General features: G+C 43.4%; 3 protein-coding genes and 2 long non-coding RNA genes across 8 annotated transcripts in view; 3 read left to right on the forward strand and 2 right to left on the reverse strand.

Annotated features, from left to right (window-relative positions):
* Positions 1-698, forward strand: part of LOC143270504 (uncharacterized) — a 2,517-nt gene extending 1,819 nt beyond the window's left edge. For both annotated transcript variants that reach the window (XR_013047685.1, XR_013047686.1), the window contains exons 2-3: positions 1-464; positions 596-698. The exon at positions 1-464 is cut by the window's left edge. This is a non-coding gene — a long non-coding RNA (uncharacterized LOC143270504). The remainder of the gene's footprint in view (positions 465-595) is intronic.
* A 4,032-nt stretch (positions 699-4,730) lies between these two features.
* LOC143270506 (uncharacterized) lies at positions 4,731-10,291 on the forward strand. The gene is made up of 2 exons (XR_013047687.1): positions 4,731-5,091; positions 5,181-10,291. It is a non-coding gene; the product is annotated as an uncharacterized LOC143270506 (long non-coding RNA).
* Positions 10,292-47,627: 37,336 nt separating this feature from the next.
* LOC121826254 (disks large homolog 5-like) lies at positions 47,628-67,511 on the reverse strand. Its single transcript, XM_076560680.1, has 7 exons — positions 67,398-67,511; positions 55,190-55,349; positions 53,502-53,633; positions 51,855-52,038; positions 49,651-49,766; positions 48,620-48,714; positions 47,628-48,454 (listed from the first exon to the last, which is right to left on the reverse strand). Exons 2-7 carry the CDS (start codon positions 55,255-55,257, stop codon positions 48,342-48,344), a joined length of 708 nt encoding a protein of 235 aa, XP_076416795.1. The 5' UTR covers positions 55,258-55,349; positions 67,398-67,511; the 3' UTR covers positions 47,628-48,341.
* LOC102906718 (zinc finger and SCAN domain-containing protein 25-like) lies at positions 67,013-90,890 on the reverse strand. The gene is made up of 7 exons (XM_076560679.1): positions 90,753-90,890; positions 90,108-90,169; positions 88,032-88,436; positions 83,197-83,398; positions 80,846-81,006; positions 69,259-69,488; positions 67,013-67,560 (listed from the first exon to the last, which is right to left on the reverse strand). Exons 3-6 carry the CDS (start codon positions 88,416-88,418, stop codon positions 69,288-69,290), a joined length of 951 nt encoding a protein of 316 aa, XP_076416794.1. The 5' UTR covers positions 88,419-88,436; positions 90,108-90,169; positions 90,753-90,890; the 3' UTR covers positions 67,013-67,560; positions 69,259-69,287.
* A 19,545-nt stretch (positions 90,891-110,435) lies between these two features.
* LOC121826159 (putative sperm motility kinase W) lies at positions 110,436-122,763 on the forward strand. 3 transcript variants are annotated; one of them, XM_076560158.1, is made up of 12 exons: positions 110,459-110,537; positions 112,326-113,903; positions 114,320-114,744; positions 115,071-115,138; positions 116,045-116,180; positions 117,238-117,352; positions 117,484-117,615; positions 118,920-119,063; positions 119,494-119,566; positions 120,993-121,062; positions 121,400-121,692; positions 121,782-122,763. In XM_076560158.1, exons 2-3 carry the CDS (start codon positions 112,384-112,386, stop codon positions 114,342-114,344), a joined length of 1,545 nt encoding a protein of 514 aa, XP_076416273.1. In that variant the 5' UTR covers positions 110,459-110,537; positions 112,326-112,383; the 3' UTR covers positions 114,345-114,744; positions 115,071-115,138; positions 116,045-116,180; positions 117,238-117,352; positions 117,484-117,615; positions 118,920-119,063; positions 119,494-119,566; positions 120,993-121,062; positions 121,400-121,692; positions 121,782-122,763. The 3 variants fall into 3 exon arrangements, with proteins under 3 accessions (XP_076416274.1, XP_076416273.1, XP_076416272.1); XM_076560159.1 differs by lacking the exon at positions 121,782-122,763 and having other exon boundaries at positions 110,436-110,537; positions 116,374-117,352; XM_076560157.1 differs by lacking the exon at positions 110,459-110,537 and adding an exon at positions 120,390-120,573 and having other exon boundaries at positions 116,045-117,352; positions 121,782-122,015.
* The last annotated feature ends 21,416 nt before the right edge of the window (positions 122,764-144,179 follow it).

Consider the following 144,179-nt stretch of genomic DNA (forward strand, 5'->3'; position numbering starts at 1 on the left):
TCAGACTGTGTTTCTGCTGCATATCAGTGAAGGCAGGGTTGAGAAATGTTTGAGGATTCTGTTGAATTCTAGAAATGAGATGGGGAAATTTCCTGAATCCTCATTTTATATTTTACTTTTTTAAGACTGGATCTCACTATATAACCCTTACTATCCCGACACTCTCTGTGTAGAACATGCAGTCTAAATCTCACAGAGATTGACCTCCTTTCTCTGCCTCCTGAGTACTTCAATTACAGATGTGGACTCCCATGCCTGGATTCAAGTACTGTATGTATAGCATCAATGGTAAATTCCTCAAACTTTTGAGGGAAAAGAGACAAGTCTTGTGCTTCTTTCATCCAAACAGCTTCAGGGATTGAAGTGAAAGTTCTTTCATCCAGGATGGACTACAAACAGCAGCAAAGTCCAAATCTAACCTTCAGAATAGAATTCTATGTCCACCAGTGAACAGATACCTGGAGGTGAGAACTGCTGTCATGAATTCTTCTAGGGACCCCAGTCAGTGGGCTGGAGGAGGTATGCCCTAGCTGATACATTCTTAGAAACAAGGCACAGAGCATGAAAAGGCTACTCTCTAACCCTGTTTTTACAGGATCCCCACTGCAGTCCAGGCACAAATCCCATGACTTCAACCTGACCAACCAGGAGCGTCCAGATTGGCTACCTGGTCTAATTGATTGAGTTCTTTCCATTTGATTGTTGAGATCACAGCTGAGGACTCAAGGTGGGTCACTGAGATAGCTGGTGCCTGTCTTGGGATGTTGGAGGCAGGGCTTTCACTTTAAGGACACCAGTGGCAGAGGCAGTACATGAAGCCACATATTCTAGATAGGAGCTTCCAGTTCTACTAATCTGACACCCAGATTCTGTCTGCTTGTCTGCTGACTTCCATGGGTCCTCTTGCTCATGGGTCCCACAGTGCTTTTGTTATTTGTCAAAACCACTTTGGGTTGGTTTTAGGCCACTGAACTTTGTTCATACTCCCTGGTTAATGGAGAGCCCAGGGCTGAAGGTTTCTGAAATCGGAACCAACTGGGACTCTATGCAGCCCACTCTAGGCAGTGCCTGAGGATAGAGGTGATCAGCCCCTCCCAGGAACATTGTGGAACATTCCAGGAAGACCACGGTACTATTTCATGTCCTGAGTGTTCTGTTGTTCATGTTCTGATGCCTATGACCTGCACATTTTGCTTATGAAAGAAAACAGTGATCCTTGTCTTTTGGGACAAGCTTGTCACACATAACACAGTCATCCTCAGTTGTATCTGTTTTCTGAAAAATGTCTAAATTTCATTCACTCTTGAGGGCGAGAATGTTCTTTTTATCCTGTATGCTCTTCATTTACTTATTTCACCTATTTATTTCCTTATCTCTCTGCTGAGTTATTTATTCATTTATATATTCATTGTGTGTCTTTTATATCAGTATATTGATCACACTCATGATCCTATCTCTTCACACCTGCCCTCCACTCCTACATCTGCCCAAACAAAATTTAAGAGATTAAAAGGGAAAGTAAGATAAATTTTAAAAAGGGGAGAGACTTCAAGGTTTCCTTGTGGAAGCTGCAGTGACCAAGTGTGACAGAGTGAGTCACACTATAAACCCCTCTGTCCACATGTCTTCACTTGCTAGTGCTCATTACAGAGTCACTGGTCTGGTTCCAGGCCTCGGGTTTCTACTACACTAATTTTGTATTTGATACTGTCACGTGTCCTTTGCAATTGGCACATTAACTTGTTTCACTGTGTGGGTATGCAAATTTAAAACTCTGACTTCAAAATCACCAGTGCCACAGTACAAATCCACTTCTAAATAAAGTGACATAGTTGAGCTGGAGGAGAGCAGATGATGAGAACCAGAGATTGCAGAGGCAGCAGGAAAGAATTGGCTAAAGGATGAATTTGGAGAGAATGGAGGAGAGAGAGGGAAGGAGCCATGGGGAGAGGGTTGCAGAGTATGTCTAGCTTAAGTGCTGCATATTTCAAGTTCCCCTAGAGTCCCATTCACATGTCCTTCCTCTTTAAAGTGATGAGCTCTCTACATCAGGAGACACAGGGTGGCAACTTACAAGTTTGGCCTGAGACAGCAGAAGTTGGAGCTCTGCAGGAAGTCCAGATGGCAGTGTGCCCACTTCCCCAGCATGAAGGGTCTGTGTCCAGCACAGGAGGAGGTAAGCCAACTACCACAGGTTTCCCTCCAGAAAATTCTCATTATCAAGGGAATATGTTTCAGGGCTGGTGTTTCACAGCATCCTTGTCTGAGGGGGACTTGAGCCAATATCATTTACCAATACCAAGCTACCCTTGAATGTGCAGACCCTGTGGACCAGTCTGCAGGGGACTAACTAGCAGTACTCATTAACCTGTCCAACCTTTAGATTTCTGATCCTAGTGAATTGTTTCCCCACATGAGGGGAAGGGAGCTCCTTCCTCTCCTTCTTTTCTCTCCTTCCCAGCTGTTGTATTTGCAGCCTTCATTTATCTCTGTGTCCTGACCATCAGAAAAGACACAGTCCCACAGCATGCTGGGCTAGTTTATGTGTTTGTGAAGGGGCCTCACTCTAGGGAGTTTCATCAGAACCATATTTGTCTCCTAACAGGAAAGTGACAGCAAGCTGGAGGAAAATGGGTACCACTTCATATGGAATGCTGGGACATTGCTCCACTTTGGAAGTGAGTGGGCCTTACCTAGCCAAGGGCACAGTGGTCAGAGATGTGGGTGGTCAGCTCTCTTAAAACTACTTTGAGCCGGGCGGTGGTGGCGCACGCCTTTAATCCCAGCACTCGGGAGGCAGAGGCAGGCGAATCTCTGTGAGTTCGAGGCCAGCCTGGGCTACCAAGTGAGCTCCAGGAAAGGCGCAAAGCTACACAGAGAAACCCTGTCTCGAAAAACCAAAAAAAAAAAAAAAAAAAAACTACTTTGTACCCAGGTCCCACTGGGTACAGTGGTCAGGCCTAGACAGCCTTGTTAACCATACAGCTAGGGCTTTCTGCTAGGCCTTCTGCTTGCTTGACCTGCTGGGATAATTGTCTAGAGTGTTGTCAGGTGCACCTGACAGGCAGACAGCCTCTCCATGCAGTGAAGGATGGCCACTCTGAATAGGATGATTGTCAAGGCTCTTCTCTGGGCAGCACATTGCTGAAAGCATCACTGAGACCACTAGCAGATGCTTAGTGTTTTGTTTCTTGTCTAAACTTGACTCTGGCTTAGGGGATAGAAAGAATGAGGCTGATCAGGCAGGTCTGCCTCAATCCCAAGAGTAGGTGGTCACTTAACTTGTATTACAGTGGACAAGAGATCCATAGATGGATAGATAGATAGATAGATAGATAGATAGATAGATAGATAGATAGATAGATAGATATAGATGATAGATAGATAGATAGATAGATAGATAGATAGATAGATAGATAGATAGATAGATAGATAGATGATAGATAGATAGATAGATAGATAGATAGATAGATAGATAGATAGATAGATAGATAGAAATAGCTGTATCCTGGCTACAGAGGGATATTGATATAACTTGGTGCAAGTGGCACATCTCTCCCCTCTGACCCTAACACCATTGAGAAGGAACACTTTGAATCAAAGATGGTGAACATCTTCTCACACCTGTATGCTGTGACATCCATTCTGTCACTGGCCAGTGACTTAGTCTGTGTTGGGTTCCAGAGACTAGGGAATGGGGATTCACACAACCTAGCAAGGGGAACCACCCAAGAGACAATGACTGCTTGCTCCTCTGCCCATGTTTGGTCTGTATGTCAGTGAGTGACCGTTAAGGAATGTCTCACCCTGAAGCACTTAACTGAACTCATGGCCTTTGGAAGGGAGCCTTGGGTAATGTGGCCAGCCATGGAATCTCTCAGGAGACAGCACATGCGGACCAGGACTCCAAACCCTAGTAATGATGGTCTCTAAGAATGTGACCCTTAGGAACCAGAGTTGATGCCTAAGAGGCCAGGTGAGTTTAATGTGAACTTTTTATATTGCTGGCCACTGCCTGGAGCATGTGGTGGCCATTAGATTGTTACATGTCAAATGTCAGATTATGATGAGGCTCACACATTCAACACACTCCTTTCCCACTGCCTATGTCTGGAGGCAGCAGGAACAGGTGCAGACAATACATGCTTTCTGTACCAAGATCTTTTCACACACTACCCCAAAGTTGCTCAGTAATACTTCCCAGTAGAATAAAGTGAGTCCAAATGATGCTGGGTATCTTGCTTTTGGACAAAGGCTGACTGGTTGGGACTGTTTAAATTCCTCCAAGGTCATTGACACAGATAGGATGACTAGTATGGTAACAGCCTGGGTCTCTTTTAGTCTCAGAGGCCAACTCCAGAACTCTCATTGACATCCTTTCTTTCCTCAGATGTGCAGGTTCTGCTGGATATGTTCAGACAAACGTCATCTTCACCTTATGTGCATCCTGTCTCATCTAGGCAAGTGTTCAGTGAGCTGGGTGCAGGAAGCACAGCGTCTAGAAACAGACATGTTGGTGAAACTGCATTTCCTTCTTGATCCTAGAGCCTGTATATTTGACAGTAGCAGAGCAGCTAGGACAAACCAATCCCTGCAATCAGGGCTTCTCAAGGAGACCCAACTGAGTTCTCCCACAGGAAGTCACATGGGAAGAAAAGGGTCATTATTCCTGCCTCTTTAGGTCCTGAATTCCACCAGAAATAAACCAGCTATTATCTGAAAGGGCACAGGTCTAGGGTGGTGAATGAATCTTTCTGCCAGCCTCATCAATGGTCTAACATAAGCTTTTTCTTCTAGGTGCCTGGCCATATCCTGAATCGTGGACCCCAAGAATTCCTGACTTGCATGTGTGCACACTGAGCATTGGTGACATGGAGGGAAAAGAGCACCTCTCCCCTCCACTTCCTGGCAGACTAGCATGCCATTGTCTGAGCTCCAGAGAAACTCATAGGCTCCACACAGCAACAGGAGGACATGCTGTGGAGGACAATGACATGGTTTCTCTGCCTCCATCCAACTACAGACAACCACCCCAAATTACCAACAAGTCCTGGGGAATCTACAGGAGCGTCCCCTTGTAGAAGCCTCCCAGTGGGTACTTACTGTTGAATCCTGCCCAACTTAGACCCCTTTGCATTTTGACAGTTCAGAAAGTCACCTATGCCTCTCTGTCTTCACAGATAACAAAGAAAACCTGCCTGAGCAGGTAAAGAAATATCACAGAAGAGCCTTGGGAATTAAATGTGCTTCTCTTTCTGAACTCTAGAGTGGATCTCCTGAGAAGGGCAGTACCCATGGACCACCTGTCACAGGCCTCCACTAACATGAAGAGGCAGAACTTGAGGTCATACATTTGGCCCATTTCTCACTGGTATTATGCAGAGAATTTACAAAGAAATACTGAAATATTTAATTAGAATTCCAACATAATTTCTATAAATTGGCATTCAGAATGTTTTGACCCCTGGAGGAGAGAAATACAAAGCTATAGGAGCTCTCAGCTTCTACCAGTTGTTATTCTAAAGGTGACAGATGTTTGCATTTCATCTATAGTCTCAGCAAAATCCAGTCTGATGCTCAAACACAAGATGTATCAACCAATGTGACCTAAACCTAGAAGACATGGCCGAGGACAGGAGAGATCCCTCCAGACCCAGATCTTCTTCTTCCAGGACTTCCCACCAAGCCTCAGAGATCCATAAAGGGCTACATGGAAGTAATGGAGTCTGGATATGTGGAACAGAACAGAAAGCTCAGAAACAGACCCAGCAAGATTCTGCTAGCTGATTTTCTCATGGTCACCCATGGAAATCCAGGCAGAGAGAATGCCCTGTCCACAAATGACTCCAGAAGAAGATTTAAAATCCAATAAGAAACCCATTGAAAAATGAACACAGTCAGCATTTCTATTGACCTCAAATACAAACACTATAATGCTCACATAAAGTTATAGAAGAGGACTACATGATTTCCTGCCTTATAAAAAGGAAGGTCAGAAATAACACAGAGTAGATGAACTGTGGACTCGGGAGCCCTGCTTCCACGGGACATGAAAATACAGAAGCTGGAGCATGGCTCGAGCAGTCACTCCCCCAGGACATCCAGAGAGAGCCTGGCTCCTGACACACCCCAGCAGACATCAAATCCCTGACAGTGAACATTGTGTGGCTAAGAGGAGGTGGAGGTGTAGTGTGTGCTGTGTAGAGTGAGGATGGCTGAAACCTATCACATCATGTGGGATGGAGATGAGCTGTCAAGCTGATCTGATAACAGCACTGTATTGATGGTCCAGTCAGCTGGGGAAAGCAGCAGGTCTGACACCTAGATACTCACATGTGCTACGCATGCCTCTGCCACTATCAACAACTTATACACAGTGCCAGGACTGTATATGTATGAAGGACTGCCTTCACCCACACTCTCCACAGAGTTCTCTAGGTATTAGGCCTAGGTATTCAACTCCCTTCTGATGTCCCACATACAATTCTAGATTCTAGACCAGGCTAGATATGCCTCCAACCACAATGTCCTAAGACATGGGGAAATGTACCAGGCCCTGTTGCATACTTTATCTTCTGACAAGGACACACAGTTACTGCTTGGTTCAAACACTCCTGGATTCTTCCTGCACTGACATACAACACTAGGTATAATGCAACGTGGGACACTACACCCATGCCACCTCACTTGTACTAGCAGCTGTCAGACCATGATAACCAACCTCTACAACACACACACACTCACACACACACACACACACACACACACACACACACACACACACACACACACATACACACACACACACACACAGCCTCTAATACACTTCTAAGTCTTGGGCCATGAATGACTTCTCACCCAACCACACATTGACTGCTAGGTATCCGGCATTGTTAAACCCTCAGACATACCTCACATGTATTCCTAGGTCTGGATCTGGTATGTCACCCACATAATCCTTTATTAACAGTTACTTATCCTGCCATACAGGACACTCTCTTGCTAATGTACCCAAATACTCTGCTAGTATTGGACCCCACTTGACATCTCATCGTCCACTGCCAGCGTTACTTCAAAATGTTATCAGACCTTGACAGACACCAGCTCAGCCATGAGCTGACACACACTCAGTCGGGATTGTGCAGAGCTTGACACCCTGTTCTTCCACTGCTCCCCTCTGACATACAGTTATCATCAAACACACTGGACACACCACCACCGCTGTGACCACACATCCACTCTAGGTACCAGGTCCAGTTTAACCTCATACCCCACATTAATTGACAGCCATTAGACAATTCTGGGAACATTCCCCCTGTCAGGTCTTGTACAATACCTAGCAATTAGCATTGACAGACCCCCTCCTTCTGCTGAAGACACATCCACACTGCTAGGCATCAGCTTCTACTGGACTCCTTCCTATGCTATACCATGTGCTGGGTCTCAGGCTCTACTGCTAGTTACTGGGCCATGCTGGACATTAACCCCTGTCCAAACCACAGTGCATATAAAGTGCTGTGTGTCAGGTTCACTTGAGCACCAGGCTCCATCACACATGACTTGCTAGGTACCAGACAATGTTGACACACACCCTTACCCCCTATATACACTACTGGCCCAGTGAACATTGCAATTTTAAGGCTCTTCTAGACACCTCCATCACTGACATATCAAGTTTCTTGCTATCAGACACTACCACTCTGTGCAGATTTCAGTCATGTATATTGAAGTATATTGTATGCATATACAATAATTGGCTTCAAGCCTTATCCAAAATAGCACCATTCTGCTGACAACATACACTACCAGACAGGGGCATGGGTCTAAGCACAGCTGAAAATTAGCAGGGTTATTGTGACAGCAGGATGGGTGAAGGAAGAGAAACTTATTAGATGAGGCCTGTTATCATGTACAATATCCGGGTTAGGACTGGGGAGTCCTGAGGATGTGATACACAGTAGGGCATCCAGGCCTCAGGCAGGTGTGCAGCAAAGCCTGAAACCAAGCAGTGTGTTTCAGGTTATAGTGGCAGGGGTAGGAGTGTCCAGCCGGGCAGTGGTACATAGGTGGGTTTGGCAGCAGGACTAGGGGGCAGAAGCCAAAAAGGTGCTTCTGCTGCTAGGTGTCCATTACCTACAGCCCATCTCTCTCTCTCTCCTCTCTCTCTCACTCCTCTCTCCTCTCTTCTCTTGCTCCTCTCTCTCTTCCTTCCTTTCTCTGATTCTCACACACACACATGTATATATGTACATCTGAGCCACTATACTTATAGGTATATACTTGCCTAGAGACAAAGACTTCCAATACATGCTATTTGACTGGTCCTTCAGGGTATTGCCTGAATTACAGGCAAAGTCACTCCCTCATCAACACACAACACACACACACACACACACACACACACACACACACACACACACACACACTAGTGTAGTTACGTGGCAGGTTCTGTTAGATATACACTTGCCTTAGAGCCGAAGCCTTCCAAACAGGGCCAGGTGTCAGCTTCTGTTAGGTCCACTCTTCCCTACAGCCAATTTTCTTCTTACACAGCTAGGTATCATGAACTCCTAGACATCCACTGCCATACAGTAAAGTCCCATGCACAAGGCTAGGCATCATATCCTGCTAGGAACCCCGGACAGGGACAAACACCCAGGCACAGCTCTCATATTCATATAAGGCAAGTGTCAGGCTCAAGTATTTGTCTCTAGCCTTACAACCAAAGTTCCACATACACAAACATGGTTAGGTTTTAGGATCTTCTAGGTACCTTCTTCCCCACAGCAAAATGCCAGGTTAACAAACATACAAACATAGAAATGCAATCATGCACACATGCACATATGAAAACAATCATGCATGCAGGCCTGTGGGAACCCTCCCCAGGGTGTGAATCCCAGGAGTTTTTTCCTCTAGCCACATGAATGGAGCTTTGGATTTAGGGGGAGGCTAGGACTTGGCACCTATCTGTGAATGTGTGGCATTGTTGTAGAACTGGGTTCTTCCTCACAGGAATACAAGTAGTCATGTATGTGTTTATGGCTTTGGCTGTAAGGGTGGGAGTACAATGCTACCCTTGATACCTAGCCCTGTGTGGAGAGCTAGGGCTTAAAATAGAATGAAGTCCAACAGGAATTGACTTTGTGTATGGGGGGAAGTGGGGGGGTATGCATTAGCTTGGTGAAGTAATGCCTAGTAGGTCTTTACACACCTACCCTACAGCCAAAGACCTTTATTCACATATATGGCTCACTATCAGTTCCTGCTGGATAAACTTTTCCGTATAGCCTAGCCAAACTGACACAAATCTCAGAACCTGCTAGGAATATCACCCTATATTTAAAAGACCCACCTATGACTAGAGCATCATGTCCTCCTCAGTAACACCTCCCCAAAAGCAAAGCTTCAAATATACTGGCCAGGTGTCACATCATGCTAGGTACCCTGATCTCTACAGCCAATGTTACAGGTACACAATGAGATAGAGTTAGGTTATTCTGACTGTCCCCAGACTTATAATCAAAGACTCTATCTCTGTCTCTGTCTCCCTGTCTGTCTCTCTCATACACACACACAACTATGTATCTGTTACTTCTAGACATTTCCTCCCCGCAGGACAGTCCAACATACACACACAGGGCTAGATTTCTACTCCTGCTAGGTACAATCTCCCTAGGAAGATCTCAGAAGAACCTCTAAGAGGACATGGTATCTAGCTGAGTAAGAGGAATATACATACAGCCAAAGCTAGACACAAAAGCTAGGCGTCAGTTCTTTTGGTATCCATTCCCCTCTGTGTATTTCTATGCTTTATACTCACTTCAGAAGTTTGTGATTCAGAAACAGCTGATGGAGATGCCCTCTGGCATTTGTCTTTCTGGATCTGGGTTCTCTCACTCTATCATCTTTTCCACATTCATCCATTTACACAGAAGAATGACCTAAATAAAGAGGATTATTTGCTGAGTGTCTGAAACTAGTCCTGTAATTTTGCCATTGCATGCAGTTTACAGGACTCATTTCATTATTAATGCCTAATGTGGGAGATCAGGCCCAATGTGGGTGCCTCCACCCCTGTACATTGGTCAGGAATTGTGTAAGAAAGGAAACTGAATTAGCCATGAAGAGCAAGTCAGGAAAGAGCTGTCCTCTGAATCTGCTAGAGTTCCTCGAAAACTTCGCTAATGATGGATATTGAACAGGACATGGGGGCCAAATAAACTCTTTCTACCACATTGGGTTATGTCAGGACCTGTCTATCAACAATACAAAGTATACTAATACAGTATTCCAGGACTGGCCTCAATTTGTAATCCTCCAAACTTCACCTACTGACCGTTGGCTTTAAGAATGTAATATAAACCTGTATGAACAAATAGAAGCTTTAAGGTTGACTAGATCTCAGGGAGAAAACAAATCAAGGACAAGTACAATACAATTTGATCAGGTGAGGTTATTTTAATGAAGTTAATCATCGAATACATCTCAAGCAGACAGATTGGAGAAATACTGCTGAATGAGGATAGACACACAAATAGTGCCTGACGGTATATACAGAGACAGGGGAGGAATCTTAGTTTATCTTTTAATATGTTAAGTACCAAACAGTATAAATAGAAGAGTGGAATCCTATGACTTGAGATAGTTAATCATGGGGCAGGTAATTAATAACAGTGATTGCTGAAACCTCAGTTTAGGAGGCTGGCAGAGCTGTGAAAAGCTTGTTCATGCTCTGGATCCAATGTTGGTGAATATACCCACTGCACTCTGTGAAACATGGCTCATGAGGTCAGAATACATGTTAGCACATTGTGACCAGCACACACAACCATTGTAATACACATAACCTGGCTCATGAGATCAGAGCATGTGGGATATTCTGAATCCTGCCCCAGCAGACATCTCATCTCAATTCCTGCATTCTGGTTGATGAGGTCAGAAGGGATAGCCCTCCTTGATCATCCAGCATCAGGAAGTTTTCCCATCTACAAACCAGCACTGTGTGTCTCCACACCTGAGCTCAAGCATAACATAGATGAGCCTAGCACAGCCGTACTAGGAACAACGAGGCTCAATCCAAATACTCCCCAACAGAAAGCAAACAGAAACATTCAAGTAACAAACTAAACCAAGATGATCAAGAAGCAACATGAAAATTCAGAACAACATAACTCCTCCCAAAATGACCAGTTCCAAAGTAGTGGCCAACAATAAGAGAGACTTAACCAAATTCAATGCTGGGTAACATGGAAAGCCTGGTGGCCGATAAATGGATCTCCCTGGGAAGTGGAAATAAAGGAATATCTCCTGGGGGCAAGTTAGGATGGGAGCATGAGGGTTTGGGTTGGGAGGTGCATGAAGGGGCACTCTACTGAGAGATGATTGGAAGCAGGAAGCATTTTAGGGTCAGGTAGAACATGATGCAAGGGAAACTCCCCAAAATCTACAAGGATGATGCCAACTAAGACTTCTAGTAATAATGGATACACAGCTTGAAACAGCCATCTCTAGTGGTTAGTTGATGGCTACCTCAATTGTCATCAGGGAGCCTTCATTCAGTAACTGTGGGAAATACATGCAGAGATTCACAGCCAAACATTTGATTTGGGTTCAGGGAATACTGCTGAAGAGAGGGAGTAAGGATTATAGGAGTCAGAAGGGTCAAGAATACCACAAAAAGCAGAAACAAGTAACCTGGGTAATTGGAACTCACAGAGTCTGAACCAACAACCAGGGAGCCTACATAGGAATGACCTTTGCCTTCTACATATATGTGACAGATGTGTAGCTTGGTCTACTTGTGTGACTCCTAACAATGGTAGTGGGGCTGTCCCTTGGGCTTTGACTGACTCTTGGGAACCTATTTGTGAGTCCCTGCTGTGCACCACTCTGCTTCCTAACACATACAGCTCAGTATAATCCCAATTGGGAAGTCCTGACTTTCAGAACAATAGAGAACACTGCGATAAGAGGAGATATGTAGATGGACAAGAAAACATGGCTATTACTCTGGGAATATATTGGTGCCATAGGGCAGATACTGTTGTGGGGTGTGGGATGTGAGCACTTTTGAAGACCTGGCAGATCCAGTGCTGGGTGGTTATTAGGATAACCCACATGGCAGGGACCATGTCAAGGAAGGACTGATGTTCCATTAGTGGAAGCAAACTGACCATGAATAATGTCCCCGATGGGTAAGGTTTGTTATTATGCATGCCTTTAGTGACCTCACCCAGCAGCTTACTGCTAGCTTGCCCATTGCTGGGACCCCAAGAAAGTTAAACCATTCTGAGAGCAGCATGCTATGGAAACCACCTGGTGGGATTTAAGGAGGGCAGCTCCACAGTGATGCCAACCCCAGTAAAGCAATGTGGAATGCCATGACCATTGACCTTCAGCTGTGTCTTGGCCACAGCATACCTCCTGTCCCACCTTGGTTTTACATCATACCGAGTAGCCATTCAGTGTCAAATGTTAATGACCAAGATCTCATATAGAAAATAATTCCCAAATGATGCTGATCCTCCACGGATTGTAAGAATGAAGTTAAAGACCAAGGCCAAAGGGCAAGTGGCTTGGCACTAATGACTATGGGGTCTGCTCATTGCTGGTTCATTGTCCATCAGAAATAGACAGGTGGAGTCCATATCATGAGAGCTCTATGACAATAAAAGCTAGCAAAGTGGGAGAGTGAATGAAGGTAAAAGGTTCCATAGCAGCCCATGCCAGGAGCATCTGAGTGGGTAAGAGGTCTTATTTCCTACACTAACACACCTTATACCTTATACCAGGCAAGTGTTCCCCAATCACTAAGGAGCGACTGGGGATCTGTCTTTTCTGCAGCCATCACTGAGCCAGTCGTGGACACCTCTCTGGTACCCTGACTCATATGTAGACACAACTGAAGATTCTGACTCCACCTTGTATTGATGACTTCTCAGGGATCACATGGTTCTGTGGGGAAGACAAAGGGGAACACTACCCATTTTCAGTCCTTTTGAGACTGTTGGACCCTCCTTTCATCTAAACACTCCCCTTCAAATCAAGATTGGGACTGAACTTCAGAATCTCAGAACTCAGTGAACACTGGCTTGAAAATTATCTGCAGCCCAGGTTTTCCCTGGTTCACACCTATCCAGTTCTTAAATTCTCAGAAGACTTTAGGTAATGGGCTGAACATTACCTTTGCATTTAGATTTTACAGTACTAGCAGGTAAACCAGGGGATTACATAAGCTCACTGCCCTGGTCGTCATCTCTTATGCCAAGACCTGAAAACAAAGTAACCCTGACTTGGGCCTGACTTGCCTGATACAGACCCTCCAACTGCTAGGAAAGTCATTGACCTTTCTGATAATTTTTTGCACCTTGAAGGCAATCCAAATTATTGAATCAGACAGAATTGGAAAAGCCCAGGTTTAATGGTTAAAGTGTTCCCAGATGAATACCCCGCCCCTCAGAGAGGAGACAGTGATGGTAGACTGGAAGAACCACATGTCTGTTTTTCTAGGATGCTGCTCTGGGGGAGGAGCTGTGTTTGGCAGTCTTTGAAGGGGTGGATTTGGGGAGGAACTGTGTTTGGTGAGCTTTGAAGGGGTAGATTTAGGTAAAGAGATGGGGAGGAGAGTTAAGATGGATCTTCCACAAGACTCCTTCCAAGCATTCCAGACACTTTGGGTATAGGGAAGCCAGGGTGCCAGGGGATGAGGTGGAGCTCCCACCCAAATATTCCACACTCTTTGGGTATAGGGGCACTGGTTCAAGTCTGACTACTTCCTTCAGGCATGGGGCAATGTGAGGAAGAGGATTTGGGGGTTGCTGGGCTCACATACAGCAGGAGGTGTGAGGGGAGGAGCCTCCAGTCAATTGTCATCCTGGAGACTCAGGCATCTGTTTCTTGAGGCAACAATGAAGGCAAGTTTCTATGAAAAAATAGATCATTAACATGCTCTAGTTGTACTGTAAAGATGAATGTACAGAGCAGAAGAGCTGACAGACCCTTTATCGGGACATCTTGGAAAACGGGAGGGTTGCTGGGGATGTCTTTCTGTATGCTGTGAATTTGTGTTGCTCTGATTTGGTTGATAAATAAAATACTGATTGGCCAGTAGTCAGGCAGGAAGTATAGTATAGGTGGGATAAGCAGAAAGGAGAATTCTGGGAACAGGAAGGTTGAGTCAAGAGTCACCAGCCAGACACAGAGAAAGCAAGATGTGAAGGCAGAACTGAGAAAAGGTACCAAGCCACGTGTCTGAACATAAATAAGAATTATGGGTTAATTTAAGTGTAAGAGCTAGTCAATAGTCAGCCTGAGCTAATGGCTGAGCAGTCTTAATTAATATAAGCCTCTCTGTGTTTACTTGGGTCCAAGTGGCTGCAGGGCTGCAGTAGCCAGGCAGGACCTGGAAAATTTCAGCTACAAATGGCACCCAATGGCTCGAGTTTGTACCTGAATCTTGAGAATATTTAATAAACACTTCTAAATGGAGCCCCAAACAGGTTTCTGCTTCATGTGTCATGTGGGTTTGAGGTATTTCATGGTGGCTTCATGGCATGTGGTTTGACCTGCAGCATGGCAGGCAGCAATGAGGTATCTCCAAGTTGCACATTACACTGCATGGTAAATTTAGCTTTTGCTAATAAAAAAGAAAGAGAGAGAGAGAGAGAGAGAGAGAGAGAGAGAGAGAGGGAGAGAGAGGAGAGGAGAGAGAGAAAGGAAGGAGGAAGGGAAAGAAAGAAAGAAAGAAAGAAAGAAAGAAAGAAAGAAAGAAAGAAAGAAAGAAAGAAAGAAAGAAAGAAAGAAAGAAAGAAGGCGAAAGGAAGGAAGGAAGGAAGGAAGGAAGGAAGAAAGAAAGAAAGAAAGAAAGAAAGAAAGAAAGAAAGAAAGAAAGAAAGAAAGAAAGAAAGAAAAGAAAAGAAAAGAAAAAAGAAAAGGTTTTGGGGCTACATATGGTTGGACAGAAGCATAGACCCACTGCTCCCCATAGTCTGCAATGTTGGGAAGCTGAGTTGGGCAGAGTCAGCAGCCAAGGCTTTGCTTCAGTACCAGCCACTGCAGTTTAAAGCAATAGTTACACAATAAGGCAGACTGAGATGAAAAAAGATTTTGATTGGTTTCAAATATGTGTAAAAATGTATGTAGGCTTGGAAGAGGTAAGAAAATTAACATAGACAGTTATATAAACAAATAATTTGCCAGGCGGTGGTGGTGCACGCCTTTAATCCCAGCACTCAGGAGGCAGAGCCAGGTGGATCTCTGTGAGTTCAAGGCCAGCCTGGACTACCAAGTGAGTTCCAGGAAAGGCGAAAAGCCTCACAGAGAAACCTGTCTCAAAAAACAAAAAAACAAAAAACAAAAAAAAAACAAATAATTTTTAAAAAAGAGTCTTTAAAGAGGCAGTAAAAGTAATATAAAAAATAAGCCACATAAAGATGGATATTACACAGAAAATCTGGATTGTGTTGTCTTTGATATTTTTACCTGCAGAAAGACATTCAATTTTAAAAGCTGCTCTTTTAAATCAATCTGTATATTTTAAAGGTAACTTGACTTCAAAATTTGGATCTAAGGATATGTTGCTTTGGAAAGGAGGCTCTGCTTTTGTTTCCACACTAAGCAAGAGGCTATGGATTTGTTCCAGATGAAGATACATCAGGTTTGAGTAGCCAAGGCCCGCTAAAAGGTCTTCAATGACACCATGTCCCAGATGATCCAACATCCAGAACAGTTTCAAGGCAACCCCTCGAAGCCTGCCTGGGCACACACCACATGCCAATTTAGGTGCTCTTCCAGCCTTCTTGGTATAAAGGTAAACAATCCTGTTGCCAGGGGTTCAAGACAGCCTAGTTTTGTTAGAGGCTGTGTTGTAGGAAAGCTTACGATGGTATGTCAAATGCTGGACCATTCTGAGTGCCTCTAAGCACCGTCCATGGAAGAGGAAAAGGAAAGCAAGTCCATTTATGTATGAGGTGAAATTTAAAGATGAGGACATCACCCTGAAGGTTCAGGTTCTGGTATTTTGTCCATGGCAAGTGATGAATCAAGGCAATTTCCAGTTTTCATTTGCACTGCAGAGACTCAGTGTTTTCATGGCAAACACATGGTCCTTGGGAATGGTAAGGAAGACATGACCATTGTTGAAGCCATGAGCAACTTGGGTCCAAGAAGAGCAAGTTCAGCAAGAAGCTCACCACTGTCAACTGAGGCACAGCTGTGACAGTTCTGACTGACATACACCTTAAACACCAGACCATCCCATCTGCAGATCAAAGGGCACCCATCCATCTGTGGCACCCATTCTTCTGCTATTCATATCTTATAGTCCTTGAGTCCTGCTGCTCTTCTTTGGGTTTGTAATTTTCTCATTCCCCTGAAGTGGAGCTGGATTGCATAGTTAAGTTTGTGGTTATGAGTAGAAACTAAATAAGGGAAAGAAAAACACCATATTGTAATAAGTTAATACCTTCTATCCAAAGGGTTTTATTTTGCCAAGCAGAGGTGAGGCTGGGAGGAGCTGTTCCTTCAATCTTGGGGTAGCAAGCTGAAGAGCCAGACAAACACTGGAGCTGTCAACTTCCTTCTGACGCTCCTTTGATGCTAAAGCATCTGTATGGTGATTCCTAAATGTCTTCCTAAACACCTCCTGACAGCTTCTCTGAAAACACATGCAACTCCTTCAGACCTTTGCTGCTGCTGTGAAAGTCTGTTAGTGCAGCTAGGCAAGAGAAGCTCTGAATGTTGCCTTCTTTATAGAGAAGCGAAGAGGCCTAACTCAACATTCGGGCAGCCATGACAGGCTGCAAACTAACAATATTACAACTAGGCCTCACCATTACAATAACCAGGAAAAGCCACAAATGTACCCTGAAGGAGATCAATCAGAATTGAGACAAACAAGTACTAAGTGCTCTAGAACATTAAGGATAGCTTATATAATTTGTATATAGATTGCCAGTTTCCTTGCAGCCAGTACCAACCACTGTTTGACAAAACTTCTGTTACCTCACTCCTGCCCAATCAGGAGTCCAACTCGCATCTGAATCCCCTGACCCCCATCCTTTACTCCTTAAAAACCCTGCCTCAACAGAGCTCGATGTTGTCCTTGATCCAACCGTTGTGTCGGAATGGATGGAGAGCCCAAGCAGGCTCTTGCATTAAGGTTCTTTGCTTTTGCATATGAACTCGGACTCCTGGTGTTCTCTGAGGGGCTTATGATGTGGGGTAACAGGAAGTAGGTTGTGAAAGGAGAACGTGGCATCTGTGTGTAGTTTTCTGAAATGGTATTGTGGATTGAATGTGGTTTGAAGAGATTGTGCTGGGAGTTAAGATCAACACTGTCTGTGATGGTATAGCTATTTCATCCCTGCTTCATACATCACCCAAAAGTGACTTGAAACCAAGGTGCCATTTCCATGAACCTCTGTGGTCACAATAGAAGCCTTTAGGTAGATCCTCCTTCCAAAGACAGAAAGCTAGCTTTCTGCTTCATTATAAACTTTATCTAAGTGGGCCGGGCAGAGGTGGCACACGCCTTTAATCCCAGCACTCGGGAGGCAGAGGCAGGTGGATCTCTGTGAGTTTGAGGCCAGCCTTGACTACCAAGTGAGTTCCAGGAAAAGGCCCAAAGCTACATAGAGAAACCCTGTCTCGAAAAATCAAAAAAAAAAAAAAAAAAAAGAAAAGAAAAAAGAAACTTTATCTAAGTGAAGTTGCCTTTCATATATTTCCTTTTTTCCCTAAATATTCTGTTTATATTTCCATACCTTAAACCATTTTATCTTCGACCCCATATAAACTTTATTTATATTCTAATCTTATTTAGCTTTAATGTTCCATATTTTTATATCTTAAACTACTTCTCCAGGTCGAATACAGAATATATTCAATCTTTCATGACATACTTAAGCCTTTAAATTTTTATAAACATATTACATCTTAAAATACCTTTTTTTCTATTTAATTCATTGAGTTATCCTCTGCTTGAAATTCGATCCAGTTTTTCCTTATCTTAGCCAATAATAATTTTAAACCAATTCTCTTAAATGATGGCTAGTATTTGTAACCATGCACATAATGAAGCATGATCAAGCATGCCCCACCTCACTGTAATAATGCAACTAGTCCATCATAAAGGATGAGGGCACCATCATGTTGTGCCACAATACACATATGCTTGTTTCCATACAACACACACAAATATGTGCCCACATTCATACATTTAAGATCATGTGTTTATCTACACAATTGCATGTGCGCGCGCGCGCACACACACACACACACACACACACACACACACACACACAAATATACTTTGAAATTGAATTAAATGTACAATAAATTGGCATAACAAAATATCAAAAAGAAACAATGTTTTGTATTGGCATGCATGTGTATGGTATGCATAGCTATGAGTATAGCTATGTTCATGATTTATAAGTATCTATATGGTATACATATTGTGTAGAACCATATCTAACTGCATATACATGTGTATATAAATATAAAGATAAACTGAAATCCCAACTCCCAGACACCAGCCAAGGAGGCAGCAGAACTTTCCAAGTGCCCGGATTGCTGTGTTGGCTCTTTGCTGCCTCAAATATGAGTGCCTGTTATATTTTTTTTTTTTGGAAAGGCATCATTTTTAAATTCACAACTGAGGCACTGTATTTGCCTTATTAGAAAATATGTAACATGTAACTTTCAAAAAGTAGAAATATGAGAAATAAACTTTGCTATCAGTATCTAGAAATGAATATCAAAACTTCCTTCAATGCGTTTTTCTATACCTGCATATCATTTCAGTAGTTTAATATTAATCCTATATTTTAATTTTTTTCTGTATTTAATTTTTTCTCCCCTGAATAATGCAGTGTTCAATATATATACGTCATGAGGTATCATTCTCCATGATGGTAGTGGCCACTATTGTCTCTATCTAAAGCATCTTCTAGTTGCCTAGAAGTCGAGTTGTTAATTTCTTCATGTACTCGTTTATGGTTCTGTGTAGGCTTAGGAAACATTTATTACACTAGGCTTTGGAGACACAGAGGTAACTAGGGTGAGTAGCATGGGAAGGAGATGGTGGGGGTGTGCTGTCTGCATGTGTTGGGAAAGTTCTAGTTAAATGGGTGAAAGATCACATCTGAGGTAATAGGAGGCAAAAAGGCAGAACAAAAGAGAAAGATATTTCTGACTCTGCACACTGCTACTCAGTCTTCCCCACTGCATGACACATGGATGTCCCAGATTTCCACTTAGCAAGGTGAATTGATTGACCTGGGCTTGCTCTGCAGTGATGTATGTCTACATAGAGGATACAGGTCTAAAAGCATTTGTAACAAATACACCTAAATGTACAAACCGTTACAAGGTATTCTGCATCTAAGCTGGTTTATGTAAGAGATCCATGCCCAAAGGGTGTTCCAAAAGTAAAATTCTTCTTTGAGTCCATTGTTCTCTGTGATTATGTTGGATACATACTGTCTTAGTTAGGCTTTCTATTGCTGTGAAGGGACACAATAACCACAGCAACAATTATAAAGAAAACATTGAATCAGGAGGCTTACAGTTTCAGAGGTGTAGTCCATTATGATCATGGCAGGACATGGAGGCATGCAGGCAGACATGTTCCTGGAGAAGGAGCTCCATCTTGATCCCATAGGCATCAAAAAGTGCTCTGAGACACTAGGCATGGCATGCTCATAAGAGAGCTCAACAACTCCCTCCCCCATAGTGACATACATCCTCCAAGGCCACACTCTCTCCAACAAAGCCACACCTCCTAATGGTGCCACTCCCTGTGAGCTTATGGGAGCTTCTTATATTCAAATTAACAAACCTGCAAGATATCCTTAGAAGGCATAATGAAACAGTATTTTAATGTGCTAGTAGAAGATATTTTGTAGAGGAGAGCACTTTTTTTAAAATGGAGAATTGTATCATTTGGTTCTACCAATCTTTTTGTTCAACCTATCTTAGGTTCCTTGATAGAGACTCCAGAACAAAACAGAAATTAACAAGAGAAAAGCATGAACACTCACCTAGTACAAACTTTCACAGCACAACTCTTCCTAAGGATCAAGCACCCCCAACAAATGCTTAGACCTGAGATTATTTTTTAAAGATTGTGTTCATTCAGAATCTTTTGCTTAAGAAGTAATGCTCAAATGTGCATATTTTCATGTAATACTAAGTGAATATGCTAATTTACATATAAAGTCAGCTATTTTAAATGTACATTAATAGCAACATTTTGGACTTCACTTAGTCAGTATCAAAATATTTAATCATAAAAGCATATAGTATTGATGCCAGCCACTGAGTGAGCAAGGGAGATGGGAGAAGGTGAACACAGCATCATCAGCTGCCATTCATCCCCACCTCACTCTCATATGCCCTGGGGAGTATCTAACCATGAATCCTGGACCCCTGTGTACCCAACCAGGCACCAGGCTCATTTAGAGAGGTCCCTCTTAGACCCAACTTAATGAGCTTCCAGCTATCAGGGGAAGGATGGAAAGAGGTAACTCTCACTCAAACTGATGATGTGTATGAGGGTATAAGAGCAGCTGTTACCCTGTACATTCCTGCATGTCTTAGAAAAGGGCACATTGCCTGGTCTATGCCAGCCCTAGCCAGCCTTCCATCCTGAAAGCCAAGAACAAAGTCAAGGACATGAACGTCTCACTAGTGCCTCAAGTCTCAATAGGATGAGCAAGGAAACAGGAGTAGTCCATCCCCAAGAGTCCCCATGCCTCCACCAAAGGGTAGTCACCACAAGCTTCACAGACTCCTGCCAAAAACTGTCCCAAGTGACACCCAGCAGCCCCAGAACACTCCTTAGTTTAGAAGTGGGGTAACATCCCAGGTACAAGTCAGAGTGACCCACGGAGCCCATGGAGATGGTAAAAGGTCATCAGTCTTGCTGTGGTGATGATCTCAAGAGAAATTACTGACACTGCACGTAGCTAGAGACCAGGACAAGTCTACCAAAGAAAGGAAGCCTTTCAAACACTCATCTGGTCTCAAATCAGGCTTCCCTCCCCAAATTCTACAATGTATATAGACAGAAGAGCACATGGCCCCAGAACTGATGGGCCCTTACTCTAGATTTTATTATGGTCCTGATCCTTAGGGTGGGCTACAGCCTTCATGTCCACCAGAGTTTCTTCCTTCCCACAGAATGATGCCTTTATGTATCCCACATATTTCCCAAAAACCCTACCCTTCACACCTTGGGGGTCTTCTTTGATATTCACCTCCTGGTGAGTCCAGTCATTTCAACCATGTGGCATAGCATTGAGTCCTGGGCATGCACCATGGCTCAGGGTGCCTTTTAGTGCATGAGTAGACCTGAGAGTTTATTCCTGAGTTGATGGAAAGTGGAATGTTATGAAACGTGTGTCAAAATTAAAGCAATAGGAGTCAAGCAGATGAATGACAAATAGTGAGGGCTTTTGGATCACATCCTCTCTGTGTGCCTTCATCAGTTTGCAGATATGCGGCTGAAGCTTTCCTCCATGGAGGGACATGTGGTGCTTCTGACCTGCTTCAGAAAATTGTCAGGAAGTCCTTCCTAGGTTTTATGAGTGGTTTCAGGGGGAAGATCTGAGTCCCTCCTCACATTCATTCATCCACTCAACTTCCTATGTCAAGCCCCATGTTTTGAGATGGCATATTCTGAGTGCCATCAAGTATGAAATAAAGCCAAAAGTCTCAGTATAATTAATGACTGTGTTCATATCATGTTCTGTGCATGTCATTTTGCATCAACTTTTCAGTAATTTTTGTTTTAAAAGTATTTAGTGATTGAAATTATAAGGTAATTCATCTACCTGGAATGTTTTTCACTAAGTCTTTGAGACTTTGGTATTCTAAAATGCGCAGTAAGCATGAAGGATATTTAACTTATGAATTGCTTGGGAAATTTGACCCTTGTAAGAATGTTGTATTTGGTTGAGTATGTGGTGATGGCTGTAACTGGTTAAATGCTGAAACCTAAACTGTCCACAGGGGCCTCCAGAGCACTACTGATGACGAATAGCCTTAGACCTGAGAAGTGCACTAGGAACACAGGACAGACTCTCAAAAGCACAATGCCAAGAAGAACATGCCATTTCATTGACTCATTCTGGAAGCTTCTTGGTGATTTTTTAATATTCACTGGTGGTTTCCAGTGAACTCTCCTACCTGCATGGCAGAGTAACTTCACTTTTGCCTTTTCCCATGAATTACTCTAGACCAGCAGTTTCTGCAAGCTAGACACAGCAAACCTCCTCCCACCAAGAATTTTTAGTCTTAGGGTGAGCTCTTATTGAGAGTATCATTCATTTTAAACAAAATTCTGCACAAAATTTTCACAATGTCCTTTAATATTAAAATATTCTCTAAGTTTCAGAACTACAAGAAAACCCTCTAAGGCAGAAAGCCACAAGTTGATCATGAAAAGTACCAGGGAAGGGCCAATGAGATGGCTAATTGGGTGGAAGGAAAGAGCTGATTCCTCCTAATTTGTTTATTGACCTCCATATGAACAGAATGACAAAATGGCATGGCATGTATTGTATGTTCATTCTCTCTCTATTGTATGTATGTATGTATGTATTTCTCCTTACCCAAATAAGTAAATAGATTATTGTTATTATTTTAAACACCAATAGGAAGATTTCCATACACTCATCATATGAAATAATTTTTAAAAAATGAAAAAGATTGCATGCAGCTCACAGCTTTTGGCAACTTCAGTTCCAGGGGTTATGACACCCTCCCACAGACATACATGAAGACAAAACACCAATGTACAAAAAATAATAAATCAACAATTAATTATTTGTAGAAGCTATGGGGTCAGGGGCCCCACAAGCATCCCACAGAACTAAATAATCTAGGCTAATAGTGACTCCGAGACTGAACCACCAACCAGGGGGCATGCATGGGACTGACCTGTGTCCTCTGCATGTATTTTACAGTGAGACTCCTAACAGTGGGAGCAGGACTTGTCTCTAATGCCTGCTTCTGGGACCCATTCCTCCAACTGAATTGCTCTGTCCAGCCTCAATGTAAGAAGTCATGCCTAGTCTCACCACAACATGATACAACATGGCAGGCAGATATGTGCAGGAGGCCTGCCCTTTTCTGAAGAGAAAAAAGAGAAGGAGGAATGGATGGGGAGCAGGAAGAGTGGAGGTTGGGGAAGGGACTGAGAAGAGAGGATGGAGGGGAAATTTTTGTTAGGATGTAAAAACAAAAATAAACAAATAGATAAAAACATTCATTCCAAAAAGGGAGAATATTATCATATTTAAATTTGAGATACTATATTCATGTACCTCAAGGTACATTGCCACTTATTCTATCTTTATAAAGGGTTTGCAGTTGTACATAATAGTTAGATAATATTAGGCATACTTTTGAGCTGGTCTAATACAAAATGTGGTTGCATTGTACTTGGAATAATTATATCATGTTTAGGCATTGTTATGACCTTGTTATTGTTTTACATTTGGAAATTAATCATGTCATAAAAAGATATAATTTTGTGTCAAGTTGACAAGGGTGCAATTGTGATAGCAATTTTTGTTTGTCAAATTTATTACATCTGGAATTAACTAACACCCAAAAGTGGAAGGGCATGCCTGTGAAGTATTTTTGTTAATTCGAAAAGAGAAGATCCATGTAATCCTATTTTTGCAGTATGAAGAATTCCTTTAATCTTGATATTGATGGGGAAAGAAATGCCTTTACCTCAGATATTTTGAGCCAAACAACCCCACCTGTAATCTCAGCCAGGCCTTGTGCTAGAATCCCATATAAAGAAATGGAAGAAGGGCCTTTTGCTCTTTAGCTGCTTGCTCTCACCTTGCTAGCAAGTCCATTCCTTCACTGGCATTGGAGCCAACTGCTTTGGGATTCCAGACTATACTGCTGATGGGCTGAGACATCAAGCATAGTGGACTGAGCAACTACTGGATTCGAGGACTTTGTCCTCATAGCCAGCCAATGTTCAATTAGCTGAACTACAGCCTCTAAGTCATTCTAAAATATAGAACTCAAGACCTCTGGAAGAACATCCAGTGCTCGTAACCTCTGAGCCATCTCCTCAGCCTGGGTTTTTTTGTTTTTCCATATGAAGTTAAGTATTGTTATTTCCAAGTCTGTGAAGAATTGTGTTGGGATTTTGATAGGGATTACATTGAATCTATTGATTACTTTCGGTAAGATTACCATTTTTAGCATGTTAATTCTACCTATCCATGAGCCTGGGAGATCTTTGATTTTCTGATATCTGCTTTGATTTCTTTCTTCAGAGACATAATGTTCTTATCATACAGGTCTTTCACTTGCTTAATTAGAGTTACCTCAAGGAATTTTGTATTATTTGTGGCTATTGTAAAGGGTGATGTTTCTCTGATTTATTTCTCAGCCCTTTTATCATATGTATATAGGAGTGCTACTGATTTTTTTTTTAGTTAATCTTGTATCCTGCCACATTATTAAAGGAGTTTATCAGCTGTAGGAGTTCCCTGGTAGAATTTTTGGGGCCACTTATGTATACTATCATATTGTCTGCAAATAGGGAAAGTTTGACTTCTTCCTTTCAGTTTGTATCCCCTTGATCTCCTTTTGTTGTCTTATTGCTCTAACTAGAACTTCATGTACTATATTGAATAAATATGGCGAGAGTGGACAGCCTTGTCTTCTTCCTGATTTTAATGGAATAGCTTTGAGTTTACCTCCATTTAATTTGATGTTGTCTGTCAGCTTGCTGTAACTTATCTTTATTATATTTAGGTATGTTCCTTGTATTCTTGATCTCTCTAGAACCTTTATCATGAAGAGGTGTTGGATTTTGTCAAAGGCTTTTTCAGCATCTAATGAGATGACCATATAGGTTTTTTTTTTCTTTCAGTTTGTTTATATGGTGTATTACATTGACAGATTTTTGTTTGTTGAACCACCCTTGTATCCCTGAGATGAAGCCTAGTTGGTCATAGTGGACATTTTTTTTATGTGTTCATGGATTCATTTTGCCAGTATTTTATTGAGTATTTTTGTATCAATGTTCATGAGGGAGATTGGTCTGTAATTCTCTTTCTTGCATCTTTGTGTGGTTTGGGTATCAGGGTAACTGTAGCCTCATAAAAAGAGTTTGGTAATGTTCCTTCTGCTTATGTTGTATGGAACAATTTGAAGAGTATTGGAATTAGCTCTTCTTTGAAAATCTGGTAGAATTCTGCACTGAAACCATCTGGTCCTGGGCTTTTGGGGGCAGACATTTAATGACTGCTTCTATTTTCTTAGGGGTTATTGGTCTATTTAAATAGTTTACCTGGTTTTGATTTAACTTTGTTATGTGGCACTTATTCAGTAATTGCCCATTTCTTTTAGATTTTCCAGTTTTGTGGAGCACAGGTTTTTGAAGTATGACCTGATGATTCTCTGGATTTCCTCATTGTCTGTTGTTATGTCTCCCTTTTCATTTCTGATTTTGTTATTTTGAATGCTTTGTCTCTGCCTTTTGGTTAATTTGAATAAGGGCTTGTCTATCTTGATTTTTTTCAAAGAACCAGCTCTTTGTTTCATTGATTCTTTTATTGTTCTCTTTGTTTCTATTTCATTGATTTCAGACCTCAATTTGATTATTTCCTGGCATCTATTCCTCCTGGGTGAGTTTGCTTCTTTTAGTTCTAGAGCTTTTAAGTGTGTTGTTAAGTCACTAGTGTGAGATTTCTCCATCTTCTTTATGTCGGTATTTAGTGCTATGAATTTTCCTCTTAGCACTGCTTTCATAGTGTCCCATAGGTTTGGGTATGTTGTACATTCATTTTCATTGAATTTGAGAAAAATCTTTAATTTCTTCATTTCTTCCTTGACCCATTGGTGATTTGTTTGGGCATTATTCATTTTCCATGAGATTGTAGGCTTTCTGTAAATTTTGTTGTGGTTGAAATCTAACTTTAAGCCATGGTGGTCTGGTAAAATACAAGAGGTTATTCCAGTTTTGTTGTTGTTGTTGTTATGTTGTTTTGTTTCATTTTTGTATGTGTTGGGATTTGCTTTGTGATTCAGCATGTGGTCAATTTTAGAGAAGTATCCATGGGGTGCTGAGAAGAAGGTATATATATTCTTTTGTGTTAGGGTGGAATGTTCGGTAGATATCTGTTAAGTCCATTTCAGTCATAACTTCTGACAAAGTAGGTCTTTTCTCATGACTTCATAACTTTATAACAAAAGAGGGCTTTCCTCCTCTTGTGATGTTCCGGGAGGGACTGAGGAAGAAGGAAGAAGTTACTGAAGCCCAAGGAAAAGGGTGGCCAGCTGGATGGGACCAGGACTAAGCTCTGGGGATTAAAGGGAGGTCTTGGCAGACTCTGGATGATTCTGCCAGTACACTGGTCATTATCATTCACAGGACCCTCTCCTGTTAACGCTTGCCCTTACCCAGAGTTTTTTCTCAACCCCACTCAGCACCCTCACGAGAAGCCTTTCCATAATTGCTTGAAACCCAAGGCTGCTCCAAGTTGTCAGTACCCCTTTGCCAGCAAATTCCTGGTGTAAGCACCCCGACCCCACAGCAGAAACACTCACCCTCTCCTGACAGAGCTCCAAAATCACAAACATAAATTGGCTGTTCTTGAAAACGCTGTGGAAGCCTATGACATGTTGATGTGCGAGGCTGCGGAGAATGGAAATCTCTGTGGACAGCTTCTCCTTGTGGGAGGGTGAGAGAAAAGACTTCGGCACGATCTTGACTTCGAATGACTCCTTTGTGTCTGGGTCTGAGATCTCGAAACATTGACAAAGCCTCCTTTATCAGAAAGCGGCCCCTTACATACTGGTGCCTGCTGAGTGGGTCCAATAAGACCTCAGGAATCTCCTTCAGCAGTGGGGCAGCCACTGGGGCCCTGGGAACTGCATCTCCCTGGACCCTGGCTTTCCGGAGGTCGCCTGGTGCTCAAGCCAGCTTTCCAGCTTTGTCTGCTGCATCCATGCTCCTGATTTGCTTTGCTCCCCCTGGAATTCAAACAAGGCGCTGGGAATCTTTCAAAGGCCTGCCTGCGTGTTGCTGATTGGCCACAGAGATTTAAAAAGAAGCCGCCAGGCACTCTGTATCACGTGAGTGCTCTATGGCACAGCTCCTTTTAAAACCCGCATCTTGTGAGCAAGAAACTTGATGGGTGGGGACTTGAGGACTGAATGCACGTGGGATAGCCTGGAAAACCAAGAACTAATTGGATATGTGGAGATCGACAGCTGGACTGGATTCAGTCCTGCTGTCTGCCCGTGTGGTTCACCTGTGCCTCATTGTCCTGTGAGGATCTACCACCTTCCTCAGGCTTCAAAGTGGCTTCTGGGGATTTCAACACACAGCAGGTGCCCTGCCTGCTGAGTCGTCTCTCCATCAACCTCACGCTTTAAACTTTTAATTAATTTATTTTTGAATAATTTATTAATAAAAAACTGTCGTGCTAAGTTGCCTAGATAGGCTTTCTATTTAGCAGCCCTGCTTCAGCCTCTATATGCTGATACTACAGGAGTATGCCACCACTCTTGAGTTATTTAAACTTCTCATTGAAATACGGTGTGTTTATAGAAAAATGGTCTGGTTACAAGTGCACATGTTGAGTTTCCTCTAGCTGGACACATACTGTATAAAGAGTATCCAGACTGAAAAAGAAGGCACTACCAGCATACCAGAAGTCCCCCGTGACTGCTGTTGGGCCCTGGGAACCACCCCTAGAGATGTACTCTTCTAGTCAGAGGACTGGGCGGGTATTAGGCTTGGCTGCTGTGGTTTGTCAAAAGGTTGCAAAGCAAAAACAACACAGAAAAAGGCGGCGGTGTGGAGCAAGCTCCGAGGACGGCAAGCCCAGCAGCTCGGGCCTGTTACATGAGTGCTCTACCACCTGCCTACATCCCGACCCTGTGCGCACAGGCCTTCAGGAAGCAACTTGGCTTGAAGGTCTTATAGCAAAAGCTACTATCAGTGGGATCCACTCAGCTAGTCCAACTTTTCATTTTAAAAATAATCGATTAGCCTTTAGTCTTAAAGGGGGTTATATGTAAAAGACACAAAGGCATTTTTTTTTTGCCATTAGTATTTTTATGCAACTTGACCAGAGAACTGTGCTGAGGAACTGGTGACAATATGTTATGGACTGAACTGTGTGTCCCCTCTCCCAATTTCTAAGACTATATTTGGAGAGAGGCCTAGAAACCATGGCTTAAGAAGTTGTTGGACCTGTGAGATGGCTCAGTATGTAAAGGCACTTGCCACTCAGCCTGATGCCCTGAGTTAGAGCCTCAGAGCCCACATGGTAGATCCCCAGAGCCCACTCCCCAAAGTTGTCCTCTGTATCCACACTTGTGTTCACACACACACACACACACACACACACACACACACACACACACACTGGAGGGATGGAGAAAGATTCACGCAAGAATTAAAAAATTAAATTTATAGCCAGTCAGTGATGGTGCAGGCCTTTAATTCCAACACTAGGGAGGCAGAGGCAGGTGAATCTCTGTGAGTTCGAGACTAGTCTGGTCTACAAAGTGAGTTCCAGAACTGGCTCTAAAAGCTACACAGACAAGCCCTGTCTCAAAAAACCAATCAATTAATCAATAAATTTATTTATTTGTTTATTTTACACCCCAATTGCAGTTTCCTCTCCATCCAGTCCCTCCCCTATGCTCAGAGGGCACCCATCTATCTGTGGCACACATCCATCTGTGGCACCCATCCTTCTGCTATTCATATCTTATAGTCCTTGAGTCCTGCTGCTCTTCTTTGGGTTTGTAATTTCCTCATTCCCCTGAAGTTGAGCTGGATTGCACAGTTAAGGTTGTGGTTATGAGTAGAAACTAAATAAGGGAAGGAAAGACACCATATTGTAATAAGTCAATACCTTCTATCCAAAGGGTTTTATTTTGCCAAGCAGAGGGGAGGCTGGGGAGGAGCTGTTCCTTCAATCTTGGGGTAGCAAGCTGAAGAGCCAGACAAACATTAGAACTGTCAGTTTCCTCCCAATGCCCCTTTGATGCTAAAGCATCTGCATTCTGATTCCTAAATGTCTTCCTAAACACCTCCTGACAGCTTCCTTCGTGAACACATGCAACTCCTTCAGACCTTTGCTGCTGCTGTGGAAGTCTGTTAGTGCTGCTAGGCAAGGGAACCTCTGAATGTTGCCTTCTTTATAGAGAAGCGAAAAGGCCTAACTCAACATTAGTGCAGCCATGACAGGCTGCAAACTAACAATATTACAACTAGGCCTCACCATTACAATAACCAGGAAAAGCCACAAATGTACCCTGCAAGAGATCAATCAGAATTGAGACAAACAAGTACTAAGTGCTCTAGAACATTAAGGATAGCTTATATAATTTGTATATAGATTGCCAATTTTCTTGCAGCCAGTACCAACCACTGTTTGACAAAACTTCTGTTACCTCACTCCTGCCCAATCAGGAGTCCAACTCGCATCTGAATCCCCTGACCCCCATCCTTTACTCCTTAAAAACCCTGACTCAACTGAGCTCGATGCTCTCCCTGATCCACCCGTTGTGTTGGAATGGATGGAGAGCCCAAGCTGGATCTTGCATTAAGGTTCTTTGCTTTTGCATATGAACTCGGACTCCTGGTGGTCTCTGAGGGGTTCATGACATGGGCGTAACAGGAAGTAGGTTGTGAAAGGAGAACTTGGCATCTGTGTATTCATTTCTGAAATCATATCATGGATTAAATGTGGTATGAGGAGATTGTGCTGGGAGTTAAGATCAAGACTGTCTGTGATTTTTTTCCATCCTAGCATCAGACTGCTTACTTATGAAGTAGGTGTGTTATTAGATCTGTTTGCCATTATATTGTGAATTGACTCAGGAGTCAGGAAGATCACCTCTAGCCTTACCCTGTCATGACTAGTTAAAACTGGTAACTAAAATCCTTATGAACTCCCTTTTTTTCTCATAGTTTAAAGAGACCATAAGTTATATATTATCTGTCATGTAAAGGATCAAGTGACCACAGTCAGGTAGACAGTGGAAGGATGTGATAAAGTGTGCCATCGAGAGGTTGCCCTCTCTCTCTCTCTCTCTCTCTTTCTCTCTCTCTCTCTCTCTCTCTCTCTCTCTCTCTCTCTCTCTCTCTCTCTCTCACACACACACACACACACACACACACACGTGTGCACATCTAGAAAAGTGACTATGAGACAGGAGGAGGGGATATAAAGGAAGGGAGGGAGGCAAAGAGGATAATGGTGTATATATGAGATGAACACAGAAAGTCAATATGTTTTGGGCAGGAGAGAGGGAAGGTCTATTTGATGGGGTGGAAGGTGCTCCAACCCTGAGCCATGCCCTAACCCTGAAAAGAACTATTTTTAATAAAATACATTTTCTTCTGAAGGCTGTAAGAACAAAGAATGGGTTGATGCTCCTAATTGCCTGTCTGATATCTTACAGAAAGAGACACAAATGCCGTATGGGTCAAGTGCATGAGACCACAGTGCACCAACTGAAGACAAATGAGGCCTTTGCTCCAGGCCAGCAGGAGAAGCTGGTCTGCAACCCAAGAAAAAATGAAACACAGAAGGAGTGTCTCTTCCAGAGTTGACAAGCACTCTACAAAAGGAATGGTATCCTAAAAGAGGGCTCTGAAGGATGAAGAGGAGTTTGTTCATGAAACTGGCCAGTAGAAGGAGGGTGTGGTAGTCTTTTCTGCCTGCTTTTATAAATAACGTTTTATATCAAAGCAGAAATACTGCATGTGGCCACTTTTGCTACAATACCAAAATTGAATGGTCACAAGAGAGGCTGAGGGCTGACGAGGCTGTGATATTTACCTCTTGGTCACTTCTAGACATTTGAGGCCTCTGACTTTGCAGAAGTGTGACTCAGCACCACAAGCCTGAAAGTCCATCAGCCAAGGGATGACATCAGCTCTGGGATCCTGAGCCTTGAAGTAGCAGGAGGGACAAGGCTGAAAGAAGCTCCCCATGACAGGGAGACAGCAACGGTTCCCCCAAGCACCATGGGCATGCTCAAGACAGACAAGACACAAGCTTCAGTTTTCTAGTCTTTCCCCATTTTACAAGAAGCCATCTTTTGGTAGAATATGGATTATTTGAGGCCAAGGTGAAGCTCAGTGGTGGGGAACTTGCCTGGCATGTTTGAGGTCCTGGATTCTATCCCCAGGCCCCCCAAATAAAATACTTGGTTCAATACAGACAGGCACACCTGACTAGCAGCACACAATGTCACCGTATCTACTGGGGAATCTAAGGCAGGAGGATGTGAATTAAAGGCCAGTCTGGTCTACATCGTGAGTTGCAGGATAGTCAGGGCTATATAGAAAAAGCCTGTCTTTTATTTTTCAGTATTTAACTGCCTTTATTTTATGCTTAAATATACATATAAAAGAGGGGTGGGGGAGATTAAGGGAAACTAATAGACTGTGCCAAAACAAACACTTGAAGTTCTAGCCAGAGCTAAGACACATAGTAAATGACCAACTGATGTTGGAAGGAGGTAACTTCGAGAAATCTGATTCAAGCCTGTATGAGTGGCGTCTCATTAGTTTCAACTGTATGGTATCTTCAAGAACACTGGCATTCACAGTTGTCAGGTCCACTGCCACACGTGGGTGGGTGAGTGTGAGAAATGGCTCTCCATGCCTGGGGTGATGCAGAGAGCTCCTATTGGAATTGAGTGGAGAACTGTGGAGACACTGGCACAGTTGTCACCAGCAGCTCACTTTACTTCACCTCCACCGCTGAGACTTGGCAGATAGGATTCGACTTGGGTGCCAGCTCTTTCCATAGCCTGGCTAGCTCCTCCTCTTCCTGTGCCTCTTCCTGTTGCCTGACTTCCTCCAGCTGCTGCATTTTCAAGGCTTTTGTTTCAGCCATTCTCTTTTCAGTCTCCTGCCACTCCTTGGCTCTCTTCTCTGTGGCCAGTTGAAAGGGTTCTTGAACTAGAGAACCAGAGAGGTTCTCTGCAACTTATTTTTTCTCTTTCCTGGGAACAAAGGGCTCCTGGAAGATGATGGTGTTTGGACGAGCCTTGAAGCAGGCGGCTTCCTTCTGCTGCTTCGGTTCTTCCTCTAGCTGTTGCTTCCACATTTTAGCCTTATAGGCATCCCTCTTGTCTGTCTCCAGGGAGAAAGGCTCAGCTTGAGTCACATTCTTTACCTTTTTCTCTGGCAAGTTAATGGTGTCAAAATGGGGCACAGGAAGGGCCTTGAACTTGGGCACCTCCCCTTTCTGCATTTCTTTTATTTTCTTCTCCTTCTGGAGCAAGTGGCTCTCTTTGTCCCGGGTATCAAAAAAGAAAGGGCATACCTCCATGTTTCTTGTTTCTGGGAGGTGGGGCTTATTAGGCACCCCATAATGTGCCCCAGTTTGAGCTCTTTTTTATCCTATGGCTCTAAGTGGATCTTTTAACCATGTATGATTTTTCTATTGTTATATTTTCTTCTCTTATAAAGTATTTGTAAACAAGTCTCATCACACAATATTAGAGAAATTCCTTATATTAATGTTACCACCTTACTCAGAAATGTAGTTAAGTACCAGAAACTGCTAAAAATCTGATGAGATATGATTTTCCAAAATTGTTGATAATTTATATTTAATATTTTATTTATTTTCTCATTTATTTTGAGTCTTTGTTTTATTATGTAGTCCTGGCTATCCAGGAACATGTTATATAAGTCACACTGTACTCAAACTCACAGAGATTCTCCTGTCTCTGTTTCCTGAGTGCTAGGATTAAAGTAAAGGCATGTACCCCCAACCCTGGATGGAATTCATTTACCAATATATCAATTTTTAATAAAAATTTAATTTAACAATTATCTATCCAGTTGTTGATTGTTTTCCTTAAATACCAACTCCTTCTCAGCATACAATCAACAGGAACCAGATCTAAGAGCTGGGAACAGAGGCATGGGCTAATATGTCAGATTTTCTTTTAAATCCACCTACCTATGTGAAAATTTGATTCAGTGTGTTGTGCCCCGAGTAAGACCACCACAGTGCCAATATCTGATGAAAGCATATGGGTTTGTTAATAACAAAACAAACCCAGGCTTTGTCCAAGGCCAACACTTAACACAGCGGGTGGAGCAGGATGACCCTGAGCACTCACTCCAAGGAGTTTTCTATAGGAAAGATTTATGTGCAGAGAGTTACATATCTCTGGATTGGATGAAGTGGTTAGGGGTGAGGTAGTTCTTTGAAGTTACTGGCTGAACTATAAGCTAACTATGAGGTTACTGATGGCTAACAGGATGAAGGGTATCTACAGAGACATAAATTTTACTCTCTATGTCCTGTTTTTGCTGAGCCCAGGATATATATATTCAGATTCATAGTTTCAGTCCTATTTTCCCATAAGTCAATCTCCGGTCGACTCTAAAACTGCTGTTCAGCAAATACCTTTAGAGGAGGCGGTGAGAGAGCATCTCTCAAGAGGGCTCCTGATTTTTCCCTTTCAGTAGTAGTGTGTATTGTAATTCCAACAGCGAAAAAATACAAGGCCATAGCAAATAGATTGGGTAGTAAATTCTGTTGAGGAACAATTCTTTTAGTGTCCCATAATTTAACTTTGATAATATATAGATTTACAGCATTCAATTGATAATAGTACCTCATTCAATTTTACATTAAATTATAAATAGAAATAAGAAAACAACACTTATCTCTTTAACGTATGCATTCTCATTTTATTAACAAATTTAAAAAATACCATTCATATTGAATTTAATAATTTTATATTTTTTAAAGCTGAAGGGCACTCACACTAAGACTAGTCTCAAGTTCATGATCCTCCTGCCTCAGCTTCCAGGTTGGTAGCTTTGGAAATATGCACCACCATACCAAATAAAATGTATTTCTCAAACTAGATGGTCAGATCTATGTACTTGCATTTATAAGGTATATGTAATTGGAGTTTATATTGCTACTGCCAGGTTGCCCTCTCTAGAAGCAACTCCAGAGCTTAAAAAGAAACATAGGTCTATTTTCCAGTTTCCTGTCTCAAACCTTGCACTTGTATCTTTCATAGGGTCCTACTGATATTGAGTGGAAGTTTGCACAAACAAAGCACTAGATACATACTTTGATGAAGGTAGAACTTGCTGCCTCCTTTCAAAATTATCCCAACCACAAATCATTTCTCTATCTTGGCAACTGATTCAACAACACCTTTGTTGGGATTTTGCTGGGCTCCAGCTGCATGACCGCACATGAACAGTTCAGGAGCTACACAAGGGGTCTGGGGTCTTGTGTCTTAAGTCATCAGTGTGTGCTGGTGATTATGTATGCCTCACGAAAACTAGCATGCATGGTGTAGCTCTGTACCTTAGAGAACCGGACACAGACCCCACCTCCTCTCGGTCTGTTCTGTTCTCTCTCTCCACCTCCCCTCACTATCTTTCTCTCTCTCTCTCCTTCCCCAGGCCTGGTTCTCTTGTTCCACCCCCAACCCTCCTAATAAAGCTTTGATACTGATACTGGGGTTTGTCGGGGCCATGACTTTTCCTCACAGTTACCAGCACAGATTATCATTATTACAACCTTCAGGACTAAAAGTGACCCTGATGGAAGACAGAGAAAGCACATCTTGAGAAGCCTCACAGTAAGACTAAAATAAAATCTGTTTTCCTGGACACAAACTGTTTTCCTCCTTTCTCTTCTGCATCACAGTTCTTGTCTTAAAAATGATAAAATCACTCAAACATATGCTTTTACATTTCTCAGCCATGAGCCACTAAGCTATTTTAAATGCTGAATGTTTACCAAACCACGTGGGTAGGTGAATGATAAGGGTGCAGTCCCGCTGATGCAAGCTCCTTGTCCATGCTGAGTCACAGGAACGCCAAGCTGATGACCTGATACAAAATCAACATTATTAGGTACTGCTTCCTCACTGGGATAAACGCAGCCAGTTCTGAGGAATAGAAGTCAACTCTAATCTAGCTGTCTGTGGAATTGACTCGACTAGGGTCCCTGTCCGTTACAAGTAGCTGTGTGATTTTGAGAAAGAGACTATCTGGTTGTCATTTTAATTTTCTCCTTTTTGCAATAAAGCAGCACTATCTGGTGGCTTTCCAGAGGGCCAAATGGGTTTTCTGTTAAGGTACGAGGATGTAAAGCTAGGTCAGGTACGATGAGGCAAGGTGAGACAGAACAAGAACTATGGGATGGTAGGTGTGCAGCTCTGGCCACAAGGCCTCCCTCTGTAAATGATGAGCAGACTACGAAGGCCTGAGTGTCCCACATGTCCTGTGCTGATCTGGATTTCTGTGATGTGCAGACCCCAGTTTTGAGAGGCTCCACAATATCTGTCCCTTTGAGACACTGCAGACCTTTCCCACCAAAGTCACATCCCACCAGAAAACGCCAGCCTCCAAATAGAGCCAAATGCAACACATCCAATCATAAATAGCATGTGAGGCTTAAGCCCGCCCCTGAAGCACTCTGGCCCAATGAGCATCCGGGCAGAGACTCTAAACCTCCCCCATTCCACCTTGGTCTTCTTGCCTGGGGCATTGAGCATGCTCAGACTTGAGGACGTTAAGGAAATGCTGAGGAGCTGCTGAGCCGTTGTGGAGGGGGTCTGTGGAGTTCATCTGGTGAGGGCAGTCCCAGGTCAGGGTGGCCAGGCTCAGGGTCTCCTCAGAGTCTGGACTTCTTCACAGCGCCTCTTCTGGGGAGGCTGAGGTGAAGATAAACCTGCCTTCTTGACAGCAGTCTCCTCTTAGACCAGGTCTAGTGAGGCCATCTTCTCAGAGCCTGGAGACTCCTCACAGCCCAGTTCTCATGAGGCTGAGATGCCCTCAGTGAATATCCAGGATGGCAGGATGCAGTTCTGAAAAAAATTATAGGCTTTCATCCAGATTATTATGGGCTTAACATTTTCCGTATTTCTTTACTTCGTCTTAGTACCTGTGGGATCTGCAGTATCCCCCTTCTCATTCCTTATGTGAGTAACTTTAATAATTACTTTAATAATAACTTTAATAATCTTTCATTTTTCTTTGCTAGTGTGCCTAGAGATTTATCAGTGTTGTATATATATATATATATATATATATATATATATATATATATATATGTGTGTGTGTGTGTGTGTGTGTGTATGTGTATATATATATATATATGTTATAATTTAAATTTTTCTTATTACCAAATCTTTTCACACGGAACATGGATATATCAGGAGTTAAATGAAATTTTCTATTCCAAATACAACATCTTGAAGCCTTGTTATATAGGAAATTCTGTCCCTATGTCAAAATTGCACTGAATTATTCAATATGTTCATGTTTTTTAAAAGTTTAAAACCTCATTCATTTGACAACTTCTTATTGTTTAGTTCATATAAACAGATGGTAGAAAGTGAAAGTCGATTTTTTATGTATGCAATGTATTTTTTATTGATTCTTTGGGAATTTCATACTGTACACTCTAATCCCACTCCTCTCACACACCCTCCATATCTGCCCCGACCTCTTGTAGAGTCCTGCCACAAAGGAAAACAAAACAAGAATAAAAATAAGATAAAAATAAACAATAATAAAACAGAAGAAGAGGAAAACAGTAAAGCACTTTACATCCCCAGCCCCAGTCTTTCCCAACTCTCCATCACCTCTCCATCACCTCTCCATCACCTCTCCATCATCTCTCCATCATTAGTGGCATTGGGAGCTGCTGGGTATCATGCAAGTCTAGTATTGATGGTGTACTGAAGCTAGGGGCCTTGAACCCGACCAACACCCGCTACACAACGAACATTTGCAAGTGAAGCTGTTGGACTTTTGAAGAGTTGTCTGTTTCTCAAATTGATATATAGTTGGAACAATTTTCTTGAGAATTATGCAACTTTTTTCTATAATTTTTATTTTGAATTATCTTGCATTATTTATACACATTGTATTGTTTTTTAGTCATTCATATAATGGTTGTTATCTGAGCTCATTCCCTGAATCATCTATTGCACACAAACTCACCATACATATGTAGTGATTCAGTGTCATTCATTTCGATCAGTGTGCACACCCAGGAGTGGTACAGCAGGCATGTCTATGTTAAATTTTCATTCATAACCATTGTTACAGAATCCATGGTCCTGGAATGTTTTAGTTTACAATGAACATAGCGTATATGTTCTTTTTCCACCTCCTTTGCAGCATTAAAAAAAAATAGATTTGGTGAAAAATGTAATAATTTTAAAGACACTTAAAAATGGAATTATGGGGCAATCTGAATATTATTTTACTAATGTGACAAATGGGTCTGGGGGCCCAAGAAAATGACCACAGAGTCTATAGTATTTGAGCCAGGCTATAAGTCCTGCTGACAATTTATTCTATTGAAATGGTTGCCATGCATTGTTCTGAGTGGTCAGAGCTGGACCTCATATTACTGCATGGCTGGTGACCTCAAAGTGGTCCATTTGGTAAGGAGAATGTACTTGTGAGTACCTAGTTTAACTTTGCACCAATATTTGTATTTCATATATTTGTTGGCATTTGAGATACTGTCTCAGATATGCTGATTGTAAAAAATTGTTTTCAGCATGCAGAAAATGAAACTCTGCTCTCTATCTTCTACCATACACAGCTCTGCACCAAATGTGCCATAGACCTGATACCTTGAAAATGCCAAAGGACACAGTAGAGAAAATACTCCCACTGCTAAGCACAGGTAAGGATTTTCTGAATAGGACTCTTGTTCAATAATAAATGAGACAAAAAAATCAACAAATAGGACCTCATAAAATTAAGACTTTTTATTTCAGCATACGAAAATATAATTTAAGTGGTAGCATACAGAATATGAGAAAGTTACTTGTGTTAGTGGCATGAGCGTTATTGCATAATTAACTTCCTTCTGATCTGGTGAGGTCTGCACTATAGGAAGGAATTAGTACCTGCTACTGTGTACGTGGTCAAAAGACACTGGCTTGATAGGTCATAGCCCTTTAGATGATGCTACTATTGTTACTTAGTGTAATAGCAACTGCTTTGTAAATATTTTGTTTTACACATAGATCTCTTCAGCTCTCAGTCTTGGCCAGAGGTTCTCTTTCTGTGGTATGCAGCAGCAAATGCACAGCCTCATAACTTCAAAATGTTGAAATGACCATGAATGCTCATTCCTAAATGCGACCTGTAGATCAACCACTTCCCCTAGGATAGGACACATCCTGGAATTGGGTCCTGAATGTCCTTACTGAGCATGAGGGAACTGCTGTGACATGCTGTCCTTTGGACATGACATAACCATTGCTCACTCACAAGAGCGGTGATCACCTACAGCTTCAGGTGACCCTGTTTAGGACTGACTGTGAACACACCTATCTGTCTTGAACCAGACAGCTGGAAGAGGCAGCCTGCTGGTGGAAGACAAAGCCTACTGAGCCTCTGTCTCAGTACAGAAAATAAAAAGGAAGCTAGAAGTTGGCCATTTGTATTACTTATCAGTTCCCCTTTCTTTATCTGTCTGCCTCCCAGGGAAGACGGATTCCTATTCCCTCAAATGAATGAGTTTATTGAGGTTAATATAGGAGTATAGGTATGGTATTACTTATAGGAATATGAATAACTCTAATGTGTGGCATCACAAAGGCTCTCATTAGAATGGGTGACTCATGAGTACTAGAACTCTGAATGTGTCTGCATGACTTGTTTGGAGCTGAATGGGACAGAGGGTCTCATTTCTTCAGTTCTCCTTAGTTATCACCCATTTAACCTTGGAAGTGGAAGGGCCTAGTTAATCCTGTAAGTTTCAGCTTTCCCAGCCATGGTTTAATTGCTGGATATTATGAACCTCTTCTCTTTTTTCATAGAACTTTCTGAGACTTAAGGGAATAGTCCTGCCCAGGGAAGAACACACCAGTTGGATACTCAATATCAAATGGTCATTACTGAAAACATATATGCTAGCTATACAGAATGATTGGTTTACATTTAGGAAATATAACTATATGGATATATATATATATATATATATCTATATATATATATATATATCTTCATGCACACATATATATGTATAAGCATGTAGCAACAATTAATGAATATAGAGGTCATTAATTAGAAATGGAGCAAGGAAGAGTATTGGGAGGGTTTGAAGGATGAAAGAGAGGAGAAAGTTATGTAATTATAATCTCAAAAATAATAGAAAAGTATTTCATGTCATAAAAAGGAAAATTGTTACACAACACTTCACCTTTTCCTTAAAATGTTAGTTTTTTCTACAAGTTCACATTCTTCCATGGAGCTCTGCAAAGGCACTAACGGCAAACACCAGTCGTCAAGTCCGTGATGAATCAACCATTTTATGTTTGACTTCTTTTGTATGCACAGCCCAGTGCTCCATCATGCCCAGTGAATTGGCTCTAAAGCACTTCTTCTCTCATATATATTTTATCAGCAGAACCTCCTCCCTGAGAGTCTGAGAGTCTGTTCCCCTCCTTAGCCTTGTGGCTCTGCCTCCTGCCTTTGCGTACCTGCCCGCCCTCTGTTCCGAGCTATCTCATGCCTCCACATGCACCTTTGTCCACTGTGCAGGCCCACTTAAACTACCTCTTACTCCCTTGAAAGGACTACCTAATAATGAGTTATTCCCACCATAAGGGAAAAAACAGAAAAACATTTCCCATGAAGGGATCCTAAATATTGAATTATTCCTACTATGAGGGGAAAAAAAAACATTTAAACCAAAATTAAGCAAACAGACAGCAAAACTTCTAACTCCTGGGCTCACATTCTTGTTCAGCCAGCAGCATTGAGGCCCAACTGCTGACTCTGTAATTCAGATGCTGCAGATGTGCACTGGCAGGAAGAAAGAGCTCTGAGTTTCAGCTTATCCTGCAAATTCTATATTGGAAAGAGCCTTTTCTTCCTCCATTATCACTGGGAAAAGGCTTTTCTCTTTCCTTCATCCTTCCTCTACAGGAACCCAAAATTTTTGGGCCTAGTTTCAAATCCCCCCCCTTACCGTGAAAATCCTTTTTTCTTGATTAAAATTTTTCTCCCTTTTCTAATGGGAAATTTCCTTCCCTTCCCTGTTCTCTATTGGGAAGATTTCCTCTTTTTATTTTCATGAAATCTTTAGCTGTCTTGCCCTTTCCTAACTTCAGTGCCCTCCTGCTTCAGCAGTTCAATTAACTGACTGTGAGCTAGCTGCACTCATTTCAATTCAGATCACCCTTACCTTCTCTTTTCTTTAAATTGCTGGCCAGCCTCACTTTTGGGTGTCCGTCTGTGATGTCCCTTCTTTCTCGGATCTTGGTGGAACCTCCATTTGTAGTGGTAGTGCCTGCACTACCACCACCCATTCACCATGTCCAAGTGAGGGGATGTGGATCAAAAAATAGAGACAAGAGACAGCAGGTCATTTGTCCCAGCAGAATGCCGAATGCCATTTATTGAAGGAAGCAGGAAACCTTAAATACAGGTTTACAGCACAATGGAGGATCTCCGGAGGGCAGAAGTTCACTACCCCATGTTGTACATAATTGCATCCAAGCTGTTTACACCAAATGCAGGATACACAAACAAAGAACCTCTGGTGAGTATTCAGGAATAAGGAAACTGGCAGGGAATCAGCATAGGGAGGACATCTGATCAAGGTTGGCAAGCAATGTGGCAGCCACTCACAGTGGGGGGCCAGGACCCTACAGTTACTCAGGATGTCAACTTATATCTGTACACAAGTCTCCACTGATAGCAGTTTATGGTCAGGATGTTTCTTCTCTTGGATTGCCTGGACTTCTTTCACACAGGGCTTGGCCCTTGGCTACTTGATATCAGGGTTTGGCCTAGGAAGAGTTCTTTATTGTGGTTGGAGCAGGATTCATTTAAATTGTCTCTTCACACTGCACTTCATAGGGTCAACATTAAGTCTGACCATGTATCTCTCATTGGGTTGGCAGGAGCTCCCTTGATTTAGAGTTTATGGTTTATCTTCAGCAAGGTCTATGTTTGGCCTGTAACATTTCCAATTTTGATTTTGCCTAGTTTGTTCTGAGTTTTGTATGAGCTCTAAATTCTTCCCCAGTCAATATTCCCCCCAGACTTCCTTCTTCATTTGGAGAGTGTCCCAGGTCTTCTTCTCTCCCTGTTTTGTTTCAGGCTTTTGTCAGGAAGTGTAAGGCTCCTGTGTTCTCCTTTTCCTGCTTTGCCCCTGGCCTCTTTCATTTGAGGGATTGGTCTGGGCCCATGTCCTGTCTTAGGTTGGCCTAATCTTCTTCAGGGTCAGAGGTGTGCTGAGGCCAAATTCTCATCTTGGTGAGGGCCCTGGCATCAATCCAGGTAAAGTTGGGCCATAGATACTCTCCTTTTCTTTCTTTGAGCCAGGTCTTTTTCTTCTGAGGGATAGGGTAGAACTCATCTCCCTCTTGGTTGGGGCCAGCCTTCTTCATGGTCAAGGTTAGGCATGGGTGTTCTTTTCTTTTCATTTTGTTACTTTTCCTTTTTCTCCTTTGGCCCTGGCTCTTCCATTTAATGGACTGGCCCAGGGATACCTCTGTTTTCCTCTGGGCCAGAGCTTTTTCAACTTCAGGTTTTGGAGAAGGCTTCTTTCAGGTCATGGTTTGGCCTTTTCATTCCTAGGGTTGGTCCCTGGCCTTTCTGGGTGAGGGAAGCCATTGCTAATGTAGGCGTTATTCCTGGTCTTTATCAGGTTCATCCTTAGGCCTTGGAATACTTCTGTGTTGACATCATGGTTTAATGTTTAATCCTGGTCTACTTTCACTTTAGGTGTTTAGCATGGGTTTTTTCAGGGGCCATGTTGGCCTGGGGTAGGTGTGTCTGTATCCATTCAGCTTTTGTGTTAGAGTTAAGCCTGGTTCCATTAATATTCTGGGACTGTTGGTACCTGTTTCTCTTTAGGGTTGAAGCGGGGGATACTTTTGAGTAGAGGTTTGACTGAAGCTATTTTGTATTTGTAATCTGCTTTGGATTATGCTCAGCCATTCTGAATAAAAATAACATCTGGATATTGATAGAAGACTATTTATTGTGCTTCTCTTACATCTCAAGTATATGCTGAAGAACATTGGCTCTTTCAAGGGAAATGGGCACAGACACCAACACACAGCACAGACTCCAGATGAAATAAACTACATATTACACAAATAGAAAGGTGAAGTAGGGAGGAGACAGTGGTGCTTGGGAGAGTCCTTGCTGCTGCATTGGTGACTGTGGCCACCATGTGCAAAATTGTTGCTTCTCAGTAAAGATAACAAAATAGTGTCCCAACAAAATATCTGCTGCCTTTCCTTCCTTCTGTGGTCTGCTCCCATGAAGGGATATCACAGGCAGTTAATTTAACAGCAGAGGCTGGTCCTCCTTTGATCTAGAGGTTGCCTTGATAGGCACATGAGGGTTGTGCAGATCTTCATGGGGCCTCTTATTCAGTGTGGGCATGGTGTACTCTCCTGTATGTCATTCATGACATGCACTATGAGGGTGTTCCTCTGTTCCTTGCTATGGAAACACTTCTCAAAATGTCATTTGTCTTCTACCTTGAAAACCCCTGGAACAATGAACCATTCCTTTGTGATCCCTTTCAAGAAAGCTCCTTGTCATGTCCACTCACTGATGTGAGATAATGTCTTCCCACAAAGAATGTTTGCACTGCCTTACCAGATTTATTCCTGCGCATGTTATTATTGTTGTGAATCACAGCCCACTTTTATAGAGTGAGCTGCCAACCTGTCAAGGGCACACATGTAACCATGACAATGATTCCTTGTGTAGTGTCACAGAGGCCAGGCCACACTCTGCTCAGGGAAGCACAAAGGTGGTGAAGCTATGCAGATGTCTTTGGACTGGTAATTAGGGGAGGTGCCTGAAGGCTACAGTTATCATCATTGCTCGGGGACAACTTCCCACCCAATCTTCCTGTCCTACTACAGAAGCTCACTGCTGAGAAGAGGAAGGTCATTGGGGAAGGAACAGACCCATTCCATATGTATATGGTTCAAATACTGGTCTATCATTTCTGAGACTCAGTTTATCATCAAGAGTCTCTCATTATGAAGCTTTTATTGTGACATCTGCTGTAGCTGGGTTTGGGGAACAGAGCTGTTTGAGATTTTGCCCTCCAGCCTGTCCCTTCACTATCATTAAACACACCTTGAAGTGGGATTGTCCAGAAAGCAGAAAGCCATGAGGCTTTCCCTACCTCCTCTCATCATGGTAGTTGATGACTTCTGAGGCTGTCACTCACTGGATAGCAGTGTAACAGCAGTTCATCCTGTCCCATTTGGAAAGTGGAGTCCTGGGACAGGTGCTGACTCTGTCTCAGCTGTTGTCACGTTTTCTAACAAACACGAGTGGAGATTAGTAGTAGAAAACAGTGGATATATCCCCCTCTGAGAATACCCCTTCCCAATCTCCCACTGTCCTTTGCCTTCATGCCTCTGTCCTTCCCTGCAAATTAATTCCTCAAGGCTGGTCTCAGATTTCCAGCAATCCTTCTAACTCAGGGTCCTCATTATCGGGTTTCCTTTTTATTCTTCTTTGTGGGATGACTCATCCCTAACAGGCTTGAAGGACAGCCGACACATACAAGTGAAAAAAATACTTTCTGAGAGGCAGCCTGGGTCTGCCTAATGGTCTTAGCAACAGCAGCTGAATCATGATCTAGAAATGACCTGGAACAATGAGAGACAGCCATGTCATACCAGCTGATGCATATTCATCAGACCCCGCCCCCATGGAGGGGTGGATGGTATATAAGGCTTGCCTCTAACTGAATAAACTGAGCTTGTTGTTTAGACATTCTCCCTGAGTCTGTGTGATTTGACTCTGTGCCTACTTGGCCCCTTCCACAAAGGGAACAACAGCAAAGGATCCCGCTACACTTCTTTACCATGGATGCTTTTTTCTTGCCCTAATGTGACATTTGAAGGGTATTGGGAAGGAGGCATCTTAGCTCTCTGAGGAGTTAGTCAAGGTATCACAGTGTTCCATTCCTCTATCTTATTGCAGATGGAAAACTACAGTTAAGAATTGTGGCATGCAAAAAGACAGAAAATAAAACTGAGTTAAAATCTTTTCTACTGATCCTCAACCAATCAAATGTCAGTTATAAGGAGAAACTGTGGGGAAATTCTTCCTGTGATTTCTAGATGAAGTGTAAGCATTGTGCTGCCCTCAAAACCTAACAGGATTTAGGGAGGGTGGCCTCAATTAAACCAGCTATCTAATCACAGAGCTTGAAATCCTTTTCCTGTCTGCAGCAGCAGAATCTGGAAGAAGAGAAGTTATACAGTTGCCCAGCAGGGATGCCCCTTTGCTGTCTCAGCCTGGATGCCTGTGGCGACAGTTGCAGTAGGAACAGCCCACCTGGAAGTCTTCCTGTCAGCATCATTGGAACCTGGGCACCCACAATTTCCTGCTCTTCACCAAGTTCTGGATAGCCAGTAAGCATAGTTAGACTTACTTGATGGGGGTGATTTACTGGAATCTTTAAGAGCAGTGGAGGAGGAAAGAGAAACTGAAAACTTATCTGTGCTTGGTGTCAAATGGTATCTGAGGGACTTAACATGTGACATAGATTGTAGATCTCCATCTAAGAAAGACGCTGAAACATCTACACATTGTTAGTAACATCTTAGACAACATCAGTGCTCTAGAAGCATGGAATTTCCATGCACAGAGTGAAGCATGTTCAAGCATGCCCCACCCACTGTAATAGTGCCACTAGGCCATCATAAAGGATGAGGGCACCATCAATGTTGTGCTACAATACACACATGCTTGTTTCCATACAACACACACAAATGTGTGCCCACATTCATACATTTAAAAACATGTATATGTCTACAACTTTGCATGCACACACACACACACACACACACACACACACACACACACACTCAGAATTATACTTTGAAATTAAATTAGATATATAATAAATTGGCATAACATAAATTAAAAAGAAACAAATAACCTTTGTGGCACTGGTATGCATGTGTGTGGTATACATGTTGTATGCAGAACTATGAGTTTAGATATGTGCATATTTTTATAAGCATCTATATGATATACCTAATATGTACAACCATATCTAACTGCATATACATGCATATATAAATATACAGATAAACTGAAAACCCAACTTCCAGACACCAGCCAAGGAGGCAACAGAACTTTCCGAGTGGCCAGCTTGATATGTTTGCTCTTTCCTGCCATCAACTCTGAGCGCCTGTTATGTTTATTAGCAGTATCATTCATTTGAAACAAAATTCTGCACACATTTTTCACAATGCCCTTTAATATTAAAATATTCTCTAACTTTCAGAACCACAAGAAACCACTCTAAGGCAGAAAGCCACGGGTTGATCAAGAAAAGTACCATGGAAGGGCCAATGAGATGGCTAGTTTGGTGGACAGAAAATGTTTGCTCTTCCTAATTTGTTCATTGACCTCCATATGAACAGAATGACAAAATGGCATGGCATGTATTGTATGTTCATTCTCTCTCTATTGTATGTATGTATTTATTTCCTCATCTCTAAATAAGTAAATAGATAGATGTAATTATTTTAAATACCAGTCAGAAAATATCTATACACTCATCATATGAAATACTTAATTTTTAAAATAATGAAAAAAATCTCATGCAGCTCACAACTGTTTGTAACTCCAGGACCAGAAGTTTTGATACCCTCACACAGGCATACATGAAGGCAAAGCACCAATGCACATAATATAATGAGTAAACAATTAAATATTTGTAGGAGCTAGTGGGGTCAGTAGCTTCACAAACATCCCACAGAACTAAATAAGCTAGGCTCATAGTGACTCAGACTGAACCACCAACCAGGGAGCATGCATGGGACTGACCTATGTCCTCTCCATATATTTTACAGTTGTATAACTTGGTCTTCTTGTGAGACTCCTAACAGTGGCAGCAGGGCTTGTCTCTAATGCCTACTTTTGGGACCCAATCCTCCTACTGAATTGCTGTGTCCAGCCTTAATGTAAGAAGTCATGCCTAGTCTCACCACAACTTGATATAACATGGCAGGCAGATTTGCACAGGAGGTCTGCCTATTTCTGAAGAGAAAAAAGAGAAGGAGGAATGGATGGGGAGCAGGAAGAGTAGAGGTTGGGGGAAGGACTGAGAGGAGAGGAATGGAAGGGAAATTTTGGTTAGGATGTAAAAACAAAAATAAACAAATAAATAAAAGCAAATTTATTCCAAAAGAGGGAGAATATTGATGGTTATCTTATTTAAATTTGAGATACTAAAAGAATGTCCCTCCAGGGACATTGCCACGTATTCTAACTTTATAATGTGTTTGCAGTTGTACGGGGATTGCTGGGGATGTCTTTCTGTATGCTGTGAATGTGTTGCTCTGAGTAATTGATAAATAAAACACTGATTGGACAGTAGCCAGACAGGAAGTATAGTATAGGCAGGATAAGCAGAGAGGAGAATGCTGGAAGTGGAAGGCTGCATCAGGAGAAGCCACCGGCATCATGAGAAGTAAGATGTAAAGTACCGGTAAGCCACAAGCCACATGGCAACTTACAGATTAATAGAAATTGGTTAATTTAAGATATAAGAACTAGACAGCAAGAAGCCTGCCGGCGGCAATACAGTTTATAAGTAATATAAGTCTCTGTGTGTTTACTTGGGTCTGAGCTGCTGAAGAAGCTGGGTGGACACAGGAAAACTACAACTACAAGGGATAATTAAATCATGTTAGGCACAATTTTAAGCTGGTTTAATACATAATGTGTTCATGTTGTACTTGGAGTAATTATATCTTGTTTAGGCAATATTAAGACCTGGTTATTGTTTTATATTTGGAAATTAAACATGACATAAAAAGATATAATTGTGTGTCAAGTTGAAAAGGGTGCAGTTGTGAGAGATATTTTTGTTTGTCAAATTTATTACATCTGAAATTCATTAAAACCCCCAAATGGAGGGGTACGCCTGTAAGGTACTTTTGCTTAATTTGAAGAGACAAGATCCACATGTAGTCCTGATCTTTGCATTAGGGAGACATTCTGTTAATCTGGATATTGATGAGAAAAGAAACACCTATAACTCAGATGTTTTCAGCCCCCAAACCCCACTTGTAATCTCAGCCAGGCCTTGTGCTGGAAGCCCATATAAAGAAATGGAAGAAGGGAGCTTTTGCTCTTTAGCTGCTTGCTCTCACCTTGCTAGCAAGTCCATTCCTTCACTGGCATTGGAGCCAACTGCTTTGGGATTCCAGACTATACTGCTGATGGGCTGAGACATCAAGCATAGTGGACTGAGCAACTGCTGGATTCGAGGATTTTGCCATTATAGCCAGCAAATGTTCCATTAGCTGGACCACAGCCTCTAAGTCATTCTAAAACATAGCCTTTTGTGTATATAGAAATTCATTCTCTTATCCCATAAAACCCTGAACAATGCACCAGACAGGTATAGAATTTTTAGAGTAGTTTGGGCCTGACAATAGCTCTGAGATCCATGGCTGGGAAATCCTTGTGCAGCTCAAGATTCCTGGAACTTACTGAGATACATCAAAGCATGTGAGTTAAGGTTTTATAGGAGTGTGAAACCTCACCTGCCTAAAGAAGAGTCTCAGAGTGAAGTTTGAAATTGCATTTTACTCATAAAAATACATTCATTTTACTCAATGGGGGCTTTCAAAACAGCAGTCCTTATATATAAAGTAACGCCTTAGCAAACTATTAAAACAATGACAAGAATATAAGAAATGACAAAAATTAACAAAACCTTAAACCAAAATGAAGAAAACCAAAATCCAAAGCATAAATATCCCAACATATAAACAAAAACATTAAGCAAATTTCAGGATCACTTGGTATTTCATTAGGGGAGAGCAAATGAGGTGAGGAACTAGCTTATTCTCTGCAGTGAATTATCTTCAGCAAAACTTGCACATGACATGGCTTCAAGTCAGCTTGCACAAGTCAGCTTTAGCACTGTACTGGAGAGAATCTTATGCTTTTGGTTGTGGTCTGTCTGGACGACAAAGTGATGTTAACACAGTCTTCCTTGTCAGATTGCCCATCACATATGGAGTCAGCTTGTCAAAGCCCTTGATAGGAAGCTGACAGAAGAACTCTTGCTCACCCACATGTCCTCTTCATTTTGTTTTGCCCCTCACTGGGACCACGTGCTGATGGATGTCAGGGTTCTTAGTAATTTGTGTTGTGTTCTCTGAATCTCAGACTATTTGTGATACAATCTTTTCTCTGGGAATAGTGAGCCACAGATGTGGATCAGATTGTGACTGGATTGACTGATGATAGGTTGATATTTGCCTCACTAGTGAGTTCACAGCTGAAGAGGTGGCATTTTCTGAGGAGGCCGTGAACCTGGAGTGTAGAATATCATGCCTTCAAGGTGTCTCTGGCTTCTTCCAGCCTTCTCAGTTTTCTGGAGAGGTGCTGTCATGGAAAATCGGTAAAGAAAATATTCAGAATCAGTTTTGCTGTGACACTGTCAAGAAAAATCAGGGCCTATTCATCCCTAGTAAACAAAAGTTAAGGAAGAAAACATACCACATGAATACCCTGGCTGCTGGGGATGGGGCTCAATGGTGGCTTACTTGCCTGGAACATAGTGTTTCTTCACCAGCAGCTCCTTCTGCATGAGGTTCTCTTCCTGGGCTGTGGTCTGCTCCAGTTCCTGCTGGAGGTTTTCAAACCTAGGGGAGGAAGGCAGCTGGGGCACAAGCCTGGAGGGGACCTGCCATGTCAGCTGTGAGCCCCCACCAGCTCTACCCAGCTAGACAATCGAGCATTATCTTTCAGCTGAGTTCATTCCCTGCTTCCCTAAGGGAAAAGGGACAGAGAGCACCTGGGCAGGATTTTTTTTTAGCTTTTAAAAACTGCTAGAAGTTGAACTGGTAAGTACATACTGTGCTGGATTAGAAAAAAACCCAGCATATTTCTCCAACAGTCCAAAGACATCATTTTGGAGAAATATCCGTATGTTAAAGTCTTAGGCACAGTTCAGGAAAGATATCCCTGGCCTTGATTAGATCCAGGTGAATGTGAACCTCCTGGAAAACTCTATGCCTGCCCTCTAGTGGAGCCTACACAGCAATGCAAAGAAGGCTCTGTTTATTCCTACAGTTTAGAACCCTGCATGGGGTTAACTTGTCAGCTCCTACTCTGTTTATGACCAAAAGTAAATCTTCTCATGAGAAACTGATAAACACTGAAGAGAGCCTGCAGTCACCAGGAGTGTGCTGTATGCAAATCTGCAAAGGGTAGACACTTCTCTCTAAACGTGATGTTCCTGATGGAAAAGATGCAGGGGACACACTTTTCTTCATTATCAATGATCCTCCTTTCCACGTTTCTTGCTGCCATGGAAATATTTGTGTGGACATCTAATCTAAGAGATGAGATACTAGAGCATACAAGAGTTCTCAGAAAGGAAGAAGGGGACGCAATCCCCATGAGACCAAGGAGAGAGCATATTGCTTCCTGTTGACTGAGCCAGCAACGACACTCTGAGTGGTTCTTTCCCTGGGGTGGCTGGCAGCTTTGCCAATTGACAAAACTCAAAGAGGACAGAGATCCAGGGACAGTGGACCCACTTGGATCCACCCACTTCTGGAAGCCTGGGCTCCTACCTCATCTGGGACACAGTGAAGTGATGCTGCAGCTTTACTGCCAAGTCCCTTTGCCGGGTGAGCAGCTCCTTCTGCTTCATCAGGGACTGAAAATTTTCATTAAGTCTTTGATGTTCCTGTTAATTAGAAGATTGTGTTTTTAGGGGAGGTTGTCCTCACCATGTACATAAACATCCATTTTCTCTCTCTCTCTCTCTCTCTCTCTCTCTCTCTCTCTCTCTCTCTCTCTCTCTCTCTCTCTCTCCAGCACATACAAGCACACTACATTCCATCCATACTTAGTTTTCCAGATAACTCTTATACCCACAGAGGCTCAAACACACATTCTCATTCCCAAAAGATACACATATAGACAACACACACACACACACACACACACACACCTTTCTTGAATCCAGAAAGACAAGGTACAAGACTAGAATGCTGCAGCACCTTTTATACTCCAGGGGGAGGTATTGGGTCCTCCCTACTGTCTACAAGCCTCTTAGACCCAGCCAAGCTCTTCTGCCCTGGCCTGAAATTATTTCCCTTCCAAGGTAAGTTCTTAACACCAGACTCACTGGTCGTACAGATAAGTAACAACCTCTGCACAACTGAGTTGGACCACACAAAACCAAGTGCTGGGGGAAGAGGGTGGGACATGAAGCCTCCCGACAGATTTAAGTTGAACCATCATAGTCTCCTCACTAAACTTACCCGTACTCCTCCACAGAAGACATCGACAGCACCAGAGATTAGAAGTCACCCATTGTCATTAACCAACAACTTTTGACCAGATTACAGTGCACATTATATGAAAACAGCCCCAGGCCAGTCAGTGGAAGGTTATTTAGGTCATCCACAGCGCTTTTCTAAAGTGCAGCACTCTATACAACTATGAGTTGTACTTTGTCCTAAGAGTGAGCTTCAAAGTATCAGGTTACATGTTGTGAAGCCAGTAGACAAAACAGACCTTTCCTGGGAAGTTACCTCTATGCTGGGAAAGAAAAGAAATCTACTTTTTTATTTTTAAAGTAGCTCCATTGTTTGATTTTTGTTATTTATTATAAGACACATTAATTCCAATGTAATAAAAATGTTTAAAAATGAAGAGAAACCAACAAGTCAATTCTCTTTCTGACCAAATGTACCACTTAGCAATGAAATGAGACAGAAAAAGACAGGACGCTCTACTGTGAGGAGACAGGAGATCCAAAGATCTGTGGCTATCCAGCTTAGCCAGAACAGAAATTTTCAGGTTCAGTGAGAGACCCGGGCTGAAGAACATAAGGAAGAAAGCAACAGAGGACACTCGATGTCATCATCAGACCTTCAACAACCACAGATGTATGCACCCTCAGACAGACACACTCATACACAGACACATACCCATCAAATCATCAGTGATCAGAACGCAGTGAGGAGGACATCACACAGAATGAGGATGACATTACCAGTTGGAATAATACTCCTTACACTAGCTGTTATATGTGAGTCCCACAATTCTGCATCATTTTGGACTAAAAATGCCTGGGGATGCATGCTGTGTTTCTGCAGGCTATGTTGATGCAGTTGGCTCAAATCTGCCACCCTGACCCCCCCTGTTATAAGCCCTTGCCACATCCCTGGTCATCCAATGAGCTTCTGAATGTAAGATCCAGGATGGGAGAACTGGCCAATGTCACTCACAGCAAATAGTAGTGACAAACTGTTAATTTAGTTTTTTGAATTGTGAACCAAGAGCTTGGCCAAGTAAAGAGAACACCATGGCAGTCTGGGAACAAGAAGGTAAAATGCCATATGACACCCAAAAAGATGTCTATGAGCCCCGGTCATGTGGCTTTTTCAGGGGGCGTTCCTCCTTCCATGCTGTGTCTGCCTCTGATCTCACATAACCCCTGCCAAGCAAATGAGACCCAGACCCTTGACCTGACTCACTCAGATCACTGTGGCTCCATCATAGCATGGCTCCTCGCATACTGACATACAGGTGAGTGCTTATGTGATTGACCAGTCTCCCTCAATGGATTGTGACTTCCAGCAGAAGAGTAGGGTTTGCTTGCTCTAAGAGGCTAACTCCCAGAAAGACTTGTGAATGATCACAGAAGTGAACTATTGGATGGGATGGGCCAGTTGGATAAGTAAGTAGATGGTTACATGGGTGTGTGCATATGTGTGTGTATGGTCAAACTGGTGGCCAGGTTGGCCCTACTTCTTTAACCTACCTGCATCTGCCTTGTCCAGAGGTCATACATCTTCCCATGGGCGTCCTCACAGAGCCTCTTTGCCTCCTCACAGGTCTCTTGTAGTAAAATCTGCTCCCCCTGCAGCTTTTTCTTGTCTTCTAGCAATATTCTCACTTTTTCTTTCAGCTGAGTCTGTTCACTCAGGTGCTGACTGTAGAGGGTGCTGAAGTATCACAAGAAATGATGAGGTCCACCTCCATCTGCCACTCCTGCCTCCTAATACCATGATTCCTGCAAGGTCCCATGTCCCCATCCCCAACAGCCCTGGGCTGGAGCCCTCATTAGCCATGGCAGCATCACTCAGGTGCAGGCCAAAGGCAGAGAATAGCCAAATTCCAGAAAGATTTACACTACTTCTGAAGACCCTGACAGCAAAAGAGATCCATGTACCTATGAAGACTGGATCTCCTACCTCCTGCACACACACCCTGGTGCTTAACTGTCCATGGTATTGGGAAAACATGAGTAGGTAGAGGGAAACCATGCTCTGAGGGAGACAGAAGACCCATCTGGAGTACATTCCATCTGTGTGTCCCATGGAAACCAGCTCTGTAAGCTCATGCCAGAGCCACAGAAACCATTCATGGTGCAAACTATATTTTCTGTCTAGAGGTTCCAGAAGCTGACCAGGAAAAGTTGGAAGGGGCTCTTCCACTCTTCACACTTAGGAGAACTCAGTCTAGGAGGCACAAATCCATGAGCTATAAGGCAGGCTGCTTGCTAAGAGGTAAACAGACTAGAACTTCAGCCCTCACTTTAGTTCAAAGGTGGAGAAGGGAAGAAGATGCTGTGGGATGTCTTTCTGTATGCTGTGAATATGTATTGCTCTCATTGGTGCTATGGGATAGTCTGTATGTCAAATTACTCTGATTGGTCAATAACTAAAACAATGATTGGTCAGTGGCTAGGCAGGAAGAATAGGCGGACTTACAGAGAGGAGAAGAGAAAAAACAGGAGGGCATAAGGAGTCACTGCAGGCCGCCACCATGACAAGCAGCATGTGACGATGCCAATAAGTCACAAGGCACGTGGCAAGGTATAAATTTATGGAAATTGATTAATTTAAGCTAAAAGAACAGTTAACAAGAAGCCTGCCATGGCCATACAGTTTGTAAGCAATATAAGTCTCTGTGTTTTCTTGGTTGTGTCTGAGCGGCTGTGGGACTGGCTAGTGACAAAGATTTGTCCTGACTGTGGGCAAGGCAGGAAAACTCTAGCTACACATTGGTTAATAAATAAGCTGCTTTGGACTATGGCACAGCAGGAAGGAGCCAGGCAGGAAAATCCAGGAGAGACAAAGAAGAAAGGCAGAGGTGGAGGAAGTGCCAGCCGCAACCCAAGGAGCAACATGCCAGCAGCCTGGCAATGTAGCTGTCATGTGGGAAAACACAGAATAATAGAATTGGGTTAATTTAAGATGAAAGAGGTAGCTAGCCTGAAATTTAAGCCATTGGCCATACAGTTTGTAAGTAATGTGTTCCTCTGTGTGTTTATTTGGGTCATTTGGCTGCAGGAGGCAGGTGGGACAGATTCCTCCTGACAGCAGGTCAGGCAGGACTGGAGAAACTTCAGACAACAAGAAGTAGTCCTTACCAAGTTCTGGAGTCCACCCAGACAGGCACTCACCGCGAGATTTTGGTCTTCTCACTCAGCTCCGTACACTTGTACAAGGCCTCACTAATTTCCTTGGGTAATTTCATCACATCTGCCATATCCATATTATGCTCTGTGTTCTGCATCTCATGATCAGAATTCAGCCTGTGGTAGGGCATAGCCCCAGGAGCAAAGAACCCTGTGAACACAGGCCTCAGGGACCCCATGAATTAAGGATGTATTTTGCACTACCCTAGCCCACTGGGAACTCCTGATGTGCAATAGACTTCCTACCCTGCCCCAGGGACAGAAAAGGCTGGGTGTCAATAGTGAGGGAGACAGACCTACATGAGCTCCCTCAGTAGGCCTGGAGGAGTAGACTAGCTCTCTATGTAGGTCCACAGGCGTGGGCCTACATGAAATCTGTGATGACATTTCCACTGATGTTAGAATAGAAATGGTCTGTCCTTACAAGGATATCCAGAACTCATAGTCAGTATTGGCTTGAGTAGGCACTCCATGTGGATGGCTTTATAAAACTCCCAAGGGTATTCCAACGAGGCACCAGGGTGAGCACAAAGACTGAGAACCGTGATGCTTAAAGTGGAGCTCCCTGGTCTCAGCACTTATATCACCTGAAATCTTTGAAACAGGCAAATCCTCAGGCCTACTATCAACCTCCAACTCACAAGATCTGAAGGGACACACACACGTACACAACACACACACAACACACACACAACACACACACACACACACACACATACACACACACACTGTAAGGGAGCCTCTCAGAGACAGTACAGAACACACTGAGACACCAAATCCTCAGCACAAAGAGATGCATTTCCCCGCAGGGCAAGCATGGCATTGGGAGCTGCCTCTGGATCAGGCAAAGGCAGACAACACGCCACAGGCTTTTTTCAGCAGTGGGATTTGAAATGCAAAGTTTGAGTCTGTGCTAGGGTGAGTTGCTGAGATCTGATTGGACAGGTTGACAAGTGTAGGCGGGTAATGAATTTTGATTGTTGGACTTTGGTGTTTAGTTTCAAGAATGAGTCAGTGTCCACAAAAGGGAATGAAATGGGGGACTAAATTTAGGAATGTAATGTAATGGTTAATCAAGGGAGAGGGAACTGAAAAGGGCAAAACCTGCCACTGCCATGATTGTGATGTTTGGGCCCCTTAGAGAGCAATTCACACACACTCAAACCCACACACAATTATGATGACAAAAAATGTAGATAGGTGGCATTGTCTCACAGTATAAGGAACAAGACCAGAGAGGAGCAGAGATGGACACCAGGCCTTCCAGTCACACACAGAAGGACCAAGTAGAACCCCCAGGCCCTTCAAGCTACTCCCAGAACAACAAGCAAAAATATCTTGTCAAATACAGAGACTCAGGTTCAACACAGAGCACACAGCATCTCCTACAAGCCAACATTGTCAAGGTCTGAAATGCATGTTGTGACCTTACACCCTACTGCCCCTCTCTGTGGATTGTGATTCAGGCCACAGGCTCTGGGTTTCATTAGGAGGAATCAGAACAGCCTGTGTCCCATCTCACTCCTACAGGCTTCAGTTCTGCCTCTCAGATGCATTCGGGAAATTTGTTTGTGCAGGTCGCCCTGCAGGTGCAGCTTCCAGTGACCCAAGGACTGCTGGAATTGACACAGTAGGTTCAAGTCATTCACCAGAGAACAGGGCATGATGAATACCTGTTGTTCAACTCATTGTTGTAATGGGCCAGGAATTCACGCAGTTCATTTCTGTCATTGGTCATCATCTGTAGCTGAAGTTTCAGTTTTTCCACCTGGTTCAGCTGCTGCTCCTGCTCAGTGAGGAAGAAGGGTGTGGATGATGCCTTCCTAGCAGTCCCTGTAGGCACACAAACACATGTGAATTTGTACAGATAAATGGCATAAGCCAAGAAGATCATGTGGAGTCCCAAGAGGAGGCCTGAGGAAGAGGAAAAGCATGGAACCCAGTGAAGCCCTTAAAGATCAGAACATCTCTCCTTAAGCTGGGCCTCATAAGCCATGTGTCTGTCTCCAATCATTATGGCTAGATATATGCCTCAGGCCTTACTGAAGCCCTCTGGGTCTGAAAGACATAAGCAAGGCCGGCCATGTTGTTTTGAAATTGTCATCTCATACCTGATGTGATGCAAAAAAGTCCAGCCTAGTGGTTTTCACCTCCCAGCCCTGATAACCTGTGTCCATGACTAAAACGAACTGAATGTTTCAGACCTGGGTACATGGATGGAAAGTTTCCCTCCTTCCTATTTATATCAGATATAAAGTGCAACAACATCCCATTCTGATACTGCATTAGTGGTTCTGTGCCTCCTGTTGCAATTTTTTGCCATGCAGAATCAACTGAAGGAGGTCCCTGCATAGCAGCTGCAGCCTTGACCAATCCTGGCCCTCTGCCAACTAACCATCAGGAATCCTCCACATTGGATCTGCTCTTTAGGAACCCAGACAAGCAGCATAGGCCCATTGCTTCATGATCACAGCTACTGGACCCCATTACTAGAAGGTTCATTTCTAGCCTCACCTCCTTCTTAGGATACTAGGGCTTTCTCTGCCAATCAGTGTGATCAGTCATGTCAATATGTCAATTGGTGAACTCTATAAGCACTTAGTGAATGCCTCAATGGCAGCTGGCATTGCCACAACACTGGTGATTTCACAGGAAATGCCACAGGCTCTCCAGGGTACAATAGAATTTCCAGAGAATGGACTGTTAGGGCCACTGCCAATGGTCATTACCTATCTCATAACAAGCTCTTACATAATTCACAAAAGCCAAGCTGCCCTTTCCAGGAGCCTTTCCTGAGACACAGGGGAAGGCCTTCAGCAACTCCTCCTTCCAATCCCGAGATCTCTCTGACTCATTAGAATCTAGTTCATTCTAATTCAATAGTTCATCATGTGTGGAGAGCAAGACTCACTTTCCACACACCACCCAGGAATGGCTGTTCATCCTGATGATCGCCAGCTAATAAGACGAGAAATTAAGGATGCTAAGAAATTAGCTAAGGACAATGGGGAAGGAAGATCAGTTCCATGAAGTGTACAAGCACATTAGAGAAGATCCACTGGGCAGTTACAATGTATGGGAATGGTGAAGGATTATGTGGGTCCTGTCGGAACAATGATGAGTCACATAGGAAATGATGCAACTTTTGCCAAAACCTCCAGCAAAATACATTCCAACTATCATGATGTTAGCAGAGGTGTTATCAGCCATTGAAAGGTATGACTGAAACTACCTAAGGACTGGGCATCCCCAGGTGAGCTTTCAGTCACCAAGAACAAATACTTACAGGAAGAGTCATGTCCCAGTCCTGCACTGAAGGTAGAGGAAAGAGGACTGGCTAGTGAGAGGGCAGGAACTCAGAAACCTTAGGGGTCACTGACATGCAGCAATATTTGGTGGCTCCTGCCCTGACAGTGGTTGTTATTTAAAATGTGAGACTCTCTAGATCTGGCCAGGAGACTTTACTCTCCCTGTTATTAGTGACACACACCAAAAGAAATCCAGTGTGGGTGAAGTGCAGGGCTGGAACTGAAACCTCTTTAGTCCCTCTGTGCTTCCTTCCCACTCAGAGTGAAAGCAGAGTGCCCTCAACAGAGCAGCTGCAGCCTTGACCATCCCTGGCTCTCTACAAACTAACCATGCAAATTCCTCAATTCTGGGTCTGCTCTTGAAGAACTCAGAGGACCAGGATAGGCCCATTGCTTCTCAGAAACTCTCCCCTCCTGAGCCCCCCTCCTGGAAGGATCATCTGAAGCCTTCCTCCTTCAGGAGCTCCTCATCCCTTAACCAGGACTCACTGCGCTTTTTCCAGAACCATTTGTTTCTTGATGTATAACATGGAGACTGAAGGCCATCTTCCTTCTGCCTCCCTCTGATCTCCCTGTGCTCGCCATCCTGTCTCCCAAGAATCCTGTTCAGTCTAGTCAGCATGTCTGTAGGTGAAACATGAGACACTGCACCAATGCCCCAATGACAGTTGGTGTTGCCACAACACTGGTGACATCACATGGAATGCCCGGGCTCTCCAGGAGACAGTAGAATGTCCATGTGCTGATGTCACATGGTCTAGCTGTTACATCCCTGCTACCTACCTCACCCAAAAGTGACTGGAAACCAAGCAGCCATTTCCCTTAGCCTCTGTGGTCACAATGGAAGCCTTTAGGTAGATCCTCCTTTTAAAGTCAGAAAGCTAGCTTTCTGCTTCATTATAAACTTTATCTAAGTGGGCCGGGCGGTAGTGGCGCATGCCTTTAATCCCAGCACTCGGGAGGCAGAGGCAGGCGGATCTCTGTGAGTTCGAGGCCAGCCTTGACTACCAAATGAGTGCCAGGAAAAGGCCCAAAGCTACATAGAGAAACCCAGTCTAAAAAAAAAAGAAAAAAGAAAAAAGAAAAAAGAAAAGAAACTTTATCGAAATGAAGTTGCATTTCATATATTTCCTTTTTTCCCTAAATACTCTGTTTATATTCCCATACCTTAAACCATTTTATCTTAGACGCCATATAAACTTTATTTGTATTCAAATCTTATTTAGCTTTAATGTTTCATATTTTTATATCTTAAGCTACTTCCCCAGGTCGAATACAGAATGTATTCAATCTTTCATTACATACTTAACCCTTTAAATTTTTATAAGCATATTACATCTTAAAATATCCCTTTTTCTATTAATTCATTGAGTTATCCTATGCTTGAAATTTGACCCAGTTTTTTCTTATCTTAACCAAAAATAATTTTAACCAATTCTCTTAAATGATGGCTAGTATTTGTAGCCATGCACAGAATGAAGCATGATCAAGCATGCCCCACCTCACTGTAATAATGCAACTAGTCCATCGTAAAGGATGAGGGCACCATCATGTTGTGCCACAATACACATATGCTTGTTTCCATACAACACACACAAATATGTGCCCACATTCATACATTTAAGATCATGTGTTTATCTACACAATTGCATGTGCACACACACACACACACACACACACACACACACACACACACACATAAATATACTTTGAAATTGAATTAAATGTACAATAAATTGGCATAACAAAAAATCAAAAAGAAACAAACTTTGTTGTATTGGCATGCATGTGTATGGTATGCATAGCTATGAGTATAGTTATGTTCATGATTTTATAAGTATCTATATGGTATACATACTGTATAGAACCATATCTAATTGCATATACATGTGTATATAAATATAAAGATAAACTGAAATCCCAACTCCCAGACACCAGCCAAGGAGGCAGCAGAACTTTCTGAGTGCCCGGATTGCTGTGTTGGCTCTTTGCTGCCTCAAATCTGAGTGCCTGTTATATATATATATATATATATATATATATATATATATATATATATATATATATATATATATATATATATATATATTTGGAAAGGCATCATTTTTTAATTCACAACTAAGGCATTGTATTTGCCTTATTAGAAAATATGTAAAATGTGACTATCAAAAAGCAGAAAGATGAGAAATAAACTTTGCTATCAGTATCTAGAAATGAATATTAAAACTTCCTTTGATGCTTTTTTCTATACCTGCATATCATTTCAGTAGTTTAATATTATCCTATATTTTAATTTTTTCTGTATTTAATTTTTTTCTCCCCTGAATAATGCAGTGTTCAATATATATAGTAGTCATGAGGTATCATTCTCCATGATGGTAGTGGCCACTACTGTCTCTATCTAAAGCATCTTCTAGTTGCCTAGAAGTCGAGTTGTTAATTTCTTCATGTACTTGTTTATGGTTCTGTGTAGACTTAGGAAACATTTATTACATTAGGCTTTGGAGACACAGAGGTAACTAGGGTGAGTAGCATGGGAAGGAGATGGTGGGGGTGGGCTGTCTGCATGTGTTGGGAAAGTTCTAGTTAAATGGGTGAAAGATCACATCTGAAGTAATAGGAGACACAAAGACAGAATACAAAGAGAAAGGTATTTCTGACTCTGCACGCTGCTACTCAGTCTTCCCCCACTGCATGACACATGGCTATCCCAGATTTCCACTTAGCAAGGTGAATTGATTGACCTGGGCTTGCTCTGCAGTGGTGTATGTCTACATAGAGGATACTGGTCTAAAAGCATTTGTAACAAATACACCTAAATGTACAAACCCTTTCAAGGTATTCTGCATCTGAGCTGGTTTATGTAAGAGATCCATGCCCAAAGGGTGGTCCAAAAGTAAAATTCTTTTTTGAGTCCATTGTTCTCTGTGATTATGTTGGATACATACTGTCTTAGTTAGGCTTTCTATTGCTGTGAAGGGACACAATGACCACAGCAACAATTATGAAAGGAAACATTGAATCAGGAGGCTTACAGTATCAGAAGTGTAGTCCATATGATCATGGCAGGACATGGAGGCATGCAGGCAGACATGGTGCTGGAGAAGGAGCTCCATCTTGATCCCACAGGCAACAAAAAGTGCTCTGAGACACTAGGCATGGCATGAGCATAAGAGATCTCAACAACTCCCTCCCCCACAGTGGCATACATCCTCCAATGCCACACTCTCTCCAACAAAGCCACACCTCCTAATAGTGCCACTCCCTGTGAGCTTATGGGAGCTTCTTATATTCAAATTAACAAACCTCCAAGATATCCTTAGAAGGCATAATAAAACAATATTTTGGTGGTGCTAATAGAAGATGTTTTGTAGAGGAGAGCACTTTTTTTTTTAATGGAGAATGTTATCATTTGGTTCTACCTATCTTTTGGTTATACCTGTCTTAGTTTCCTTTATAGAGACTCCAGAACAAAACAAATTAACAGGAGAAAAGCATGAACACTCACCTAGTACAAACTTTCACAGCACACCTCTTCCTAAGGATCAAACACCCCCAACAAATGCTTAGACCTGAGATTTTTTTTCAAGATTGTTTTCATTCAAAATTAATTGTCAATACATAAACTATCCTTTGCTTAAGAGGTATTCCTCAAATGTGCATATTTTCATGTAATATTAAGTGAATATGAAAATTTACAATTAAAAGTCAGGAATTTTAAATGTACATGAATAGCAACATTTTGGATTTCACTTAGTCTGTATCAAATTATTTAATCATAAAAGCATATAGTATTGATGCCTAGCCACTGAGTGAGCAAGGGAGATGGGAGAAGGTGAACACAGCATCATCAGCTGCCATCCATCCCCACCTCACTATCACATGCCCTGGGGAGTGTCTAAACCTGAATCTTGGACCCCCGGGTACGCAACCAGGCACCAGGCTCATTTAGAGAGGTCCCTCTTAGACCAAACTTAATGAGCTTCCAGCTATCAGGGGAAGGATGGAAAGAGGTAATTCTCACTCAAACTGATGATGTGTATGAGGGTATAAGAGCAGCTGTTACCCCTTACATGCCTGCATGGTCTTAGAAAAGGGCATATTGCCTGGTCTATGCCAGCCCTAGCCAGCCTTCCAAGCCTGAAAGCCAAGAACAAAGTCAAGGACATGAACGTCTCACTAGTGCCTAAAGTCTCAATAGGATGAGCAAACAGGAGTAGTCCATCCCCAAGAGTCCCCATGCCTCCACCAAAGGGTAGTCACCACAAGCTTCACAGACTCCTGCCAAAAACTGTCCCAAGTGACATCCAGCAGCTCCAGGACACTCCTTAGTTTAGAAGTGGGATAACATCCCAGACACAGGTCATTGTGACCCATGCAGCCCATGGAGATGGTGAAAGTGCATGAGTCCTGCTGTGGTGATGATCTCAAGAGAAATTACTGACACTGCAGGTAGCTAGAGACCAGGACAAGTCTACCAAAGAAAGGGAGTCTTCCAAACACTCATCCGGTCTCAAATCAGGCTTTCCTCCCCAAATTCTACAATGTGTAGGGACAGAAGAGCACATGGCCCCAGAACTGATGGTCCCTTATTCTAGATTTCATTATGGTCCTGAACCTTAGGGTGGGCTACAGCCTTCATGTCCACCAGAGTTCCATCCTTCACACAGAATGATGCCTTTATGTACCCCACATATTTCCTAAAAACCCTACCCTTCACACCTTGGGGGTCTTCCCTGATACTTACCTCCTGGTGAGCCCAATCATTTCAACCATGTGGCATGGGATTGAGCCCTGGGCATGCACCATGTCTCAGGGCCAGCACTGTGCCTTTGAGAGCATGTAGTAGACCTGAGAGTTTATTCCTGTGTTGATGGAAAGTGGAATGTTATTAAATGTGTGTCAAAATTAAAGCAGATGAATGACAAATAGTGAGGGCTTTTGGATCACATCCTCTCTGTGTGCCTTCATCAGTCTTCAGATATGCGGCTGCACCTTTCCTCCATGGAGGGACACGTGGTGCTTCTGACTGCTTCAGGAAATTGTCAGGAAGTCCTTCCTAGGTTTTATAAGCGGTCTCAGGGGAAGATCTGAATCCTTCCTCACATTCATTCATCCACTCAAATAACTTCCTATGTTAAGCCCCGTGTTTTGAGATGGCATATTCTGAGTGCCATCAAGTATGAAATAAACCAAAGGTCTCGGTATAATTAATGACTGTGTTCATATCACGTTTGTGCATGTCATTTTGCATCAACTTTTCAGTAATTCTTGTTTTAAAAGTATTTAGTGATTGAAATATATAAGGTAATTCATCTAACTGAAATGTTTTTCACTAAGACTTTGATACTTTGGTATTCTAAAATGCGCAGGAAGCATGAAGGATATTTAACTTATGAAGTGCTTTGGAAATTTTGACCCTTGTAAGAATGTTGCATTTGGTTAAGTTTGTTGTGATTGCTTTAACTGGTTAAATGCTGAAGCCTGAACTGTCCACAGGAGCCTCCAGAGCACTACTGATGACCAATAGCCTTAGACCTTAGAAGTGCACTAGGAACACAGGACAGACTCCCAAAGGCACAATGCCAAGAAGAACATGCCATTTCACTGACTCATTCTGGAAATTTCTTTGGTGGTTTTTCATATTCACTGGTGGTTTCCAGTGAACTCACTTACCTGCATGGCAGAGTAACCTCACTTTTGCCTTTTCCCATGAATTACTCTGGACCAGCAGTTTCTGCAAGCTGGACACACAGCAAACCTCCTCCCACCAAGAATTCTTACTCTTAGGGTGAGCTCTTACTGAGAGTATCATTCATTTGAAACAAAATTCCGCACAAATTTTTCACAATGCACTTTAATATTAAAATATTCTCTAACTTTCAGAACCACAAGAAAACCCTCTAAGGCAGAAAGCCATGAGTTGATCATGAAAAGTACCAGGGAAGGGCCAATGAGATCGAAAGCTGGGTGGAAGGAAAGAGCTGACTCCTCCTAATTTGTTCATTGACCTCCATATGAACAGAATGACAAAATGGCATGGCGTGTATTGTATGTTCATTCTCTCTCTATCATATGTATGTATGTATTTCTCCATCTCCAAATAAGTAAATAGATAGATGTTATTATTTTTAAATACCAATCAAAAGATTTCTATACACTCATCATATGAAATAATTAATTTTTAAAATAATGAAAAAGATTGCGAGACAGGCCACGTGGCGGAGACAGGCGGACGGACGCAGGTGAGTCCGCGGAGGCGACCAGCGGAGGTGGACGGGCCCGGTGGCAGTGGCCAACAGGGACATACAGGCCCAGCGGGCAGCCGGCAGAGATGTGCGGTCCGGTGGCGGCCCCGTAGAGGTGGATGGGCCACCAGCAGCGGTGACGGGCGGGGGTGGGTGGGCCCGCAGTGGCAGCCAGCAGAGACATACAGGCCCGTTGGCGGCCCGCAGAGGCAGACAGACCCAGCGGCAGCTGACAGGGACGTACAGGCCCGGCGGCGGAGACAGCGGAGGCAGGTGGGCCTGTGGCGGTGGGCCGCAGGGGTGGACAGGCCCGGGGATGGAGAGGGGCAGACACAGCTTGGAACAGGGACGCCCCTGGCCCCAACACCTGGGGAAGTGGCTATCTCCGTGGGTAGGAACCAGGGCGAGTCTGGGCACTCCCTCTGGGGACAACCCAGGGCCCAACTGCTGATCCTTTGAAACCCAACAACTTGGAGGTGTTGGTGAGACTACCCTGCTCAGTTGAAACCCATCTGGGAGAGGATTCAGATGCCCACAGTTTGAAGTCTGAAGAAACAAGATCAGCTGAGGAGTTGACAAATGAACAAAACGTGACCTGGGAACACAGAAGAAGGTGCTACCCAGCCACCAAACCAGATCACCAGAATCATAAGTATAAAATTCACCGACTGAAATCAGCTGTCCCTGAAGAAACAGCCCAATAGCACCAATTTAACCAAGAACCCCTACTAAACCAAGACTAAAAATTAGAACAAGAGAGGCACTCTCAGACACAGACACCACCTGCACTGCACTGCACAGAGGAAGAGATGAGTAGACGCCAGTGCAAAAATACAGGCAACAACATAAAGACCTATATGGCAACATCAGAACCTAGTGATTCTACCTGCAAGACCTAAACATACCATGACAGAAGAAACAGAAGAAATCAACCATAAAAATGACTTTAAGAAGATGATAGAGGCCCTTAAAGAAGAAATAAAACATTCCCTCAATGAGGAAATAAAAACTTTCCTTAAAGAGGAAATGAAAAACTACCTTAAAGAGGAAATAAAAACTTTCCTTAAAGAGGAAATGAAAAACTACCTTAAAGAGGAAATAAAAACTTCCCTTAAAGAGGAAATGAAAAACTCCATTAAAGAGGAAATAAAAAACTCCCTTAAAGAAATGGAAGAAAAAACAAACAAAAAATGGGAAGAAATCAAATCAAGCCAAGAAAAAGCAATTAAACAGATGAAAGAAACATTCCAAGATCTGAAAAATGAGTTTGAGACAATAAAGAAAACACATGTTGAGGGAATGCTGGAAATAGAAAGCCACTTTATATTTGTCTGGATGACCTGCTTGTTGATGAGAGCACATTATTGAAGCCTCCCACTATTACTGTGTTGGGTTAATATGTAGTTTTACTTTTAATAGTGTTTGTTTTATGAAATTGGGCATACCTGTGTTTAGTGTAAGGTTGGTTAAAGAGTGTGATGTGGCCTTCTTTATCTCTTTTGATTAGTTTTAGTTTCAAATCTATTTTGTCAAATGTTAAAATAGCTAGTTACATCTGCTTGTTTCCTAGTTCCATTTGCTTGGGGTACTTTTTCTCATTGTTTTACCTTTTTCTCATGATTAGGCATGTTTCTTTGAGGAAGCAAAAAGATAAATCCTGTTCTCTACTTTAGTCTGACAGTCTTTAATTGGTGAACTGAGACCAGTTCAGCTTTATTATTGAAGGGTATATATTAATTTTTGTCCTTTTGATGAAACATCTTTTCATTTACTTATCTATTTATCATCCATCTATTCATTCATTCATTCATTCATTCATTCATTTTTTTTTCGGAGCTAAGGACCGAACCCAGGGCCATGAGCTTGCTAGGCAAGCGCTCTACCATTGAGCTAAATCCCCAACCCTCATTCATTCATTTATTTATTTATTGTTTTTTTTTTTAAAGATTTATTTATTATGTATACAGTGTTCTGTCTGCATGTGTCCCTGCAGGCCAGAAGAGGGCACCAGATCTCATTATAGATGGTTGTGAGCCACCATGTGGTTGCTGGGAATTGAACTCAGGACCTCTGGAAGAGCAGTCAGTGCTCTTAACCACTGAGCTATCTCTCCAGCCCTATTTATTGTTTTTTTTGACACAGGGTTCTCTGTAGTTTCGGTGCCTGTCCTAGATCTTGCTCTGTAGACCAGGCTGGCCTCGAACTCATAGAGATCCGCCTGCCTCTGCCTCCTGAGTGCTGGGATTAAAGGTGTGCACCACCACCACCACCACCACCACCACCGTCCAGCGAAACATTTTTTGATTAATTATCTTGGTATCATTTATTTATATCCTGTGACCTGTGGAATGTGTTTATCCTTCTTGTCTCCAGTCTGAAGTATTCTTTCTAGTATCCTCTGTAGAGCTGGCTTAGTGGTTAGATCTGTTTTTATAATGGAACATTTTTATTTTTCATTTATAGAAGAGTTTTGCTGTGTATAATATTCTCGCATTTATGACCTTTTAGAACTGGGTAATGTCTTTCCAAGACTTACTGGCCTTAATGGTTTCTATCCAGTACCCAGATGTTCTGTGGTAGCTTGCCTTTCTGTGATGGGGCCTTCCCAGTGTTTTCACTAGAATGTGTCGTGTCACGTCTCTGCTGGTCTTTAAGGCCATCTCTCAAGATTGGGACATTTTTTTCTGAGATTTTATTGAAAATGTTTTCAATGCCTTTGACCTAGAATTCTCTTTCTTTTATGCCCATAATTATAAATTTGATTTTTTTCATGGTGTCTGAAGATCCTGCATGTTCTGTTCATGATTTTTTTTCTCTAGCTTGCCTTTAAGTTTTGATGTTACTGTGTCATCTAAATTGATTAATTTTTCATTTTCAACTTAATTTCAGATTAGGTTTTAATATTCTTTCTTTTTCACATTCTGTTTTCATTGTTTCATTTTGCTTTGTGTTTATTCCTACTCTCATCAAGATCAAGTTCATTCAGGTGTTTTTATTTGTCCTCTTTAAATTATTTTAACTCTTTGATAGTGTTTAATTCTTTTGACTTCTGTGCCTGAAATTTTATCTTAAGTGGCCCCTCTTGGGACCATTTCATTGATGGGATTGCTAGCTTTTTTTGGAGCAGACATTGTCTTGGTTTTTTCTATAGTTAGTTTTTGCAATGAGCCCTGGGCATCTGGAGTTAGGTTGTTAGATGTCTTTTACTGTGTGCTTTTAGTACCCAAGGCCAGAATTCCAAGTTGGTCTGAGTACCCAGGGAAGTTCTGAGTGGGTGGAGCCTAGGGGAAGAGGTCCCTCACTAATTCCTCTGGGCTAGCTGCATGGATGGAGGTGGCTGGTGGGGTTCTCAAAGCTGGAGAGGGGTGGAGCCAGGTTGAGGAGAGGTAGCACAGTTATGAAAATGTGAGATCAAATGGTCAGGGTTGTCCTGAAGGGTTGAAATTCTTTGTGTACTATAGTAGTGTCTGAAATCAGTGTGCACTGCAGCCAATATGGCGCTCCCCCCCCCCCCCCCCTTTTGAGACAGGGTTTCTCTGTGTAGATTTTAAGATTGTCGTGGAACTCACTCTCTGGACCAGGCTGGCCTTGAACTCACAGAGACCCGCCTGCCTCTGCCTCCAGAGTGCTGGCATTAAAGGCGTGCGCCACCACTGCCTAGCCAATATGGATCTCTTAAAGCAATGCTCTGGGTAAATCATTTCCAGGTATCTGAGGTGATTAGGCACAGTGAGTTTTTAAAGTTACAAAGTTAAAAGCAGAGCTAGGGGCCTGGCGGTGAGGCACACGCCTTTAATCCCAGCACTCAGGAGGCAGAGCCAGGCGGATCTCGGTGAGTTAGAGGCCAGCCTGGTCTCCAAAGCGAGTTCCAGGAAAGGCACAAAGCTACACAGAGAAACCCTGTCTCGAAAAAATGGAAAAAAAAAAAAAAAAAAAAAAAAAAAAAAGGCAGAGCTAGTGCTGGGAAGCCCTCCATTCACAAACCACGGCAAGGTGATCATACGAGCTCTGAGCGTGTGCAACAATTTCCCCATCTCCAGTCAGTCACACAATTTAAACCTGGACTTGATCTCAAAGACACTATACTTAATCATGTCGTGCTGATCTGCATGAACTCTAAATAATTTCTCTGTTTCTGTTTTATTCAGACACAGACTTGCAGCTCAGAATGGAAGGTCCTTAAGCTTACAGGTCAAATCCTGTGTTCCATACACGGAAGCATAAGATGAATGACCAATTTCCCCTTTCTTTAGGTGAAACTCTAAATTAAAAAAACAAGGACATTCCAACTAAATACGATTTATAGAGAGAGTTTCCTGCCTCACCTGTGTTTCCTCACAAGGCTGGAGGGTGAAGTTCTGCAGCACTCTGACAACAGCGAATTTCATACTGATGAGGGCAAACCTCATGCCAAGGCAGTTCCTGGGTCCATTCCCGAAGGGCAGGTATACATAAGGATTGATGCTGCCCTTGTTCTCCTTGCTGAACCTGGAGACAGAGTGGGGATGCAAACGAAGCTATGGAACATAAAGAGCCAAGAGCTCCATGTTTGGAGTTCTCACACCCATCAACCAGCTTACATTTGTGGACTTGCAACTGAACCCTTGCTATGGATGTCTCACTTTAAGAATTTTAGGTCAGGGTCTGGAGAGATGGCTCAGCAGTTAAGAACACTGGCTTCTTCTCCAGAGAGCCTGGATTTGATGACCAGTACAAGTACCTGAGAGCCTCTGGTGGCCTTTTCTGGCACCAGGTACATGTGGTGCAGATACATACAGGAAAACATCACACACATAAAAAATGAATCAAAATAAAAACATTGTAAGCTAATGGTCTTTCCATGTCCCTTAAAATAGAGGAGCCTCTGGTGTTGAACTGAGCTGAGCTAAATGCTTATAGAGAGGAAATATATCTTCTTCCAATGCCAAAATTCTGTCCGGGATGGGTATATGTTCCCATTCTGAAAGACAAGTCAGAATTAGAGTGAAAAGTATGCTACTGCCTCAACCTTTAAGAAGGCAGTTTCTAATCAAACAATGGGAAAAGTTCTTAAAAATAATGGTAAATTTAGGAACCAGCACAGAACACATGAAAAAATAATCCTATGTAAATTTATATATCATTTATATCAACTACTACCTAGTCACCAAATAAGACATGTGTGTATATGACAAGATGTGGTATATAGGTTAGTGTACCAGGCTTTCTTTGGGCTGCCAACCAGCTCCCAAATCATAACACAAAGACTTATTAGTTATGAATGTTCAGCCTTATGCTTGTCCCACTAGCTCTTATAATTAATTTAACTTGTTGCTCCTCATCTACGTTTTGCCTTGAGGCTTTTTATCTTTCTTTCATTCTGTATGTCCTACTTTTCCTGCTTATTCCATGACTGCCTGGCTGGATCCGAGCATCTGCCTCTCCTTCTCTCTTCTTTCCTTCTCCCTCCCCAGCCGAGATTCCTCCTCCTACTTATTCTCTCTGCCCACCAGCCCACCTATCCCTCTACTGCCTAGATACTGACCATTCAGCTTTTTATTAGACCAATCAGGTGCCTTAGGCAGGCAAAGCAACACATCTTTGCATCGTTAAACAAATGCAGCATGAACAAATGTAACACATCTTTATATAGTTAAAATAATATTCCACAACAGGTTAGTGTTTAATTAGTGATTCAAAATACAACTAAAATATACTAGATTTTGCAAAACCTTTACATGCCTACAATAAATCCTTGAGGATATATTTCAGTATTAATGGAGTTAATGTTAACATTTTGGGACTCTGAATTGCCATGAATACTTTTCCCTGGTCTGCTTTTGTAGCATCAAGAATTATCACTTTGTGGGGCCAGAGAGATGGCTCAGTGGTTAAGAGCACTGGCTGAATTTCCAGAGGTCCTGAGTTCAATTCCCAGCAACCACATGGTAGCTCACAACCATTCATAATGAGATCTGGTGCCCTCTTCTGGCCTGCAAGCATGCATGTAGGCAGAATACTGTATACATAATAAATAAATAAATCTTAAAAAAAAATTATCACTTTGTAATTTTAAAAGGTTCAATTCCTAAAAGACATATAGATGCAAAGGGATACAAAATCACATATATGCAATTTCCAGTAGGCAGCATAATACATTTAATTTGCCTGGTTCCTAGTGGGGACTTCTCTCTGAGGTCTCTGTACCTTTCAGGGCAGAACTCCTCAGGCTCTGGCTAGTACTCAGGATCCCGATGGAGTGGATAGGTTGGTACCATAACTACAGTCCCTTTGGGAATGAACGCTCCATTGATTTTTTCCACATCTTTCTTTGAGATCCTTTCTAGCCTGTTAGCAGCCGGGTACAATCTGAGAGTTTCATTCACTACTATGTCCAGGTACTCCATGTCCATCAGGGCATCATAGGTTACAGGTGCCTGGGAAGAAGAAACAGATGTTTCCAGATGAGGTTTGGACTCCAATTTCAATTCAGTTTCTAGTGCTATTGCATGTCAGAGGCTCCAAAGGCTAACCTCGATTAGTAGATCTTAGCCTTAATAAATCATTCTGCACCTATGATGACCTTTGTCCTGATGATGGCCCATTAGGGTGTGAAATATACATTTTAGCACAGGAGCCATTTGGGACATTCCCCTGTCCAGATCCCTTCCTCATCATCACTGTAGTGCTCTGATTTCTTTCCCATGTGAACACATATGAACAATATGACAGTTACACTCAGACAAAGTGCCCCGGTGTCACGGTCTCATCTGCATAGACCAGTCTACACCAAGGAAATCACACCATTGCAAGGAACAACACCCACACTTGGTCCATATCAGGGTTTTTTGATTGTTCTGATTTTGCATAAGTGTGTGTGTGTGTGTGTGTGTGCGCGCGCGCGCGCATGTTAATGGGATGTGGATAACTGCTGTGCACTGACCTGTGGTGATAATCTAATTGTACTGAATTATTATTTTGATTGTATGTTAATAAATAAAGTTGTCTGGGAGTCAGAGCTATTAGAGCCATAGCAAGAGTGTGGCGGTGGTGGCACACGCCTTTAATCCCATAGATATCTGTGTGTTCAGGGTCAGAGCTATTAGAGCCATAGCAAGAGTGTGGCGGTGGTGGCACACGCCTTTAATCCCATAAGATCTCTGTGTGTTCAGGGATACAGCCAGCATTGGAGACATATGCCTTTAAGACCTAGGGGGCTGTACATTCAGACAGTGACGAGGCAGTCATGTGTTTGGCTTTACAACCAATGAGAAGGCAGAACAACATACTTTAAAAAAAACGAACCGACAGGAAGTAGCTCTCTTTTCGCGAAGCTGGGACAGCAGGAGGAAGGGTGAGATTTTAGCTCTGAGCTCTGACTTCTCGGCTTTCTCTTTTACATTGTTTCTGTGTTTCTTATTTAATAAGACGGTTGGTTACATCTACATCTGGCGCCCAACGTGACAAGAATCCATTAAAAACCGCTTGGCTTGACGGCAGGTCCGCTTTCCCGCAAGGGCGGCAGGCGGCGGAGGAAGCGGCAGGAAGCGGCCGGCATCTTAGTCCGAGCTGCCGGCGTCCTAGTCCGAGCTGCCAGCTTCCTAGTCTGAGCTGCCGGCTTCCTAGTCCGGGTAGCAACTTCTAGCCCGGGCCTAGGTCTGTGAGCAGCTTGCCTAAAGCCGGTGCTACAAACAACTCAGACCTGCCCTGCCGAACAGGGCCCTGCCTGTAAAGCCAACGCACGTGGTCGGAGCTTAAGGAAGCCATACCCAAGCCTTGACTCGGCACAAGAGGGAACACGTGGCTGCATTTAAGCTTTAGCCGGCTACGCTTTCTTGTGCGTTCTCTCTTTCCTCTTTCTCTCTCTCTCTCTCTCTCTCTCTCTCTCTCTCTCTCTCTCTCTCTCTCTCTCTGGATTTACACCTGGGACACTAGGTGGCTGCTTTGAAAATCCCCTCGGATTTCTACTGTTCTACGCAGATTTGATAAGTCATAATATATCAGATATTTTAAAGGAAACTATCTAAAAGAGAATTTTTCCACATTAAAAAACAAATGGGTTTTATGTGTACATTGGAAGAAAATTGGTTTTTGTTCGAAATTTTAGGCAGTCTGGCAATGGAACAACTATATAATATTAGTATTGGTGGAATTATGCACCTTATCACTATAATTATCCACATTTTAATATTTAAAAAGATAGTCAATTTAAGTGCCAGGATAACAGCTTTAGAAGAACTTGTTAAACCTGTAAAAATTCAGACAGAAGAAATTAACAGTGAAGTTGTTTCAAGTCGGGATCATAAGGTTGCAGAAAGAAAGCCTGTTTTCACACAGTCACCCTTAATTTATCCTGTAACTGTACAGCAGATGCCTGATCAAATGGCTACACAAAATACTTGGGCTCCAATTGAAATGTTGGATTTAAAAAGGTTTAAGGAGGCAATAGTATCTTATGGCATGCATTCCCCATATGTAAAGCAAATGTTAAACACTTGGTCAACATATAATAGGATAGTACCACAGGACTGGCGGGACCTCGCACAAGGTGTTCTGGAACCCAGCCAGAGACTTCAATTTCTGACTTGGTTTAAGGAGGAGGCTAAAAACATAGAAAAACAATGGAGGGATAAAGGAATACAAGTTTGCCAGGATCAGCTTATGGGCGAAGGCCAATATGCTTCAGCACAAGCACAATGTTTATATGATGTCCAAACCCTAATTTTATGTCGAACGGCAGCCTTGAATGCATGGGACAAAGTTGAGGAACCAGGAAAAAAATCTGAGTCATTTACAAAGGTGAAGCAAGGCCCAAAAGAGTCTTTTACAGATTTTTTACAAAGACTGGCTTCAGCAGTAAAGAGAACGGTCTCGGATTCAGAAGCTGGTAAGGCAATAATTGAATCTTTGGCCTTTGAGAATGCGAATGCAGCATACAAAAGAATAATCAGGCCATTAAGGGCAAGATCTGCACCTATGGAAGATTGGATTAGAGAAACAATTAATGTTGAAGCTGATGAGCATGATGATACATGGGTAGGAGAAGTAATTTCAAAAGGTTTGAGGAGTGTTAGATGTTTTGGATGTGGAAAGCAAGGACATTTGAAAAGGGACTGTAGACAGGTCATTTCCAGAAACAATGTTTCTTAAAGGAACAATGGCAACAGAATGCCCCTTCCTTCTGGAGTATGCAGAAGGTGTGGTAAGGGAAAACACTGGACCAACGAATGTAGATCAACAAAGGACAGACAGGGTAATCCTTTGCCTCAGTCTTCGGGAAACTCCCAGAGGGGCCTCAGGCAGGCCCCCAGTGCAAATCCAGTTCAAACCTTTCCTGCAGCCATAGAGGAAATCCCTGCTCTGGAGAGCGATTAAATAACCAAATGCCTATTGGAATAAATCATGCTGGTCAGAATGATGAAACAGAGAGAATAGAAAATTCAGGAGAAAACATAAAGAAAATTTTTTGGCAAACTTCTATTAATGAACAAAGACCAAAATTAACGATAAAAATAAATGGTGTTTTGTTGTCTGGTCTGGTAGACACAGGTGCGGACGTTACCATAATAGCACCAGAATTTTGGCATCCAACTTGGCCTCTTCAGGAGGTAAACGTTCAACTGTTAGGAATTGGGACATTATCTCAGGTGAAACAGAGTGCAAGATGGCTCGAATGTATAGGTCCAGAAGGACAGAGAGGAAAATTAAAACCATATGTGGCTAACATAACTATGAACCTGTGGGGTCGAGACTTGTTGCAACAATGGAATACTCAGATTAACATCCCTCCAATCTCAGAAACAAATCATAAACTAGCACATGTTACTGAGAGAAATATTAGAAGATATTGTTCTAATGAGTGGTCACCAGCCATCCATATTATACAAGAAAAGGGCACAATAACTGATGATCTTCCAAAGACACCAACAGCTCTACCTTTAAAATGGTTAACAGACAAGCCTATATGGGTCCAGCAATGGCCTTTAACAACAGAGAAACTCCAGGCTTTAGAAGAGCTGGTAGAAGAACAGTTAAATGCTCAGCATATTGAAGAATCAACCAGCCCTTGGAATTCTCCTGTATTTGTTATTAAAAAGAAATCTGGTAAATGGAGAATGGTAACAGACCTTAGAGCAATTAACAAAGTAATTCAGCCAATGGGCTCTCTACAATCTGGGATGCCTTTGCCTACTCTGTTACCAAAAGGATGGCCTCTCATAGTTATTGATTTAAAAGACTGTTTCTTTTCAATACCCTTACAAGAAAAAGACAAAGAAAGATTTGCTTTTACAGTGCCTACTTATAATAATTCTCAACCGGTTAAAAGATTTCAATGGAGGGTCCTCCCACAGGGAATGTTGAATAGCCCAACTCTGTGCCAATATTTTGTACAACAGCCATTGGAAGTGATACGTAAAAAATTTCCTAAATCTATAATTTATCATTATATGGACGATATTTTACTAGCTGACTCAAATGCAGATACTTTAGAAATAATGTTTGAAGAAGTAAAGAAAATTTTGCCTCGCTGGGGATTACAAATTGCTCCTGAAAAGATACAAAGAGGAGATTCTATTAATTATTTAGGATATAAAATAGAGCTACAAAAAATTAGACCCCAAAAGGTGCAAATTCGGAGAGATAGACTACAGACTCTTAATGACTTTCAAAGATTATTTGGAGATATTTCTCATCTACGAACTATTGTTGGGGTAAAAAATGATGAACTGACTAATTTGTTCAAAACCTTAGAAGGTGACAAGGACTTAAATAGTCCAAGAGAATTATCACCTGAAGCTGAGAAAGAATTAGCCTTGGTAGAAAAGAAAGTGCATGAAGGACACGTGAATCGTATTGATCCAAAGCTGGATTGCATTTTGGTTATCTTACCTTCTAGGCGTTCTCCTACTGGAATATTAATGCAGAGGGAAGATATTATATTGGAATGGATATTTTTACCAAATAAACCAAATAAAAAATTAAAAACTTATGTGGAAAAAATCTCTGACTTGATTTACAAAGGAAAAATGAGACTTCGTCAATTAGCAGGCATAGACCCAGCAGAAATTGTCGTACCATTAACTAAGGAGGACATTGAAAAATTATGGACAGAAAGTGAACCTTGGCAAAGAGCTTGCAGTAATTTTTTGGGAGAAATTAACAGCAAATATCCCAAAAGCAATAGAATTGATCTTATAAAGAGAGCTGATTGGATCTTGCCTCGAATTGTACGGCAAAAACCCATATCTGGAGTTCGTACATTTTATACAGATGCCAACAAAGAAGGAAAGGCAGGTTACAAATCAGAAAATTTAAGTAAAGTGGTTCAAAGTCCGTATAATTCAGTTCAAAAATCAGAATTGTATGCTATTCTGTTGGTATTAATGGATTTTTCAGAACCTCTCAACATAGTAACTGACTCTCAGTATGCTGAAAGAGTGTTGTTACATATTGAGACTGCAGAATTTATCCCTGATGCTTCAGAATTAACTTCACTATTTATTCAATTACAAGATACAATCAGGAAAAGGAATCATCCTTTATATATAACTCACATTCGATCCCATACTGGTCTGCCAGGCCCTCTAGCACAAGGCAAAGATGAAATTGATAAATTATTGATAGGAAATGTGCTGGAGGCCTCAGAATTTCATAAAAAACATCACGTTAATAGTAAAGGTTTAAAAAAGGATTTTTCCGCCGGGCGGTGGTGGCGCACGCCTTTAATCCCAGCACTCGGGAGGCAGAGCCAGGCGGATCTCCGTGAGTTCGAGGCCAGCCTGGGCTACCAAGTGAGCTCCAGGAAAGGCGCAAAGCTACGCAGAGAAACCCTGTCTCGAAAAACCAAAAAAAAAAAAAAAAAAAAAGGATTTTTCCATAACCTGGCAACAAGCCAAAGAAATAGTAAAGAAATGTCCTACTTGTTCCTTCTACAATCAAACGCCATTACCAGCAGGATGTAACCCAAAGGGTACTCAGAGAAATGAAATCTGGCAGATGGACGTGTTTCACTTTGCAGAATTTGGAAAATTGAAATATGTACACCACACTATCGATACTTATTCAGGATTTCAATGGGCAACTGCTTTGAGTTCTGAAAAAGCTGATTCTGTAATCACTCATTTGCTAGAAGTTATGGCCATCATGGGTATACCTGCACAAATCAAAACTGACAATGCTCCATCATATGTCTCTGTTAAAATGAAACAGTTTTTTGCTTATTACAATATAAAGCATATTACAGGCATACCACATAATCCTACAGGTCAAGCAGTTATAGAAAGATCAAACAGAACTCTAAAGGATATGCTAAATAAACAGAAATGGGTAACAAAAACCCCCAGAAATAGACTGCATAATGCTCTTCTAACTTTGAATTTTCTGAATGCCAATGAGAAAGGAACAACAGCTGCAGAGAGACATTGGATAATAGAAAAAACTACAGAATTAAATCAGCCTATATACTTTAAGGATGTGCTGACCTCAGAATGGAAACCAGGGTATGTATTACATTGGGGACGTGGTTTTGCTTTTGTTTCTACAGGAGAAGATAAGCTGTGGGTACCATCAAAATTGATAAAGGTTCGATTTGAACAAGAGAGACCTCTTAATTGAGGAGGTGATAGTTCATCAACCAGCATGAACATCCAATTTAAACTAACTTGTATCAATAACACATGCCTTTTCATTTAATCAGATAATAACTTGTCAAAAGGAAACATCCCCAAAATTAGTCTTGGGGAAAGGTTTTTGTTTTTGTCTTTTAGGAGAATGAAGGTTAAGGAATCTGAAGAACACTGGACAAATGAGACAACTGAAGAAAAGGGACAAATCATCTATCCCAAGAAACAGAGTGAAACGGTGTATGGGTATATATTATCTAAAAAAAAAAATTTTATGTCTTCCTAAATGTTTGTTTCTGCTTTTCTCTAAAGATTTAACACTCTTGGTTTTCTAATAGTCCCAGTTCAATTAAAATTTAAAGCTGACTTTGGAGTTGGAGAATGGCTCTCTCCTTCTTTGGGGATTTAGCTCAGTGGTAGAGTGCTTGCCTAGCAAGCACAAGGCCCTGGGTTCGGTCCTCAGCTCCGGAAAAAAAAAAAAAAAAAAAAAAAAAAAGACGATAAAATCAAGCATGTTGTTAAAAGGAAAATGCAAACTCCCTGTATCATGCCAGAATAAGAGCCATCTTCTGCTATGGTACAGGACAAAAGCAAAATTAATTAAGGGACTATTCTATTACTAATCTCAACTCTTTGATTCTATTCTGATTCTTTAAACTTTTCTCAAAGTATAAATTTTATATCAAAATTTACAAGATTAATATATATATATATATACATTTTAAACTTTGTTAAGATATGAATGGTCACATAGAGTACTAACTAATTCTAGAAAAAAGGCTAGCTGCATATATATGTTTTTGTGTTCGAGTCTCTTATCAGTTTTCTGCAGGAAATCATGGCCAGGCCTAACATCAACTGAAGTCTCCAGAAAGAAGATGGGGCCCCACAACAACAACAATTCCACGTGGACAATAATAATATCATTAAGCTGACAAACATCATCCATAGATTAGCTTTGAACTATAAGATGCTCAGAGCAAATTTGAGATGACTAGCTGAGATGATCCAGTCTCAAAGACTACTTGAATAAGGACTTGAGATAAACCCTAAACTTTGGCATTATACACAGACTGGATAATGAAGGATATAGTTACCTCTCCTAGAATTTGACAATTAACCTAAAATTTTTCTTTCAGGATAAAGAAAACTTCGCCCATACCCAGCAGGAAGCAATTTTAAGAATACGACGCCCACATTCCCAAAGAGGTGGTGTGGGGCGGGTGGTTTTTTGGTCTTTTTAATGGGTTTTGGGTCTGGGATAATTTTCAGTATTTAGGGGGGTTGGTTACAAGTTATTGTCAAGGGTTAGGAAAAAGGCTAAGCAAAGGAGATTAGATTTAAGGTTCTTGTTTAAAAAAAAAAAGAGAAAGAAAGAAAAGAAAAAGACAATTACTAGTTTTAAATACTTTACATTGGATTGAATTGTTTTATATTGTACACAAATTTGAAACTGATATTGTTAGAAAATGCTATATGTATATTTCTAATTGTATTTATTCCATCCATTTAACAATGTAATGCAAATTTCTGATCCTTGAATGTTATTATTATCAACTATTAGGATATAAAGAAATGAAAGCTAGTAGTTAGACATTATCATAGAACTTGTAGTCATATTAGATATGTTTTAAAAATTGAGCAGAGATGTTTTAGACAGGTCATCTTCAAACCCTTCAGAGATCTACAGAATATGGCATTTAAAATGTTTTAATAACTTAGAAAATTTTTCTTTTTTGAGACATGTCGGCTCCTGGCAGTACCAATCTACTTTAGAGAAAATATGGGCATTGAAGAAACTGCATATGGAGTCAACTTTCATTCTGGCAAAAGTTAGCCACTGGACAACAAAGTATCCTCGAATCAACAGGACAAAATGGACAGACAGATCACGAAACAAGGGACTACTGATTCTTGCCAAAACAAGTGTGGTTATGGCTTTATCAAAAGGCATCTTCTGAGGCCAGGACAATATGGCCCCATCCCTGAAGTGGCCTTCGCATCCGGAAAAGGTACGGTGCCCTTTTCTTCGAAGGCAGCTTAACAGGCAGAGGGCCGATGGATTCTGTTGTACAATGGAACAGCAGCTGAAAGCTCATGCCTCTCAAAAGTAGACTGGCATTTAATAGAGGGATGTGGAGAAGAAGGGGATGCTGAGATGAAGCCATATATACACAGCCAAGAAGAATGGACAGCTGAATTAAAAAACTGTCAGCAATTTCCAGAATTTAAAATCCTGAATCATGACAGGACACTAGTGGAATTCAGGTGTTTCTGGTACGTGGACTGCTCTCACCCAATGTGAGGTTGAACTGTTGACCTTGTGTACATCCTACTTCACAAATGAGTCTGTCAGATACACTAAGCCTGTAGGCTGAAGATGATGCCCCAACACTGCGGAGAAACCTCAGGTGACTGCCCAGGCAGCTGGCTGTTTCTGTCAACTCACAAAATTTTTTGGAAGTTGCTTGCATGCACTTCCTGTTTTTATTTTTGTTAGCTAATATTATTCCCTTCTTGGGTCTCTGAGGGAGTTGAAGATTAGTTAGTTATGGTTGAAGATTAGTTAGCTTTAGTTGAACATTAATTAGGATAGAAAGTACATTAGATACATCTTGGAATTACCAAAATAGGATAGATAATGGAATTATTTTCTCTGATTTGTCAAATACCTGTTTAGGTATTTATTACTTGTATATATTGTATATAGTTATTGTACTTTTGTATATAGTTTTTCTTTTGTTAGTTATAACCTTCTGCTTTCTTTTTCTTTTTATTAAAATAGAAAAGGGGAAATGTGGTGATAATCTAATTGTACTGAATTATTGTTTTGATTGTATGTTAATAAATAAAGTTGTCTGGGAGTCAGAGCTATTAGAGCCATAGCAAGAGTGTGGCGGTGGTGGCACACGCCTTTAATCCCATAGATATCTGTGTGTTCAGGGTCAGAGCTATTAGAGCCATAGCAAGAGTGTGGCGGTGGTGGCACACGCCTTTAATCCCATAAGATCTCTGTGTGTTCAGGGATACAGCCAGCATTGGAGACATATGCCTTTAAGACCTAGGGGGCTGTACATTCAGACAGTGACGAGGCAGTCATGTGTTTGGCTTTACAACCAATGAGAAGGCAGAACAACATACTTTAAAAAAAACGAACCGACAGGAAGTAGCTCTCTTTTCGCGAAGCTGGGACAGCAGGAGGAAGGGTGAGATTTTAGCTCTGAGCTCTGACTTCTCGGCTTTCTCTTTTACATTGTTTCTGTGTTTCTTATTTAATAAGACGGTTGGTTACATCTACACTGACCCGTATGTGGAAGCCAGAGTCCAACCTTCCTCTGGGAGTCCACTTTATATGTGTTTTTGGAACAGGTTTTCAGTAGCCTGACACTCACCAAGCAGGATGGGTTGGCTGGCCAGTGAGCTCCCGGGGAAGAGAGGCTCACACTGTCTCTGTCTCCTCAGTGCTCCAATTACACCTTTTCCCCACATGGGTTCTGGGATTCAAACTCAGGTCCTCACAAACCAAGCATTGTATGACTGAGCTGTGTCCCCAGCTTCTCAGACTAGGCAACTCCTGCTTGCTAACTCCCTGGAGGGTGGCAGGTGTAATAAGTTGGAAAGAAAGTCACAATGGAGACTTCTGGAACTACCCACACTAGAAACTGCCTGTGTGTGTGAAGAAGAGTCAAAGCAACAGGAAAACAAGAAACAAAACACAGTCTATGTCAAGGAGAGAGGAAGAGCTTCAGAAACACAGGAATTAAAACCAAGAGGCTCTGGTGAAAGGGGGCAGGGAGTCCTCCCTCCAGGACACCCCCACAGCCTCCACAGACTTCAAACCAATGAGGAGTGTGGTGAGACGGGGGCTGATTCCTGCAACTGTGAAGAGGAATCCCACTGTTACTCTGAATGATTCAGAATGGAGAAGCCAGCTGACATCTTTATACAGAACCTTGCATTGGAAACTGAATTCCTGCAACCGTGAAGAGGAATCCCGCTCTCATTCTGGATGATTCAGAATGGAGAAGCCAGTTAACCTCTTTATACAGAACCTTGCATCGGAAACTGAACTGCTCAGGGAGGCAGAGAATAGGGACCGATCACAGGACAGGGAGGCTGAACTTAATGCTCCACAACCCTAGGGCAAGAGATTACCTGAGCGACAGTTAGGGAAAGAGGCAGGATTAGATGCTTAGGAGCTTAAAAGTACACGTGGCAGGAGGCTGAGGAAATGAAGTGCTCACAGAATCACCACCATCGATTGTCCTGACCAGGTCTCCATTAGCCACCCAGGAGGGTTGGACTTGGAGACTCCCTGAGAAAACCTGTCCAGCACATTGCCTGCAATGCCAGCTCTGGTCAGCAGAGGGCACTGACACCCAAGTTACAAGAGCGATGCTAAGTGTGCTCAGGGCTTCAGACAGGAAGTAGTCTGATACACTATCAACGCCACTATAAACCATAGGAAAAGCTGGGCGGTGGTGGCACAGGCCTTTAATCCCAGCAGAGGCAGGCGGATCTCTGTGAGTTCAAGGCCAGCCTGGTCTTCAGAGAGAGATCCAAGACAGGCACCAAAACTACATAGAGAAACCCTGTCTTGAAAAACCAAAACCAAAACCAAAACAAAAAAAAAAAAAAAAAAAGGAAAGACTCCCCTAATTCACACACACACATACACACACATACACACACACACACACACACACACACACACACACACACACACACACACACACACACACACACCATGCTATCGGACTGGACAGTAGAGCCATTGACAGTAGTGTCAAGTCAGTCTGCCAAGACCAGTGAAGGCCAGCCTAGCACCGTAGGTAGCATGGACAGCACCCGAGGACATCAGCAGAGATAACTGTCCAGACACCTGAGGGACTGGTGCTTACCCTTAGGTGTCACACAGGTTTTCTGGTGTCTCTTACTTGTATAACTGTTATAATAGATACAGATACACCAGAGCCAGCACTATATTAAAGATCATGTATTTCTACAGGTCACATTCATCTCCCATGATCCTCCCTTTCTTTCTCTTTTAGACTCTTGCTGGTGGAAGAACCATTGCATGGCTCTCTGTAAAATTTCTCATTGCAAGTGATGAGACATGTTCTTGTGAATCCTTGACCTCTGCCCTCCCTCTCTGGGTACCACCCACTCACCTTATTGGGCAGAACTCTGTCAATCTCATCCTGAAGTTTCTTCTGCACAGCAGGGTGAGTAGCCAGTTGATATATCACGAAGGAAATGGACGTGCTTGTGGCTTCATAGCCAGCGAAAATGAAAACAACTGATTGGGCTGTGATCTCCATATCAGACAGAGCTAAAAGGAAACGAACATCTCAGATAAGGAAGATCAAAGCAGAACATCATAGTTGAGATGAAAAGAAATTCAAACGGTGCTCCTGCTGTCTGGGAACGAACAGAGAAAGGCAGTCCAGAGTCCCCGGGACTGAATTCCACGCTGGTGCCCACCTGTGCCCTATCTGTCCTGCTAGACCCGACTCAGCACCACAAATGTGGACGAGCTGGGAGAACTGCCATCTCCCACCAGCTTTAGTGCAGGGGCCAACATGCTCACACCCGGCTACTGTGGCTCTGCTTGCCCCACCACCTCAGCACCCAGATGCACCTGCTCTCCCTCTTCAAGCTTGAGCCTGGAAGCCTGTGTGTCCCCTCAGGCCCCACCTGAAGGCTATGTTCTTCTAAAGAGCTGTTCAGTAGGTAAAGCCTGACGATCCACATAAAGGCAGAAGCAGAGAAGCAACCACACAAAGCTGTCCTCTGACCTCCACACATGGGCTGGGATGAACACCCCCATATCCATCTTATACACACGCACACGATGATGATAAATAATAAATTTTAACTTTTGAAGAATAAAGTCATGTTAAATAAACAAAATGGAGTACGGTGCTTAGGAATAAGGATCAGCTGCTAGAGTGCTTGCCTAGCATGTCTAAAGCCCTGGGCTCCGTCCTCAGCATCACACAAACCATCTGGGCGTGGTGCTGCAGGCCCAGAATCCCCGCACTCAGGGTATGGAAACACAGGATGAGGAGCGTACAGACATCCTCTGCTACTTTTTTATGTGTGTGAGGGCAGAGACATATGTGCAGTCCTCAGGGAGGACAGAACAGATCCTCCGAGTGGAACCACAAGAGGCTGCGATCCACCTGACATGAACGCTGGAAGCCTACCTTGTGTGCTCTGGAAGAACAGGAAACACTGTCAACTGCTGAGCCATCCCTCTGGCCCCATCAGCTACATAATGAGTTTGAGGGTAGCCTGGGCTACATAAGACCCTGTCTCAAAAAATAAATCAACAAGATTTCCAAAACAGGTAAATTAGCTCATCTGGGCTGTTGCTGCAAGGAACCCAGCAGCAAGCTCTTGGTCTCTGGTGCTCACAGAGGGAAGACCTGGACCCGCATGAAGAATGGGCAGTGCTGAGCAGAACACACAGAAGGATCAGGGTTGTTGTCTGCCAATTCAAAAGCACCCACCCCAACACACACAATCTCAGAACCACAGATCACAAAGAATTACTTCAGGGCCAGGCAGTGGTGGCTCACACCTTTAATCCCAGCACTTGGGAGGTAGAGGGAGGCAGCTCTCTCTGAGTCCAAGGCCAGCCTGCTCTACATAGTGAGTTCCAGGACAGCCAGGGCTACAGAGAGACACATTATCTGAAAAAACCAAAAAGGAAAGAAAAGAGAAAAAAAAAAAATCAGGACCACAATGACCCACAGCCAGGAGTCTGGGTGTCCCCTTCCCTGTTCTGGCTGAGAGGACTGTCCCAGCCCTGTCCCCTCAGAGTTAGTGACACTCCAGAGTCACTCATGAGGACAGCTCTCTGAGACTCAGTAATAACAAAGTCTCACGTGGGTGTGGTTCATCTTTCCCCTTATCATCAGTGTAGCTGCTAGTGGTTCTGGAAGGGAAATGAGAAGGGAGAAAAAAATGATAACAGAACTTGATTCTAGATGTGCCCTATAAAACCAGTCCAGGTGTAAAGAACCATTCCATCTGCTTCCTCCCGGGGCAGACAGCGTGGCCGGGAAAATCAGAATTACACCTTACCAGCACCTACTTAGCCCAGCCCAGTGCTGAGTTTCTCTATCTTTCCTTCCTTCCTTCCTTCCTTCCTTCCTTCCTTCCTTCCTTCCTTCCTTCCTTCCTTCCTTCCTTTCCTTCCTTTCCTTCCTTTCCTTCCTTTCCTTCCTTTCCTTCCTTTCCTTCCTTTCCTTCCTTTCCTTCCCTCCCTCCCTCCCTCCCTCTCTCTCTCTCTTTCTTTTTTTGGTTTTTCGAGACAGGGTTTCTCTGTGCAGCCCTGGCTGTCCTGGGACTTGCTCTGTAGCCCAGGCTGACCTCGAACTCACAGAGATCCACCTGCCTCTGCCTCCAGAGTGCTGGCATTAAAGGCGTAAGCCACCCCGCCTGGCACCAGTGCTGAGTTTCTGAAGAGACTGGGGGTGGACGGGACCTCCCATGCTCATCACCTGCGTCTTACCTTGCTCCTGGAAGGCCTGTGTCCCGTCTCCAGGGCCCTGGCTCAGCTGTTCTGTAGTTCTTGGGCCTAAGCTTTGAACTCCATCCCCCTGAAGTATCCCCCACTCAGGTTTGACTTCTACGGGCCCCAAGTGGATGCTTGATTGCCAAGATCTTCCGCCAAGGGCTGTGACCAGCTGCTCTCCCTGGGCGTGGCATGGAACCTAAGGAGAAGAATGCCCATACCAATTAGGAGACCTGCTGGAAGCTGTTAAAGAGAGGGCTGAATTAAAACAGAAAGGAAGCAAGGCTGGGGGTGTGACTCAGCTGGTAGCATGCTTGCCTGCATGCAAGAAGCCCCGAAGTCCTGGGTTCCATCCCCAGCACCACATAAACCCAGTATGGTGGTCAAGCCTGCAATCCCAGCACTCAGTAGAGGGAGGAAGGTCTCTCTCTCTCTCTTTCTGGGTTCAAAGCCAGCCTGGTCTAATTAGTGAATTACAGGTCAACCAGGGTTACATAGTAGACCCTGCTTTTTTTTTTTCTAAAAAAACCAAAAAGGTAGAAAGATGAGAGGGAAAGGAGAGAAGGAAGGAAGGAAGGAAAGAAGGAAGGAGAGAAGGAAGGAAGGAAGGAAGGAAGGAAGGAAGGAAGGAAGGAAGGAAGGAAGGAAAGAAGGAAGGAAGGAAGGAAGGAAGGAAGGGGAGGTATAAGAGAAAGAGGGTGGGAGGATGAGGAAAGAGAGCTGCTGACCTCTTCCACATGAAGAAAGGCTAAACTCTCCCAAAATGAAGTAGCAAATGAGAAAGCTGCTCTAGGTTTAGACAGGCCTGGCGGCGGAGACAAGGAGACGCAGGTAGGCCCGCGGCGGCAGCCCGGAGAGGTAGACAGGCCTGGCAGCGGCGGCCGACAGGGACATTCAGGCCCGGCGGCAGCCAGCAGAGACATACAGACCCGGTGGCAGCTGACAGGGACATACAGGCCTGGCGGCGGACAGCAGAGGTAGACAGGCCCGGCGACGGAGACAAGCAGACGCAGCTTAGAACAGGGACGCCCCTAACCCCAACACCCGGGAAAGAAGCTATCTCCGTGGGACGCAACCAGAACGAATCTAAACACTCCGTCTGAGGACAACCCAGGGCCCAGCTGCTGATCCTGCAAAACCCAACAACTTGGAGGTGTTGGTGAGACTACCCTGCTCAGTTGAAACCCATCTGGGAGAGGATTCAGATGCCTACAGCTGGAAGTCTGAAGAAACAAGATCAGCTGAGGAGTTGACGGATGAACAAAACATGACCTGGGAACACAGAAGAAGGCGCTGCACAGCCACCAAACCAGATCACCAGAATCATAAGTATATACTTCACTGACTGAGATCTACTGCCCCTGAAGAAATAGCCCAATAGCACCAATTTAACCAAGAACCCCTACTAAACCAAGACTAAAAATTAGAACAAGAGAGGCACTCTCAGACACAGACACCACCTGCACCTCACAGAGGAAGAGATGAGTAGATGCCAGTGCAAAAATACAGGCAACAACATAAAGATCTATATGGCAATATCAGAATGTAGTGATTCTACACCTGCAAGACCTGAACATACCAAGACAGAAGAAACAGAAGAAATCAACCCTAAAAATGACTTTAAGAAGATGACAGAGGCCCTTAAAGAAGAAATAAAACATTCCCTCAAAGAGGAAATAAAAACTTCCCTTAAAGAGGAAATAAAAAACTCCCTTAAAGAAATGGAAGAAAAAACAAACAAAAAATGGGAAGAAATCAAAGAAAGCCAAGAAAAAGCAATTAAACAGATGAAAGAAACACTCCAAGATATGAAAAATGAATTTGATACAGTAAAGAAAACACATGCTGAGGGAATGCTGGGAATAGAAATCCTGACTAAATGAACAGGAACTACAGAAACAAGCATAACCAACCGATTGCAAGAGATGGAACAGAGAATCTCTGACACTGAAGACACAATAGATAAAATAGATTCGTCAGTCAAAGAAAACACTAAAGACAAAAAAGTCGTAACAGAAAACGTCCAGGAAATTTGGGACACCATGAAAAGACCAAACCTAAGAATAATAGGGATAGAAGAAGGAGAAGAATACCAACTCAAAGGCACAGAAAATATATTCAACAAAATCATAGAAGAAAACTTTCCTAACCTAAAGAAAGAAATACCTATGAAGATACAAGAAGCTTACAGAACACCGAATAGGCTGGATCCAAAAAAAAAAAATCCCCTGGCCACATAATAATCAAAACACTAAACACACAGAACAAAGAAAAAATATTAAGAGAAAGCTGCTCTACAAAAAGTGGAACACTGCAGCGACATTTTCATGGAAACGAGGCCCTGGCTCCTCCCTTTCCTCTCTCTCATAGTTTTTAATACTGATCATCAACTTGACAGGTTCTGGAGTCACCTGTGAGATGAACCTCTAGGCATACCTGTGGGGGACATGTGTCTAGATTTGGTTACCTGAGGGGTCACCTGTGAGACGAACCTTTAGGCATACCTGTGAGGACATGTGTCTAGATTTGTTACCTGAGGGGTCACCTGTGAGACGAACCTCTAGGCATACCTGTGAGGACATGTGTCAAGATTTGGTTACCTGAGGGGTCACCTGTGAGACCTCTAGGCATACCTGTGAGGACATGTGTCTAGACTTGGTTACCTGAGGGGTCACCTGTGAGACGAACCTCTAGGCATACCTGTGAGGACATGTGTCTAGATCTGGTTACCTGAGGGGTCACCTGTGAGACGAACCTCTAGGCATACCTGTGAGGACATGTGTCTAGATTTGTTACCTGAGGGGTCACCTGTGAGACGAACCTCTAGGCATACCTGTGAGGACACGTGTCTAGATCTGGTTAACTGGGGTGGGAGCCCCGCCTTAACCCAGGTGGCGCTATCCCATGGCTGAAGTCCCACAAAGAGTCAAAGGAGAAAGTGGGGGCCGGAGAGCTCGGCACCTGAGAGCCGACACTGCTCGCGCAGAGACCTCAGTTTGGTTTCTAGTGCTCACACCAGCAGCTCACAACCACCTGCAGCTCCAGTCCAGGGGATTCACTGTCTTCCTGGGTACCTGAATACATGTGCACGCGCTAACACAGAGACTCAATAAAAAGAAGCAAATGTTTCCATCTTTGAAACAAAAAGGAGAAAGTGAGCTGAGCACCAGCATTCACACTGCTTCCTGAAGGTGGATGTATGTGGTAGTTGTCTCACACTCTTGCCACCACACTTTCCCAACAAACTGTGAGCCAAACTGTGAGCCAAACTGTGAGCACTTCTCTATTAACTCCGGGCCTTACGGTATTTATTTAAGGGGAGATGGAACCTAAGAGCACTGACTGATCTTCCACAGGACCCTGGCTCAATTTGCAGAACCCACAAGGAAGCTACTAACTAGCTCTAACTCCAGTTCTAGGGGACCTGGATTCCAGAGGCACTTCAGGCACATGCTGCAGATATACTTGCAGGCAAAACACCCACACACATAAAATAAATTTATTTTTTTTTTTTTGAGATAGGGTTTCTCTGTGGCTTTGGAACCTGTTTTGGAACTCGCTCTGTAGACCAGGCTGGGATTAAAGGCATGTGCCACCAATGCCCAGCTTATAAAATAAAAAATGTAAAGATATTTAAAATGTCTTCTTTTTTTTTTCTTTTTTTTTTTTTTGCATGGGTATGTGTGGTATCTGTGCATGTGTGTGGATGCATGTGCATGCATATGTAGAGGACAATGGGGTGACCTCAGTGTCTTCCTTTATCACTCTGGGCCTTATGTGATTAGGCCAAGCCTGTCACCTGATTTCTTGCTTGCTGATTTCACTGTCCACCGAGCGAGCTCACTCAGAGGATGCCGACTCCATCTCCTGAGTGGATTACAGGTGGACCATCATGCCTACCCAGCATTTGTGTGGGAGCTGGAAACCCAACTCCAGTCCTCATCCTTTCATAGCAGATGCTTCATCCACTGAACCCCTAAAACTGTCTTGTGATACACCCCACTCCGCTCCTCCTAAAACTCCTTTCTGTAACAAAGTGAAGCCCAACTCTGGTCAGCCTGAGCGGAGATTCCTAAAGGTGAGTAAGGAATCCCAGGGTGACAGAGTGGGCTTGTGCCTGAATCCCAGTTGCCACCGGCAGGAGGACAGGCATTAGCCTCTTCCCCAAGAGCATGCAGAGCTCACAGTGGACCCGGAAAACAATCAAAACTGCTTTCATTGGATTTGAGGCTCATCAGGGGGTCCCTGATGCCCATATCGAGAGGCATTGTGCCCTCCTGCCCATGGATATCTTCCCTAAAAATGGCTCTTAAAAAAAGTCTTCTACACGTGTATATGTTGTGTGTGTGTGTGTGTGTGTGTGTGTGTGTGTGTGTGTGTGTGTACGTGTGCGCTCCTATGTGTGAGTACCGGCATGTGTGGAGATCAGAGCCCACCTTCCAGTGCTGGTTCTCACCTTATACCAGGGACTCCTGCTGATCACTGCTGAGGATGCCTGGCTACCTGGACCTGCAAACTTACGGGGCTCTCTTTTCTCTGCCTGCCACCTCACCACTGGGATTACACATGCACACGGCCTATGTGGCTTTTCCATGGGTCTTGGAGATCCGAACCCGGATTCTCAGGCTTGTGTGTCAAGTGCTTCACCCATGAGCCATCTCCTCACCCCGACTCTTCTTACTAAAATCGCAGCCACTCTCCAGAAAGGCCCTTGGGGGCTGGGGGATGATGGAGCAGGCTCTATGTCTCATCCACTCCCAACACTTCCTTAAGCTCTCCGTTTTGATTCCCACACCAACCGTGCAAGGCCTGGACACCCTCTTCTTACCTACTGCCTTGGCCTCAGGTGTGCTCTCCATCAGGTCCTCCACCATGGCCACCAGAGCCTTGCCGCTGTCTGGGCTGTGATCTCGGATCCAGGTGTAGAACTCTCGGGGCAGGATGGTGAGGAACTGCTCCAGCACCAGCAGCTCCAGGATCTGCTCCTTGGTGTGCAGCTCAGGCTTCAGCCACCGCCGACAGAGCTCCTGGAGCTCCCTGAGAGCTTCCTGGGGACCAGCAGCCTCTTGGTAGCGGAACTGCCGAAACCTCAGCCGGAATGCCTTGGGACTTGAGTCCTCCCCTCCCCGGCCCCATGGCAGCTCCTTCTCCAGTTTCACCACTGGAGCACCCATCTGCTGCTGAGGATCTTCTGCCATCTCCAGGCGCTCTTTCAGCATCTTCAAGCTCCAGCAAGACTGAGGATGACAACAGAGAGGGCCCTTCTGAGAGCGGAAGACACACAAGTCAGCCCATCCAGTTCTGTGTCTACAATAGTGACTATCCTCAGGAAGCTGACAGATACCCTCGAATCCTACCAGCTGACCTGGGGCTTAGGTTAGTCCGGGTGGAGACAATGATGCAGACAAACTTTGAGGTCAAAACTAACCGATGCACTAGTGGCTTGAGTGTGACAGTGCACTCAGTCTAAAGACAATGCCACACGGTCCATTGCCCCTGCTCTTGACTGCCCAGGTAACTAGATGTAAAGTCTGCTGCTGAAGACACAAGACATTTTGGTTGCAGGGCCCAGAGAAATCAAGCTGGAACTGACCTGAAATTTCCTCCCTATTATCTAGTTTTCATAGTGCTGGAATGTGCTATACGGTCCACTGGAGGAGAAAGGTCATCATCGCTGGCATTACCCAGTAGTGAAGCTTGCCTGCTATAATAAAGAATGACCTGCCAGACAAGATGTCCACTGGTGTCATAGTGATGAAGGTCATGGAGGAAACCAATTCCTTTCTGACTAAATTTGTGGCTTTCTCCACAGGAAGGAATTCATGCCTGGTGCTGTAAACCTAGTTAAAAACCCACAGCCAGGGAGGTTATGGACCTAAGGGAGAACCCACCACTGTGGTTTTGCTGAAACAGACATGGGACCAACCACCTTCTAAATACTTATGCTTACACCCATAGATCAGAGCTGCTCTCAGGCTTGGTCAGGGAAGCCTTTCTGCGTACAGTTAATGCAGAGACTTACAACTGGTCAAAGGGCCGAGACTAGTGACTGCTGAGTGTTCGTCCCTAAAGGGAACATCTGCGTCAACACCTCTACACAGCCAAGGCTCAGGGGACATAGCGGAAGAGAGACAGACAGAACGTAAGAGCCGGAAGACAGCCAGGAGTCCCGTGAAGTGCTGTCTTCCCGACATGACACAGCCAGGGCACTCATGCACTTACTGCAGCCGTGGTCACCTGCACAAGACCTGCACAGGACCAAGCTAGTAAAAGCAGTCAGCGTTCCAGCAAAAGAGAGGACGTGAAAATGGGACTGAGGTGTTTGGGTGTTCCTGGGAGGAGGGAGGGGGGAGTTAAGGTAGACATAGTCAAGATACCGTTGTTCGCATGTCCAAAAATGTCAAGAGCATAGGTAAAAGCTGAGACACAGAGAGAATATGCAAGCAGCATATATAGCTGTCTGCCTCCCAAAACATGGAAGGTTTAAAAGGAAGAAAGATGGGACTGGAGAGGCAGCTCGGTGATTAAGAGCACCTGCTGCTCCTGCAGAGGACCCAGGTTCAGTTCCCAGCACACACGGTGGCTCACAACCATTTGTAACTCCAGTTCTAGAAGATCTGCTGTGTCTTCTGGACACTGTGCGCACCGGGCACTCACGCATCAACAAATGTGCAGGGGGAAAAGAAACACACTCATACACATAAAATAAAATATATTTTAAAAAAGAAAGAAAGAACAAGTAGGTGTGGCGGCACACATCTTTAATCTCAGCATTGGGATGAAGAGGCAGGCATATCTCTGTGAGTTTGAAACCACCTCCTCTACATAGTGAGTTCCAGGACAGTTGGAGCTACACAGTGAGACCCTGTCTTGAAAAAAGAAAGATGAGCAGCCGTGGCGATAGTTACCTGTAATCCTGGTACCTGGTTTAGGGTGGAGTAGTGAGTTCCAGGTCAATCTGGCGACATAGCTGGAAGAAAAAGAGAGAAGAAAGGAGTGAAGGAGGAAGGGAGGGGGAGAGGGAATAACAGGCGGGAAAGCGAACATTACACGCCAGGAAAAAAAAAAAAAAAGGCTGCAAAGCACACCATAAAATGAGTCTTGTTTACTTCCAGGCGGGCAGGCTGGAGAAACAGGGCCCTAGCCCCAGGCACTAAGGCGCTCAGATTGTTAGCCAACTAGCCTTCTGCTGTAGATTCTACTGGATGTTTGCGTGTTTCTCAGGCCGCCCCTTAAACCGACTCCTCATTTTTCTGTCTACATTACTCGTCCCTGCTGCATCGAGCTTCCTCAAAAGTCTGCGCTACTGCCTAGCGCGGTCCGCCAGTGCCCTGGGGGCAAGAGGCCCTCGTGGATCTTTCCACGCAGGTCTCTGGCAGACAGAAGGTGCCGCGTGGCTGTTCTTCCAAGGACGGTCCTGCATCTGCGTCTGAAACGCTCAGCGGCGCTTTTCCGAGTCGCGGAGTCAAGGTCTCCCCGGGGATCCTGGACACCCCGTGTCAGCTCCCCCCACCCTCCCTGCCTGGCCCGGCCGCGACCCGCGTGGATCTTACCTGGGACCACGGCTGTGCGTGGAGATGCGACCTCCGGGCCGCAGCTGCCCTGCCCAGCTGCAAACAGCTCCGTCCCCACCCGCCCGGACCGGGCCATGGCCTTGACTGACTGCAGGCTCAGTACTTTCCCAGACCTGCATCGACCGGAAGTGGGGGGCAGATGCTGTCAGGCAGGCGCCCTATAGAATGTGCCTATGACCCTTTCCTCTCTAGGACGCTGGGAGGTCTCAGAAGGAGGTATATCTCTATGGTCAGTCATGGCCCGTGCAGGCTCCCCATCTTTCTCCTGGCTCTACTGCCCCTCCCTACATTTTTCATTTTTTTTTTTTAAATGAAACTGTACAAAAAAGGAGCTTCTCTGCCCTAGGCTAAGAGATGCATTAGTCTATGCGTATAAACATAAATATTTTATCATTTTAAATGTAACTATTCACTGTGTGTTAGGACAACCAGAGGACTCAGTTCTCACCTTCTACCACGTATGTAGGTCCCAGGGATAGAACTCAGACCATCGGGCTTGGGGACAAGCACCTTGACCCACTGAGTCACCTCACTGGCCGTGAACATAAATATCTAGAAGGCAATCTGACAGTATGTTCCTTTAGGAAATGTGATGGTTAGTTTTAACTGTCACCTTGATAATCTAGGATCACCTAGGAAGAATCTCAGTGAAGGGCCAGACAATCCCTCCCTGTCAGGTTGGCCTGTGGGCTTGATGTGGGAAGACCCAGGCTACTGTGGGTGGCACCGTTCCTGGGTTTGGGTCTTGGACTCTGAAAGAAAGGGAGCTGAGTAGTAAACATGCATACATTAATTCATTTCTCCCTGCTCTCGACTGTGGCTGTGATGTGACCAGCGGCTTCCAGTTCCTGCTGCCTCGACTTCCCTACAATGAGGACTGTAACCTGGAAGTGTGAGCTAAAACAAACACAATCTCCTCAAAGCTGTTTTTGCTTGACAAGGTCTCTCTATGTAGCCTGGCTGTTCAGGAACATGCTGTGTAGACCAGGCTGGCCTCGAACTCACAGAGAGCTGCCTGCCTCTGCCTCTCAGTGCTAGGATTAAATACTACCACTACCATGCCTGGCTAACGATTGTATGTTTGGTGGGTTTTTTGAGACAGAGTTTCGCTGTGTAACAGCCCTGGATCTCTTGGAACTCTCTCTGTAGACCAGGCTGACCTCAAATTTACAGAGATGTGTCTGACTCTGCCTCCCAAGTGCTGGGATTAAAGGTGTGCACCACCATCCCCTGCCTTAATGTTTTAACTATAACAGAATTACTATAAAAGACATGTATACCGGATTCTCTGGAAAAACAAAGATACATCTTGTGATAAGAGGGTTGTCTTAGAGCAGGTGATACTTCAGTTGGGATTAGACATGAGGGATTTTCCCTTTCTGGAAAAGAGAGAGAAGGGTATTGAAACCAGAGACTGGTGCTCAGGCCAGACATGGTGGTACACATCTTTAATATCAGCACTCAGGAGGCAGAGACAGGCAGATCTCTGTGGGTTCAAGACCAATCTGGTCTACATAGTTTCAGGCCAGTCAGAACTACATAGTGAGACCCTGTCTCAAAAATTAAGTAAATAAGAAATAAATAATAAAATGAAAAGAGACCGGTGCTTGGAAAGGCATCGATATTTGAAGGAAATGGTATGTTAGAAGATTTCTGATGTACTTCATGTGCCCCAAACTCATCAATGGAAGCGAGAAGCCTGAGCATGGTAGTGCATGCCTGGAATCCCAATGAGCTCAGGCTGACCTGAGCTGTATAGTAAAATCAGATGCAGCCTGAGCTACATAGTGAGTTTGAGGCCACTTTGGGTTACATATAATGAGGAGAGAAAGAGAGATAGATAATAGACAGATGGGCAGACAGATAGATAGAAAGATATATCTATATCTATATCTATATCTATCTATATCTATATCTATCTATATATATATCTATATCTATATCTATATATATATATATATATATATATATATATATATATATAGAGAGAGAGAGAGAGAGAGAGAGAGAGAGAGAGAGAGAGAGAGAACCCATTCACCCAGAAGACCTCTGACTTCAGGACAGGTTGAGGCGGTGCTGACACAGTGGTAGTTAACCTCTCTGTCTCTCCAGAGGCCCAGGTTCCAGGCTAGCCAGGGCTACATAGCAAGACTTGTCACAAAAGAAAAAAAAACTATGTAAAAATGGTAGGTTTGATAAGCAACATAAAACCAAAATCTCCTACTAAGATTTTGTTGCCTGTGGTTGGTTGAGATGGCTTAGTGATTAAAGGTACCGCCACCAGGCCTGATAACCTGAGGTCAATTCCCAGACCCATTTGGAAGAAAGAGACAACCAAGTCCCACAAGTTGTTCTCTGGCCTCTACATTTGCACCATGGCACACCCACACACAAATAAATAAAATGTATTGTTTTAATTAAAAACAAATTTGTTTCACGGGCAAATGTGAAGACTCACCTCATAGTTATGATAACTCCACTCATTGAAAATCAGAACTCCATTAAGTCAAAAGTGTTCTGCACCCTTTAAAACCCGGGATGCATGTATGCGCTTGCTCTACCTTGTGGATTTTGGATGCTGAGACAGACCAGGGCAGAGGTCACCAAAGAACAGCTTGGACCTTGCCTCACCCTTCCAAGATCCTGCTACAATCCCTTATTTCTGTCTCGTGAGTTAACCCCCAAATAAATTCCTTTGATGATTAAAATAAATAACAAATAAATCAATAAGTTCAATGAAAACTTTTAGAGAAAACGTCATTGTGGTCTTGTCAAGTTTCGTCCTCTGCCCCTACCCTGCTTTGCCTTGTTCCCTGGTCCCTCCATTGGCTCTGCCTCCCTTTCCTCCCCTCCCTGGTTGATCCTTACTTGATAAGGGTAGAGGCTTCCAGGATCAGATAGAGAAGCAGTTCTCAATCAGGCCACTGGAAACTCTTCCTGGGCCCCCTGGTTCACAGGCCTCGCCCAGAAGGGAAAATGGAAACCAAACAGGATGTGCAGGGAGCCCAAGGCAGGGGCAAAGTCCCTTTGAATACCACCGGTCCTTTTTAACTCCCCTTATATTTTGTACTATTTATACCAATATAAATTTTTGTATTTCTATAAAATCTAGGAACTACAAACTTACTCCTTCCTTCTGGTTTGGCATTGAATTTTTAAGATTCTCCTTCAACAAGCCTGAAGCATATATGAATAAATTTTAAACTAGTCCTCCAAGAATGAAGATATGCAAACTTTTACCAAAGTCTTAAAGTTAGTGCATACTTTTCCCTTGGGGTGAGGAATGTTGTGAGAGGTGTTGACCCCCTGCAAACCAGAACCGAGAAGAGGCACACTGTTGCCTGTGGAAGCCCAAAGGGAGAAAACACTTAGCATGCATAGAAAAGGAGAGGAGCCAGCCTGGTGAGGACATGGGCATGTGTGCCTTTTTGTGCCTTCACCTCTGGTGACAGTGGTATGGGGTTTCCCAGGTATAAGGAATCTGTGACCATATACACATGATGTCATAGTAGAAATTTGATGCTCGAATGATCTACAGGGAGCAGGTTGGGACAGTGGGAAGACCCTAAGAGAAAATTACTCTTTTCCTGGAATGCACATGGTATAGAGGTAATGGTTTGGAAACCTCTTCTGCCTTCTCAAAGCTGAGGGTCTGGCTGAAGCCAGGCTTCCCAGGTCAGTGTGAGGCATGGGCCTATGGACACCACTGTGTCCCACTGTTCACATGGAAAGGCAGAAGGAGAGAAGTTGGCGGCCCTGGTCAGCCCAAGAGAAAACATATGTGAAGGAGGTGCAGGCTGGAGACCCCCAGGAAGTGACCTCACGTTCTTAGCATTATTACCGATGGAACTCAGACTCCTGGTTACCAGGAAACCAGATGTCAGCAGCAGCCTCAACTGACCCACTTCGCTGGAAGCAAGATGTTCTCCTGTTTGAGGAGTTCCAGTGGCTCCGGCCACCAACAACTTAAGTGCCCTGGCCTTTTCCAACTTGTGGCACGCTGTATATATCGAAACCTCTCTCCATTTTCCCCACAGGGAAAATGAGGTAACACAGGCCAGCCTGTGGCAGGAAAACTTTCTGGTCCCCCTGATCCTCTGCAGTTCCTGTGAGAACACTGAGGAACATCCTTTATGCCCACTTTTCACTTCAGTGTGTGGTATTGGGTTGTTATTGTCTCTGAGATTTCACATTTAAACCCCACTTCCTTCCTTGGTCTTTCCTCAGGATAACAGAAGTCTAGATAACTACACAATATTCTATCCCAAGAGCCCAAACTACATGAAAGATCTCATTAACCATGTACCAACAGGCATTAAGGACAGAAAGTTTCTTTTTATGTATATCATGTTGGCTATCTACCCTAAGTTTATGACCACCTGGGAGATGCTGGACTTGCAGGCTCTCAAGCCTCCTGGTTTGGTTTGAGGAGGACTTTGTTCTCCTTTGGAACTGTATGCTCTCATACCACACATATTATTATACCCTGGCATCATTGGTCCTGGGCCTGGGTCTTCAAAGTGACAGGGCCAGAGGTGGAGGTTGAGACAGCTCTAGATTGTGTCATTCACTTTTCCAAGAAGTGTCAATCACTGTCCTTTCTTATGTCTTGAGAAGAGCCTTTTCCCCATTTGTAGAAAAGGTTCTTGACACTATCTAGGTTTGATGGGATTAACAGAAGCAGATAAGGGTCCCTGGGGCCACTCAAGAAGTCCTGAACCAAAAGTCCTAGCAAGGAAGAGCTTAGGTTCTATCCATTGCATGAAGATCCTTGAAGAGCTGTGACCAGAGGCTCATTCCCAGGCCCTCAGCATGGAAGTCAGAACAGTGCAAGGAGCCCTGAGCACCTCATCCCCTTCCTGGCTTCTACTCCTCCACCAGATTCAAGCAGCTCCCTGTCGATTTCTTGGTGGTTTGGGGACACATGTTCTTAGTGGTGACACCATCATGAAATGCCACAGGTATGGATCTGTGCAGCATGGCTATGTGGAGATGTGAGTTGGGCTCTGGATGAAGAGGGATGTTTGGGGTGGCTAGGGTTGAGGACTGAGCCATTACCAGCCACCCTGCTCTTGGGATACCCGCCAGAAGAACCGTATGGCAATTACTGTTCAGAACCAGAAAAAAAAAAAAAAAAAAAAAAAAAACACCTCCATCTAGCCTTCTCTGAGCAAACTCAAAGTTTGCTACCACCTGGAGCAAACGGTGAACACGTGAGCGATTACACACAAGTTCAGACCCTCAGGCCTCCTGGTTTGTTTTGAGGATGGCTCTGCTTTTCTCCAAGACTGTATGCTCTCATAGGACAAGTATGATTGTACTCTGGCATCATAGAAAAAGTATGGTTGTACCATAGACTTCAACATGCAAGGGGAGAAAATCAGAGGTCTCCAATGGTCTCTTTGGTTCTGAGGAGCAGAGGGAAGAATGGAAATTAAAGGGCCCTGGGGGAATCCATCCCCACCACAGCACAGTCCAGTCTGCCCAGTCCGTCCTCCAAGGCACAGAAAGTGTCTCAAGCCCTCTCCACACAGCTCTACAGTCCTGACCACCATGCCCAGCAGCACATGGGCTGGGCAGCCTTTTCCTCATCTAAGGGACACTGCTGTGCTGGGGAAGCGAGGCCAGGCTTCTGACTCTACTTCCCGCCAGCCTGCTCCGCCCTGCAGTGCCTTATTATCCTTCCTGTCAATATGGAGAATAAAACACCCTCAGGACTTCCTTCAGTCTCCAGACCTTGCTGTGGCCAAGAGGCTCGTGAAATATCTATGGCTGGGCAAGCCTGCAAAAGACCTCACTCTCCAAGGAGCAGAGCTGGAGGAGCAGGAATTCACAAAGGATGAGGAGGCCTGGGGTAGGTGCCTGGGAAGGGAGGAGGTAGTTTCGGTGATGGGTTTAACCAGGGAATCGTCCAGATGTCCTGGCCTAGAATCAGAGCTGGACACCAGTTGGTTGAGAGGTCCTGTTGTGGGGAGAGGGGACTGGGGATTTTCTGACACAAACAGACCTTGTGTGACCAGCAAGGCCAAGTCTGGAAAGCTCACCCCATCATGGAAACTTTTAGGGTACCTCTATTAATGGTCCATCTCTTTCTGTCTTAGATGGTGCACTCCTCAGGGAAATAAATCAAGAAACTCCAGTGCAGAATTCCTCAGGGATTGGAGATATTCCGTATCTGAGACCAGCTTCTGAGGCAGGCCACAGGTGTTAATATTCTGACCCACCCCTTGAAATCCCACCCTCTTGGCACTGCCCTGCATCCTGACATTCTAAGCAAAACTCCTCCCCTCTCTCTTCTGCTTTTGCTCCTGGGAGGTATGCACCCCTCGAGCCCCCTCTCTCTCTTCCTCTCTCTCCTTCCTGTCATCTGTCTATCTTTCTAATAAACTCTTTCTGCATGGTTGCAGTGTCTGTGTTGTGAAAAACTGGCTGCTGCCACTGACACCACGCCCCCGTGGCGTGCATCTGCCCAGTCCGCCACTGCATCTGTTAAGCATGCCAGCAAGTTTTCCCCCACATGTGGGCCCTGGCCCAGCCAGGCTTGGGCCCCCCGAGTGCAAATTCATAACATTGGGGCCCAACATCGCCAGGCACACATGAAATTCATAACAGAAAACAGCTGTTATATTCAAAAGTCAATTAATGCCTAACACCAATACCCCTTTCTCTGGAAAAGTCCTTGATCTTCCAGGTAATAGCTTTGGTCATGGCTGAATTCCTGCTGCAATTATTTCTGAGGCCCGCAGCAATATATCCTGTGGATGTTTCAACTGCCAGGCGGATATTTCCACCTGCTGTTGTGCAGTCAGGTGCACCAGAGCAAGACAAGGGGAGTAAGCCAGTCAGCAGGGTTCCTCCATGGCCTCTGCTTCAGTTCCTGCCTCCAGGTTCCTGTCTGCATTTCTGCCCTGATTTCCCTTCATGATGGACTGTAACCTGTAGATGAAATAAATGCTTTTCCAGAGTTGTTTTTGGTCACTGTTCTTTCAGAGCACGAGAGAAGAAAACTAAGACACCCTAGGAGAAAACAGGGCTCCAGAGCTCACTGGCCAGCCAGTCTTGTCAGTTGGTGAGCACTGCATTCAGTGAGAGAACATGGCTCAATAAAAACTAAGAGTAGAGGGATTAAGGAAGACACATGGTGCCAAACTCCTGCTTCCACCCATGTGGACTGAACACAAACACGTACATATGGCTACACGTGTTCACTCCACACATGTGAATGGACACATACACACACACATAGACCACTTATATACATACTTACACGTGTGTGCACACACACATCAAAATTTGTGTGCAGATATAAACATACCACACACACACAAACACACACACACACACACACACACACACACGCATTGTTACCCATTGGTTCTTTCAGATTGTGTTGACTAGTTTTATCATTTGGACTTTTAAGTTTACCACCGATTCCTGTATCTCTCCTTGTTGAGTTTGTTTCTTTAGTGGGGAGGAAGGTAAAGATGAGCAGTTATAGAAGGACTGTGACGCTAGGAGAGATTCCCCCTTCTGAAATTTCATAAACACAGAATCTTAAGAAAGCATATCTGGCCCACGTTTGGAGGCATAAGAGCCGATGTTGTTGGGACAGAGGCACGCCAGCTATCTGTGATCTTGAACACAAAAGGAGGAGACTGAGTGTCACATCCTTAAACTCAAGCAGAAAAAGAGAGAGCAAATGTAGACTAGGCTGTCTCATCTTAAAGACAGTCCCAGTGATGGACTTCTGCCATTAAGGCTCCTCCATAAAAAGTTCCATATACTATACCATCGACAGTCCCTGTGGGTCTATGTGTTCAAACGATCAATTTGTATGAGACATTTCTAATTCCAAACACAACAAGTGTTTGGTTAAATGTATCTCAGATGTAGTGAACAATTTGTTTCTAGCTGATGAATTTGTAGAACACGCGGATGTGATGCTAGCTATAGGAACTGCGTCACTGGGGGATAGGGACTCCACTAATGATGATCTCTGACCACCATGGCTTCAGTTTCTCTTGAAAGACTTTGAACAAATAAACCCTTCCTCCCTAGAGTTGATTCTGGTCTAGTCTGGTCCCAAACATGAGAAAAATACTCATGGCACTGGTTGTGGTACAGAACCTGATCAAAACCACTGTCAGTTCTGACAAGCCATGATTGGTTGGTTGCCTGTGGTGACGTCACAAGGAGGCATTGTGAAGAATGCTAGCAACTGGTCCATGTTAGGCACTGCCTGCTCTGTGCTCCTGTCCTCGTGTCTTGGAATACCTTTCTGTAACAGTGCAATTGGACTTAAAATTGGCTCATAGACTAGGAATCTCCAATCTTTTGGACCTTGCTAGAGTGAATTGTGTCCAGTTTGTTGGTTTTGCTTCCAGGGGTTAAGGTTTGCTATTTCACATTTACCTTTATATTATTGGTTTATATCCTAGGTTTGATTTGTGAATGTCTTAGCTAAGTATCCATTATTACCCAATTTCTTATTGAAAATTCGTTTAGTCTTAATGTTGACTGATTTGCTAACACCTCTGTTTTTTCCCTCCCAGCTTCCTTCATCCATGACCTCCATGTTTCCCACCAACTCACCATCCTACCTCCTTGCCTCATTTTTTCAATCTCACGAAAGTATTCACAAGTTTCTTTTGACTGTAATTGACATTATCCTGCTCCAATGTGGTGAGGTACTTAAGCCTTCTCAGGTCTGAGTGCTGAGGGACATAGAAAAATACAGTAGATAGGAATTGATAATCTTGATGTCAACCCTCCAGATGAATAATTTTCTGATGAAGGCAACCATGTTAATCATGGCTGCGAGGCCACAGACTCTGATATTATTTGCTTCTCTCTGTAGTTTCTCATGTGCAACAACAGCTGTGTTATCTCCCCATGATCTGTACTATAATGTGTCAATTTCATTATCACATCTCAATCTTATGGGCACTTACGTCTGTGGACCATCTTAAGATGACTCATTATTAAGTTGTATAATTTTCATAAATAGAAAGTTATGATGTGCTTTATCACTAGATCTATTGTTCCATGATACATCCGTTTAATATCATTAACTCAGACTGACATAAGAAAATAGCAATTTATCCTCAGTTTAAAGACAAACTACATACAATTAGCTGATTTAAAACCTCCCTGGCAATGAATTGTAAGTTAAATATCCACAGATAAAACCCAAGTACAGAGTTATAGTTTTCTGATTTGTTGAACCAAGTTATTACACAAAAGGGACCTAAATTATTATGCCAGTGTCTTTTGCCAGCTCGGCCTGATAACTCAGACCAAGGGCTAACCCTGTACACAAATTCCGTAGCAATCATCACTCTGTATGAATACCTCATCTCAATTTAATGATACAAGATTCAAGGTTCAGCGAACTAAGTAATTATTGTTTAGGTCCCAAAATTTATGTGGATGACAGGAAATGCAATTAACCAACTGATCAAGTTCAGAGAGAAACAGCTTTATGTCCAGCTAAATGCAGGAAAAGGTTTCACCATTAGCCAGGGCTACAGAGGATGATCTAACTTCATATTCTTGAATAAAGAGCTACAAGTTTCCCTCCTTTTTCTCAGGGGTTGCACGCAGGATAATAAAATGTATTTTTATGCTTGGGATGCTTTCAATGCCAATGCTTGAGTGCTGGATGCCATGTGCCATTGCCTTTACTTTACAGCCTGGCAGCCTCAGGTTTCTATGGTTACTCACTTCCAGAGAAGCTGAGTAAATATCCCTGCTAAGAGCTGCCTCCTGGCCTGAGAGAGACCTACATTTTCACATTTTCTTAATCACATAATGTCAGTCTATAATTTTAGTTACATTTAAGAAATATAGAATAGTACATGACTTCTTAATTTCTTCCTTAGCCTCTCAATAGTTTAGCCTGTTCCCCTTGTAAACCTTTATAGGCTGTCTCCACAGGAGATACCAACACAGTCGAAGCCTCCTCCACTGTCCCAGCTGCACCACTAATCAGAAGGCTGGCAGGTTTACTTCATGTATGTTATCTGCTCCTTATGGTTTACTCAAGGACTGCATTGTGACCCTCAGATATGTCCTTTTTAATGACCTCAAGCTTTCCATTGAATGTATATATAAGCTGTGTACAACAAAGTGTGTGTGAATAGAGCTGGAGAGAAATAAGCGAATGACCCTCAGTATGTGTGCGAGTCTTATCCCCTTCGATGATAAGAGTTATTCCTAAATCCCACTACTCAGAGGCCTTTCCTTTTGCTACCCTGGAGCAGTCCTGGTAGCTGGTCTCTTGGCTGCAATACCTGAGGCCAAAGATGGACTCAACAAGGGCAGTAGACATGGACAACATACTTTCCAACGCCCAAAGGAGAGGATCAGATATGAAGGACAGTTGGATCACATGGAGCTGTGGAAGTCACCAGGGGGCAGTGTGGAGCACTGGAGAATGTGGGGTCTGCACCGTTTTCTAGGGCACCTTCCACATAGGATGCAGGTCTGTTACTCATAGAGGACTCCCTACATGACAGGAAATCCAGGGCCTCATCTGTGTACATGTGGACCTGATGGTGAGTTTGAGTCCATGAAGCATTTCTTTATGGTAGAAGATGAGATTCTGAAGCCTGTCCTTGACGCAGTGCCATCCCAAGTGAAGAAAAGTAAGGCATCATGTGTCTTATGCCAGCTGTCCCTCCACAGAGGAAGAGGTATCATAGCCTTGCCTTGCTGAAGAGTAAAGGGTCACTGAATTTCTGCAGACCTGTGCATAGACAAGATCTAATCTGTTCTAGTCGACATCAGGAATCTATTCTGATCATCTGAGGTCATGCCATTATCGAACAATGGGTCCTAGTAGACAAGGACCAAATCCTCTTCTTAGCAGATGTCAAAAAAGAATTTTTTTCTCATCCAAGACTACATATATATATGTGTGTGTGGGTGTATATATGTATATATGCTATATGTATATCTATATGTGAGTGTATATGATGTATATGTACACATTGATGTATGCACGTACACACATATTTTGCTTAGCTTGCAACTTCTCATAAGTCCTACAGTCACCACAGCTCAAAAAAAAAAATCACACTCTGATGCTGTTTGTTTCTCATTATTTCACAGAGCTGCAAGAGGGGATTGATCACTTAGGATCAATGGGTCATCTGTCCTGTGGACTAGAATAACCTCATAGAAAATATGTTGGGATATAGCCATGAAACCTGCTCCTATCCCCATCTCATCATATGGCAAAGGAGGGACGCCCCAGTCAAAATGCTTGTCAAAGAAGCATGAGGACCTGAGTTGTTCAGAACCCCAGAAACCACATTAAATCCTGGCATGGCAGTTTGGTGTACCTTTAGTCCAACTCTGTGGAGATGGACACAGATCCCTCATGCTCTCTGTGCAGACAGTCTGAACTAATGGACAAGCTCTATGTGTAAGGTGAGAATGTGTCCACTAATAATGACAGAGGAAGACACTTGAAACTGACCTCTGTCCTACTCACATGTAGCAATTAATTGCAAGTGCTTTTGAATACAAATGAACTCAAATACCTACAAAGGAAGACACCCCCCCCACACACACACTAGTGCAGTTACATGGCAGATTCTGTTAGATTACTAACTGCTTTAGAGCCAAAGCCTTCCAAACAGGGCTGTGTCAGCTTCTGTTAGGTCCACCCTTCCCTACAGCCAATATTCCTCTTACACAGCTAGGTATCATGACCTCCTAGAGATCCACTGCCATACAGTAAAGTCCCATGCACAGGGCTAGGCGTCACATCCTGCTAGGAAATCAGGCACAGGCAAACACTCAGGCACAGCTCTCATATTCATATAAGACAAGTTTCAGGTCAGGTATTTGTCTCTAGCCTTACAACCAAAGTTCCACATACAGAAACATGGTTAGGTTTTAGGATCTGCTAGGTACCTTCTTCCCCACAGCAAAACACCAGGTTAACAAACATACAAACATAGAAATGCAAGCATGCACACATACACATATGCAAACAATCATGCATGCAGGCCTGTGGGGACCCTCTCCAGGTTGTGAGTCCCCGGAGTTTTTCCCCTAGTCACATGAATGGAGCTATGGTTTTAGGGGAAGGCACCTTCCTGTGAATGTGTGGCATTGTTGTAGAATTGGGGTCTTCTTTGCAGGAATACAAGTAGCCATATATGTGTTTATGGCTTTGGCTGTAAGGGTGGGACTACAATGCTACCCTTGACACCTAGACCTGTGTGGAGAGCTAGGGCTTAAAATAGAAGTCCATTAGGACCTGACTTAACTCTCTCTCTCTCTCTCTCTCTCTCTCTCTCTCTCTCTCTCTCTCTCTCTCTCTCTCTCTGTATGTGTGTGTATAGGATTATGCTTTACCTTGATGAAGTAATACCTAGTAGGTCTTGACACCTACCCTACAGCCGAAGACCTTCAGACACATATATGGCTCTCTATCAGTTCCTGCTGGATAAATAAATCCTCCCTTACATATGGTGATATTTTATTTGTGCTGAAATGTGATTTTATTTGTATGTTAATAAATAGAATTGCCTGGAGATCAGAGGTCATAGCGAGCCATAAACAGAAGTCTAGTGGTGGTAGCACATGCCCTTAATCTGATCACATGGCAGGCAGAGTCTCAGTGTGGCCAGGGACAAAACCAAACATGGTAACAGGAGCCTTTAATCCCAGTACCAACTATAGAGACCTGGAGGTCTGTATAGACAGGCAGTGATGAGGAAGTCATGTGGCTGGGCTTAGAGCCAATGAGAAGGCAGAACAGAAAAGCAATAAAAGCACAGGTTAGGCAGGAAGAGCTCTCTTTCTCTCTCTCTGGGGAACCTACTGCTGGTGGTAAGTTAAGGCTAGTTGTGGCTATTGCTCTGATTTCTTTGGCTCTTTCCTCTGTATCTGCCTCTGTGTTTCTTATTTACTAAGACTGTTTAGAATTTCGTCTATACTTACAGACTAACCAAACTGACAAAAATCTCAGAACCTGCTAGGAATATCACCCTATATTGAAAAGACCCACATATGACTAGAGCATCATGTCCTCCTCAGTATCACCTCCCCTCAAGCAAAGTTTCAATTATACATTTATAGCTAGGTATCACTTCATGCTAGGTACCTTAAGCTCAACCGCCAATGTTACAGGTACACAAAGAGATGGTGTTAAGACATTCTGACTGCCCCCTGCCTTACAATCAAAGCATTATCTCTCTTTCTCTCTCTCTCTCTCTCCCTTCTCTCTCTGTCTCTCATACACACACAAATACATACACACAACTATGTGTCTGTCTGTTACTTCTAGACATTTCCTCCCCACAGCAAAAGTCCCACATACACACACAGGGCTAGGTTTCTACTCCTGCTGGGTACAATCTCCCTAGGAGGATCTCAGGAGAACCTCTAAGAGGACATGGTATCTAGTTGTGGAAGAGGAATATATATACATAATATACATATATATATATATATATATATATATATATATATATATATATATATATATATATATATACATACATACACACAGCCAAAGCTAGACACAAAAAGCTAGATGTCAGGTACTTTTGGTATCCCCTCCCCTCTCTGTAACTCCATGTTTTATACTCACTTCAGAAGTTTGGGAGCCAGAAACAGTTGATGGAGATGACCTCTGGCATTTGTCTTTCTGGATCTGGGTTCTCTCAATATCATCTTTTCCACATCCATCCATTTTCACAAAAAGACGACTTAAAAACAAAGAGGATGATTTGCTGAGTGTCTGAAACTAGTCCCGTGATTTTGCAGTTGCAGGACTCATTTCTTTATTAATACCTAATGTGGGAGATCAGGCCCACTGTGGGTGCCCCCACCCCTGTATTTTGGTCCTGAATTGTGTAAGAAAGGAAACTGAAGGAGCCGTAAAGAGCAAGCCAGTAAAGAGCTGTCCTCTGAATCTACTAGAGTTCCTAGAAAACTTCTCTAATAATGGATTTTGAACAGGATATGGGAGCCAAATAAACTCTTTCTACCACATTATGTCAGGACCTGTCTGTCAACAATACAAAGTATAATAGGACAGTATCCCAGGACTGGCCTCAATTTGTAATCCTCCAAACCTCACCTACAGACTGCTGACTTTGAATGTAAAATAAACCTATATGAACAAATAGAAGTTTTAAGGCTGACTAGATCTCAGGGAGAAAACAATTCAAGGACCAGTACAATACAAATCCATGGGGTGAGGTTATTTTAATGAAGTTAATCATCAAACACATCTCAAGCAGACAGATTGGAAAATACTGCTGAATGAGGACAGACACAACAAATATTGCCTGATGGTATATACAGAGACAGGGGAGGAATCTGAGTGTACTTTTAATATGATAAACACCAAACAGAGGGTATAAATAGAAGAGCAAAATCATATGACTTGAGATGGTTATAATGGGACATATAAGAGGCAACAGTGGTTGCAGGAAGGTCAGTTTAGGAGGCTGGCAGAACTGTGGAAATCATGGCTTGTTCATGCTCTGGATCCAATGTTGGTGAATATACCCACTGCACTCTGTGGAACATGGCTCATGAGGTCAGAATATATGTTAGCACATCATGACCAGCACACACAACCATTGTAATACACATAAACTGGCTCATGAGATCAGAGGATGTGGAACATTCTGAATCCTGCCCCAGCAGACATCTCATCTCAATTCCTGTATTCTGGTTGGTGAGGTCAGAAGGGATACCATTTCTAGATCATCCAGCATCAGGAAGTTATCCCACCTACAAACCGGCACCGCGTGTCTCCACACTTGAGCTCAAGCAGAACACAGATGAGCCTAGCACAACCAAACTCTGAACACCAAGCATCAATCTAAACATTCCCCAACACAAAGGAAACAGAAGCACTCAAGTAATAAACTAAATCCAGATGAGCCCATGACAAATGCAGAAGTAACATGAAAAACCCAGGACAACATTATTGTGGCTGCATCTTGAGACCCCTGAGCAAGACCACCACAGAGCCAAAATCCGATGCAAAACACACAGTTCAATTAGCAAGCAAGCCCGGGCTTGGTCCATGTCCAACACTCGACACAGCAGGTGGAGGAGGATGGCCCTGAGCTCTTAGGGTGAGGGGTTTTTAAAGGAAAAACCGCAAGCAGGGTGCCACAAGCCTTGGCATCATATGATTGGGTGAGGGTGTGTAACCTTTGGATTTACTGGTTGGGTTACAGTTATCACCTTGGGGGCAGGCCTGGACAAGTCCCAGGCTTTGTCCTTGAGCTGCCATGGGGGTTGGCTGGCCTAGCATGTACTGACTGTGGGGACTGACTCAGTGGGCCAGTCTCTGTTCTTGAGCTGCCATGGAGGGTGTCTGGCCTCACATGTTCAGATAGACCCATGTACGTATCTCTTAGCTGGTGAGGGGTCCCAGACAGTAAACAACTGGCTGATCCTTGAGTGGTCAGAGTACTTACAGAAAGGGAGCTACTGCAAGGACTATGTCATAGCCCTCCCAGAAACTGCTTGCTCAAGACTCAGGAAACTGAAATTGAGGCCTGATCTCTGGGAGAAGACTGACAGCCTGTTATGGCATCTGCTTGGTCCTTTCAATGTAACTCCTCCCAAAATGATCAATCCCAAAGTAGTGGCCAACAATAAGAGAGACTTCAACCAAATTCAAGGTTGGGTAACAAGGAAAACCCAATGGCAGATGCATGGATCTCCCTGGGAAAGGGAAAAAAGAGATCTCCTGGGTGAATTGGGGTCAGGTGAGGATGGGAGCATGAGGGTTTGGGTTGGGAGGTGCATGAAGGGGTACTCTACTGAAAGAGATGACTGGAATAGGGGAGCATAATGGGGTCAGGTAGAACATGATGCAAGGGGAACTCCCTGAAATCTGTGAGGATGATGCCAACTAAGATGTCTAGTAATATCGGATACACAGCCTGAACTGGCAATCTCCTGTGATCAGACTGTTGACTACCTCAATTGTCATCAGAGAGTCTTCATCCAGTAACTGATGGAAATAAAAGCAGAGACCCACAACAAAACATTAATCCCCTTTGGGTTCAGGGAATTCTGCTGAAGAGAAGGAGGAAGGATTGTGGGTTCAGTGGGGTCAAGAACATCCCAAGATAACAGAAAATACTAACCTGGATCATATGAACTCAGTCTGAACCAACAACCAGAGAGCCTACATGAGACTGACTTGGCCCTCTACATATATCTGACAGCTGTGTAGCTTGGTCTACTTGTGGAACTCCTAACAATGGTAACAGGGGCTGTCCCTTGGGCTTTGGCTGGCCCTTGGGAACCTATTTGTGAGTCCTTGTTGTGCACTGCTCTGCTTCCCAACACATACTGCTCAGTATAATCCCAATTGGACAAGTCCTGACTCACAGAAGGATAGAGAACACTGAGATGAGGTCTTTAGATGGACAAGAAAACATGGCTATTACTCTGGGAATATATTGGTGTCATTGGGCAGGTACTGTTGTGGGCTGTGGGATGTGAGCACTTTTGAAGATCTGGCAGATCCAGTGCTGGGTGGTGATTAGGATAACCCACATGGCAGGAACCATGTCAAGGAAGGACTGATGCTCCATTAGTGGAAGCAAACTGCCCATGAGTAATGTCCCCAATGGGTAAGGTTTGTTATTATGCATGTCTTTCCTGACCTCACCAAGCAGCTTACTCCCCAGCTTGCCCATTGCTGGGACCCCAGGAAAGTTAAAGCACTCTGAGAGCAGTGGGCTATGGAGACCACCTGGTGAGACTTAAGGAGGACAGCTCCACAGTGATGCCAACCCCAGTAAAGCAATGTGGAATGCCATGACCATTGACCTTCAGCTGTGCCTTGGCCACAGCACACTGCTCTTCCCACCTTGGGTTTGAATTATACTGTGTAGCCATTCAGTGCCAAATGTTAATGACCAAGATCTCATATAGAAAACAACACCCAAATGATGTTGATCCTCCATGGATTGTAAGAATGAAGTTAAAGACCAAGGCCAAAGGGCAAGTGGCATGGCACTCATGACTATGGGATCTGCTCATTGCTGGTTCACTGCCCACCAGAAAGAAACAGATGGAATCTATACCATGAGAACTCTTTGGGAATGAAAGCTCAGCAGAGTGGGGAGATTGACTGGAAGACAGTGTCTTCTGGAACATAGAAACTATAGGTATTTCATTCTGGAAGCAACTACATATTTTGAGATTGGAGTCAATTTTGGAATACGCTCATTGAAGGAGGACACGACACTTTAAAACATGGTCAGTTCAAGGTCATGTATCCCATGCTTTTTAGTGTAAATGAGAGAGGGCTGGGGGAGAGAAAGAACCACAGATTGACTGTATCAGTCATGGCACCTAAAATGTCACTTGGCATTGCCTGAATAGAGACACATGCTTAAGATCACACTAACTACTTGGAGAAGACAAGGATATGTCAGAAGAATATTGAGATGACAAATGCCATATAACCAAGTGGACAACTCTGCTGATGTCCACGCCATTATTTCCTCCCATTGGGTTGGCTTGTGTTTCTATAAATCTGAAGTTAAATAAACCCTGCCTCCTGTAAGTAGATCTTTGCCAACTATTAGACCACACATGAGAAAAATTAGTAGTTGAGTGGCTGGAAACAAGAATGTGAGAGAAAAAAATCACTATAGCTTTTTGCCAAGCCTTGATTGGACCATTGCATGTGACATCACATGGAGTCCAAGTGATGTAAGCTAGATATCAGCCAATAAAAGGGCGCCACCTAGGGTTGAGATTTGTCTTTGTACTTCAAAGAAGCAGTTGGTTGATGGGAGAGCAGTTGGATTCAGTTGTTTCTCCTGGATTTGGACTTTTCAAAGCCTGTCGGATCTCGGCTTAGTGAGTATATTCCCTAGGTTTTCAGTTTAGGCTTTTGTCATTTGTTATCTATTCATTGCTTTATTTACATCTTTGGTTTGGGTTTTGATTTTTGCCTCTAAATGCTTTTTCCTCATTTCACCTCATTTTTCTTTTATCAATTTCTTTCTTTATCATTTTTGCCTTTGTTCTTGTGTAATTCACACATATGGTGTTATATATTATCTCTATAGCATGAGGAATTTGATCATGACTTCCCATATCTGACTATTTTGCATTTTGATCATATTTACATGGTCTATTTCACTTACCCACACATTGATTGTGACAAGTACATTGAAATGATCTACGGTTCTTTCCTCTGCTTGTTCAAGATCCCTAGGAAACAAAATGTGACAGTTGTGTTTGTGGAACTGGAATATTTGAAGTCATACTTTCTCTAGTTCCAAAAGTTTTCCCGAAAAAGGCATTTCATTCCTTTGATGTCCTATTATAGGACTTACCTCAGTGTTGTGTGTATGTTCTGCTTTGTGTCAATTTGTATGTGTGGACGAATCCTAATGTTCCTAGGTTAAGGAATTCTGAAAATGAAGTTTCTTCTTCTTCTTCTTCTTCTTCTTCTTCTTCTTCTTCTTCTTCTTCTTCTTCTTCTTCTTCTTCTTCTTCTTCCTTCTTCTCCTTCTTCTCTTTTCATTTTTTTCAAGACTGGGTTTCTCTGTGTTGTTTTGGTGCATGTCCTGATCTTGCTCTGCAGACCAGGCTGGCCTTGAACTTACGTAGATCTGCCTGTCTCTTCCTCCTGAATGCTGGGATTAAAGGCATGTTACAACACTGCCTGGCAAAGTATGGTCTTCTTAATGTGCTGTTGAATTTGGTGTGAGCTATCTCTCATTAAGGACTTTCTAATTTATGTTAGTCAAGGATATTGCCTGATATTGGCTTCTTTTTACCTTTTATTTACTTGGTTTGAGAATAAGTGTAATACATCTTTTGTGAGAAAAAGTTGAAAATGTTCCTTCCCTCAGACTTATAGGGTACTGAAATATCTGGAGAACATTGCTGTTAGATGTTGAGATGATAGAATTCATCAGTGAATTGTCCTGGTCACTGTACGAGTCTTTCAATACTCAATTCTTTCAAAGTGTTTTGTCTAGTTTTATTTCCTAGACTTTCATTTTCCCTTTGACTTATTATTTCCCTCCTTCTTGGATGTATTTTTATTTTTTATCAGGGGAGGGAAGGAATGGTCAGAGCTTACAGAAGGACAGTGATGCATGGACAGATCTTCCTTTCAGACAAAAGGTCATTAGTAAAGATGGTCTGGACACTGAGGGAGTTTTATTCCCACTAGACAAAGTGTGTCTCTATTAACTTCATGGTATCTGAGGGGAAGGGAGTTGCTTCACACCAAGAAGCAGGCTTGGTTAATATGAGACCTATGCTACATGACAGAAAATGGGATCTGAAACTTAGGCTACTTGAAGAGCTCATTGATTATATTCACAGGATGGGTGGGAGGGATATGTTCAATGTGTGACTGTGTGACAGCAATGAATCTATCTTGGCTTCTTGGAAAGTAACAGGAGTGTGGTGGGGATACATAGCAGCTCTCTTTGCTAAGGGCATTAGTCCTTGGGGCAAGAACGTGGATGGAAAAAAATAATTTAATAATTTAACTGAAAAATAATTTAAAAAATCACTTTGGTTTTTTGCCAAGCCATGATTGGTCCATTGCATGTGACATCACACAGGGTCCTTGTGAGGTAAGCTAGATACTAGCCAATCAAAAGGCACTGCCTGAGGCTGAGTTTTGTCTGTACTTCGGAGAATCGGTTGGTTGGTGGGAGAGCAGTTGGACTCAGTTATTTCCCCCATATACTTGACCTTTTCCTTGACCTGTTGGATCTGGACATAGTGAGTTTGATTCCCAAGTTCTCAGTTTGGCCTTTTGGCAATTGACTATTACTTCTTTCTTTGTGTTTTTCAAGACAAAGTTGTAGCTTTGTGCCTCTCCTGCGTCTCGCTCTGTAGACCAGCCTGACCTCGAACTCACAAAGATCCACCTGCTTCTGCCTCCTGAGTGCTGGGATTAAAGGCTTGCGCTACCACCACCCGGCATTTCTTTATTTACATTATTGATTTTGGTAGTAATTTTTCCCTGTAACTCCTTTTTATTCATTTCAACTGATTTTCCTTCTATTAACTTCTTTTTGTCACATTTGGCTGTGTTCTTGTGTATTTTACAAATTTAATGTTATGTAGTAAATGCGTAGGATGAGGAATTTGATCATGACTGATATCTGGCTGTACTCTACTTTGATCATATTTATCTGCTATACTTCACTTCCTGGCCCATTAAATTGGACAATTACTTCCTATTATACAAAGGCTATGCCTCTGCCTGCTCATGACCTGGAGTGAGCAAAATGTTACACTTGTGTTTGTGGAACTGGCATGTTTGTAGTCACACTTTCACTAATTCCAAGTTTTCACCTGAATTAGGCATTCTATTCCACTGATGTCTGATTTAGGACTTATCTCAGTGTTGTGTGTATGCTGTGCTCTTTGGCTATTGATGAATCTTGAATGTTCCCGGTTAAAGACGTCTTGATCATGAAGTCTGGTCTTATTAACGTGGTGTTGAATTTGATGTGACCTATGAATTACCCTCATTCAGGTTTTTCTAATCTGTCAGTCAAGGATATTCCCTGATACTACGATAATTTTGAAACGTCTTATATAGTTTGGAAATTAGGGGAATAACACTTTTATGAAATGTGCTTGAAACTGTGCCTTCCCTCAGTTTTATGAACTACTGAAATACTTGCCGGTCATTGTTGCTAGTTGTAGAGATTGGAAAGTTGATTTCCAGTGTGTTGGTTTTGGCTCTTGGGATTTAGATTTCCTGTGTCATATTTATATTTACGTTTTTCAGTTTTTCTTTATATTTCATCTTTTTCATACAGTACATCCTGATTGCATCATCCCCTCCTTCTGCTCCTTCCAGTTGCCCCTCAGCTCCTCTCTCCACCAGATCCACTGCTCCTTTGTTTCCCTTGAGAAAAGAGCAGGCTCCAAGGGATAGCAACTGAACATGGAATAACAAGATGCAATAAGATTATATTAAATTTTTTTGTTTTAGCGATAATTTGTACTTATTTTATCAATATCCTCAATAAATGTTACCCAATTTTCATTTTTGAAAATTCAGCGTTTTATTTCCCTTTGGTTTCTTTTCTCCTTTATAGAAAACATTTTTAAATTTACTGGACTAAATAAATATATAAAGCACATAATGTGTATTATAGGTAACATATATGTATAATATAATATTTATAACTGTATATTATAATAGATGCTGAGTATATTATGTATAATTTACTAGTTTAGAGTTTGAATTCATTGAACTATTTTACATAATCTTGATCAACTTTGTTAAGGGGTTTGCATTGTGGCACATCCTTGTAAAGAAGCAGCTCATTCTTTCAGGGATCTCAGGATTTTCTTTTGCATGCCAACTTTACTTATACCAACACTGATCTTTGTTATGATTCCTCATCCACTGCCTTGGGTTTAGGTTCTTCTAGTATTTTTGTATCCTTGAAGAGCATCATTAGATTGTTTGGGATATCTCAATTTCATAACAGAGAATCCAAATCTATATCCTCCCCTTCTAAAACTGCATTAATCTTTTTCTTTTAGCATTGTGTGGGTCTGAGATTGCCCACAAGATAAAGTGGTTGAAATTGAGCAGACCACCATGGCCAACCACATGGAAGAGGACTATCTTGAAAAGGATTTCAGAATGTTAACATCTCTAGGTTGTGGTTCATTCGGGGAGGTGAAGCTGGCCTGTCACCTTCCCACACATACACGAGTGGCTGTCAAAGTCCTTGAGAAAAACACTAACAGTGTGGCTGACATCAGTACTGAAGTGAAAATACTTCAGTCTCTGGAACACAGGAACATTGTTCGATTTTTTGACATGATCGACACACTGTCAACCACTTATCTGATTATGGAGTATGTGGCAGGAGAAGACCTGGAGAGCTGCCTCAGGGCACTGGGCTGTCTAAAGGAGGAGGAGGCTAGAGTGATTTTTCGGCAGGTGGTGTCAGCAGTTCACTTCCTCCACCAGAGACACATTGCACACCGTGATATCAAATTAGAAAACATCCTAGTCGATGCAGCAGGAAATGCAAAGCTTTGTGACTTTGGTATGGCAATTGAAATCACAGAGGGGCAGATGTTGGAGGAGATCTGTGGCTCCTTGCTCTATTGGGCCCCAGAGATCTTGGCAAGAAAGCCCTATGATGGACTGGCAGGTGATATGTGGAGCTTGGGTATCGTCCTGTATGTCCTGGTCACAGGGCACTTTCCATACATGGAAGAAACCCTTGAAGGTATGCACAGGGTCATCACCACCACAATGTGTCCCATTCCTTACCATCTGTCAAAACCCTGTCACATCATCATTGCCCGACTACTCATGGTCCCTATCTGGTACCGATTCACAATCTCTCAGCTTGTGGAACGACCATGGCTAGGCCCCATTCAAGAACATGTACTGCCTGCCACCAAAGAAATCCTGCCCAGGGTCGTGGAGACCATGTGCACCATCGGCTATACCTGTGAGGAGATTGTTTCATCCCTAACGCACAGGCGAGAAGATAATCATGTAATGGCTACATGCAACATTCTCAAATATCAGCTGAGTGGAGGAGACAGCCATCAGCAAGATCAGATGCCCTGGTTAACTGGCAGCCCTGCAGGTCCTGTTCACCTCCCTCTTCCCTTGACCAGGAGAGCCAGTGAACCAGCATTTACAACCAGTACACAAGCTGGGAAGGGTCACTTTAAGGAGGAGGGTGGGGAAGAAAGAGGCGAAAGATGCAGAAGCTACACCATGCCCCACATATACACCCTCCCGGACGAGCTGCCCTGTTCAGACGACACAGTCCCAGAAAGAGATGATCTTATGGCTGACGTCATCAACACTGCTGCAGAGGACATTGCAGTCAACAGGAATTCTGTTGACTCCCTGCCTGGCAATCTCTCCTCTCCTGAATCAGTCTTGGATGCAACACCCACAGGATTTCTGAACCTGGGCTTCTGTGAAGAAGATTCATCCCATGGGTCAGACATTCCCAGTGACCAGCCGCAGGTGACACCCACGACATCTGGATCCAGGACATTCAGGGTCTGGAAACTGATGAGGAAGCAAATTTCCCACGCACTGAGAGCACTGTGCTGCTGCTGCTGCTGCCTGCCCACCCCAAGGTGAGCCCTGAACCCTTGCATCAGGGGTTCAAGGAAAAGAGGGGACAGTGGAGACCTACATGGAGAACAGTTGGATGTGCCACATAGATGAATTCCTACTACATTGTCTATTCAATATACTATTTCAATATCCTTTTTAAATGAAAAGTTGTACCTACTCAGAGGGCCCAGAATTTCAGTTATGTGGTACATTAGATGGCAAATTCACAGCTTCCTGTCCATGTAAAGTCCTGGGAGGTTGAGGCAAAAGCAGATATCATAGCATGGGGACCACAGGGTGGGAAGGAAGGGAGGAGAGTTTGGCTAAAGGGGGCAAAGGTTCAGAATGGAGGAATCAGGAAGAGAAATATGGCATAGAACTTTTATCTGCCAAAGTCACTAACAGAGGTGCTTTCATGTTTCTTTCTGCTTTGAAGTGTGGAAATCAAAATGGCCCAATAGAATTCCAGACCTGGTGAGGAGTAACTGCCACAGAAGTGAGCCAGAACTCATCTCCAGTGTGCCAGCTCCCTCCAACCCAGGACAACAGGCTCCTACCAGCATTCATCCTCCAGCTATTGGGTCTGAGCTGCCACTTTGCATCTCTTTCAGCTTAATCCAGCTTCAGAACTGTTGTGGGACAATTGGGGGTCATAAGTCACATGGACCCCATGACCCTCTACCTTCCTAGTTTTGGCTGTGCTTGTAGGAACACTCACACTGCATGGAAAACAGCAGCCTCTACAACCAGGAAGGACTTCATACCAATCACGGCTGCTCATCATCTTGGTCACTTTAACCCTCCAACTTACTCTGTGACTGCCCTTTGGACAAAACAGTGCAAATCCTCTGGAGAATGGAGGTGAGTGAAGGAGATAAAGAGGACTAATTGGGGAACCGTTTCGAGACAGGAATAGGGGACATGAGAGGTGGTATAGAATAAGGAGTAGAGTCTGTCCTGAGGAACTTCCTGTCAACAAAGTAACATGAAAGAGATGTGTGCTGACCTGTGACAGGGGCCGTGCACAGTCTACAGCAGGAACAAACCTCCCCTGAAGTGCAGACTGGGAGGGAGCTAGGAATAGCCAGCAATGAGGAGGAGAGGGCCTGCTCTGATGGTTCCTAGCATGTGTCAAGGCACCCAAGTAGGATGCTTTCTTGGAAATAACATCCTGTTCTCTCCTACAGAGCTGGGGTGAAGCAAGAGAAAGATGCAGCACTATTGGTCAGTGGAGTCCCGTCCTCCTCAGTGCTGAGTAAGTCTTGTCTGTTAAAGTCTCACTAAAAGAGACACTTTCCTTATTCTTTTGGGTTTTATTTGGGGAAAGTGAATTGAATTAGAGTCTTGGTGTGGTTTAGTGCAACAAGAAGGATCCAGGCTGGAAATCTGTGTCCTGTGTGATGATATGTTAGGCTACAGGTTCCAGTATCCATCCTCCAGGTTAGGGTCTCAGCTGACATCTTCCCCATCCTTCACCTCACTGCTGCCCCTGCACTGTTGCTGAACATCCCTGAGAGTCACATGTAGCATCGACCCAATGAATGTCTACATCTGTCCTGGTTCCTGTGGGACCAGAGTTCCATGACATCAAAAAGGGCTGCCTCTGTCAACAGGACAGCCTGGCACACAGGTCTCAGGCTTCCCTCTTCTTTGATTCATTCATCACCTCCAAACTGCTTTCTGACTGTCTTTCAGAAGAACTGCAGGAACTGTAAATCCAGTGAGAGATGGAAGAATGGAGATATGGGGGAGGAAGAGGGGAAAGGAAGTGGAGAGGATGGAGAGGAAATGAGAGGACCTGTAGAGAGAGGGTAGAGTCTGTCCAGAGGAGCTTACCTGAAATGAGTCAGGAGAAAAGGAGATTTTCATGGGACAGGGGTCTTGAAAAGTGAGACCAGGAACAATTGTCTCAAACAGAGCAGAGTGTGACCTTGGGTTTATTGCCAGCCATGAGGAGGAAAGACCCTGCTCTGATGGTTCCTGGCATACATCAATGTAGTGAAGTATGAGGCTGCTTTGGAAAGGGGCTTCCATTCTGGGCTACTGAAGAAGGGTCTGACAGAAAATAAGGGTGGCTCCATCATGTAGTGGAGTCCTCTGCCGTTCCTGTCTGACATGTCCTTTGGCAGATCTGATGATGTCTATGTCTTTGTCTCCATAGCCTCCTTCATCCAGGATTCCCTTGCTGTCTCCCACCTCCTGATCCAAGAATCTTACATCATTTTTTCCATCTCATGGAGGGATTTATAACTGACATTTGACCTTACATTAACATTGTTCTGCTCCAATGTGGGAAGGTAAGTAGGCCTTGCCAAGCCTGATCCTGGGTTGTTGTCTTTACAAGGCCATAACACTGGACTTCTCTATGACCAATGCCCACCATTGGGGTCAGACTTACAAGGAAACCTTGATCATCATGGATCTCTTGATGACAGCCCCTGGTGCAGTGTGAAGCACTGGCTGAGGTGTAGTGTCTGAACTGTTTTCCAGGACACCTTCCAGGTAGGGAGCAGATCACTGAGTTGGCAAGGGGAAATAAACTCAACAGCAAATCCAGGGTCTAATTTGTGTGAATCATGGGCCTGCAGGTAAGTTTGAGTACAGTAAGTGTCTGTGTGTGGTAGAAGATGAGTCTCTGAAGCCTGGTCTGGATGTGGTAAAAAGGATCCCATGAGGTGGCATGTGCCAGCATCCCTGACACAGAGGGAAAGTTATCACTGACTTGCTCAACTGAAGAGCAATGGGAGACTGAGAGACTGCAGAGGTTGACAAGGGAGGAACCAGCTTCTCTGCTGTAGTTGGCCTCCAGCTCCATTCTGACCATCTGATCTTGTCCTGTTAACAGAGACTGATGCATATTAAAGTCTTCAGCAAGGTCTTCCCAGCAGCTGTCAGTTACTTCTAGAACCCTGACCATCTGGTGAGTCCCATGTGCGCAGAACAAGATCAGTCATTTTCTTCAAGAAGAGAGAGAAATTTTCAGTTTGTGGGTATCACCTGGTGTCAGACTGTGTTTCTGCTGCATATCAGTGAAGGCAGGGTTGAGAAATGTTTGAGGATTCTGTTGAATTCTAGAAATGAGATGGGGAAATATTCTGAATCCTCATTTTATATTTTACTTTTTTTTGAGACTGGATCTCACTATATAACCCTTACAATCCTGACACTCTCTGTGTAGAACATGCAGTCTCAATCTCACAGAGATTGACCTCCTTTCTCTGCCTCCTGAGTGCTGTGATTACAGATGTGGACTCCCATGCCTGGCTTCAAGTACTGTACGTATAGCATCAATGGTAAATTCCTCAAACATTTGAGGGAATAGAGACAAGTCTTGTGCTTCTTTCACCCTAACAGCTTCAGGGATTGAAGTGAAGTTTCTTTCATCCAGGATGGAGTACAAACAGCAGCAAAGTCCAAATCTTACCTTCAGAATAGAAGTCTATGTCCACCAGTGAACAGACACCTGGAGGTGAGAACTGCTGTCATGAATTCTTCTGGGGACCCCAGTCAGTGGGCTGGAGGAGGTATGCCCTAGCTGGCACATCCTTGACAACAAGGCACAGAGCATGAAAAGGCTACTCTCTAACCCTGTTTTTATAGGATCCCTACTGCAGTCCTGGCACAAAACCCATGACTTCAACCTGACCAACCAGGAGCGTCCAGATTGGCTACCTGGTCTAATTGATTGAGTTCTTTCCATTTGAGCCTTGAGATCACAGATAAGGACTCAAGGTGGGTCACTGAGACAGGTGGTGCCTGTCTTGGAATGTTGGAGGCAGGACTTTCACTTTAAGGACACCAGTGGCAGAGGAAGTACATAAAGCCACAGATTCTACATAGGAGCTTCCAGTTCTACTCACCTGACACCCAGATTCTGTCTGCTTGTCTGCTGACTTCCATGGCTCCTCTTGCTCATGGGTCCCACAGTGCTTTTGTTATTTGTCAAAACCACTTTGGGTTGGTTTTAGGCCACTGAACTTTGTTCATACTCCCTGGTTAATGGAGAGCCCAGGGCTAAAGGTTTCTGAAATCTGAACCAACTGGGACTCTATGCAGCCCACTCTAGACAGTGCATGATGATAGAGGTGATCAATCACTCCCAGGAACATTGTGGACCATTCCAGGAAGACCACTGTACTATTTCATGTCCTGAGTGTTCTGTTGTTCATGTTCTGACACCTATGACCTGCACATTTTGCTTATGAAAGAAAACAGTGATCCTTGTCTTTTGGGACAAGCTTGTCACACATAACACAGTCATCCTCAGTTGTATCTGTTTTCTGAAAAATGTCTAAATTTCATTCACTCTTGAGTGTGAGAATGTTCTTTTTATCCTGTATGCTCTTTATTTACTTATTTCATCTATTTATTTACTTATCTCTCTGCTGAGTTATTTATTTATTTATATATTCATTGTGTGTCTTTTATATCAATATCTTGATCACACTCATGATCCTATCTCTTCACACCTGCCCTCCACTCCTACAACTGCCCAAACAAAATTTAAGAGATTAAAAGGGAAAGTAAGATAAATTTTAAAAAGGGGAGAGACTTCAAGGTTTCCTTGTGGAAGCTGCAGTGACCAAGTGAGACAGAGTGAGTCACACTATAAACCCCTCTGTCCACATGTCTTCACTTGCTAGTGCTCATTACAGAGTCACTGGTCTGGTTCCAGGCCTCGGGTTTCTACTATGCTAATTTTGTATTTGAAACTGTCATCTGTCCTTTGCATTTGGCACATTAACTTTTTCACTGTCTGGGTATGCAAATTTAAAACTCTGACTTCAAAATCACCAGTGCCACAGTACAAACCCGCTTCTAAATAAGGTGACATAGTTGAGCTGGAGGAGAGCAGATGATGAGAACCAGAGATTGCAGAGGCAGCAGGAAAGAATTGGCTAAGGGATGAATTTGGAGAGGATGGAGGAGAGAGAGGGAAGGAGCCACGGGGAGAGGGTTGCACAGTATGTCTAGCTTAAGTGCTGCATATTTCAAGTTCCCCTAGAGTCCCATTCACATGTCCCTCCTCTTTAAAGCGATGAGCTCTCTCCATCAGGAGACACAGGGTGGCGACTTACAGGTGTGGCCTGAGACAGCAGAAGTTGGAGCTCTGCAGGAAGTCCAGATGGCAGTGTGCCCACTTCCCCAGCATGAAGGGTCTGTGTCTAGCACAGGAGGAGGTGAGCCAATTACCACAGGTTTCCCTCCAGAAAATTCTCATTATCAAGGGAATATGTTTCAGGGCTGGCGTTTCACAGCATCCTTGTCTGAGGGGGACTTGAGCCAATATCATTTACCAATATCAAGCTACCCTTGAATGTGCAGACCCTGTGGACCAGTCTGCAGGGGAATAACTAGCAGTACTCATTAATCTGTCCATCCTTTCGGGTTTCTGATCCTAGTGAAATGTTTCCCCACATGAGGGGAAGGGAGCTCCTTCCTCTCCTTCCTCTCCCTCCTTCCCAGCTGTTGTATTTGCAGCCTTCATTTGTCCCTGTGTCCTGACTATCAGAAAAGACACAGCCCCACTGAATGCTGGTCTAGTTTATGTGTTTGTGAAGGGGCCTCACTGTAGGGAGTTTCATCAGAACCATATTTGTCTCCTAACAGGAAAGTGACAGCAAGCTGGAGGAAAATGGGTACCACTTTGGATGGAATGCTGGGACATTGCTCCACTTTGGAAGTGAGTGGGAATTACCTAGCCTAGGGCACAGTGGTCAGAGATGGGGTCAGCACTCTTGAAACTACTTTGTACCCAGGTCCCACAGGGTACAGTGGTCAGGCCTAGATAGCCTTGTTACCATACAGCTAGGGCTTCCCTCTAGGCCTTCTGCTTGCTTGACCTGCTGGAATAATTGTCTAGAGTGTTGTCAGGTGCACCTGACAGGCAGACAGCCTCTCCATGCAGTGAAGGATGGCCACTCTGAATAGGATGATTGTCAAGGCTCATCTCTGGGCAGCACATTGCTGAAAGCATCACTGAGACCACTAGCAGATGCTTAGTTTTTTGTTTCTTGTCTAAACTTGACTCTGGCTTAGGGGATATGAAGAATGAGGCTGATCAGGCAGGTCTGCCTCAATCCCAAGAGTAGGTGGTCACTTAGCTTGTATTACAGAGGACAAGAGATCGATAGATGGATAGATAGATAGATAGATAGATAGATAGATAGATAGATAGATGATGGATAGATAGATAGATAGATAGATAGATAGATAGATAGAAACAGCTGACTCATGGCTACAGAGGGATATTGATATAACTTGGTGTAAGTGGCACATCTCTCCCCTCTGACCCTAACACCATTGAGAAGGAACACTTTGAATCAAAGTTGGTCAACATCTTTTCACACCTGTATGCTGTGACATCCATTCTGTCACTGGCCAGTGACTTAGTCTGTGTTGGGTTCCAGAAACTGGGGAATGGGGATTCACACAACCTAGCAAGGGGAACCAGTCAAGAGACAAGGACTGCTTGCTCTTCTGCCCATGTCTTGTCTGTATGTCAGTGAGTGACCATTAAGGAATGTCTCACCCTGAAGCACTTAACTGAACTCATGGCCTGTGGAAGGGAGCCTTGGGTAATGTGGCCAGCCAGGAGACAGCACATGCGGACCAGGACTCCAAACCCTAGTAATGATGGTCTCTAAGAATGTGACCCTTAGGAACCAGAGTTGATGCCTAAGAGGCCAGGTGAGTTTAATGTGAACTTTTTATATTGCTGGCCACTGCAGGGAACATGTGGTGGCCTTTAGATTGTTGCATGTCAAATGTCAGATTATGATGAGGCTCACACATTCAACACACTCCTTTCCTACTGCCTACGTCCTGGAGGCCGCAGGAACAGGTGCAGACAATACATGCTTTTTGTACCAAGATCTTTTTACACACTACCACAAAATTGCTCAGTAATACTCACTTCCCAGTGGAATAAAGTGAGTCCAAATGATGCTGGGTAGCTTGCTTTTGGACAAAGGCTGACTGGTTGGGACTGTTTAAATTCATCCAAAGTCATTGACACAGATAGGATGATTAGTGTGGTAACAGCCTGGGTCTCTTTTAGTCTCAGAGGCCAACTCCAGAACTCTCATTGACATCCTTTCTTTCCTCAGATCTGCAGGTTCTGCTGGATATGTTCAGACAAACCTCATCTTCACCATATGTGCATCCTGTCTCATCTAGGCAAGTGTTCAGTGAGCTGGGTGCAGGAAGCACAGAGTCTAGACACAGATATGTTGGTGAAACTGCATTTCCTTCTTGATCCTAGAGCCCGTTTATGGGACAGTAGCAGAGCAGCTAGGATAAACCAATCCCTGAAATCAGGGCTTCGCAGGGAGAACCCAATGAATTCTCCCACAGGAAGTCACATGGGAAGAAAAGGGTCATCATTCCTGCCTCATTAGGTCCTGAACTCCACCAGAAATAAACCAGCTATTATCTGAAAGGCCACAGGTCTAGGGTGGTGAATGAATCTTTCTGCCGGCCTCACCAGTTGTCTAACACAAGCTTTTTCTTTTAGGTGCCTGGCCATATCCTGAATCGTGGACCCTGAGAATTCCTGACCTGAGTATGTGCACACTGAGCTTTGGTGACATGGAGGGAAAAGAGCACCTCTCCCCTCCCCTTCCTGGCAGACTAGCATGCCATTGTCTGAGCTCCAGAGGAACTCAGAGGCTCCACACAGCAACAGGAGGACATGCTGTGGAGGACGATTTCATGGTTTCTCTTCCATCATCCAACTACAGACAACCACCCCAAATTACCAACAAGCCCTGGGGAATCTACAGGAGTGTCCCCTTGTGGAAGCTCCCAGTGGGTAGTTACTGTTGAATCCTGCCCAACTTCGACCCCTTTGCATTTTGACAGTTCAGAAAGTCACCTATGCCTCTCTGTCTTCACAGATAACAAAGAAAACCTGCCTGAGTAGGTAAGAAATATCTCAGAAGAGCCTTGGGAATTAAATGTGCTTCTCTTTCTGAACTCTACAGTGCATCTCCTGAGAAGGGCAATACCCATGGACCACCTGTCACAGGCCTCCACTAACATGATGAGGCAGAACTTGAGGTCATACATTTGGCCAATTTCTCACTGGTATTAGGCAGAGACAATTTACAAAGAAATACTCAAGTATTTAATTAGAATTCTAACATAATTTCTATAAATTGGCATTCAGAATGCTTTGATACCTGGAGGAGAGAAATCCAAAGCTAATGAGCTCTCCGGCTCCACCAGTTGTTATTCTAAAGGTGACAGATGTTTTGCACTTCATCTATAGAATCAGCAAAATCCAGTCTGATGCTCAAACACAAGATGTAACAACCAATGGGATCTAAACCTAGAAGACATGGCAGAGGACAGGAGAGATCCCTCAAGACTCTGATCTACTCCCAGGACTTTGCACAAAGCCTCAGAGATTCACAAAATGCTACAGGGAAGTAATGGAGACTGGATACGTGGAACAGAACGAATGCTCAGAAACAGACCCAGCAAGATCCTGCCAGCTGATTTTCTCATAGTCACCCATGGAAATCAAGCCAGAGAGAATGGCTTGTCCACAAATGATTGCAAAAGAAGATTTAAAAAACAAGCAATAAGGAACCAACTGAAAAACTGAAGACTGTCACCATTTCTATTGACCTCAAATACAAACACTATAATGATCACATAAAGTTATAGTAGAGGACTACATACATTCCTGCCTTATAGAAAGGAAGATAAGAAATAACACGGAAAAGATGAACTGTGGACTCAGGAGCCCTGATGCCACCAGCCATGAAAATACAGAAGCTGGAGCATGGCAAGAGCAGGACACTCCCCCCAGGACATCTAGAGAGAACCTGGCCCATGACACACCCCAGCAGACAACAAATCCCTGACAGTGAATGTTGTGTGGCTAAGAGGAGGTGGAGGTGTAGTGTGTGTTGTGTGGTGTGAGGAGGGCTGAAACCTATCACATCATGTCGGATGGAGATGAGCTGTCCAGCTGATCTGATAAGAGCATAGTATGGATGGTCCAGTCAGCTGGGGAAAGCAGCAGGTCTGACACTTAGATACTAACATGTGCTACCTATGCCCCTCCCCTTGTTAACAACTTACATACAGTGTCAGTGTAAGGACATGAAGGACTCCCCTCACCCACACTCACCACAGAGTTCTCTAGGTATTAGGCCTAGATATTCAACTCCCTTCTGCTGTCCCACACGCAATGCTAGATTCTAGATCATGCTAGACATGCCCCCAAGCACAGTGTACTAAGACATGGGGAAAGGTATCAGACACTGTTGCACACTTTACCTTCTGACAAGGACACACAGTTACTGCTTGGTTCAAACACTCCTGGAATCTTCCTGCACTGACGTACAACACTAGGTATAATGCAACGTGGGACACTACAGCCATGTCACCTCACTTGTACTACCAGCTGTCAGACCATGACAAACAGTCTGTACATCACACACACACACACACACACACACACACACACACACACACACACACACACACACACTTTAATACACTTCTAAGTATTGGGCCATGCATGACTTCCCACCAAACCACACACTGACTGCTAGGTAACAGGCATTGCTAAACAAACCTTCACACATAACTCTCATGTATTCCTAGGTCTGGATCCAGAATGCAACCCACATAGTCCTTTATTAACAGCCACTTAACAGGTCATACAGGACACTCTTTTGCCACTGTACACAAATACTCTGCTAGTATTAGATCCCACTTGACACCCTAACCACTGAAATTTCACATACACTGCTTGGGTCCATGCCCTCTTGAGTATCACACCGCACCACCACAATCTACAGTGTTAGTATCAGGGCCCACTGGATACCACATTCCATCAACCCACATATCCCTGTTAGATTTCAGACCTGCTGGTCATTCCAAACTCCATGGCAACTCCTACAAGGCTAGCTGGAGGCCCTGGAATGCACACCTCACCCTGCAGCCCTCACATGCACTGTCAGGTGTCAGGCTCTGCTGGCTCCCTCTGTGCCTCACACACACTCTGAAGTGTCAAGCACACTCGGACATCACATTGCACACTGCCAACGTACTTCAACATGAATGATCAGAACTTGATGGACACTAGATCACCCATAAGCTCACACACACACACACACACACACACACACCACACACACACACACACACACACACACACACACACACACACACACACACACACAGTAGGGATTGTTCCCAGCTTGACACCCCATTCTTCCACTGCTCCCCTCTGACATACAGTTATCATCAAACACACTGGACACACCACCACCCCTGTGACCACTCATCCACTCTAGGTACCAGGTCCAGTTTGACCTCATACCCCACATTAATCGACAGCCATCAGACCATGTGGGGAACATTTCCCTCGTCAGGTCTTGCACAATACCTAGCAATTAGCATTTCTGGACCCCCTCCTTCTGCTGAAGACACACCCACACTGCTAGGCATCAGCTTCTACTGGACTCCTTCCTATGCTATACCATGTGCTGGGTCTCAGGCTCTACTGCTAGTTACTGGGCCATGCTGGACATTAACCCTGTCCAAACCACAGTGCATATAAAGTGCTGTGTGTCAGGTTCACTTGAGCACCAGGCTCCATCACATGGGACATGCTAGGTATGCGACAATGTTGACACACACCCTTACCCCCTATATACACTACTGGTCCAGTGAACATTGCAATTTTAAGGCTCTTCTAGACACCTCCATCACTGACATATCAAGTTTCTTGCTATCAGACACTACCACTCTGTGCAGATTTCAGTCATGTATATTGAAGTATATTGTATGCATATACAATAATTGGCATCAAGTCTTACCCAAAATAACACCATTCTGTTGACAACATACACTACCGGATAGGGGCATGGGTCTAAGCACAGCTGAAAATTAGCAGGGCTATTGTGGCAGCAGGATGGGTGTAGGAAGAGAAACTTATTAGATGAGGCCGTTATCATGCACAATATCCGGGTTAGGACTGGGGAGTCCTGAGGGTGTGATACACAGTAGGGCATCCAGGCTTCAGGCAGGTGTGCAGCAAAGCTTGAAACCAAGTAGTGTATTTCAGGCTATAGTGGCATGGGTAGGAGTGTCCAGCCACATGATAACTAGTTGTACATGGGTGGGTTTGGCAGAAGGACTGGGGGACAGTAGCTAGCAAGGCCTGTTGTGTGGGCAGCCCCTGATAGTGGGATGAGTCTCTGTGGGAGAAGCAGGGGGATTCTCTGCAGTGTGTCTTATGAACACAATGGTATATGTTGGGTGGCACCAGTTGGGAGCTGTCTAGATCCATTAGGACATGACACCTAGCAGGCTATGTAGGAAACCAGGGGGTTTGCAGCCATGCCTGTTCAATAGTAATATATGTGGAACAGTGGTGAAGATGATGATGTTATAAGGAAAATGTGTGTGTGTGTGTGTGTGTGTGTGTGTGTGTGTGTGTGTGTGTGTGTGTAGGGTTGTGCGTTGCCTTGGTGAAGTAAGGCCTAGTAGGTCTTAACACACCTACCTTGCAGCCAAAGGCCTTCATGCACATAAATAGCTCACTATCAGTTTCTGCTGGATAAACCCTCCCTTACAGCCTAGCCAAACTGACACAAATCTCAGAACCTGCCAAGAATATCATACTCTATTGAACAGAACCACCTATGAATAGGGTATCATGTCCTCCTCAGTATCACCTCCCCTAAAGGAAACCTTCAACTATATATTCATGGTGAGGTGTCACATCGTTCTAGGTACCCTAATCTCTACAGCCAATGTTACAGGTACACAAAGAGATGGAGTTAGGTCATTCCAACTGCCACCTTACTTATAATCAAAGACTCTATCTCTGTGTCTGTGTCTGTGTCTGTGTCTGTGTCTGTGTCTGTCTGTCTGTCTGTCTGTCTGTCTGTCTGTCTCTCTCTCTCTCTCTCTCTCTCTCTCTCTCTCTCTCTCTCACACACACACACACACACACACACACACACACACAACTATATATCTGTTGCTTCTAGACATTTCTTCCCAACCGGAAAGTCCCACATACACACAAAGGGCTAGGTTTCTACTCCTGCTAGGTACATTCTTTCTGGGAAGATCTCAGAAGAACCTCTAAGAGGACATGGTATCTAGCTGTGTAAAAGGAATATACATACAGCCAAAGCTAGACACAAAACCCAGGTGTCAGGTACTTTTGGTATCCCCTCCCCTCTCTGTTCCTCCATGTTTTATACTCACTTCAGAAGTTTGGGAGCCAGAAACAGCTAATGGAGATGACCTCTGGCATTTGTCTTTCTGGATCTGGGTTCTCTACCTCAAAGTCATCTTTTCCACATTCATCCATTTACACAGAAAAATGGCTTAAAAACAAAGGATTATTGTGCTGAGTATCTGAAAGTAGTCCTGTGATTTTGCAGTTGCATGCAGTTACAGGATCCATTTATTAATGCCTAAAATGGGAGATCCAAGCACACTGTGGGTGCCTCTACCCCTGTATGTTGGTCCTGAATTATGTATGAAAGTAAAGTGAAGAAGCCATGAAGAGCAAGTCAGGAAAGAGCTGTCCTCTGAATCTGCTAGAGTTCCTAGAAAACTTCCCTAATGATGGACATTGAACAGGACATGGGAGCCAAATAAACTCTTTCAACCACATTGGGTTATGCCAGGATCTGTCTATCAACAATACAAAGTATACTAGGACAGGATCAAAGGCCTGGCCTCAGTTTGTAATCCTCTTAACTTCACCTACTGACTGCTGGCTTTAAGAATGTAATGTAAACCTATTTGAACAAATAGAAGTTTTAAGGTTGACTAGATCTCAGGGAGAAAACAAATCAAGGACCAGTACAATACAAATCCATGGGGTGTGATTATTATAATGAAGTTAATCATCGAACACATCTTAAGCAGACAGATTGGAGAAATACTGATGAATGAGGGTAGACACAACAAATAGTGCCTGACGGTATATACAGAGACAGGGGAGGAATCTTAGTTTATTTTTTTAATATGCTGAGTACCAAACAGAGTATAAATAGAAGAGTGAAATCCTATTACTTGAGACAGTTAATCATGGGGCGTGTAATTAGTAACAGTGGTTGCTGAAACCTCTGTTTAGGAGGCTGACAGAACTGTGAAAACATCATGGCTTTTTCACACTCTGGATCCAATGTTGGTGAATATACCCACTGCACTCTGTGGAACATGGCTCATGAGGTCAGAGGATGTGGGACATTCTGAATCTTGCCCCAGCACACATCTCAACTCAATTTCTGCATTCTGGTCAGTGAGGCCAGAAGGGATAGCACTCCTAGATCATCATCAGCCAGCTATTCCATCTACAAACCAGCACTTTGTGTCTCCACACCTGAGCTCAAGTAGAACAGATGAGACAAGCACAACCAAACTTGAGACACCAAGTATTAATGCAAATACTCTCCAACAGAAAGCAAACAGAAACACTTAAGTAACACACTAAATCCAGGTGAACAAGGCCTATGACAAAATCAGAAGTAACATGAAAATCCAGGACAACATAACTCCTCCCAAAATGACCAATCCCAAAGTAGTGGCCAACAATAAGAGAGACTTAACCAAATTCCACGCTGGGAAACAAGGAAAGCCCAATAGCAGATGCATGTATCTCCCTGGGAAGGGGAAATATAGGAATATCTCCTGGGGGCAGGTGAGGATGGGAGCATGAGGGTTTGGGTTGGGAGGTGCATGAAGGGGCACTCTACTGAGAGATTATTGGAAGCAGGGAGCATTTGGGGGTCAGGTAGAACATGATGCAAGGGAAACTTCCCAAAATCTACAAGGATGATCCCAACTAAGACTTCTACTAATAGTGGATACACAGCTTGTACTGGTCATCTCTAGTGGTTATTTGATGGCTACCTCAATTGTCATCAGGGAACCTTCATTCAGTAATTGAGGGAAATACATGCAGAGATTCACAGCCAAACATTAGATTTCTTTTGGGTTGAGGGAATCCTGCTGAAGAGAGGGCGAAAGGATTATAGGAGTCAGAAGGGTCAAGAATATCACAAAAAGCTGAAACAAGTAACCTGGGTAATTGGAACTCACAGAGTCTGAACCAAGAACCAGGGAGCCTGCATAGGAATGAGCTACGCCCTCTACATATATGTGACAGATGTGTAGCTTGGTCTACTTGTGTGACTCCTCACAATGGTAGTGGGGCTGTCCCGTGGGCTTTGGCTGGCTCTTGGGAACCTATTTGTGAGTCCCTGCTGTGCAAGACTCTGCTTCCTAACACATACTGCTCAGTATAATCCCAATTGGGCAAGTCCTGACTTCCAGAATGGTAGAGAACACTGAGATAAATGAGGTCTATAGATGGACAAGAAAACATGGCTATTACTCTGGGAATATATTGGTGTCTTTGAGCAGATACTTTTGTGGGGTATGGGATGTGAGCACTTTTGAAGATCTGGCAGATCCAGTGCTGGGTGGTGTTTAGGATAACCCACATGGCAGGGACCAGGTCAAGGAAGGAATGATGTTCCATTAGTGGAAGCAAATTGCCCATGAGTAATGCCCCGGATGGGTAAGACTTGTTAATATGCATGTCTTTCCTGATGTCACCCAGCAGCTTACTCCCCAGCTTGCCCATTAGTGGGGCCACAGGGAAGTTAAGCTACTCTGAGAGCAGTGGGATATGGAAACCACCTGTTGAGACTTAAGGAGGACAGCTCCACAGCGATGCAAACCCCAGTAAAGCAAAGTGGAACGCCATGACTGTTAACCTTCAGCTATGTCATGGCCACAGCTTACCTCCCTTCCCACCTTGGTTTCAAATCATAATGCATAGCCATTCAGTGTCATCCATTAATGACCAAGATCTCACATAGAAAATAATTCCCAAATGATGCTGATCCTCCATGGATTGTAAGAATGAAGTTAAAGAACAAGGCCAAAGGGCAAGTGGCAAGGCACTCATGACTATGCGGTCTGCTCATTGCTGGTTCATTGTCCACGAGAAAGAGACAGGTGGAGTCCATACCATGAGAGCTCTATGGGAATGAAAGCAGAGCAGAGTGGGGAGATTGGATGAAGGTACAAAGTTCCATAGCAGCCCATGCCGGGAGCAGCTGAGTGGGAAAGAGGCCTTATTTCCTACACTAACACACCTTATACCTTATACCAGGCAAGTGTTCCCCAATCACTAAGGAGTGACTGGGGATCTGTCTTCACCCTCAGGTACCCTGTCCTTTCTGCAGCCATCACTGAGCCAGTCCTGGACACCTCTCTGGTACCCTGACTCACATGTAGACACAACTGAAGATTCTGACTCTACCTTGTATTGATGACTTCTCAAGGATCACATGGTTTTGTGGGGAAGACAAAGGGAGAACACTACCCGTTTTTCAGTTCCTGTGAGACTGTTGGTCCCTCCTTTCATCTAAACACTCCCCTTCAAGATTGGGACTGAACTTCAGAATCTCAGAGCTCAATGAACACTGGCTTGAAAATCATCTGCAGCTCTGGTTTTCCCTGGTTCACACCTATCCAGTTCTTAAATTCTCAGAAGACTTTAGGTGATGGGGTGAACATTACCTTTGCATTTATATTTTACAGTCCTGGCAGGTAAACCAGGGGCCTAGGGTTACATATTCTCACTGCCCTGGTCGTCCTCCCTTATGCCAAGATCTGAAAACAAAGTAACCCTGACTTGGGCCTGTCTTCCCTGATATAGGCCCTCTGTCTGCTAGGAAAGTCATTGAACTTTCTGATAAGTTTTTGAACCCTCAAGGCAATCCAAATTAAACTGAATCAGACAGAATTGGAAAAGCCCAGGTTTAATGGGTAAAGTGTTCCCAAATGAATTCCCTGCCCCTCAAAGAGGAGACAGCGACAGGAGACTGGAAGAACCACATGTCTGTTTTCTGGGATGCAGCTCTGGGAGAGGAGCTGTGTTTGGCAGGCTTTGAAGGGGCAGGTTTGGGGAAAGAGATGGGGGAGGAGAGTTAAGATCGATCTTCCACCAGACTCCTACCAAACTTTCCAGACTCTGGGTATAGGGAAGCCAGATTAATAATTAGTGTTCTATGACAGTCAAGCTTATAATCATATTAAATTTTCCATGTATACATAGATATAATTCAATTAGGTAGGTAATCTTAAAACACTTCAAAGACCTACAGAATATGGCATTTACAATGTTTTAAAAATTTAGGCTTTCTTATCAATGTCTGCTCCCGACAGCACCAATTTACTTTAGAGAGGAGGATGGGCATTGAAGACACTCTATATGGAGTTTATGTTCTTCTTGGTAAAAATAGCCATTTGGGCAAGAAACTGTTCTTGCCTGAACTGCTTGAAAAAATGATGTATCGACTGGACATGCAGGACCCATAGGAAGGTGACCACTGAACTTTGCTTGGCAAAATGGTCCTTCAGGTTCCTGCTTCACAGAGGAAACTGCCAGACATTCTCCAGGACATAGAGAGAAGTGACTGAGAGACTCTAGATGTGTGGGCTGAAGACAGATGCCCCAACTTTACAGAGGAACTTTGGATGACTGTCCAGGCAGCCAGCTGTCTCTGTCATTCTAGATTTTTGAAAGTTGCTTACAATGCACTTCCTGTTTACTTAGGTAATATTATATCCTTTTGGGGTCTTTGATGTAGTTCAGGACTAGATAGTTATAATTTCCTTAGTTGTGATAAAAGATAAATTAGATATGAAACCTTAGACTCACAAATATAGGATAGATAGGATATCTTCTTTAATTTTGCCAAATACAAGTAGACTAGATATTATAACTATAATTCTTGATTGATAATTGTTTTGTTATATGTAATTTTACTATGTTAAAGTTAAAACCTTCCTTTTTGATAAAAAAGAAAAGGAGGAAGTACTGGGGATGTCTTTCTGTATGCTGTGAATGTGTGTTGCTCTGATTTGGTTGATAAATAAAATACTGATTGGCCAGTAGCCAGGCAGGAAGTATAGTGTAGGTGGGAAAAGCAGAGAGGAGAATTCTGGCATCAGGAAGGTTGAGTCAGGAGTCACCAGCCAGACACAAAGGAAACAGGATGACAAGGCAGAACTGAAAAAAGGTACCAAGCCACGTGTCCAAACATAAATAAGAATTATGGGTTAATTTAAGTGTAAGAGCTAGTCAATAGTTAGCCTGAGCTAATGGCCAAGCAGTTTTACTTAATATAAGCCGCGCTGTGTTTACTAAGCAGCAGCAGGGCCACAGGAGCCAGGCAGGATCAGGAAAACTTCAGCTAGAGAGGGTGGAGGGTCCCAGCTGCTGGACAGACCTTGTATCCTGAATAGGTGCCCATTTGAGCCTGGAGAGATGGTACCAGCATGGATGTCCCAGGAGCTTGGCGGTTGAGGGGGTGGTGAGGATCAGGTATGAATGGAGAAGGGATCTCAGGAGAGAGAGGTAGGGGAGGCACCCGGATAGGGGGGGAGTTTTGGCTAGGAGGTGGCAATTGAGGAGGAAGGGCCTTCCATAAAGGATCTCAAAAGGGCTCAAACATGTGAGAGAACATGGGGTGGCCTGGAGGTGGGTAAGGGCAATGGGGAGATGGAAGGACCAAGATAACCTGAGTACAATGGAGAGCTTGGTGAGCTGTTGTTTGATGAGTCCATTGGCCTTCTCAACCTTTCCTGAGGATAAAGGTGTCAGCCATAGTTAGGGGATAACTGAGTTCTTTATGTGTGGGCATGTGAGTAATGCCCACCTGCCAACCCTTGCCTAGTTGGTATCCTCAAAACTGGTGCAGAGGCTGACATATGTGGAGGACCCCTGTGAATGGGCCTGTGAAATATTCAGGAGACTGTGGGGGCCAAGGTGAGTATGGCCCCAAAAAGGCTGAGAATATTTTGACCAAGCAGAGGTGCAGGGCAAGCAGGTATGACCAGAAGAAGAGTGTGAGAAGAATCACCCTGCAAGAATACAGGGAAGTGTCATGGTCTCAAGTGGGAAGGAAGGGATCCTGTCCACCCCTGTGACGGAAATTGGTGAGGGAAGTGTAGGACCTGAGTGAGATGTCAAAACAGAATATGTAGTTCCCATGTCCAAAAGAAAGTCAATGGACTTACCCGTTACCTGCAGCGTCACCCTAGGCTTGGAGAGGGCAATGGGAGTCAGCAGGTCTAGACTGTGTCAGTTCTCCACCAGGCTTAGGAATTCTCAGTTGCCAGGATGAACCTGCATGGGGGCATTTCCAGTACCCAGGCTGTTGGCAGACAGGGCATGGCCTCCTGGGTGGCTGGGGGTCAGGGCAATACCATGACTAGTGGCCCTGCTTGCCGCATTTAAAGCAAGTATTTGGTGGTTGATTTGGGCTGAGCTCCAGCGGAATGGTGCCTCATGGCTGACTTCCCTTGTACCCCTTGTGGGGCCCTGGTGTCCTCAAAGAAACTGCTAGGGCTTGGACTTGGAGCCTATTCTGTTACAGCTCTGTCCGTGGGGTTGACTCAGCTGTCATTCCCAAGCTTTAAAAACTTTAAAAGACATTTTCACCAATTCCTGTGGGGGAGTTTGGTGATCCTCCCCAACCTTTTAACATTTCTTTCTAATATCTGGCACTGACTGAGAAATGAAATGGGTGGGAAGGCAGGAGTCTGGTGAGACCAAGGATAAGAAGAAATTTGGGAAGATTTGGGGGTGTTAGGCCAGTGTGTAGTTTGAGGCATTGGGAGATAGGGGGAGCAGTGGGGGGAGGGAGGACAGGAAGGAAGATGAGGAGGAATTTGGTCTTAGATTTGTGGCCCCTGAGGGGGGGGTTGGGTAGGTAGAGTTTAGGGGAAGGGGGCGGTTAGTGTCTCCAGCAGTGAATGGACCTTGCTAAGAGACACTGGTCCCTGTAGGGAGGGCAGGAATGCAAAACCCCAAAACCGTGGATGTAGAGCAGTTCTATTCAATTATATCAAATAGCCCCAACTTGAATAGATTTTGTAAAAGACCCCACAGGGTTGTTTGGGGATCAGGCTTAAATGGCAAGTGGCATTTCTCAAGTCTATGTTGGGGATCTGAAGCCTAGCAGAATACATCCACTGTGGTAAGTCTTAGGTAAAAAAATGGGTGTGTGTGGGAAATTCACTTCAACAGAATATCTTCTGGAGAAGGGGGTCTCATGGAACAGAGGCAGCCCTTCACTCTGGAACGGGTTGGGCAGAGCAAAGGCAGCCCTTTCTCTGGAGTGGGTTGGGGGCCTGGTTGCAGCCACATCTTTGGCAGGACACCCCCCAAAATGAAGAGGCCCTGGGCCTCCTAGGCAATAACTTGAAAAGGAAACTTACCTAACTGGGAGCCAATCTCGCTTTGGCAGAGAGCAGGTGTTGGGAGAGGGGTGTTTTCCCACCACGAGGCCCTGAGCCAGTCACAACAAGCTGAATCAGACTGAATTAGAAAAGCCCAGGTTTAATGGGTAAAACATTTCCAGGGTGATTCCCAGCCCCTCAGAAAGGAGACAGGGCCAAGAGGCCAGAAGAACCAAGTGTCCGTTTTCAGGGATGCCGCTTATATACCCTGTCAGAGTGGTCTTGAGCCTCTCTGGGGGAGGAGCTGTGTTTGGAGGGCATTGAAGGGGCGAGTTTGGGGAAAAGACCAGAGGAAAGTTGAGGTGGATCTTCCACCAGACTCCTCCTTCCAAACATCCTGGACTCTTTGGGTGTAGGGATGCCAGTGTGCCAGGGGTGGAGGTGCCGCTCCCACCCAAACACTTCCCTTGAATCAGGCCTCCATCTTCCCTGACTGTGCCTGCCATCCTGCTTGAATCTGATTCTCCTCCATACCCAGCAGAAACCAGGCCCTGGTCCCTGCCATGCCTTCTCTCTTTTCCCTTTTCCACAAGTGACCAGTGCTGAGTCCATGCATCCCAAAGTACATTGCAAAATTCTTGCAATCAACAAGCACAATGAAAGGGAGTCTAAACACAGACATTCCTGAACATGATCAGGGGCGGTCATGGAGCCCATGCTTTCAGAGTTAACTGATGGGAGTAAGAGACAGAAAAGTAGAAGGAGCCTGGCTAAGGGACAGGACACTTAGAAGGTGTAAAGACTATTTCTGACTACAGAAACTTGCTAAAGTTTTCACTAATGCTACTTAGAGAAGAAACGAACATGTTAGAGACAGAGGAACTCACAAACTCCCAGTGAGGATTTACTTCTCATGACCATCAGAGTCAGGAGATGTTGATGTGCTGTGAGATGTAGAGATTTACAATGTCAGTTACTCTGCTCTACTGTAAACTCACCACTGTAAATATCAACATAAAAGCCTTGACCCTGTAAGTAGGTATGGTGAGCTCAGTTAGTTAAAGGCAAAATTCCTAAGGAAATTGAGGGCTGAAATGAAATTCCATAAAACCACCTCATTCATTCAGCTGGAAGCAGTTAATATAGCTGTGTCCACTACCTTGCAGAGCTCAAAATTTCTCCAGTCTATCATCATAAGTAAGTTATTTTGTTGTATTTATTCATATTGAAGAAGCAAGGGTCCATGAAAGGGATTTGATGTGCAATGTCACCACTGTCGCATAGGTTTGTATACTTGTCCCCAACAGACAATGCTCTTGAGGACACAGGACACAATCCATGCAGACAGGACGTACCAGAGAATCTTAGGTGATTGCAGGAACAGGGGATGAAAATGTCATGTAAGCAAGTACATCACACTCCTAATGTACGTCCTATGAATTTCCACATTATGTTTCCTTATGCTCTTGTAAATCTGAGGTTGAAGAAGCTCCCCTCTCATAAGTAAATCATTTAAAGCTACTTGATCATAGCCATGAAAAAAATTAGTGTAGTTGTTCAGGATGGAAAGGGAGAGGAAGAAACAACAAATACAGAATACTATTGGTGTTCTTGAGCTGTGAGTGGCTCATTGCATGTGACATCACAAGGACTCGCTGTGAGGCAAGTTAGATACCAATCCATATAAGATACTACATGGGACTGGGTTTTGACCTTGTGTTATAGGTAAGGAGTTGGTTGGTGGATGAGCAGTTGGACTCAGTCATTTCTCATTGGCTTGGACTTTCCCAACAAGATGGATCTTGGGAAAGTGAGTTTTCTTGGTTTTCTGTTTAGGTTTTGTGCTCGGCTTTTATTGATTGATCTTTTTACAATATTACTTTTTGTTTTAAAATTTGCCTGTATTTCTACTTCTTCACTGAGATTTTCCATTTTTTCAAAGTCATTTCTTTGTCATTGTGAGCTGTGTTCTGGCTTATTTTATACTTTGGTGGTGTGGATGTACACAATGAGGAATTTGATCAGGACTTCATAGTCCTCCTGTAGTAAACTCTGGTAACATTCACCAGCTCTATGCCACCTCCCTGCTCATGTCATGTGATTATTACTTGCCAAAATACAAAAACTTGTCCCCTTGTCTGAATGTGTCTAGAGCTAGACAAAAATTAATTTTTTTATGTTTGTGAAAGTGGATTGTTTGTGGTGAAACTTTCTCTAGTTCCATGTTTGCCCTTGGCAGGAACGTTTCATTCCTGTTCATGGGTGACTATGTCCACTTAATGTTGTGACTATGCTATGATCTTTGTTAATTTTTGTATGTTCATTGATTCTTTTGTTCATAGCAAAGGCATCTTGATCATGAATGGTCTTTTTAATGTGTCATTGCGTATGAATTAAAGCATCTAGTACTCTCATGGAGGATAGTCTCATGCTCTTAGTCAAGGACCCTGCCAGATACTTGTCTCTTTCAATGTGTCTTTACTTGGTTATAGAGTAAGGGCTTTATGAAAAGTGTTTATTTTATGAATAGATTTGAAAGAATACCTTCCCTCAGTTTTAGGGACTACTGGAATACTTGTGGATCATTACAGCTATTTCTTTAGATTACTGGATTCATCAGTGATTTCTCCTGGCTACAATACTAGACAATATTTACTCATTGGTTCTTTCAGATCATGTTGCCTAGTTGTATTACTTGGACTTTTAAGTTTGCCTCTGATTCCTGTATCTCTCCTTGTTGTATCAGTTTGTTTCTTTAGTGAGGAGTAAGGTATAGATGGAGGTTATAGAAGAACTGTGGTGCTAGGAGAGATCCTCCTTCCAGTCAAAAGGACTCTAGTAATGATGACCACTGAGCAGGAATCTGAAGCATTTGCTATTTTTAGATTTTTAAAAAATTCATTTTATATACCAAAAGCAGATTCTCACTCTCATCCCTCCTTCTGCTCCCCACCACTGCCATCCCCACCCATTCCCTACTCCAACAGGGTAAGTTCTCCTGTGGGGGGACAGCTAAGCCTGGTACATTCAGTTCAGACAGGACTAAGCCCCTCTCTGCTTTATCAGGGGTGAGCAAAGTGTCTGACCATAGGTCCAGGAAGACAACTCATGCACTAGGGATAGATCCTGACCACACTGCAAGGGGCCCCTCACACAGACCCAGCTAAAAACTGTCTCCTGTATGCAGAGGGTCTAGTCCAGTCCCATGCAGGTTTCACAGCTGTTGGTCCAAAGTTCCTGAGTTTCTTTGGGCTTGGTTCAGTTGCCTTTGTAGATTTCCTCATCATGATCTTGATCCCACTTGCTCATTAGTTCCTCTTATCTCTCTTCCACTGGACTCCCGGAGCTCAGCCTGGTGCATGGCTATGGATCTTGGCAGCTGCTTCTATCAGTTACTGGGTGAAGGATCTATGATGACAATTAGGGTATTCACCAATCTGATTACCAGGGTAGTCTAGTCAAGGCACCCTCACCACTGTTGATAGTAGTCTAATCTGTGGTTGTCCTCATGGATTCCTGGAAATTTCCCTAACACCAGGTTTCTCCCTTAACCCATAATGTCTCCCTCTCTCAAGACATTTCTTTTATTGCTCTCCTACTCCATCCCTTTGCCAAGTCAACCACCCCATTCCTTGATGTTCTCACTCCCCATTCCCTATCCTCTATTGCCCCCCTCATCCTCATTGGGATCTCCTCTGCTTCTCTTTTCCAATGTGATCCATACATGCCTCTAGGGCTCTCCTTGATTCCTAGCTTCTCCGGAGCTGTGAGTTGTAGTCTGGTTATCATTTACTTTATATCAAATATCTGCTTATGAGTGAGTACATACTATGTTTGTCTTTCTGAGTCTGGTTTACCTCACTCAGGATAATATTTTCTAGTTCCATTCTTTTGCCTGTACATTCCATGTTATTTATATTTATTTATTTATTTATTTATTTATTTACTTATTTATTTACAACTGAGTAGTATTGCACTGTGTATCTACCACCTTTTCTTCATCCATTCTTCATTTGAGGGCCATCTAGGTTGATTCCAGGTTCTTTCTAATAAGAACAGTTTTGCTATGAAGATAGTTGAGCATGTGTCCTTGTGGTATGATTGAGCATTCCTTGGGTATATGCCCAAGAGTGGTATAGCTGGGTTCTGAGGTAGATTGATTCCCAATTTTCTGAGAAACGGCCATACTGATTTCCAAAGTGGCTGTATCAGTTTGCATTCCCACCAACAGTGGAGGAGTGTTCCCTTTGATCCACATCCTCTCCAGCATAAGCTGTCTTCTTCAGTGTTTTTGATCTTTGCCATTCTGACAAGTGTAAGATGGTATTTCAGAATAGTTTTAATTATTCTTATTAATTATTTAATATTCTTAGTCTCCCTGATGACTAAGAATATTGAGCAATTCCTTTCCTTTCAGTCGTTTGAGATTCTTCTATTGAGAATTTTCTGTTAAGCTCTGTAGCCCATTTTTTAATTGAATTGTTTGGTATTTTGATGTCTAGCTTTTTTAATTATTTATGTATTTTGGAGAACAGCTCTCTGTCAGATGTGGGTTGGTGAAGATCTTTTCCCATTCTGTAGGCTGTTGTTTTTTCTTATTGACTGTGCCCTTTGCCCTACAAAATTCTCAGTTTCAGGAGGTCCCATTTATTAATTGTTGCTCTCAGTGTCTGTGCTCCTGGTGTTTTATTTAGGAAGTGGTCTCCTGTGCCAGTGCATTCCAGACTACTTCCTACTTTCTCTTATATCAAGTTCAGTGTAACTGAATTTATGTTGAGGTTTTAATCCACTTGGACTTGAGTTTTGTGCATGGTGAAAGATATGGCTCTATTTTCAATCTTCTACATGTTGACATCCAGTTATGCCAGCACAATTTGTTGAAGATGATTTCTTTTTTCCATGGTACAGTTTTGGCTTCTTTGTCAAAAATCATATGTTCATAGGTGTGTGTGTTAATGTCAGGGTTTTCAATTTGATTCCATTGGTCCCCATGTCGGTTTTTATGCCAGTATCAAACTGTTCTTTTTTTTTTTTATTACTTTGGTCTATCATAGAGCTTGAAGTCAGGGATCATGATGCCTGTAGAGGTTGCTTTATTAGACAGGATTCTTTTAGCTATACTGGGTTTTTTGTTTTTCTTTTTAAAAATATCTATCTATCTATCTATCTATCTATCTATCTATCTATCTATCTATCTATCATCTATCTATCTATCAATCATGCATACAGTGTTATGCCTGCATATATCCCTGTAGGCCAGAAGAGGGCACCAGATTTCATTACAGATGGTTATAAATCATCATGTGGTTGCTGGGAATTGAACTCAGGACCTCTGGAAGAACAGCCAGTGCTCTTAACTTCTGAGCCATCTCTCCAGCCGAGGATTTTTTTTTTTCATATGGAGTTAAGTGTTGTTATTTCCAAGTCTGTGAAGAATTGTGTTGGGATTTTGATGGGGATTGCATTGAATCTATAGACTGCTTTTGGTAAGATTACCAATTTTACTGTTAATTCTACCTATCCATCAGCATGGGAGATCTTTCCATTTTCTAATATCTGTTTTGATTTTTTTTTCTTCAGAGACCTAAAGTTCTTATCATACAGGTCTTTCACTTGCTTAGTTAGAATTACCCCAAGGAATTTTATATTATTTGTGGCTATTGTAAAGGGTGATGTTTCTCTGATTTCTTTCTCAGTCCATTTATCATTTGTATATAGGAGGCCTTGATTTTTTTGAGTTAATCTTGTATTCTGCCACATTACTAAAAGGAGTTTATCAGCTGTAGGAGTTCCCTGGTAAAATTTTTGGGGTCACTTATGTATACTATCATATTGTCTGCAAATAGAGAAAGTTTGACTTCTTCCTTTCCATTTTGTATCCCCTTTATCTCCTTTTCTTGTCTTATTGCTCTAACTAGAACTTCAAGTACTATATTGAATAAATATGGGGAGAGTGGACAACCTTGTCTTTTTCCTGATTTTAGTGGAAGAGCTTTGAGTTTACCTCAATTTAATTTAATGTTGACTGTCAGCTTGATGTAAATTGCCTTTGTTATATTTAGGTATGTTTCATGTATGCCAGATCTCTATAGAACCTTTATCATGAAGGGGTGTTAGATTTTGTCAAAGGCTTTTTCAGCATCTAATGAGATAATCATATTTTTTCCTTTCAGTTTGTTTATGTGGTGTATTACATTGACATATTTTTGTTTGTTGAACCACCCTTTCATCCCTGGGATGAAGCCTAGTTGGTCATGGTGGATATTTTTTATTGGGTTTTTGGACTCAGTTTTCCAGTATTTTATTTGTTGAGTGGTCTTCAACATTGGCATAAATAGCAAACCTTCAGCTGAGTGGCCTTCTAGCTATTTGCAAAGTTCCCAAGGTAGAAGAAAACTTTGCTGCTCTGAGCATTTCAAAGGAAGTATTTGGTTATGAGTGTTCCTCCTTTCACTGAATTATTCCAGGATTCCTATGTCTGGGTGGTGACATTATGTGCCACAGTCACTCATATTAATTCCATTTATGTATGGGGTGAAATTTAAGGATGAGAACATCATCCTGAACGTTCAGGTCCTGGTATTTTGTCAAACATCATCAGATCTAGAGGCAGTTTCAGGTAAATGAAGGTTCTAGATTGGGTTCACACGTCAGTGGGAAGTTGTGGCCACCTTTCCAGCAGGGGCCCCATCCATCCTATATATATATATATCTTTCCTATATATAGCAGCATTTTCCATGAATGCTCACAGAGATGGATGTGCAGAGAAGCCATGCCAAGAATCTGCTCAAGAAACACTTTTCACGTGGAGGTGCACACACACAGTGTCATTTACTCAGGAGGCCCAGGCAGGTGTAACCCTTGAACTCGGGGCTTTGAGATCATCCTGGGCATCATAGTAAAGACCAGCCTCAAAATATACACATGAGTCCTGGACAGATGGCTCAATGGTTAAGAGCACTGTCTGCTCTTCCAAAGTTCCTGAGTTCAACTCCAAGCAACCACATGGTGGCTCACAACCATCTCTAGTGGGATCTAATGCCCTCTTCTGACATAAAGTTGTAAATGCAGATAAAGCACTCACACATAAATAAATAATATAAATCTTTTAAAAAAATATACACATGATAAACTTAGTGTTGAAATACATTCTTTCTTCCTATTGTATGTTTCTTCCCTAGTCTAGGGATGTAGGTCAATGGGTCGGTTGTTTACCTAGCATGCACATGGTCCTGGGCGCCATCCTCAGCACTCACACAATAGGGCATGGTGCTGCCTGCCTGTAACTGAAAGACATGGGAGGCGAAGGCTGAAGGATCAGAAGTTCTAGGTCATCCTTGCTACACAGTGAGTAAAAGGCCAGCCAGGAGCACACGAGACCCTGCCTCATTAAGACAAACACTGTACTGTCTCTCACACAGGTATCCTGGCTTTGAATATTTTCTTTTGTGTGTTTTTGGAGTACATGTGGAAGCCAGGTAATTAGAGACAGGCCATTGGGGATGGACTCGTGAGGGCAGGTGGATACAGTTAAAAATCAAGATAGAGAGGGGAAATGGTCGGAGTGGAAAGGTTCAAACATGGATGGGGAAGTGACGCATTCAGAAAAGACTTAACTAGAATGAAGGGCATATAAAAAAGGTATAAGAAAACCTACATCTTGAGATAGGTATGGTGTGGCAACCTAAAAGAGGGGCTCTGAAGGATGAAGAGGATTTTGTTCATGAGACTGGCCAGTAGAAGGAGGGTGTGGTAGTCCTCACTGCCTGCTGATTTCTTCTCTTTCCTGGGAACAAAGGGCTCCTAGAAGATGATGGTGTTTGGAGAGCATTGAATAAAGCTGCTTCCTTCTGCTGCTTCCTTCTTCCTCTAGCTGTTGCTTCCACATCTCAGCCTTATAGGCACCTCTCTTGTCTGTCTCCAGGGAGAAAGGCTCAGCTTGAGTCACATTTTTTACCTTTTTCTCTGGCAAGTTAATGGTGTCAAAATGGGGCACAGGAAGGGCCTTGAACTTGGGCACCTCCCCTTTCTGCATTTCTTTTATTTTCTTCTCCTTCTGCAACTGGCACTCTTTGTCCTCGGTATCAAAGGAGAAAGGGCACACCTCCATGTTTCTTGCCTCTGGGAGGTGGGGCTTATAAGGCACCCCATAATGTGGCACGGTTTGAGCTCTTTTCTATCCTATACCTCTAAGTGGATCTTTTAACCATGTGTGATTTTTCTATTGCTATATTTTGTTCTTTTATAAAGTATTTGTAAACAAGTCTAATCACACAATATTAGAGAAACTCCTTGTATTAACGTTACCACCTTCCTCAGAAATGTAGTTAAGTACCTTAACTGCTAAAATTCTCATGAGAGATGGTTTTCCAAAATTGTTAATAATTTATATTTAATGTTTTATTTATTTTCTCATTTATTTTTGAGTCATGGTTTTATTATGTAGTTGTGGCTAGCCAGGAACATGTTATAGTTATATAAATCTGTACTCAAACTGTACTCAAACTCACAGAGATCTTCCTGTCTCTGTTTCCTGAGTGCTAGTATTAAAGTAAAGGCATGTACCACCAACCCTGGATGGAATTCATTTACCCAAATATCAATTTTTAATAAAATTTTAATTTAACAACTGTCTAGCCATTTGTTGATTGTTTTCCTTAAATACCAACACCTTCTTGGTACACAATCAACAGGAACCAGATCTAAGAGTTGGGAGCAGAGGCATGGGCTAATATGTCAGATTGCCTTTTAAATCCTCCTACCTATGTGAAAATTTGATTCAGTGTGTTGTGTCCCCGAGTAAGACCACCACAGCACCAATATCTGACTAAAGCACACAGGGGTTTGTTAATAACAAAACAAGCCTGGGCTTTGTCCGTGTCCAACACTTAACACAGCAAGTGGAGGAGGATGGCCCAGAGCACTCACTTCAAGGAATTTCTATAAGAAAGATTTATGTGCAGAGAGTTACATACCTCGGGATTGGATGAGGGGGCTAGGGGTGAGGTAGTTCTTTGAAGTTACTGGCTGAACTATAAGCATGAGGTTACTGATGGCTAACAGGATGCAGGGTATCTACAGAGACATAAATTTTTTACTCCCTATGTCCTGCTTTTGCTGAGTCCAGGATATATACTTTCAGATTTATTGTTCCTATCCTATTCTCCCATGAGTTTAACTTCTGGTCAGTTGAGTCCATTACTCTCCATATCCTGTGTTACCAAATCCAGGATATACAGATTTATTATTCCAGCCTTATCTTCCCACGAGTTCAATTTCTGGTCAGTTCTAAAATTGCTGGTCAGCAAATACCTTTAGAGGAGGGGGAGGGAGCATCTCTAGAGGGCTACCGCTTTTTCCCTTAAATTCCCTCCTCTCCTAGTAACTCGAGGACACCCAATCGTGGGTTGTCAATACCTAGTTTGCAAATATGTACCTTAAGTCTAATGGCCCATTTTTATATCTTGGTTGAGGATCTCATATTGAGTTTGAGTCTTTTGCACCATTATTTTGGTGGTCTCCAAACTTTATCTGATGAACTGCTTCAGCTTGTTTACGAGGTAAGGCCCAAAGGTTAATATGAGGGCTAGTAGCAGCAGGGGTCCCAAAAGAATGGAGGTTAGAGTTGTTAGCCAGGGGGAACTGGTATACCAAGATTCAAACCTTCGCTGGCCAGCTTCCCTGTCCCTCTTTCACTTGTTGAGGCCTTTTCTTACTTTGGCCAGAGAGTCCTTAACCAGTCCGGAGTGATCTATATAAAAATATCATTTCTCTCCCAGGGCTGCACATAGTCCCCCTTGTTGTCAGACTTGGAGGTCGAGCCCTAGCCTATTCTGAAACATGACCTCAGAAAGCAAGGTGAGGGATTCTAGCATCATCAGTTTAGTGTAACCAAACAGGAATTATTATTTAGTTAAGGTTTCAATGACATAAGAGCCAACAGCAATTAGCAGAAGCAGAAGGGCGAAAAGCCCTGTGATGGCTGACAGAGTTCTTTATACTGAAGGAACTTGGAAATGAAAATAGGGACCAGATATTATTTTATGTCAGGTTCTCAATGACAAGAATTTTTTTTTCTATATAATGTTCCAGAAGGGAATAAGGGAGACGTTTTTGTTTCTGTAATTACTTCCTGCTGATGTTGGGACGTTGTTGGGTCCTAGAAAGCCAGAATGTTAGTCAAAAGCAAGGAGGGGATTTAGAAGCATCTGGTTCATTGACCAGCTGAAGAAACAGCATTTATATTGGCTGGATTGGTCCATATCAGCTTTCAGCAAGTCCGTGTGTCACAGGTTGAAGTCAGTAGCTGATGCTTGGATCTGTCTGCCAGCCAAATGGAAGCCCACTGAAACAGATGTAGACTAGAGACAAAAGTTAACTTATTTCGAATTTTTAGGCCCACAGCCTTAGTAAATGTATTGATGTTATCAATCAGTAGTGAAATACATATTGTAAAAAAAAGCAGGTAACAGGAATCTGTCTGTAAGTCTACAATCCGAAGATAACCATAAGAAATACAAAATCTTGAGCTCATAATCCAAACAGTAAGCAGTTATTGCTCTATTATCTTATCAGAATTCTATTAATGTTAAATTCTCACCTTTTTAAGTTTTAATGCAATGACAGTATGGTAAAGGAAAGAAATTTTGTAGTATCTTTTATATAAACAGCCACTTCAAATTATGTTTAAAACCTGTTTGTCACTTAATATGAAGCTTGTAAGGCAAATCTGTTTGTCTCTCTTTTTTTTTTTTCAGGAGACCCAGTAGCTTTAATTATTTATTCATTGTTCAATGAATTAATAAGGTGGCTGCAACCCCGTGGAAGACTCTGGTTGCCTGATGTTGCTAAGCTGACAAAGTTGTAGCTACCTAATCGTCAATGCCATCAGAGATCTGAGAAGGATAAATTTTACCTGAGTACAGACTTCCAAATCTATTAAAGAATGGCAGAGACTATCCATTGCCCAGACTGCCATCATCCCAGGCTCCTGTAGTCTTCATAGTCTTGGCAGGACAGGTGTCAGGACAGCATCAGTCTTGGC

The sequence above is a fragment of the Peromyscus maniculatus genome, chromosome 23 (assembly GCF_049852395.1).
Source record: "Peromyscus maniculatus bairdii isolate BWxNUB_F1_BW_parent chromosome 23, HU_Pman_BW_mat_3.1, whole genome shotgun sequence".
Taxonomy (NCBI): Eukaryota; Metazoa; Chordata; class Mammalia; order Rodentia; family Cricetidae; genus Peromyscus; species Peromyscus maniculatus.

Excerpts from the sequence above, each read along its gene's own strand:
- LOC121826254 (XM_076560680.1), bottom strand. The coding sequence starts at position 55,257 with ATGATGACCAATGACAGAAATGAACTGCGTGAATTCCTGGCCCATTAC. Across the intron at positions 53,634-55,189 it reads AACAATGAGTTGAACAACAG|GCTGAATTCTGATCATGAGA; the intron begins GTATTCATCATG and ends GCCCTACCACAG. Across the intron at positions 49,767-51,854 it reads TCTGGACAAGGCAGATGCAG|GAACATCAAAGACTTAATGA; the intron begins GTAGGTTAAAGA and ends TCTAATTAACAG.
- LOC102906718 (XM_076560679.1), bottom strand. The coding sequence starts at position 88,418 with ATGCTGAAAGAGCGCCTGGAGATGGCAGAAGATCCTCAGCAGCAGATG. Across the intron at positions 81,007-83,196 it reads ACAGGCCTTCCAGGAGCAAG|CTCTGTCTGATATGGAGATC; the intron begins GTAAGACGCAGG and ends GTTTCCTTTTAG. Across the intron at positions 69,489-80,845 it reads ACAGAGTTCTGCCCAATAAG|GCACCTGTAACCTATGATGC; the intron begins GTGAGTGGGTGG and ends TCTTCTTCCCAG.
- LOC121826159 (XM_076560159.1), top strand. The coding sequence starts at position 112,384 with ATGGCCAACCACATGGAAGAGGACTATCTTGAAAAGGATTTCAGAATG. Across the intron at positions 113,904-114,319 it reads TGCTGCCTGCCCACCCCAAG|TGTGGAAATCAAAATGGCCC; the intron begins GTGAGCCCTGAA and ends TCTGCTTTGAAG.